The 115065-nt window shown below is 42.0% G+C and overlaps 2 protein-coding genes across 4 annotated transcripts; both read right to left on the bottom strand.

The window, feature by feature from the left end:
- Positions 1–3441: 3441 nt before the first annotated feature.
- Positions 3442–66718, bottom strand: LOC140730971 (tubulin beta chain-like). Of its 3 annotated transcripts, none has more exons than XM_073052094.1 (4): positions 61132–66718; positions 25983–26091; positions 25782–25892; positions 3442–4524 (listed from the first exon to the last, which is right to left on the bottom strand). In XM_073052094.1, the coding sequence occupies exons 2-4, from the start codon at positions 26044–26046 to the stop codon at positions 3482–3484; spliced, it is 1218 nt and encodes a 405-aa protein (XP_072908195.1). In that variant the 5' UTR covers positions 26047–26091; positions 61132–66718; the 3' UTR covers positions 3442–3481. The 3 variants fall into 3 exon arrangements, with proteins under 3 accessions (XP_072908195.1, XP_072908197.1, XP_072908196.1); XM_073052096.1 differs by lacking the exon at positions 61132–66718 and adding an exon at positions 35937–36133; XM_073052095.1 differs by lacking the exons at positions 25782–25892; positions 25983–26091; positions 61132–66718 and adding an exon at positions 22598–22694.
- An 8508-nt stretch (positions 66719–75226) lies between these two features.
- On the bottom strand, positions 75227–84555 carry LOC140730970 (tubulin beta chain-like). The gene is made up of 4 exons (XM_073052093.1): positions 84398–84555; positions 78579–78687; positions 78390–78500; positions 75227–77345 (listed from the first exon to the last, which is right to left on the bottom strand). The coding sequence occupies exons 1-4, from the start codon at positions 84452–84454 to the stop codon at positions 76291–76293; spliced, it is 1332 nt and encodes a 443-aa protein (XP_072908194.1). The 5' UTR covers positions 84455–84555; the 3' UTR covers positions 75227–76290.
- Between the last annotated feature and the right edge of the window lie 30510 nt (positions 84556–115065).

The following is a 115065-nucleotide window of genomic DNA, read 5'->3' as shown; positions in this document are numbered from 1 at the left end:
CGCAGCAGAGCATTTGAGTAGATCCTCCTTAAGGCATTTACCAGTACTGTATATATCAACCAGTAAAAAAAACCTTGCCCAGGTTTGCGCCCTGGAAACTTTCCAAGGCGCAAATCCATGGTCTATCGAGACTAACGGAGGCCTACATATCTACCAGTACTTTTTGACTTCATTCATGATTCAACAACTTCTGCCGCCTCCAACTAGATTCCAGCACCAGATGCACTTCCCCAGCCTTGCCTTTTCTAGAAATGACCAGCACTTCACCAACCACTTCCTCAGGCAACCTTATCCTTTACCATCTTTCAGGGACTTAACAGTTCTTCAAAGTGAAGCAACAATTCATTTGCACTTCTTGTAATATTATGTATGCATTCAGTGTTCATAAAGTGGTCTCCTATACTCAGGAGAATCTATAAACACATTGGATGACTACTTTGCAGACCACCTCCATTCAACCCTGAACTTCCAGCTGCCTCTCATTTCCACTCTAAGCTCTTCCAATGAAACATGATGTAAGCTCAAGGAACAGTACTTCTAGACGTGTTGCTGCAATGATGGGCTGATTGCAGAATTCAACAACTTTAAATAACTAGCTTTTCCTTTTTGCTTTAGCTCAGCATTCATTACCATCATCCTCTCAAAACTAATCAATAAGCTTCAAGACCTTGGCCTCAATCCCTTCTTGTGCAATTCGATCTTCGATTTCCTCACTTGCAGAGCCCAGTCAGTTCAGATTGGCAATAACATCTCCTTCACGATCTCCATCAGCACAGGTGCACCACAAGGCTGTGTGCTCAGCCCCCCGCTCTATTTATTTTATACAATGACTGTGAAACTAAACACAGCTCCAATACCATATTCAAGTTTGTTGATGACATCACTGTCAGAGGCTGAATCAAAGGTGGTGAAGAATCAGTATATATAAGGGAGACTGAAAATCTAGCTGAGTGGTGCCATAGCCATGACCTCTTACTCAATATTAGCAAGACCAAGGAGATGATTATTGACTTCAGGAGAAGGAAACCAGAGGACCATGAGCCATTAGGTATCAGAGGTGGAGAGGGTCAGCAACTTTAAGTTCCTTGGTTTCTGATTCTGGAGGATCTGTCCTGGGCCCAGCACATAAGTGCAATTACAATGAAAGCAGGGCAGTGTCTCTAATTCCTTTGGAATTTGTGAAGAATCAACATGACATTTAAAACTTTGACAAACTTCTACAGATGTGTAATGGAGAGTATATTGACTGGTTACATCACAACCTGGTATGGAACGACCAATGATCCTACAAAGAGCAGTTGATATGATCCAGTCCATCACGGGTAAAGCCCTCCCACCATTGAGCACATCTACACAAAACGCTGTTGCAGGAAAGCAGCTTCCATCATCGGAGACCCTACAACACAGGGCATGCTCTCTTTGCATCGTTGCCATCAGGAAGAAGGTACAGGAGCCCTAAAGACTCAAAGTACCAGGTTCAATAACAGTTGTTACCCTTCAGCCATCAGGCTCTTGAACCAAAGGGGATAACTTCACTTGTCCCAGTATTGAAATGTTCCCACAACCTATGGACTCACTTTCAAGGACTCTTCATCTCATGTTCTCAACGTTTATTGCTTATTTATTATTATTATTTATTTCCTTTTATATTTGCAGCTTGTTTTCTTTTACACACTGGTTGAACTCCAAGTTGGTGCAGCCTTTTCATTGATTCTCTTATGGTTATTATTCCATTACGGGTTTATTTAGTATGTCACAAGAAAATGAATCTCAGGGTTGTATATGGTGTATTTTGATAATAAATTTGCTTTGAAGTTTTGAACTTTGGACTGGACTATTCTAATGTAGGCCATCCCTATGTAACATTAACTCACTTTCTCTCTCACCACAGTTGAGGCATTCTTTTATAATTTATGTTTATAGCAATTGCTGTGTTCTGTATGTAGTTGTTTTATTTTTCTCCCTAATTACAGTCATTGATCTTCCACTATTTAGACGTCTCAACACTGATGAGCTACAATTAAACAGCAGTCACTCCCTTCTCTCAGATAGCAAGGAGGCAAACACGTCATCCTGAAAACGCAGGTATGCACTCCACCATTGATGTTTTCTTTGTTGTTTCCACCAGTCCCACTTTCTGCAACTTAAACATGCTCTTGTTTCTCCCTTTCCTGAGAAAAAAGTGACTGACCTAAAATGTTAAAGGTTGTTTCTCTCTCCACAGATGCTGCCACACCTACTAAGTGTCTCCAGCATTTGTTTCTTTTATTTTGTCAACTTAGCCTTTGCCTTACTCTCCAGAAACTTCAGCATAAAGTATAAGCTGGCCACTCCAGGTCTGCCCTATAGCAGCTACTACCCTTTGTGTAGAAACATAACTTCACCTGCTGTTGTTGGTGGGCCTAAATGATGGAATGATGCCATTGGAAGTACAGCCCCACCAGTGCTCTACCAAAAATTTAATCCTGAATTAACACTTAAGAAAATTATCTAATATTATGAATATTAGAATATGAATATTATCTTATTCATAAGTTTTTTTACAGGACCTTATGATGTACAATTAATTGTTCTGCTTCTCACATTATAAAAACGAGTGCACTTCAAAAAGTAGCTTGTAAACAGCAGAACACCTTGGTTATTCCATGGTCATGTCAGATGCTGCAAAATTACAAGTTCTTCTTTAGATCATGTGAAAATTTTCACAGTGTAAAAGTTTCATTTGGGAGGAAAATCTCTTATTACAGCAGGAAGTACTCACCCTCATCAACATAAGAATTAAATTTCAGAGGTTAAAAATGTACTTAATGAGTTGTGTGGGACATGAACCCAAAACAGACCATGGAGTTTCTCTTGCCTTTATAGTTAATGTTGGGTTATATGGGGTGTCCAGGGAGGGGTAGCATCTCTAGTGAAGGGGCTTGTCATGTCCATTCCAGTGCAGCTCTCTCACCTTTGGTCTCCACTGGACACTCAGCTCTCACCTGTGACTCCAAGTATGTGACAGTGGTCACAGCCCGGTATACCACTTTGACAGACAGGTGAGGGTAGCCAGCGTCTTCGTACCCTGGTGAGACAATGGTTAGGAAGGCGATACTGCAATGATCCACAGAGAGTAAAGGGCATGACAAGACGTCACGGCCATTCACTGCAATCAAGGAAGACCCCAGTTGGTGATGCTTGTTCGTACAACTGGACCTGGACTTCTGAGGTCAAAAGAGTGGAAGTGCCCCAGTGTAACAGCTTTTCCACGTTAACAACTCTGCCACACAATTTTCTGTCATCATTGGATATGACGGACAACCACCACTATTAATGTTAAAAAGCACACATTAATTCTATTCTTAACAAATCAAGTACTATCAGCCATCTTTAATTGCAGTTCACACGGCATTGAAATTAGATGATGTGCATAGTGCAGGAGAAAAAAAATCGGGCCTCCCTGTTATGAGTTAGAATCTCACAATGACATTCAGGGCTCCTAATTATCGTCATACTGAGGCTCTTCATGAATGCTAACCTCCTGGTAATATTGATATTCAGTTATCAGGTCAAGCACGTCAGCCTCAGCATCAGTGAATTCAAACTCGTCCATGCCCTCACCTGTGTACCAGTGAAGAAAGGCTTTCCTGCGAAACATGGCAGAAAACTGCTCACCGATGCGCTTGAACAGCTCCTGGATGGCTGTCGTGTTGCCAATGAAGGTGGCTGCCATCCTGAGTCCTCGGGGTGGGATGTCACACACAGCAGTCTTGACGTTGTTTGGGATCCACTCCACAAAATAGGGGCTGTTTTTATTCTGCACGTTCAGCATTTGTTCATCCACCTCTTTCATGGACATGCGGCCCCGGAAAATAGCGGCGACGGTCAGGTAGCGGCCGTGCTGAGGGTTACAGGCAGCCATCAAGTTTTTAGCGTCAAACATCTGCTTGGTCAGCTCGGGTACGGTGAGGGCACGGTACTGCTGGCTACCTCGGCTGGTTAGAGGAACAAAGCCAGGCACAAAAAAATGCAGACGGGGGAAGGGGACCATGTTCACTGCTAGTTTACGGAGGTCAGCATTAAGCTGACCAGGGAAACGCAGACAGGTTGTTACACCACTCATGGTGGCTGATATCAAATGGTTCATGTCACTGTAAGTGGGAGAAGTAAGCTTGAGAGTTCGGAAACAAATATCATGTAGAGCTTCGTTATCAATACAAAATGTTTCATCTGTATTCTCAATGAGCTGGTGAATTGACAGGAGAGCATTATAGGGTTCAACCACAACATCTGATACCTTGGGTGAAGGAATAACACTGAAAGACAGCATCATTCTGTCAGGGTATTCTTCACGAATCTTGTTAAGGATGAGAGTGCCCATGCCAGCGCCACTACCACCACCCAGTGAATGAGTGAGCTGAAATCCCTGGAGACAGTCACATCCCTCGGCCTCCTTCCGCACCACATCCATTATAGAGTCAGCTAATTCAGCTCCTTCAGTGTAGTGACCTTTGGCCCAGTTGTTAGAGGCACCACTACGTCCTGGAACAAAGGCCAAATAACATGTTTTACTAAAAGGTTGATGAAAGGCTATTTGACCATCCCTGTAGCTTCTGCATTTAACAGCCCTGAAGTCATTTTGTCCAACACCCAATATGGCAGAATGCTCCAAATATTTGTCATCTCTTATGGAAACAATGCTCCAATTACTGCTTAAATCAATGTTTCTCTAATTAGTAACCCCTGTTTATCCTAGTGTAAAGTAAATCTGCAGTCATTTTTTAAAAATCATTTAATATTTTAGGTTCCTGTACAACAGACTTGAGATCTAAGCTACTTTACTCCTTGTCTGTCTACCTCCTTTGCATCTGGAATCATTGATCTTGTTCTTTTCCACCTCAATATACGGAATTTACTTTGATCCACCCTTCTCTTTGACTGTGAATACTGTACCAGCAAAACAGATTTTTTTGCACTAGCAACACATTTGATTTTACTTTTATTCATTTGTGACACTGTCTGAACTATGAAAGTGACTTGACTGCAGTTTACCCTCAAGTCTACTGGTGTCAGTTCCATTCCATTTGTTGTTAGCTACTTGGGGAGGAGTTTAGATCTGTTACAGACCTCAGTAAACACAGAAAAGCAAATTAAAGTTAAAAAAACGTTTACAAAGGGCAATGTGGTATGTAGCTATGAAATACAAAAAATTACAATATTTTTCAACTGAGTAAAAATATATTTTCCGAAGTTGACCTTGATTGAGGGTATAAAGATTAGCAGCAGTGGAAATGGACTGCCAGTACATTGCAATAATAGCACTAAACTTGGAGGATTTCCCTTGTTAAGTACTTCTATTACAATCATAATTGCTAGGTCAGTTGGACTTGGGTTCTGCTTGGTAGCACTGTTATTTCTGGGTTAGAAGGCCACGAGTTCAAACACTTGAGCAAAATTCAAGGTTGAAGTTCCACTCCCACACGAAGGAAGTGCAGCTCTGTTGGGGATGTCCTTGCTGACAGTGCGGGAGAGCATTAAAGACACAGTCACACAATTCTAGGAAGTACTGGCAAACTCTCTTAGTGAATACAATTCATTGCTCAGCTAATGTTTCTAAAGCTCTCACTATCAGATCACTGCAATTGGTCATTACATTTCCTACATTACAGTAATAACCACACACTGAAAATACATAATTGACTGCAAAGTACTTTGTGACATCCTTAGGTCATAAAAGGTGCTGGATAATCATAGATATTTACGTCACAGTAGGATCTATTTGGCCTATGCTAGATACCTCTTAATCTGTGGATACAGTTTGAGCTACAGTTCTTCTTAAGTACCTTTTTGATATTGTCACTTATTATCTTTTCAAGCAGTGAGTTGCAGACTCCCACTATTCTAATGTGATATTTTTCAACTGCCCTCTAATCTTCCTTCTAGTTACTGCCCTCCCTGTCCTTCCTGTTAATCACATCAAGGCTTCTCAATGGTTCGCCATGTAGAACATTCATAGAAATGCTTTTTTTTTACTATGGAACGATGGATGAGCTGGTGGTGTAGACCTTAAGTAACACAAGATTAAGTTAATTTTGTTCCCATGCTTCCTCCTGTTTCAGAATATTCATTTTCCTAATGGAAACTACATGATGGACTCCTCAGAACAATGAAGAGTGAGATTTTAAAAAATAGGAGCAACGTCAGAAAAAAATAAAGCCAGGGGAAAATAAAACCAGCCAAGAACTCCTTCTGCAACAGCAGCTAGGCACTTGACACACTCTTCAACCTTTTTAAATTTTTTTTTCTTTGTGACTGTACGTGTTTCTGAAATTGGAACCATATGTGCTATTTATGCTTTGTGCTGTTGGTAATGTGTGCTGTACCTTGGCTGTTTTGTTTGGCAGTATTCATGTAGGACTGAATGATCATTGAACTTGAACGTTCATTTATAGCTGGCAATATCGATAGGCTATTTTTAAAAAATCAGGTAGGTTTCCCCAATATTGGTGGAGCAGTTAATACTGCTGTTTCACAGCTCCAGTAATAGTGACAGTGTTTATTTCCTCTCTGGCATTAAAGAACACTTATGGGATGTTCATTGTCCTCTACTGTAAAAACTAATGCAAATTATCTGGCATTTCCCTGCTCCCATGTTTCCTCAGAAAGATGTTATTCATTTTGGTCCTCTTTCTTTCTTTTTATAAACCTGAAAAGGCTTAATGTCTGTTTTTATTTCCCTTGAATAGTGGGACAGGTTCAAAGGAATTAAAAGCCTACTCCTATTTCCAGCGTTTCAGCGAATGTTCCCATTTTCTACTTACAATGAATGGAAGACCATTGATGATGCAGTGAAGACAGTTGGAGGTTAAGATGCTACTCTGGAGAACACACAAACACATAAATCTCTTTCAATGACAATAACTCTTTAAGCTAAGTATGGCAACAGCAAATGGACAGTTTTCTCCCTGATCCCCACTAATGTTGATTTTTCCAGGGAACCTTAATACCACAATTATTCAAATGCTGCTTCAATGGATAAGATGGTCACTCAGATCTCTCCTCTGCAATTCAATTCACGTGGATAAGGTCTTGACTCAAATCATTCTGGTAGAACCTACACTCATCACACGAGTTAGATGTTGGCAAATAAATGACTTTGAACTTCCATGTTACATTGCTTATATTGGGGAATACACTGATGGAGTCATAGTTGACCAGATTAACTTTCTCATTCTTGAATTCCCTTCCTCTAACTGTAGCAGCCGAGAAAAAAAAAACTAGAAGATAAAGGACTACTATATTACTACAACAGCAGATGGTAATGAAGGAGTGGTAGTACTGAGCCTATGAATGAGAAGGTTAAAAAGGATTGGAAGGATATGCCAATCCAGGGCTCTACCTCCAGTACAATTCTCCAATTCTCTTTTCTCCAGCCAAGAAGCTGACACTAGATTCTTCCAATAATGTCTATGTCAATATGAAGACAGGATATTCTACTGTTATCACATGTTTCCAACTGTTATCTCATAACTTCTTTTTGCCAGAGGAGGAGTAATAGTTGATCTGACCCCATGTTGAAAGACTCGTAAGTTCCACAAGACAACATAGCATTGTGAGAAGCAACAACAAAAGGGGGGGGGGGGGGAAATGGGAATGGGATGAAAACAAAAGCTGCTTTTTAACACATAGGCATACACAAGCAGAAAGAAGTGCATTAAAGAACCCAGTACAGGACAGAATAACACAGACAATGTAGGAAATGTAAAACCTTGGCACTATAGAAAAAATCTTCTCCACATCCACTCTAGGCCTTTCAACATTTGATAGGTTCAATAAGATCCTCCCTCATTCTTCTGAGTTCCAGTGAATAAAGGCAGAGAGTCATCAATCATTCCTCCTATTATAAGCCTTTCTTTCTGCAAATTATTATCTTGCACCTCCTCTGAACTCTATCTAATGCCAGCACATCCTTTCTTACATAAGAGGTCCAAAACTGCTCACAATACTCCAAGTGAGGCCTCACCAGTGCTTTATAAAGCCTCAGCATTACACCCTTGCTTTTATATTCTAGTCCTCTCAAAATGAATGCTAACATTGCATTTCCTTCCTCACCACCGACTCAACCTACAAGTTAACCTTTAGGGAATCCTGCATGAGGACTCCAAGTCCCTTTGCACCTCTGAATTTCTTTTCCCTGTTTAGAAAATAGTCTATGCTTTTATTGCTCCTACTAAAGTGCATGACCATACACTTCCTGACACTGTTTTCCACTTGCCCATTGCCCATTCTCCAAACCTGTCCAAGTCATTCTGCAGCCTCCCTGCTCCCTCAACAATATCTGCCCCTTTACCTAACTTTATATTGTTGCAGATTTGGCCACAAAGCCATCCAGATCATTGACATACATTGCAAAAAGAAGCAGTCCTAACGCCCAATCCCTGTGGAACACAAACAAGAGAAAATCTGCAAATGCTGGAAATCCAAGCGACACACACAAAATGCTGGGAGAACTTGGTATGACTGGCCTGATGAAGGGTCTCAGCCTGAAACGTCGACTGTTTACTCTCTTCCATAGATGCTGCCTGGCCTGCTGAGCTCCTCCAACACAACTAGTTCCCGGCAGCCAACCAGAAAAAGCTCCCTTTATTCCCACTCTTTGCCTTCTGCTAATCAGCCACTGCTCTATCCATGCAAGTATCTTTCCTGTAATACCATGGGCTCTTATCTTATTAAACAGCTGCATGTACAGCAAAAGGCCATCTGAAAATCTCATTTATCTAACCTGATTGTTATTTCCTCAAATAATTTTAACAGATTTGTCAATATTTTCCCTTAAGGAAACCATGCTGACTAGTCTATTTTATCATGTGCCTCAAGTACTCAAAAGCACATTTAAACAATTAACTCCAGCATCTTCTCAACCACTGAAGTCAGGCTAACTGGCTCATAATTTCCTTTCTTCTGCTTCCCTCTCTTCTTGAAGAGTACAGTGACATTTGTAATTTTCCAGTCCTCCAGAACCATTCCAGAATCTAGTGATTCTTGAAAGATCATTATTAATACCTCCACAATCTCCTCACCTACCTCTTTCAGAACCCTAGGGTGTAGTCCATCTGGCCTAGGTGACTTATCTACCTTCAGACCTTTCAGTTTCCCAAGCACCATCTCCCTAGTAATAGTAACTGCACTCACTTCTGTCCCCTGACACTCTTGAACTTCTGACATACTGCTAATATGTCCCAAGAAAGACTGATGCAAAATACTTATTCAATTTTCTGCCATTTCCTTGGTCCCCTTTACTAACTTGCCAGCGTCATTTCCAGCAGGCCAATATTTACTCTCGCCTCTCTTCTACTCTCTAAATATTCTGGAGTGGAATGGATGCTTCACTGTGGTTTTAATTGTTTGGCCTCATTAAAACTCAAAAGGTAGATTAAGGGGACCAAAGTTAGTCCTACCACAGCTCACCAGCCTGAATATCATAAATCAGGTTCCTGGAAAAATAATTTAATATTACCTTCAGACTTTGTTTCATTTCATCATCTGCGGATATGGTCATGGAATGTACCCTATCCACAGTCCAACCAACTCAGCAATGAAATGGAAACTAGAATCCATTTTATGATTATAGACTGTGACTTCCATTTTATGAGATATTGTTTTATACTGGTACAGACCCCCAAGAATAAGCCCCTGTTATACTGGCACATCAGAAGTGTTGGCAGGATTTAAAGCTATTGAAAGTATTACTGTCCCATCTGCCCTACCCTGCAGGTTATTCTGAGGTAAGTGGCAGTCAAAATCGAATTGTCAGGAGGTCATTGTCTCTGCAAATGAAATATGAGTAATTGCACACAAACTGCACCAACCCGATTGTTGGGAAACACATGAATTCCACAGTGATTAAAAAGAAAAGGGATTTAACTCTCAACACTCAGGAGCAGCACCTAGCAAAGAGGACCTGGAGGACAGCATTGGAAGGGGAGACAAGGCTCTATTGATTGATTGTTATCACTCAGCTGCCTCCATTGCCACTTACTCAAGTAGTCGTGGAGGTAGCTGAGTGGTAAAAATCAATCACATGCGTATTTTCGGAATCAGAATCAGAATTAGAATTAGTTTTATTATCACCGGCATGTGTCGTGAAATTTGTTAACTTGGCAGCAGGAGTTCAATGCAGTACATAACATAGAGGAAGAAGAAAAAAAAATAATAATAATAAATAAATAAGCAAATCAATTACTGTATATATTGAATAGATTAAAAATCGTGCAAAATCAGAAATAATATATATTTAAAAAGTGAGGTATTGTTCAAGGGTTTAATGTCCATTTAGGAATCGGATGGCAGAGGGGAAGAGGCTGTTACTGAATTGCCGAGGAACACCTTTCTCTACTATGCTTTAATTCTTTCAGGGACCTTATATTGCAGTAACTAGTAGAAAAAGCTCCCTGGATAACTGGTTCTCTAAATTAAAGGATATAACTAAGTGCTGAGTAGATGGGTATTACTATGGCTCTGAAGATGACTCAAATGGTATCACAAACAAGAGCAAGTCTGCAGATGCTAGAAGTCAAAGTGATACACACAAAATACTGGAGGAACTCAGCAGGCTGAAGAGCAACTATGGAAAGGAGTAAACATTTGACGTTTCACCTGATGTAGGGTCTTGGCCCAAAACATTGACTGCTTACTCTTTTCCTTAGATGCTGCCTGCTCTGCTGAGTCCCTCTAGCACTTTGTGTGTGCGTATTTCTTTCTCAAATGGTATGTTGCTTCCTCTAGTGCCAAGGTGTCATGGAGTGGCTAGAAGACATTCTGGATGGGGGAGAGGGGGTTTGGGGATGAACAACTAATTAGTAGTTATGATATACAGTATGTTGGAACCAAAAACATGGACAGAAAAAAGCACAAGATTCTGCAGTGTTATCTAGTATCACACTAAAGAGCAGGACCTCTAAGATTGTAACCTTTGGATTATTTTTCATGCTATGTATTATTGAGTATAGAAATCAAAAGAATGTATAACCAGAGGGATGACGTAGTAAAGAAAGTCTGAGATGTTGGGAACACTTGGATCGCTTCTGGCTTGGGTGGGACTTGTACAAGGAAGATGAACTGCACCTGAACTGGTACGCCTTGCTGGAAGGTTTAAATTATTTTGGCACAGGAACAGAACACTGATTAGATGTATGTTTGGAGTGAGGTTTAGACAAAGAAGGATAACAGGTTAGTGCAGTAGGCAGTGCAGGCATGTTAAGGACAAGTAGGCGCCAATTTTAATGCAAGGAGTCCAAATGGCTGGGAAAAAAGATGAACTTACAGCATCACACACAAAATGCTGGAGGAACTCAGCAGGCCAGGCAGCATCTATGGAGAAGAGTACAGTCGACGTTTCAGGCTGAGACTTCGGGCTGAACTTAGAGCATATTACAATATGTCCAGGAAAGCACACAAGTGCCTCCACTTCCTCAAGAGGCTATAACAGAGCTGAGGTGCAGATGGTTGAGACCTTCCAGTCCTTAGGAGTATTGTGTTCTGTTCTGGTTTCCTCATTATAGGAAGGATGTGGAAGCTTTAGAGAGGGTGCAGAGATCCACCAGGATACTGTCTGGATTAGAGAGCATGTCTTATGAGGAAGGGCTGAGTGAGCTTTTCTCTTTGGAGTGGAAGAGGATGAGGAGATTTGACAAGAGTGCATAAGATGATAAGAGGCACAGATAGAATGAACAGCTAGTATTTTTTCCCCCAGGGTGGAAATGGCTAATATGAAAGAAGATAATTTTAAGGTGCTTGGAGGAAAGTATAAGGACGATGTCTGAGGTAGGATTTTTTTTTCACACAGTGCATGAAATGTGCTGCCAGGGATGGTAGTCAAAGCAGATATATTAGAGAATTTAAGAGACTCTTAATTGGATAAGCGAAAAATGGAGGGCCATGCTGGAGGGAAGTGTTAGATTCATCTTGGAGTAGGTTAAAAGTTTGGCACAACAATATGGGCTGAAAGACCTGTACTGTGCTGTACTGTTCTGTGTTCTAAACATCACTAAAAGCCTGTCCAGGACTAACAGCATAGATGCCACATCCAAGAAAATGTACCCATGCCTCTACTTCCTTAGGAGGCTAAAAGTATTTGTCATGTACCTGCTGATCCGCAGCAATATTTACCAATGACCAAGGAATCATCCTATCCAGATACATCATGGCTTAGTATGACAACTGCTCTACAAAGAGCACAAGTAACTGTGGACATGCCTCAGCATATCACAAAACACAGCCTCTCCTCCATGGATTTCGTCAACACTTTTCACATGCAATAATGCTGCCAACACAATGAAAGATCCTTCCCACCCTGAATATTCTCTTCACTGCCCTCCCATCCAGCAGAAGATATGAAAGACCAACAGCATGTACCCACAGGCTCACTGGCAGCTTCTACCTTGCTGTTGTAAGACTATCGAACAGACCTCTTGTATATGAGATGGATCCTTGACATCACAAAACACCCTGCCATGGCCGTGTGCCTCATTGTCTGCCAGAAGTGCACTTACTCTGTAACGATCAGACTAATGCCTTTTCCCTTGTACTGCTCAATGCACTGTTGTGAGGAAATGATCTATATAAATGGGATGCAAAACAAAGTTTTTCACTGTACCTTGGTGCACGTGATAATAACAAACCAATCTATCACCTCTACATACAGTTTAAGTGGGACTCTTCCTATGTGGAGAACTCGTAAAAAAAAAAATCACCTCTATGTATGAATGTAATGACCAAATTGAGGAACTTATTGATTGTAAATATGTAAAACATCTCATGCTTTTGTAAGAATTATGTACAATTTGTCCTACGAAATAAAGCATTCCATTTGAGCTTTGTTAGAATAAATAGAAAAGCGAAGTATATTTTACATATTGAGATTCTGAAAAATGATCAGAGTACCTGTGTTTCCTAGTATACCAATCACTTAAAGTTATGTGCAGTCAGCAAGCAATTAGGAAGATGCATGTTGTGTTTTTTTTTGCATGAGGACGTGAATGAAAGATTAAAGGTTCCTTAATGGAATTATTGGCCTTGAGTGAGACTGCACTTGGAAACACTCAGTGGACCTGACAGCATATGTGGAAAGAGAAACAGTTAACCCTTCAGGCCAAAAGCCTTTTGTAAAATGGAAAGAGAGAAGCATTATCTGTTTAACAAGATAGAGAGTGACAGATTCACGCACTAGAGAGAGTATACAAACTAATGAAAACAAAATCAGTAAAATAAGGAGAATTGGAGTGGAAATACAAAGAAAAGAATGTAAAAGATGCAAAACAGTGCTATCAGACAGTGCTATCCATCCCTCCACCATCATCTGCAACCTGAAACTATCTTGTTTCCTCTCTTTTCCAGTTCAGAATAACGGCTTTTAAGGTGATTTATTTCCCTGTTTATCTTTCCACAAATGCTGCTGACTTGCTGTGTGTTTCCTGAATTTGATATTTTTATTCCATGTTTATAGCATCTGAACTCTTTTGATTTCTATGCTTGGAGTTTAGTGTATACAGGTCTGCTCTTGTCACCTTAAGAAAATTACAGTTGTGACACAGGAAGGGCAACAAAGGTTCAGCCCGGGATGGGGAAGTTGGGGCTGGTGCACTACCCTCTGAGAACATTAAGCAGATTGGACCTATGCACTCTCTTGGTTCACAGAATGAGACTAGACATGTAGAAATGATGTTTGCCCTGGCTGGTATATCTAGAACCAGGGATCACAATCCCGAGATAAATCATTCAGGATCAAGAATAAATTCCTTCTTCCAGAGGGTAGACTTACCAGATTTTCAGAGTTCAGAAACAGCATCAGGTTTATGATCACTGACATGTCATAACGTTTGTTGTTTTGCGGCAGCAGTACAGTACAAAACATAAAATGTGCTATTTATTAATTACAATATTAAATTTACAAAGTAGTGCAAATAGAGAGCAAAGATAGTGAGGTAGCGTTCATAGATTCACTGTCAGAAATCTTTTGTGAAGGGGAAGAAGCTGCTCCTAAAACATTGAGTGTGTGACTTCAGGCTCCAGTCCTTCCTCTCTGATGGTAGTAATGAGAAGAGGGCATGTCCTGGGTGACAGGGTCCTTAATGAATTAATGGCACCTTTTTGAGGCATTGTCTTTAGAAGATGTCCCTGACTGTGGGGTGGCTAGTGCCCATGATGGAGCTGGCTGAGTTGACAACCTGTGCAGCCTTTTCTGATCCTGTGCAGTGGTCCCTCCACACCAGAGAATGGTGCAACCAGTTAGAATGCTCTCTATGGTACATCTTTAGAGATTGCTGGAGTCTTTAGTGATGTACAGTGTGTACCATTGTATCATCTAATTGTGATGAAGATTTCTGCCTTTACCAAGATGAATTTCGGATCTCACCACTCCCTAAGTGATATACTTTATACGCTCCCCTTCCTAATCCTTCTATCAATCTTCTTTGCACCACCACCAGTTCCTTCATGTTTCCTGTTAAGCATTTGCTAGAACTGTAGGCAGTCTCGAGCTTAAATAGTGTGGTGCAAAGTTCCAGCATAACCTCCCAGTTCTTTTATCCAATGTCTCAGCTGAAAGAGGATAAGCTTTCATAAGCTTCTTCCACACCTTATTTATCCATCCTATTACATTAATAATCAATGGACATACACTCCATGGTGTTTCTGTTCCTCTGCATCATTCAGTACCCTCCTATTTACTATAGATTTGATTCCATTGCTGCATTTCCCTAATTGTATTACATCACTTGATTAAATTCCATTTGTCATTCCGCTGAACAAGTGACATCATCAATATCTTCCTGCAGTCTAAAGCTTTCTGTTACTGTCAGCAATGTAATCGACTTTTGTATTATCTTCAAACATTTTTATCCAATTCATTAACATATAATACAGAAAGAAAAGGATCAAGCATTGAATCATTTGGAACCCCTTGATCGTAGCCTTTCTGCTATTGTACTGAATTTAGCACTAATTCATTTCTTTCCCTTGGATCCCAAGGGTTTTAACCTCACTGACTAAGAGTCAATACCAGCACAAAATATTGTATCTTTCTTCATGATCATTAGCTTCCCCTCCTCTATGGATTAATCTTGCTTTAAGCAATGCTATATGATTTAGCAAGACATTGACTGAAACAGCAGCGCCTCCTATAGCTCCAATTTCACCAACTTCACAGTTTTCTAAATTTAACCTTGCCTCCATACTTTACATCTAAGTTCTACCATTAAATATTATCTAAATCTTATTTGAATGCTAATAGATGTTTGTAGTTGGTGTTATTTATATCTTATGAAAGGACTTGCCTACATTGAGGTAGTGTAGCAAAGACTTACCAGACCGATTCCTTGGAGAAGAAATTCAATAGGCTTCTACTCAGAGTTAGAAGATAAGCACTGACCTCATTGAAACGTATAAACTTCTTAGGGTGAGTTGACAGTGTGGATATAGGGAAAACATTCTACCTGGTTGAGGCTGTAATTCATGGTTCCATACTCCTCAGCGAGGGATATGCCTCAACATTGGTGGGTCATTAGGGATTGAAATGAGAAATTTATTCACTCAGAAGATAGGAAATCCTTGGAATTCTCTACCCCAATGGATGCTCAGTTACTGGTTACATTCAAATCCAAAATCAGGTTTTTCTGATATTAGAGAAATAAAGAATATGTGATGGTGCAGAAAGATGGTGTTGAGGCCAAATTTCAACTACAATCTTTTTGAATGGTGAAGCAGGCTTAAAGGATCAAATAGCTTCTATTCACTGCCCCTGCTGCTATTTATGTCAGCAGGTATGATATTATGGGCATCACTGAGTTGTGGCTGAAAAATAAAAGTTGGGAATTCAGCATGCAAGGATACAGATTGTATCAAAAAGACAGTCAGTTAAGCAGAGAGGGTGGGGTGGCTCCGATGGTAAAAAAATAAAAACAAATCCTTAGAAACAGGTGACATAGGATTAGATTATGTAGAATTGTTGTGGGCAGAGTGAAGAAACTGCAAGGATAAAAACACCCTAATGGAATTATATATAGGCTTCCGAACAGTAGCTAGGATGTGGGGTATAAATTACAGCAGATAGAAAAGACATGAAAAAAGGATAATGTTACAATACTTGTGGGGATTTCAATATGCAGGTAGATTGGGAGAATCAGGTTGGTTCTGGATCCCAAGAAAGGGAATTTGTTGAATGCCTACCAGATGGATTTTTAGAGAAGCTCATTGTTGAGCCCACTAGGGGAAAGGCAATTCTTAATTGGGTATCGTGTAATGAAATGTTTTGATTCGGGAGCTTAAGGTAAAGGGACCTTTAAGGAGCAATGTGATCATAATATGATAGAATTCACCCTGTAGTCTGAGAGGGAGAAGCTAAAATCAGAAGTATCAGTGTGAAAGGGAACTACAGAGGCATGAGAAAGGAGCTGGTCAAAGTTGACTGGAAGGAGACAGTAACAGGGATGATGGCAGAACAGCAATGGCCAGAGTTTCTGAGAACAATTCAGAAGGCTCAGGATAAAAACTTCACAAATTAGAATTCTAAAGGAAGAATTACACAACCATGGCTGATCAGGGAAGTCAGAGACAGCATTAAAGCAAAAAACGGGGCATCTAAATAGCAAAAACTTTGGAAAGCTGGTGATTGGGAAATGTTTAAAAACCACCCAAGGGCAACTAACAAAGCAATAAGGTGAGAAAAGATGAAATCTGAAATTACACTAGCTAATAATATAAAATAGAATAGCAAAAGCTTTTTCAGATGTATAAAGAGTAAAGAAGAGGCAAGAGTAGATACTGGACCACTGGAAAGGATGGACAAAGATATGGTGGATGAACTTAATAAGAATTTTGTGTTAATTTTCACTGCGGAAGACACCAGCAGTATACCAGAAACTTGAGAATGTCAGGGAACAGAAGTGAGTTAGTTGCTATTTCTAAGGAGGTACTTGGGAAGCTGAAAGGTCTGAGAGTTGATAAACTACCTACAGCTACATTCTTTGATTCTGAAAGAGGTAGCTGAAGAGATTATGGAGGTAATAGTAGTGATCTTTCAAGAATCACTACATTCTGGAATGGTTCTGGAGGACTGGAAAATTGCAAATGCCACTCCACTTTTTAAGAAGGGAGGGAGGGAAAAGATGGGATACTATAGGCCAGTTAGCCTAACTTCAGTACAAAGACAAGTACTGTTGAGGAAACAGGGAGTCTACAGAAGGACCTAGACAGATTAGGAGAATGGGCAAAGAAGTGTCAGGTGGAATATAGTACAGGGAAATGTATGGTCATGTACTTGGTTAGAGGAAATATGTAAAGATGTAGACTGTCTTCTAACCAGACAGAAAATTCAGAAATCAGAGGTGCAAAGGGACTTGAGAGACATTGTGCAGGATTCCCTAAAGTTTAACTTGCAGGTTGAGTCGGAAGTAAGGACGGCAAATGAAAAGTTAGCACTCATTTCAAGAGGATTAGAGTATAAAACCAAGGCTGCAACACAGGGGTTTTTAAGGCATTGGTCAGACTGTACCTGGAGTATCGTGAGCAATTTTGGGTTAATTTTCTAAGAAAAAAATGTGCATGCATTGGAGAGGGTCCAGAGGAGGTTCTGGGAAGAATGATTCTGGGAATAAAAGTGTTAACATTTGAGAAGCATTTGATGGCTCTGGACCTGTACTGGGGGGGCAGGTCTCATTGAAACCTATTGAACATTGAAAGGCCTAGATACAGAGATACACTGGATGTGCAGAAGTCTAGGACCAAAGCCTCAGAACAGAAAGTTATCCCTTTAGAACAGAGCTGATGAGGAAGTTACTTAGCCAAATGGTGGCATATTTGTGAAATCATTGCCACAGACTGCTGTGGAAGCCAAGTGATTGGGTATATTTATAGTAGAGGTTGATAGATTCTTGACTAGTAAAAGTGTCAAAAAGTTACAGGGAGGAAGTAGGAGAATGTCATTAAGCGAGATAATAATCAGCCATGATGGAATGACAGCATAGGCTTGATGGTCTAATTCTACTCCTATGTCTTATGGCCTTATGTTCTCATGTTTCCATCGCTTGTCTCATGCCCAATATTGATTCACTCATTCAACTGGCTATCTGATATATTTATTTGATAAATCAGAATTTTATTTTCAAATTGAATACTCTATTGCTTCTCTTACAGACTGAAGCAGGTTATTTAAATTCAAACTATTTTTATAAACACTACATTAGGATGCTGTTCATAGACTTCAGTTCAGCATTCAACACAATCATCCCTCAGAAACTGATTGGAAAGCTGAGCCTACTGGGTCTGAACACCTCCCTCTACAACTGGATCCTAGACTTCCTGACTGAGAGACCTCAGTCAGTCCGGATCGGGAGCAGCATCTCCAACAGCATCACAATGAGCAAGGGGGCTCCCCAGGGTTGTGTGCTCAGTCCACTGCAGTTCACTCTGCTGACCCACGTTTGTGCTGCAACACACAGCTTGAACCATATCATCAAGTTCACCGATGACACAACCGTGGTGGGTCTCATCAGCAAGAACAAAAAGTCAGCTTACAGAGAGGAGGTGCAGTGGCTAACGGACTGGTGCAAAGCCAACAACCTGTCTCTTAATGTGAACAAAACAAAAGAGATGGTTGTTGACTTCAGGAGGGCACGGAGTGACCACTCCCCACTGAACATCGACGGCTCCTCGGTAGAGATTGTAAAGAGCACCAAATTTCTTGGTATTCAACTGACGGAGAATCTCACCTGGTCCCTCAACACCAGCTCCATAGCAAAGAAAGCCCAGCAGCGTTTCTACTTTTTGCGAAGGCTGAGGAAAGTCCATCTCCCACCCCCCATCCTCATCACATTCTACAGGGGTTGTATTGCGAGCGTCCTGAGAAACTGCATCACTGCTTTGTTCGGAAATTGCACCATCTCAGATCGCAAGACCTTGCAGCAGATAGTAAGGTCAACTGAGAAGATCATCGGGGTCTCTCTTCCCGCCATCACGGACATTTACACTACACGCTGCATCCGCAAAGGAAACAGCATTATGAAGGACCCCATGCACCCCTCATACAATCTCTTCTCCCTCCTGCTGTCTGGGAAAAGGCTTTGAAGCATTCGGGCTCTCACAACCAGGCTAAGTAACAGTTTCTTCCCCCAAGCTATCAGACTCCTCAATACCCGAAGCCTGGACTGACACCTTGCCCTACTGTCCTGTTTATTATTTATTGTAATGCCTGCACTGTTTTTGTGCACTTTATGCAGTCCAGTGTAGGTCTGTAGTCTAGTGTAGCTTTCTCTGTGTTTTTTTTTATTACGTAGTTCAGTCTAGTTTTTGTACTGTGTCATGTAACACCATGGTCCTGAAAAACGTCTCATTTTTACTATGCACTGTACCAGCAGTTATGGATGAAATGACAATAAAAGTTGACTTGACTTGACTTGACATTCAAAATAAAAGGAAAGAAACTGAATCAGACTCAGATAGCTAATAAGTTTTAAAGTATTTTTACAGACAAAAACACATTTAAAATCTGAAAATGAGGTAAACGGATGCACATCACCCCCACATTTGTCTCCATGTAACACATCACAAGTTGATCCTTGTTGGCTCAGAATCTTGGAATTCTACACCTAGTATGATTTTCATACCAAGGATGGCATCAGTTCAGAAGGAAGGTTAACCATCAATTTCTCAAGGGCAATTTGGAAATGTTGTGACATTATCCACTTTGATAAAAAGTAACAGATGAATATGTTGTGGCAGGAAAGTTATTGAAAGGAATTCTGAGGGACACAATTTATCTGCATTTTGGAAAGTGAGGATTGATTGGGGATGGTCAGCATGACTTTGTGTGTGTGGGAAATCATGTCTTATGAATTTGAGTTCTTTTTAGAGGTGACCAAGAGGATTGATGAACGCAAAAACAGTAGGTGTTGCCTGTATGGACTTTAGCGAGGCCTTTGACAATGCCCAGCATGGTACACTGGTCTGGAAGGTTAGAAGACATAGGACCCAGCGTGTCCTAGTAAAATGGATACAAAATTTGTTTGGCGATATGAAACAGAGGGAGCTAGTGGAGGGCTGTCTTTGAATTTGAGAGCCTGTGACCAATGATGCTTCGCAGGATTAGTGCTGGGTCCTTTGTACATTTTCATATATATTTATCATTTCAATGAGAAAGTAGGTGGCATGATGAGTAAGTTTTCAGACGACAGCAAAATTGGTGATATAGTGGACAGTGAAGATTTTAAGATTACAACCAAACATAAACCAATTGGGAAAGTTGGCAAGGAAATGCAAGATGGATTTTAACTTGAACAAGTAAAGGTGATTCATCTTGGAAAGTTCAACCACAGCAGGAAATAAATAGAGAATTGCAGACCCTGGGAATGTTATTGAACAGAAAGACCTTGGGGTACAAGTACCTAGTTCTCAAAAATGGGAACACAGGGTGGTAAGGAAGGCATATGGCCCTTGGCCATGGGCCAACTCCAACTGTAATCTTGGTCCTGAACAACTCCAGGTTGAGAACTCTCTCAATAACAGTGGGTCCTACTGCTCCTCTTCTTCCACCACTAGCCCCCCCCCCCCCCCACCAACTCATCCCTGGTCTCTCAGGCTCCCCTCTATCCCTCATCCATTCCTCTGAGCCCCTGTCTTCCTCCCACCCTGCTTTCCCTGAACAACACCAACCCTCCTCTCTGGTCTGATCTCTCCAACCTGATGGCATGAACATCAATTTCTGAAACTAAATGATCTCTCAGTGTCTCATCAGTGAATTGACAATGCTCAGACAGCTTATTCAATCCAGTTACAAAAGATGAAATCGACTCCCCTTCCTTACGAATCCTAAAACATTCTGCAATCAACAATGGTTTCAGTTCTAAATGTTCCTGCATTATGTTCATGATATCAGTTTTTGCCCACAATAATAATTTCTTTGCAAGACTTTCTGGAGGGAAACCCTTCAGCAAAGTGGACTTAGCTGAGGTCTACCTACAGATGGAAGAAGACTGCAAAGTGGTTCTGACTATAAACACTCACAAAGGGCTTTATCGCTATCATAGGATTATTTTTAACAGTAGCATCTGCAGTCTGCACTCTGGCCAAAAACTATGGACCAGGTGACGCAAGACTGCCCAGGCACTCAGTGTTACTTGGATGTCATCATTGTTACCGGTGAGGATGACAAAGAATATCTCCAAAATGTCAAGACAGTGTTAAAAAGATTAAAAGATTGTGGGCTCAGAGCACGGCGCAACAAGTGTGAATCCTTTAAACCAAGCATCACTTAATGTGGTCACACCATTGACGCACATGATTTATGTGAGCATGCTGAGAAAATTCAAGCAGCGGCAGATGCCCCAAGGCCAAAGGATGAGTCACTGTTGTGGTCCTTCTTAGAATTTGTCAATTACAATAACAGGTTCCTGCGAAACCTGGCTACTGTGCACGAACTCATTAATTGGGAAGAAATGGCAATGGACAAAGCAGTGTGAAGTGGTGATGTCAGACGCTGTAGTCACACATTATGATCCACATCATCCAGTGAAGCTTGCCTGTGACGCCTCACTTTATGGAATAGGAGCAGTCATGTCACATGTTATGACTGATTGATAGTGAACACTCTCTTACCGCTGCAGAGAAACATTACCCACAGATTGAGAGTGGCCTTGGGTTTGGGCTAGAGTGTAAAACGTTTCTACCAGTGCCTGAATGTGAGAGAGTTTATCCTTAATACTGATCACCAACCACAGGTATCCATTTTAATTCCACAAGGGTGCTCCACAAATAGCAGCAGCACCAGGCAGGGATGGGCTCTGTTTCTTGGAGGACACAATTACAAGATAGAATAAAAGAACACAACTAATCATGGAAATGCTGATAGATTGTCCCATTTACCCTTGGAAATGGAAATATCTGGAAAAACTTACAATAGAGGACACCCCCTTAACATATTCTCCCTAATGCAAATCGAAAATCTCCTTATTATGACAGAGATGATCCAAAGGAAAAGCAGAAAAGACCCCACACTGTCTCAGGTCTACATTGTAACCCAAAATGGCTGGAATGTGTAGCAGAAATTCCTGTTCTCCGATTTTTGCCTGTGCCAGAATGAACTTGCTCTTTACATGGGTTGCCTATTGTGGGGATTGAGAGTTGTTAAACCACCCAAGCTGAGGGCGAAGGTGTTGTAGCAACTGCACACCAGACATCTAGGTGGCCTGGAAAAGACCAGCAGATCGAGCAGCTCATCATGTACTGTTTGTAATGCCAACATGTCCAGAAGATGCCAAGAGCTGCACCTTGTGTTCAGCAGCCTCTCCTAAAGGACTGGTGTTCCAGAACACTTAGTCAGTGACAATGGACCACAACTTGTTGTGGAATATTTCAGTCATTTCTGAAAATGAATGGAATAAGACAAATACATCTGCATTGAACCACCCAGCTACAAATGGCTTTGTGGAAAGTTTTGTCCAGAGACTATAGAATGTACTGCAAACAATGCCTCAGACCACACTACATCAACTAACACTGAGTCAGAAGCTCGCCAATTTCCTCCTTGCAGATCGCAATGCAGCACACCCTACAACCAAGAACTCACCAGCGATGTTGTTCCTGGATCACCCCTTGCGCTCACGCGCGGATCACCTCAAACCCAATCTCAGAAGGAGTACACAAGCCAAAGAGCTGAGATAAACTGGGAGGCTCCACAAGCGAGGAGGTTCGATGCTTCACTCCCGGACAAGCAGTCCTGGCGAGGGACTACAGAGATGATTGAAAGTGGGTACCTGGAAAGATTAAGGACAGAGCAGGACCATTGTCCTCCTACACAGTGGAGGTTCCGTCGAATGCAGTCTGGAGACAACACATTGATCAGATGAGGAGAGCAGAGTCAACTGTTAGGGAAGAAAAGTGTCCAGAGTATGTATGTATGTGCATGTGTGAGCATGGAGGAATATTGTGTATTTTAATATTTCAGTAATAATGTAAATATATTGTTTGATTAAGCTTTCTTGTTTACATGAATCAGTATGGGTTATATATAAGAAGTACGTGAATGAATATGTCATTGTGCCACCATGTTCTATGTGAGCGCCTCACTAAAGAAATGCTAAGCACGCATGTTATCCTGGCTCCTGTGATTTTCTTTCAATTAGTTTTTTACACTTACAAACATAACAGGCTGCTGCTGTAGTCTGGCAGACTGACCTCTACTTTGCTGAGGCCAAGCTACAGCTCTCAGACACCTTCTCTTGCTTATCCCTTGAAGAAGATCCAGCTAAAGAGAATCAAGCCACTGTCTCCCACACAGTGAGTAGAAGGAGTTAGAGAAGAGGCTGAAAAGCAGGACCTGCAAGGTAGTCATCTCTGGTTTACTCCCATTACCATATGCTAGTTAGGGCAGGAGTAGGATGATAGTACAGATAAATGAGTGGCTGAGGGAGTGGTGTGGAGGGCCAGGTTTTAGATTTCTGGATCATTGAGATCGCTTCTTAGGAGGGTATGACCTGTACAAAAGGGACTGGTTACACCTGAACATGAGAGGGACCAATATACTTGTGAGCAGGTTTGCTAGAGTTGTTGGGGAGGGTTTAAACTAAGTTGGCAGGGCATCAGAACTGAAATGATAGGCCTGAGGACGGGGCAGTTGGTACACAAGTCGATGCAGTATATACTAAGACTGTGAAGATGAAGAGGCAGATGATAGGGCAAAATTGCAGTCAGTGGGGTATGTTTAAGTGTAACACGGGGGCAAAATCACAAATGGTGGTGAACACAGGACCGATAGTGTTTTTATTTGAATGCATGCAGTATAAAGAGTAAGGCAGATGGTCTTGTAGCGCAGTCAGAGATCGGCAGGTATGACACTATGGGCATTAGTGAATCGTGACTGAAAGAAGATCATAGTTGCGAGCTTAACATCCAAGTATAGATCTTGTATCGAAAGAACAGGCAGGTATGCAGAGTGGATGGCATGGTTCTATTGATAAAAAATGAAAACAAAGCCTTATATTATTGGGTGATGTAGAATCCTTGTGAGTAGAGTTAAGAAACTTCAAGGCTAAAAAGACCCTGATGGGAATTATATACAGGCCTCCAAACAGTAGCCAAGATGTGGGATATAAATTTCAACAGGAAATAAAAAAAAGGTACAGAATAAGGACAATGTTATGATAGTCGTGGGGATTTCAATGTAGATAGATTGGGAAAACCTGGTTGTTGCTGGATCCCAAGAGAAGGAGTTTGTAGAATGCCTATGAGATGCCTTTTTAGAGCAGTTTGTGGTTGAGTTCACTAGGGGAAAATCAATTCTGGAATGGACATTTTGTAATGAACCAACATTGTGTTGATTAGGCAGCTTAAGGTACAGGAACTCTTAGGGGCTAGTGATCATAATATGATAGAATTCACCCTGCAGTCTGAGAGGGAAAAGATAAAGTCAGATGTATCAGTATTCCTGTGGAGTAAAGAGAATTAGAGGCATGAGAGAGCAGCTGGTCAAAGTTGATTGGAAGGGGACATTAGCAGTGACGATGACAAAACCTCAATGGCTGGAATTTCTGGGGACAATTCAGAAGGTGCAGGATAGATACATCCTAAAGATAAAGACGTATTCTAAAGGGAGGTTAAGGTAAGAGAAGTCAAAGACAACAGTGAAGCAAAAAAGAGGGCATATAATATAGCAAAAATTAGTAGAAAGTTAGAGGATTGAGAAGCTTTTAAAAACCAACAGAAGGCAACTTACAAAAACACGACAGAAAGATGAAAGCTAGCCAGTCAGTTTACAATTGACACTCGTGCGCTACGGAGTTGTGCTTTGTTCGTCCTTTGTGAACATTTGCAGTTTTGTACTTTTTCGAAAATTAAGCCTTGTTTTTACATTCAGTTACCCATCACAGTGCAAAAGAAAAGCAGAAATGATAGTAAGCGTGAATTCAATGAACAGTGGGAAAATGAGTTCTTATTTATAGCAGGTCTGTCAGGAAAACCGTTGTGTATTGTTTGTGAAAACACTTTCTCACATAATAGAATACATGATCTTAATAGACACTATAAAACACAACATCAGACCGAAATAGAAGGAAAACTGAAGCTAGTTCTTGGGTCTGAGTTATGGAAAGAATATGTGATTAAGAAAAAGGACAAAATCAAAAGAAGACAAAATATATTTGTTAAAAGTCTCATTAAGGTAAGTAATGTTCATGTTGTTTTTATATTAAATCAATATATCATGTAAAATGCTAAATATGTCTATATTAGCATATTTTCACAAGAATTGAATGGGGGGGGTGCAAGAGTTGTATGGCGCATCTGAACTCATGCGTGAAAAAATTGACGCATGGAATGTAGAAGGTTGGCCACCCCTGGTCTAAATGATGCTCTGCTACTTATTTTTGTAGAATAAAGGTAATATTCTAAATATTAAATTCAAGATTTGAACAACAATTACAATAGTCTGACTGCAGTAAGATTTGAGTAAATGAATGTTTTGATTACAATAGTTCTGCCCCATCTCTCTAACCAGTGCTTCTTAGCTGCAAGTGTAGAACTCTTCTTAAACTCCAGAGCTTTGTCATCCACCTTATCTTGCATATCTATACATTGATACATTATTGTGTTTAATTGGTTTAAACTGCTTTTTAAAAGGTTCACAATTATAAAAATATAATACTGTACAACCAATTTATTACCAGACAACTAAACTAGTTCTGAATACAACTAATAAATAACTTTAAATTGAAGGATTATACCAATCACGGTATTTTTATAAAACCTTTGCTTACCAAATACAAAGTTATCAGGTCTGAATATCTGCCCAAAAGGTCCAGAACGAACAGAGTCCATTGTACCAGGTTCCAGGTCCACAAGAATAGCACGTGGCACAAATCTACCACCTATTTAAATATAGTATTAAACACAGTGAAATGAACAAACAGTAGAAAGCAGCAGCACTCCTGAAATATGATAAGGTGCAAGACTGATACCTGTTGCCTCATTGTAATAGACATTTATCCTCTCAAGCTGCAGATCACTCTCTCCACGGTACATTCCTGTGGGGTCAATCCCATGCTCATCACTGATGACTTCCCAGAACTAAGCAGGGAATAAGAGCACATATATGAATAACCTTCAGCAATTATTACCTTAAACAATTTTTGAAGAAATTTGAATGCGGTTCTAAGTTCCAGATTCAGCCTAGACATAAAGTGCATCTTCAGTCAAATGTGTTCAATATTTATGGAAGCTTCCAAACATTTCTTCTATTGACTTCCAACTACTACTACACTGGTTACTATTTTAAGCAAAAGGCACATATATCTCAGGACAGTTTTTTACTCCATGAGCTCAGCTGACACCTATCAAATACTTTCACAATTTTAATGACATCAGTTTAATCATCCACAAGAGAAAATCTGCAGATGCTGGAAATCCAAGCAACACACACAAAATGCTGGAGGAACTCAGCAGGCCAGGCAGCATCTATGGAAAAGAGTACAGTTGACTTTTCAGGCTGAGACCCTTCAGCAGGACCATCGGGTTAATCACTCATCAGCTTTTATACATCTAAATGAAACAACTGTCCAGTCTTTTGTAATAGATGACAGTTCAGTGTCGTTGCTGTAACACACTTGTAACTTTTCCACTCTACAGAAGTGGTCCTATGAAATGCCTTACAAAGGTACCATGAACTTCACTCATGTTTAAATGATCCGGATTGAGCTTATGCCAACCTGTATGCATGAACAACTCTACTACAGCCCCAAGAGACCATGTGGATGCAGGAACTGAAAAGAAAGTTTACATTTTTAAAAATTCATTTTCTTTCTCCTGAAAAGAAAAACCTGAGAAAATAAAACTAACAAAGAGAAGAATTAAAAGTAGTTTTCTAATGAGCAATAATGAGCTGAAACCACCTTTGCTGAGGTTTTTGCCTTCGGACAGGAGATCCCTTGCATAATGGCATAAAAAAGGTTGGGAACCCCTGCCTCGGAAGGATGGAGCTTGTGCTTTCCTTTGTGGCAAGCATCCTGCCGAAGATCACTGTACTTATATAGACTGGATACAGAGACAACCTTACGGCCCACAACACCCAAGACTTTAAGAGACATACAGTATGGAAACAGCCCCCTCAGACCATCAATTCTGTGCTGACCATCAGCTACTCATTTACATTAATTCCACATTCATCCCATTTTTTAAAGTTCTCCCACCTTCTCATCACCTCCTCCCAGAAGGGCCTCTGGCAGTACAGTTCCAAATGACTTCTTCCAAAATCCTTTGACAGATAGAAAACTGTGATTTCCAGTTTTGTTGGGAAAATCCTTAGAGGGTTATTTTACAGTTTTTAAAGATTTTCTTAAATTTGAGGTAAAGACTTATATGATTTGAAAAAAAATGTGGTAACAAAAAGATAAGCTAAAGTAAAACAATTTTAAAGAAGTAGTTTACCTTACCTGCTTCCTAATGCAAAGCCTAATAATCACAAATGAATAGAGACTTATCTTTCTGTGGTGAACTACATATATACATATACCTGTCTGGACACGCCCCCCCCCCCCCCCCCCGCTGACTGCTCCTGTGGCTCCTCCCACGGACCCCGGTATAAAGGCAATTGGAGACACCGCCCCGGCCTCAGTCTCCAGGATGTAGTGTGGTGGTCAATTGCTGCTTGTTCTTTCTTCCAGCCAATAAAAGCCTATATCTCGCCTCACGTCTCCAAGAGTTATTGATGGTGCATCAATTTCCCACAGAGTCTAACCTGGAGCAGAAACTGGGTGTAGATTTCCTTTTGCAATGCTTTGGAAAGCCAGAATAGTCTGCTGCTGGACTATCTTTTTGGCATCACAGACAGTCAGCATGTGCTAAACTTGAGCTATACTGTCACTAAAATGGCTCAGCGAAACTTGAGATGTACTGTCATCAAAATGGTTAGTAGTCCTAACTAGTTAACAACATTCACTCCAATGTGCCATTCATTACGGTAACATGTTAAGGAATCCTGTAACTAATGATACATTTATTTCTAAAGAGAAATTACATGCGTTTTTCCCTTCAGCCAACACCAGAAACAGGACCTTTAGGTCAATACTAACCCCAAGAAATTTTCTATAGTAATCACATTTACCAGCACTTGGCCCACAGCTTCGGTGTCTTGGCAATTCAGGTGGTCATCCAGATACTTTATAAATGTTGTGAGAGTACTTGCCTCCATCATCTTCTCAGGCAGTGCATTTAAGACTACAACCACACTCTTGGAGAAAAACTGTTTCCTCAGATCCCTGCGAACCCTTTTATTTCTCACCTTAATCCTATCCTCTTCGGTTTTAGACATCTCTAATATGGAAAAGTTTCTTACTGTCCACACTATCTACACTCCTCATAATTTTATATATCTCTATCAGGTCCTTCCCCGCCACACCCTGCTGCAACCTTCTGAAGTCTGCGCACCAAGATCCCTCTGTTCAACACTAGTCCCCAGGTAATTGACTTCCACTCCACTCACTGCCCAGTTTTACTTTGGAGAAACCAGTATCAATCTTCTAGAGATTCAAAGTGATTTCTGCGATTGCTTAATTGTGCTTTGCTTGTACTGCATTTCTTCCAAGATAATATACATTTTCTTCAAATGAAAATTGCTTCTAAATAACAGTCATTTTCCGGATCCTTCTATTTGCAATTATGCAAATAATTTCTTTATTAAGTCAAAGAAAATGAGGAGTCCACATTGTGCACACTGAACGTAGTGCTGTCGGTAGGAAAAAGTGCAAATGCTTGCTTTACCTGGAGTAACTATTTGAGGCCCTGGATGGTGAGAAGGGAAGAGGTGAAAGGGAAAGGCGTCATTGCAAGGGAGTGTGCCACAAGGAAGGGTGTTGGGGGGTAGAAGAGGAAAGACTGCAATCCCTTTGAAATACTCAAAGGCGAAGGGAAATGAGTACAGCATGTGCCTGGTGGTGGTATCTTGCTGGAGGTGCTGGAAATTGTGAAGGATGATCGATTGAATGCAGAGGATGGTTGGTTAGATGGACCAGTGAGCACTTCTTGTTCTGTCCAGGAGAGGGCGTGTGCGCAGAATGCAGGAACTAGACTGAGGTGTGTTCAAGGGCTATGGAAGAGGAGAGGCTCAGGAAAAACATCTTCAACCCTACTTTTAAACCTCTCCAGAGTTTCACCTCTCCCAATATCTGCAATCTTCTTTAGCCTTCCTACCTCCAAGGTTGCTGTGCTGCTTAAATACTGCACTCATGATCATCTTTTTATTTAATCAGCCTATCATTGTCACTGTACTTTCATCTCAGTAATTCATTTCTTCAAATCTCTCTGCTTCTTTTACCTTTAACATACACATTTAAGACTGTAAACCTTTATGTTTTGGTGTCAAGTTTTTCTAGATAAATCTTTCAATGTATTTTACTTCAATGAAGCACCATCTAAATACAAGTTGTTCTTTTTTCTTGTGTCTAATTATGTAATACCATTACTAAACTGCATATGCCAAAATGAATTACATGCTATTTTTGAGACTAATTATTAAGTTCAAATTCAAGATCTTAAATTTAAAAAGCCAATCTATGGAGATGACAGGAAAAGTGAAATTACTGGAAAACTACATCAGAGGTGGTTAAGCAATGATATAAATACATATATAAAGAGTCATAACTCTCACAAATACACACCCCTTGGTGAAAGCAGACTCCAATGGTTAACTAGAAAAGGTAAAGACTATATTAGGTAATAGGCTTAATGTTGCCAGGGGAAGCATAAGCTTAAAAATAAGTTAAAAAACTAGAAAAGAATAGCACTTGAAATGGATACATTGAAAACAAAGAGCCAACTAGAAAGAAATATAATTTTTTAAGAAGAAATCGTGTGCAAAGTAATAAGGAGGAAAGTACAACAAATAATAACAGATGGTAAATAAATATTTACCATCTGTTTAACATCAAGTTTATTATCATTTTCAGAAGAATGGTGAAGTACAGGTACAGTGAAATATTTGCCTGCAGCAGCATCACAGGCACATAGATCCAGACAACACACAGACCATACAGTAAATTATGCACAAATTCCATTGATTATACAAAATAATGAAGAAAAACGCGTGCAAAACAAAACGCCATTGCAAATAAAAATCATAATCAGAAACAAGTCATGGTGGCCTAGTGGTTAGATGCTAATACAGCTCAGCACATCAGAGTTCAATTCTGGCATCAACTGTAAGAAGTTTGTATGTGTTTCTTGTGACTGTGTGGCTTTCCTCCGGGTGCTCCAGTTTCCTCACTGAGTCCAAAGACACACTGCTTAGCAGCTTAATTGATCATTGTGAATTGTCCTCTGATTAGGCTTGGGTTAAATAGGTGGGTTTCTGGGCAATCTGGCTGTTCAACCAAAGGGCCTGTTCAACCTACAATGAAAAGTGTCCATGGTAATGCTAGAGTGGTCTATAGTGTGCCTTTGCTGAGGTAAGATTAGGATTGTGCAGATCTGAACAAGAACCTATTGGTTGTTAGACTTCAGGCTTCTGTACCTCCTGTAGCATGGTAGCAGTGGAGGTGGTGGGGATCCTTGATGATAGATGAGACCTAGAGGCAGCATCTCAGGTAGTCTTTCTACAGTGGAGAAGACTGTATCCGTGATTGATTGGGCAGTGTCCATTCCCTGTGTTCCTGTGCATTGCTGTTGCAGTATGAGTCCGAGATGCAACCAGTCAGGATACTTTCAACAATGCATCTGTATAAGTTTGTTAGAGTATTTGCCGACATGTTGAATCTTGTTAAATTTCTAAACATGCAGAGGCACTGGTGCACTTTCTCCATGATTGCATCTACGTGCTGAACATACATACATTACAGCACAGGAGGTCATATAGCTGATCAAGTACATGCTGGGTCCCAGCAAAGAAATCTATTCATTGATTCGCGTATTTCCCTCTGACATCCTCCCTCACATGCTCAATCACTCTTCTTTGAATCATTGTCACTTATTATACTACAGTCTATTTACAGTAGCCAATTAACTTCCTGCTTAAATGGTGAGATTGGGAAATGTTGTTTAAAAAAGCCCTGGACGTTATTGGATACATGTCACAAAAAGCTAACGTGTAGGTGCATCTCACCTTGGGAAATCCTATTGCAATAGGATTTGAGCACAAGAACAAAGGTGCCTTCATGCAATTATACAGTGTTTGAGTGAGAGAGGCTTAATTATTATGTACAATTTTGATCTTATGTAAAACAAAGAATATACTAGTCATAAAAAAGCACAGCTGGGATTCACCAGACTGATTCCTGGCAAAGCAGATCTGTCAAATGTGGAGAGATAGAATCGGTTAAATCCCTATTCTCCAGAGCTTAGAAGGATGAGAGCTGATCAAAATGAAACATACAGTGAGCCAATCACAAACACGTTAAAATCTGCAGACGCTGGAAACCAAGCAACACACACAAAATGCTGGAAGAACTCAGCAGGCCAGGTCGCAGTCCTGCCGAAGGGTCTCGGACCAAAATGTCGACTGTACATTTTTTTCCATATATGTTGCCTGGCCTGCTGAGTTCCTCCAGCATTTTGTGTGTGTTGCATACAAAGTAAGGATGCTATCCCTGGCTGAGGAGTCTAGAACTAGGGGCTATAGTCTCTGAATAAGTATTGGGCCATATTTAGGACTGAAATAAGAAATGTCTTCACCTGAAGTGCTGTGGAGGCTCAGATATTGATTGCAGTGCATTTAAAAGCAAGTTCAGTAGATTTCCGGATATTAAAGGAATCACAGGATGTGATTTCATTAGAGGCAGTATATAAATTTAAGCTGTGGTTAAGTGCCTAGACTAGTTATCTGATGTTCACAGCTAATATGGTAGAGTTTTCAAGCGATGTGAGAAGTTCAAAATCAGAATCTAAAATCTAGACATTCACACTACTGAGACGTGACTAAAGAGTAGATTTACATATTGTAGAAGCATAATTTAAAACCAAGACAGAAAAGCCTCACATTTAAGAAATTTGGAGCAAATTGAAAACCATTGAAAAAGTCATTAAAAAAACACAAAATGCTGGCAGAACTCAGCAGGCCAGACAGCATCTATGGGAGGAGGTAGTGATGACGTTTCGGGCCGAAACCCTTCATCAGGAGTACTACCTCCTCCCATAGATGCTGTCTGGCCTGCTGAGTTCTGCCAGCATTTTGTGTTTTTATTTATTTCCAGCATCTGCAGATTCACTTGCGTTGCCTTTGAAAAAGTCATAAAACCACAGTTCACTAGAGAAGTTAAACATGTTAGATAAAAATATGCTTGCAGAAGTCAAAAAGTTCACAGTATAACAGATCCAATTATAGTTATTTAAATATATTTATGGAAGAAAATGTACAATGTTTTTCAGAGAATATAGGAAGAAAAATCAAACCATTTTAAATGTCAGGATCTCAGAGAACTAGAAGACATTTTGCAGATGCTGAAGAGATATCATCCTTTTCAACTTAGAATGATTCTTTGCTAAGCAAGATGTTGTTGAGCCACATTCATAAGAATTAATATTTAGCTTAATTTTGTTATTTGCAATTTAGCATTATAAATCAAATACCACTTTTCTTCAGAATCATAACACAAGAAATATTTTATAACTTAATAACAATTAACAGCAGCACCGTAAGGAATGAGAAATAAAAATTATGGAAGGTTGTCCCAGGCAGAAATCGCTATGTTCAACATTTCTACAGCATTTGGCGAATGGCTCCCTGAAGTGCTTTTTTTCCACTTTCAAGGCAAAGTCAGGAGCGTGATGAAATTCACTTTACTTGCCTGGATGAGCAGTTCCAACAACACAAAAATCTCAACACTTCCCACAACAAGGCAGCCCAGCTGAATGACTCCCTATCACCACACTAAATATTAATTCACTCCACCACCAGAGGATTGTGGCTTTGCTATGCACCATTTACAAAGTGTGTTGCCTGACCTGCTTACATTATAGCCTCAAGGCAGCAGATGCTTGAGATCAGTTTTCCTTCTCCGAGATGAGCTGCCAACCACGTCTGATGAGCCTCGTTTGCCCAAAGCGACTGGGTTTAAAGCGCCAGCAACCCACTTTGCTACTTCTCCTGTCAGTACAAATGGTTCCGGCAGGCTTCGAAGCTAAGCGACATTCGAAGACTACGAGCTGAACTTGGTTGTCAGACGCTATTTGAGGCACATGTCATTGGGAGCATTTAATAGATACTTCAGCCTGCCCCCACCCTCACTCTAACAATCTTAAGAACTTTATACACACATTCATGGGGAAGGCTTCAGGAGTAAACTCCAAGGGAAAAATCTGGAACTGGAGTCCTTAAGGCAGTCCTACTTTGAGTTCAATGCTGACTGACAACTCCTGTGACGCCACTGGTGCCAAACTGTATCGGCCTCGGTCATTCCTTAGCTGTGTGGAGAGGGGGAGGCCTGCTGCATGTGCAACAGCTTGCTCTCCGTATCATACTGCCCTGGCTTGTGTATTGACTGACGCTACTGCACCAATAAAGTAGACAGCTAGGATGCAACCTCCACAATCAACATCATGGATGTTGCCTTAGGTTCAGGCTTACTCTTACAGTACCTCCCAAGACACTACCTTTGCCATTAGGAAGGACGAGGGCAGATACTACATAGGCAAACCATCACTCGCAGGTTCCCCATCAAGTTACACACTATTGTAAATACGAGGGGCGATTGATATGTTTGTGGCCTAAGGTAGAAGGAGATGAGTTATTAACTTCAAACTTTCTGCATAACCACTCAAAGAGTTGCCCTGCATGTGCACGTAACGAAAGCTGTGTAATTCATCTCCTTCTACTGTAGGCCAAGAACTTATCAATCACCCCTGCTGTGGACACTTTCTGGAGGTCCAAGATCCGTATGCTCCACGACCGCCGGACTAAGTGTGTAAATGTAAGAGGGGACTATGCTGAAAAATAAATGTGCTAGGTTTTCTAAAATAGACTCCTTCTACCTTAGGTCACAAACTTATCAATCACCCCTTGTACGTCTACTTTCAAATCCCTAATCTATAGACAAAATGGCAGATGCAGAATCCTCATATCTGCAATCTTTCTCTGTGGAGGCACACAACTTCATCTCCAGCTCTGCTCCTGTTTTGACTAGAACCCACACACGGAACAGTGGATGTCCACTGCTTCCAAGCTAGTACAGTATTTCAGTTTCCTGAAACTTAGCCATCCCGTCATTCATTTGCCAGTCTTCATAAGTCAGCACTGCAATCTGACCTTCTTGCTATGGTCTTTGTGGCTGTCTGCCATCTTGCAACATCGTAATGTTATTTTAAAGACAGTCAACGTTAGAACAGATTTTTCCATTTCAATGCAACTCACTGGAAAGCAATGTATAACAATTTGGAACACAAGAGATTCTGCAAACGCGGGAAATCTTGAGCAACTTGCACAAATGCTGGAGGAAATCAGCAAGTCAGGCAGCACCTGTGATGGATAACAGAGAGTTGATGTTTCAGGCTGAGACCTTTCATCAGGACTGGAAAGGGTGAGGGCAGAAACCAGAATGAGAAGGTGGGGGTAGCGGAAGGAATATCAAATGGCTTGATATAAGAGCTGGGACATCATTTAACATCTTTATAAAACATTGGTGGGGCCCAGCTTTGTGCTTTGTATGCACTTTTTATCAATATACTATCGGAGGGATGATATTACACCGGAGAGGGCACAGAAGATATTCACCAGGATATTGCCTGGGGAAGGTTTTCCAGTTACCAGTAGTCTGAATAGGCTGGTTGATTTCCCTGGGGTGGCCTACCAGCACTGCTCACAATTATGAAAGGTAAATAGTAAGAATCATTTTCCCATGGTAGAAGATTTAGAGAACTATTTTAAGAGCAGTTGCAATCTGGAATGCAGCACCTTAAGAGAAAGAGGAAGCAGAGCAGATATTCCTGCATTTAAAAAGCATTTAGACCAGGAGTTCCCAACCTTTTTCTGCCATCAAAGCAGAGCAGGCCAATGACCTAATATGGATATTAAAGGATGTAATAATTGGCACAATGTGGTTGGCAAACCGGCTAGTCAAAGTGCTGTATGACTCTGATGTATTTATGGAGGTAGATTGATTTCTAGATACAAAAAAAACAAGAAGGAATATGGCCAGAGTGATTGAGAAAGAGGATTAGACTGTAAAATTGATTGATGACCTACTCAACTTCCTATTATACTCCTACTTCAACAGTTGAGTGCAATTCTAGTTACAGCGCTACAGACAGAAGGTGGAAGTTTTGAAGATGATGGAGTAGATGTTGCTTCGATTACAGCATTAGCAATAAGGAGAGGTTGTATATACTTGGATTGTTTTCTCTCGAGCATCGGCGGCTGAGCGGAGACCTGACAGAAGTTTCAATAGGGTAGAACACCAGAGCTTCTTTCCCAGGGAGGAAATATCGAACTACAGGAGGATGTGTGTTTGATGTGCGATGGAAAAAGTTGCTGCACAGTTCTATTCCGACTGAAGCATTACTGCCGCGGTAACTTTGGATGTTTGGCAGTGGAAAGTAGAGAATCTGCTAGGACTCCTAGTGTTTGGACTTGTACCCGGGTGAGCGGGGTCCCCAGCCCCAGGTCAGCTTCCTTTACCCCGCCCAAACAATAACTTCTCAAACACACACACACACATAAAAACAGGCGATCATGACTATGTATCTACAGGGAGTATCCCACCGTGCATCAATCACCACATGGATAACACACAACAGCTAGGCCAGACACCGGCCAACTGCGCCTGCGTAGCGGCCGATTTAACTGCGCATTTTGCGCATGCGTTAGTGCAGTCCTGGCCAAATGGCGGGAAGAGGGGAGGATTGAGATGGCCGACGCTTGCACGATTCTTTTATCGGCTCTCGGCAGCGGTCGCACGAGGTCATCTCAGGGCCTCTGCGGCCACGCTACACACCTTTGCCCCGATCTGGTTCCCGCATTGACCGGCCTGAATGTGCACAATCTCCCTCATGCTGACAGACAGATTTAAGCGAATCCTTAGTCATCTTCTCAGCCCTCCATTGGACATTTTACTGTCAATCAAAGTGTATGATGCCGCTGCTGGATTGGAGTTCAATGTCAATCAACGTATATGCCCGCCCCTCCACTGCCGGCTTCCTTTCAACCCAGCGGAGCTGCTTGTGATTGGCTATGAGTTGCTGTTGCCTAGTAACAGCGTTATCGCCTCCCCTTTTGCCCGGTCACAATATGCGGCGTCTCTGACGATATGGTGCAGTGCCCTGTCTGGTAGGGTTGGAAATAAAATTAGAAACACTCAATATTGGTGGGAGGGAATTTCTGTTTTTTAAAATACATTCTATTTTCTATTGGATTCCAGCAAGATAACATAGATTAGGGTTGAAAAATACCCCTGAATGCTGGGGCTGTGAGCCGATAAAGGAGACTTAGTACATATGCTCTTTGGTCCCGTCCCAGAATTCAAGAATTTTGGATTATGATACAGAGGTATATTGGTGAAGTTTCAGGCATTCAACTCCCTTTCTGCCCCACACTTTTTGTCTTGGGAGACACACTTGGGTTACTTGGGGATAAATACTCTCAAAATTGGATCCAGACAAGTATAATGGTAGGAAGACAAATTATACACAGAAATAGCCAAAGTGGCAGCTTTTGAACGCATGCCTTACACACAGTTTGATAGATTGGACACCTATACACAAAAATGGGGCAAATATTTAGGTTTCCTGGGGGGGGGGGAATAGTGGTGAATGTAGTGGTGAAGCATATTGCTGAATGGTAGTCTTTTATTAGAAGTCTAATAGACACACTTGGTTATTACATTGATATTTATTTTTGCCATGTTTATTTTTATTTTATGGATAATTTTATGTTTTGTAAGCTATGGTTTACATAGTTTTAACACTGACTCAAGGGTTCGGGGAAAAAAATTCTAAAAATAAAATTTGAAAAAAAATTTTTTGTTATGGTTGTAATAGATATTAGTCATTTTCCAAAGTGACCTTGGAATTTTATGCAGCACCTTTATTGCACGGTGAGTGGCCAAGATATGGAAGTATAAAAGGTAGAAGCAGATTAAAGTTGGGACTGGGTACTTAATTTAGAATTGTACCTCTGACAGTTGAAGAAATTTGGTATGGGCCCCCAAATCCTAAGAACTTTTTAACGGAGCACAAATGAGAGCATCCTGACTGGCTGCATTACTGCCTGGTATGGGAACTGTGCTTCCCCCAATCGCAGGATTCTACAGAGAGTGGTGCGGACAGCCCAGTGCATCTTTAGATGTGAATTTCCCACTGTTCAGGACATTTACAAAGGAAGGTGAGTAAAAAGGGCCCGGAGGATCATTGGGGACTCAAGTCACCCCAACCATAAACTGTTCCAGCTGCTACCATCCGGGAAACAGTACCGCAGCATAAAAGCCAGGGCCAACAGTTTTCGGGACAGCTTCTTCCACCAGGCCATCAGACTGATTAATTCATGCTGATACAATTGTATTTCTTTGTTACATTGACTGTCCTGTTGTACATACTATTTATTACAAATTACTATAAATTGCACATTGCACACTTAAGATGGAGATGTAACAAAGATTTTTACTCATGTATATGAAGGATGTAGGTAATTAAGTCAATTCAAATTAGTTCAATTCAAATTCAAATTATATGCTCAGAAAAGAAACAAATGTGCAGGGCAAAGCATTAAGAGTGAAATGCATTGTAAACCCCTTTCACCGCTAGAATAGACACATTGGGCCAAAGGGTCTCCGCCAAAATGTTGACTGATTTACTCTTTTTCATAGATGCTGCCTGGCTTGCTGAGTTCTTCCAGCTTTTGTGTGTTTTGCTTTGGATTTCCAGCATCTGCAGATTTTCTCGTGTTCGCCAATGTTCTGTATGGGTTTTGCCTTGGCCACTTGGCTTCATACTTAGTCACAGCATTCATCTAAGCAGCGAGCAAAGAGCTGAATTCCAGGAGTGGGGTGAGAGAGAATTCCCTTGACATCAAGGCAGCATTTAATAAAATATGGCATCAGGAAAAGCTGAAGTCAGGGGGAGTCGGACTGAAAACATTCCAGTGGTTGGAGTCGTGGTTCACACAGAAGAACCATCTGGGAAACAGTATGGTGTATAAAATGTGGGTGTTGGAGGTCAATCATCCCAGCACCAGAACATCGCTGCAGAAGCTCCTCAGAACTCTGCCCTAGGTCCAACCATCTCTAACAACTGCATCGATGACTTGTCATTCCATTATAGAGTCAGAAGTGGGGACATTCACAGATGATTGCACATTGTTCGATTTCTTCTACAGCTCTTCAGCAGGTGAAATCGCCTATTCCCACATGCAGCAGGACAAAGAAAACATTCATACATGCATGGGTTGATGAATGGCAGGTAACATTTCTGTAACAGAAGGAGGAGCAGGCAGTGAACAAGAGAAAAGCGAACCCTACCTGTCATTGAGAAGCGTTGTCTCTGAGTCCTCTACCATGAATATCCTGGGGGCTACCACTGACCAGAAACTCAGCTGAACTGGCTAAATAAGTATTGTGGCTATAAGGTTAGAGTTCATGGCAAATCACTCACCTCCTGATGCTCCAGGACCTTCCAGCCATCTGTGAGGTAGAGTTCAGAGTGTGACGGAATACTCAACAGTGCCCACAACTCTCAAAAAAACTGGAACATCATCCAGAATAAAACACGCCACTCAACCACCCTAAACACTAATTTCTGTCATTAAGAGCACATAGTGGCTGCAGTGTACTATCTACAAAACCACCAGGTACCCACCCAGGCTACTGACAACAGGCCCTTCCCAATCTGCAATCCCCACCATCGGGGTGGATGAGTGCAGGCTCTCCTGCAAGATGCACAGCATCCAGATTCAGCAATATATTGTTGGTCCTTCATCGTCACTGGGCTTAGATCCTGGTATTTCCTCCTTAACGCCTGTTTTAAAAATGCACCCTCACCAGCTGGAATGCAACAGTTCTTGAAGATAGTCCCCTTCATAAATTCTCAAGGGGAATTGGAGATGGATAAAAATTGCTGATCATGGCTGTAACACCCAAACCCCAAAAATAAAACTTGTCTGTCAAGTCTTGTTTAGCCAGAGTGTTGAGAGAAATTCGAGAACATTAAAAAATGAATCACATGAGACAAAAATGCTGATAAGTGTGAGGTTCTACATTTTGGTAGGAATAATCCAAATAGGACATACATGGTAAATGGTAGGGGATTTAAGAATGTAGTAGAACAGAGTGATCTAGGAATAATGGTGCATAGTTCCCTGAAGGTGGAATCTCATGTGGATAGGGTGGTGAAGAAAGCTTTTGGTATGTTGGCCTTTATAAATCAGAGCATTGAGTATAGGAGTTGGGATGTAATGTTAAAATTGTACAAGGCATTGGTAAGGCCGAATTTGGAGTATTGTGTACGGTTCTGGTCGCCGAAATATAGGAAAGATATCAACAAAATAGAGAGAGTACAGAGATTTACTAGAATGTTACCTGGGTTTCAGCATCTAAGTTCCAGGGAAAGATTAAACAAGTTAGGTCTTTATTCTTTGGAGCATAGAAGGTTGAGGGGGGACTTGATAGTGGTATTTAAAATTATGAGGGGGATAGATAGAGTTGAGGTGGATAGGCTTTTTCCATTGAGAGTAGGGGAGATTCAAACAAGAGGACATGAGATGAGAGTTAGGGGGCAAAAGTTTAAGGGTAACATGAGGGGGAATTTCTTTACTCAGAGAGTGGTAGCTGTGTGGAATGAGCTTCCAGTAGAAGTGGTAGAGGTAGGTTTGATATTGTCATTTAAAGTAAAATTGGATAGGTATATGGACAGGAAAGGAATGGAGGGTTATGGGCGGAGTGCGGGTCAGTGGGACTAGGTGAGAGTAAGCGTTCGGCACGGACTAGAAGGGCCGAGATGGCCTGTTTCCATGCTGTAATTGTTATATGGTTATAAAAATGCTGATATCTGTATGGGAGATCTTCAAAACATAAAGTAAATCTATTATCTAAGTACATATATGTCATTATGCACTACCCTGAGGTTAAATTTCATGCATTCACTGTGCATGCAAAGAAACACAATAGAATCAATGAAAATTTACATACAACAAAGATGACAATCAGTGTGCCAAACATAACACATTTTGCAAATGTAAAAAGAGAAAACCAAGATAATAAATAAATAATAAATATCAAAGGCATGAGTTGTACAGTCCTTGTAAGCGAGTCCATTGATTGTAGAATCAATCCAGTGTTGGGGTGAGTGAAGATAATCCCTCTGGTTAAGGAGCCCGATGGTTGAGGGCTAATAACTATTCCTGTACCTGGAGGTGTGAGACCTGAGGCTCCTGTACTTGCCTCCTGATGGCAGCAGTGGGAAGAGAGCAAGACCTGGATGGTAGGGGTCCTTGATGGTGGATGCTGCTTTCCTGCTACAGTGCTTCTTGTAGATGTGTTCAATGGTGCAGAGGGGCTTATCAACACCTCCACTTACTAACTCGACCACTATATTTTTTCCCATCAGTCACCTTATGGACAGCCTAGTGCTACTATATAGTGTTACGTAACCTCGTAACCAGGTAACTTACCAGCAAAGATAGCGGGATCAGCTGAGTCGGATGCTACTATTTTCAAACATTTTATTCAAAAAGGGGCACAAACGTATGGTTAATACAAAACATTCAGATCATATACATCGTCAAAACTCAATCTAAAACACTGGTGTAATAATAATCAATCAGAAATAAGCTCTATAGTTGTCTAGGGGATAATACTGAGTCCAATTGAAATATAAAGAGTCACTCAGAAGTTTGCAGGCTTTTCCCTTTTGGGAACCGCTGGGGTTTCACGTTGTGGAGAGAGAGAGATGGTTGAGAAAGGACAAACACTTGCCCGTTGTCTTTACAGAGCAAATCCTTGGAATCAGGGGAGCAGGCTTCCCCGTTGTTATTTAAAAGCGGTCTTCCAAGGTTCTAGCCACAGATTCAAAATTTGGAATCTAACGCACGTGGCTTCCTTCAAAATGCCTTCCCGCTCCCACGGGAATCGGTATCGTACTTCCTTGTTGCGTCTTTGGTGCGTCTGAGGGTTGTCCCCCCCCCCCCCCCCCCAGACCCTCCTTTATACTTCTTCACGGGATCGCAGGTGTCAATCAGGTTGCAGGTGATGCGATCTCTCTCTCAACCAGCCCACTTTGCCCGAGGGCTTTTCACGTGGTCTTCATGAGACAATAGTCAATATCGCCTTTATTCTGCTTCTCGGGAGAACGTGGTCTTCCGCACGTCTCCCTCTCTCTCTCCCATTTCCTGTGTCTATTCAGCACGTCTCTCCCCCTCTTGGGTCAGTTGACCCCCCCTTGACTAGGGCTCTTGCGATTCTCACAAAGGAGGGGGCCGAGGTCATAACAATAGACATAGAATTAATCTACTGTATGTATGTAAACCATCTCATGCATTTATATTTGTTGTGTTTTTAATTTTATTGTGTTCTTTATCTTTCATGATCTTTTTGTGCTGCATCAGATCTGGAGTAACAATTATTTCATTCTTCTTACACTTCTGTTCAGGAAATTACATTAAACAATCTTGAAATCTTTACTTGTGAATGACTGGGGTGTGTACACTACTTTTTGTAGCCTTTTCCATTTAAGGGCATTAAGGCCACTCGGTATACTCTTTGATTCGTTTGAACAGTGACCAATCAGAGTTCGGAGGCAAAAGGTAACCATGTCTTCACACAGTCTGAGGAAAGGGCTTTAAAAATCCGTGCTTCATAGCCACCTTTTCAGAGCTTGAACAGCAACCAGAGTTCAGGATTCATTAGCAAGGTCAAATTAAAAAAGGCAGGGGCAAGTGGAGTGGCCTCTGTTGGAGTGAGGCAGTGTTAGAAGAGGAAGACTTGGATTTGGCTCAATAGGCTTAGTCAATAGATAGGTGTGGGCAGCGTTAGTATCTGGTAAGCTGCTTCTTGCTCATTCTTCATCTGTAAGTGTATAGTTAGGGCAGTAAGAATGGCTCCAGGGGCTGTCTTTTGTTCTGTGTGTGAGTTGTAGGTAAATTTAGGAGACCTCCAGCTTCCTGGATAATCACATCGGCACAAGGTGCACTGAACTGCAGCTGCTCGGAATGTTTTGAAGAACTTGAGCTGCAACTTGATGACCTTCATCTTGTAAGGGAAACTGAGGAGTTACAGAGAGGTAATCACCGCAGGTTGCAGCAGGCAGCTGAATGGGTAACTGTCAGGAGAGGGAAGGGAAACAGGCAGTGGGTACAGAGTACCCCTGTGGCTGTTCCCCTCAATAACGTATACCATTATGGACACTGTTTGGGGGGAACCACAATGACCAGGTCTCTGGAGCTGTGGCTCGGAAAGGAAGGGCAGAGGAGCAATGCAGTGATGTTAGGAGATTCCATAGTTAGAAGAGTACATAGGAGAGACTGTGGATGCAACAGAGAGACGAAGATGGTATGTTGCCTCCCAGGTGCCAGGAATGTCTTGGATCGTGTCCATGACATCCTAAAGGGGGAGGGTGAACAGCCAGACATCTTGGTACATATTGGTACCAATGGCATAGGAAAGAAAAAGAAGAGGCCCTAAAGAGAGAATTTAGGGGGCTAGGTAGAAAGCTGAAAAGCAGGACCTGCAGGGTAACCATCTCTGGTTTGCTCCCTGTGCCATGTGCCAATGAGGGCAAGAATAGGATGATTTGGCGGATGAATTCCGAGGAACTGTTGTAGGGGGCAGGTTTCAGATTTATGGATCATTGCGCTCTCTTCTGGGGAAGGACGGGCTGCACCTGAACCCAAGGAGTACCAACAGCCTTGAAGGTAAGTATGCTAGAGCTGTTGGGGAGGGTTTAAGCTAATTTGGCAGGGGTATGAGAACCAGAGTGATAGGGCTGAGGACAGGGATGTTGGTTTACAAGCAGAGGTGGTGTTCTTTCAAGAATGATCATTCAAGAATCAATATATGGTTCTGGAGGACTGGAAAATTGCAAATGTCACTCCATTCTTCAAGAAGGGAGGGAGACAAAAGAAAGGAAATTATAGGCCAATTAGCCTGACGGTGGTTAGGAAGATATTGGAGTCAATTATTAAAAATGTGGTTTCGGGGTACTTGGAGGCACATGATAAAATAGGTATTAGTCAGCATGGTTTCCTTGAGAGAAAATCTTGCCTGACAAATCTGTTGGAATTCTTTGAAGAATTAACAAGCAGGATAGACAAAGGAGAATCAGTGGATGGTGTGTACTTGGATTTTCAGAAGATCACGCACATGAGGTTGCTAAATAAGATAAAAGCCTAGGGTATTACAGGAAAGATTCTGGCATGGATAGAGCAATTGCTGATTGGCAGGAGGAAAAGAATGGGAATAACGGGAGCCTTTCCTGGTTGGCTTCTGGTGACTAGTGGTGTTCCACTGGTGTCTGTGTTGGGACCAGTTCTTTTTACGTTGGATGTCAACAATCTGGATGACAGAATTGATGCTAAGTTTGCAGACGATATGCATCTGTAGAAGTTTGTCAAAGTTTTAAGACCTCTTTTGGGGCAGGTGTGACCTGTACAAGAAGGACGGGTTGCACTTGAATCCCAGGGCGGGGAGGTTTGCTAAGGCTATTGTGGACAGTTTAAACTAGAATTGCTGGGGGTTGGGAACCAAACTTAAGAGACGGAGGAAGAGGTGGTTGGCTCACAAATAGAGAAAACTTAGAGACAGTGTGAGAGGGAGAATAGACAGGTGATAGGGAAGGGACACGCTCATACCGATGGTTTGAGATGTGTCTATTTTAATGCAAGGAGTATTATAAACAAAGCGAATGAGATTAGAACGTGGATCAGTACTTGCAGCCTTGATGTTGTGGCCATTACAGAGACTTGGATGGTGTAGGGGCAGGAATGGCTACTTCAAGTGCCAGGCTTTAGATGTTTCAGAAAGGACAGGGAGGGAGGCAAAAGAAGTGGGGGCATGGCACTGTTGATCAGAGATAGTGTCACAGCTGCAGAAAAGGAGGAGGTCATGGAGGGATTGTCTACTGAGTCTCTGTGGGTAGAAGTTAGGAACGGGAAGGGGTCAATAACTCTACTGGGTGTTATTTATAGACCATCCAATAGTAACAGGGACAACGAGGAGCAGATAGGGAGACAGATTCTGGAAAGGAGTAATATTAACAGGGTTGTCATGGTCAGAGATGTTAGATCTCCCAAATATTGGAATGTCCCTAGAGTGAGGGGTTTAGTTGGGGTGAAGTTTGTTAGGTGTGTTCAGGAAGGTTTCTTGACACAATATGGAGATAAGACTACAAGAGAAGAGGCTGTACTTGATCTGGTATTGGGAAATGAACCTGGTCAGATGTCAGATCTCTCAGTGGGAAAGCATTTTGGAGATAGTGATCACAATTTTATCTCCTTTGCCATACCATTGGAGAGGGATAGGAACAGACAAGTTAGGAAAGCGTTTAATTGGAGTAAGGGGAAATATGAGGCTATCAGGCAGGAAATCGAAAGCATAAATTGGGAACAGATGTTCTCAGGGAAATGTATGGAAGAAATGTGGCAAATGTTCAGGGGAGATTTGTGTGGAGTTCTGCATAGGTACATTCCAATGAGACAGGGAAAGGATGGTAGGGTACAGGAAACATGGTGTACAAAGGCAGTAGTAAATCTAGTCAATAAGAAAAGAAAAGCTTACAAAAGTTTCAAAAAACTAGATCATGATAGAGATCTAGAAGATTATAAGGCTAGCAGGAAGGAGCTTAAGAATTAAATTAGGCGAGCCAGAAGGGGCCATGAGAAGGCCTTGGCAGACAGGATTAAGGAAAACCCCAAGGCATTCTACAGGTATGTGAAGAGCAAGAGGATAAGACGTGAGAGAATAGGACCAATCAAGTGTGACAGTGGAAAAGTGTGTATGGAACCAGAGGAGATAGCAGAGGTACTTAATTAATACTTGCTTCAGTATTCACTACAGAAAACGATCTTGGCAATTGTAGGGATGACTTGCAGTGGATTGAAAAGCTTGAGCATGTAGATATTAAGAAAGAGGATGTGCTAGAGCTTTTCGAAAGCATCAAGTTGGTTAAATCACCAGGACCAGACAAGATGTTTCCCAGGCTACTGTGGGAAGCGAGGGAGGAGATTACTGAGCCTCTGGTGAAGATCTTTGCATCATCAATGGGGACGGGAGAGGTTCCAGAGGATTGGAGGGTTGCAGATGTTGTTCCTTTATTCAAGAAAGGGAGTAGAGATAGCCCAGGAAATTATAGACCAGTAAGTCTTACTTCAGTGGTTGGTAATTTGATGGAGAAGATCCTGAGAGGCAGGATTTATGAACATTTGGAGAGGCAAATGATTAGGAATAGTCAGCATGGCTTTGTCAAAGGCAGATTATGCCTTACGAGCCTGATTGATTTTTTGAGGATGTGACTAAACACATTGATGAAGGAAGAGCAGTAGATGTAGTGTATATGGATTTCAGCAAGGCATTTGATAAGTTACCCAATGCAAGGCTTATTGAGAAAGTAAGGAGGCATGGGATCCAAGGGGACATTGCTTTGTGGATCCAGAACTGGCTTGCCCACAGAAGGCAAAGAGTGGTTGGAGACGGGTCATATTCTGCTTGGAGGTTGGTGAACAGTGGTGTGCCTCAGGGATCTGTTCTGGGATCCCTACTCTTCGTGATTTTTATAAATGACTTGGATGAGGAAGTGGAGGGATGAGTTATTAAATTTGCTGATGACACAAAGGTTGAGGGTGTTGTGGATAGTGTGGAGGGCTGTCAGAGGTTACAGCAGGACATTGATAGGATACAAAACTGGGTTGAGAAGTGGTAGATGGAGTTCAACCCAGATAAATGTGAAGTGGTTCATTTTGGTAGGTCAAATGTGATGGCAGAATATAGTATTAATGGCAAGACTCTTGGCAGCGTGGAGGATCAGAGGGATCTTGGGGTCTGAGTCCATAGGACACTCAAAGCTGTTGCGCAGGTTGACTATGTAGTTAAGAAGGCATACAGTGCATTGGCCTCCATCAATCGTGGGACTGAGCTTATTGTAATGAGGTCATGTTGCAGCTATATAGGAGCCTGGTCAGACCCCACTTGGAGTAATGGTCGCCTCACTACAAGAAGGATGTGGAAATCATGGAAAGGGTGCAGAGGAGATTTACAAGATTGTTGCCTGGATTGGGGAGCCTTATGAGAATAGGTTGAGTGAACTTGGCTTTTTCTCCTTGGAGAGACAGAGGATAAGAGGTGACCTGATGAAAGTATATAAGATGATGGGAGGCATTGATTGTGTGGCTAGTCAGAGGCTTTTCCCAAGGCTGAAATGGCTAGCATGAGAGGGCACAGTTTCAGGGTGCTTGGAAGTATGTACAGAGGAGATGTCAGGGGTAAGTTTTTTTATGCAGAGAGTGGTGAGCATGTGGAATGGGCTGTCGGCAACGGTGGTGGAGGTGGATATGAGAGGGCCTTTTAAGAGACTCCTGGATAGGTACATGGAGCTTAGAAAAATAGAGGGCTATGGGTAACCCTAGGTAATTTCTAAGGTAAGGACATGTTCAGCACAGCTTTGTGGGCCGAAGGGCCTGTTTTCTATGTTCTATGTAGGTTCAAAGTAAGTTTATTATCAAAATATGAATTTCACCATATACAACCCTGAGATTCATTTTCTTGTGGGCATTCACAGTAAATACAAAGAAGCACAGTAGAATCAATGAAACACCTTACACAACATGCCAAATCTTCGCAGACTTCTAAGAAAGTAGAGGTGCTACCATGCCATGCCTTCTTTGTAATGGCACTGACATGCTGGACCCAGGATAGATCCTTTGAAATGATAATACTGAGGAATTTAAAGTTGCTGGCTCTCTCCACCTCTGATCCCTGATGAGGACTGGCTCATAGACCTGCAGTTTCCTCTTCCTGAAGTCAATAATCAGCTCTTTGGTTTTTGCTGACATTGAGTGAGAGGTTGTTGTTGTGGAACCACTCAGCCAGATTTTCAATCTCCCTCCGATATGCTGATTCATCACAAGCTTTGATTCAGCCAGCAACAGTGGTGTCATCAGCAAACTTAACATTGGAGCTGTGCTTAACCTCAGAGTCATTGGTATAAAATGAGTAGAGCAGATGGCTAAGCACACATCAAGAGAGGAAATTGAGGATCCAGTTGCACAAGGAGATATTGAAGCCTAGGTCCTGGAGCTTATTGATTAGTTCTAAGGGGATGATAGTGTGGAATGCAGTGCTGTAGTCAATGAAGAGTATCCTGATATATACATCTTCGCTGTCCTTGTGTTCCACGGTTGAGTGAGGAGCCAATGAAATGGCATCCGCTGTTCACCTGTTTGTGACGGTTGGCAGATTAGAGTGGATCTAAGTTGGTCCATAGACAGGAATTGATATGTTTCATCACCATCCTCTTAAAGCACTTCATCACAGTGGATGTGAGTGCTACTGGCTGATAGTCTTGCCTCTTACTATATACAGTACATACATGTACATTTAAAATAATTTACAGCTATAGTTATTGGAAGGTAATTGTACCATCTAGAGTTAAAAGATCTGTGTTGCACTCTGTTGAAATAAGTGATCTGAATAGGATGTTGCTGTTAGTCTTAACATAGGAAGGCAGAAAACTGATCACTGTCCAACAAGCCTATTCTGGAATGTGAAGTACAGTATGTGGTGTTAGGCAAGAAGCACGCAGAACCTGGTGCTGACAGCAACACAGTGTGGGCTGCCGGGATTGGATAAGCAAAGTCAGCCTACTGGAGAATGCAAAGCAGTTAAGGAGGGGAGAATACCAGATGGAAGAATAAAAGGGATGCATACTGCTGTGTTTTCCTCAAATTCAGATCTTCCCCTTTTCCATGTGATTTTACAGTCATGTCTGCTAATAAACATTTCCATGTCTAAGAATAAAGACGTTTGCTCAATTTAGTGTTTTCAGCAGACAAGGTAATTCACCTGTGAAAACCATTAGTTTCAACAGACAAGACACAGACAGATGCATTGCAGATAATGCAGTTTTAGGTCTTAAATTAAGATGTCATTTGAATCTCATTTTTAGGAAATCCTGTTTCACTATAAATGTTTCTTAGTCTAATGGAATAACGTATAATAAGTGATTTCAATATTTTCAATATACTGTATGTTCCCTTCTTTTAAAGCATCCTCTACTAATTGGTGGAATTTGTTGTATATATAATGTGGCAACTCTCCTCGTTAGCCACCAGGTGGCGCAAATGAGCAACACACGAGCTCTAAAGCAACACACACAAAATGCTAGAGGAACTCAACAGTCTAGCCAGCATCTATAGGAAAGAATAAAGAGTTGACAATTCAGGTTGAGACCCTTCATCAGGACTGGGGGGAAAAGAGAGTAGAGTAAGAAGGTGGGGGGAGGGGAGAAGAAATACAAGGTGGTAGGTGATAGGTGAAACCGGGAGAGGGGTAAGTGTGAAATAAAGAGCTGGGAAGTTGATTGGTGAAAGAGATAAGGGCTGGAGAAGGGGAAACTGATAGGAGAGGGTACAGGACCATTGAAGAAAGGGACAGAAGGAAGTGATGGCAGGTAAAAGGGAAGGTGAGAGGAGGTAACAAGAATGGGGAATGGTGAAAAGTGGGGGGGGGCATTATTGTAAGTTCGAGAAATTGACATTCATGCCATCGGTTTTGAGGCTACCCAGAAAGAATATAAGGTGTTGCTCCTCCAACCTCAGTGTGGCCTCATCACCACAGTAGAGGAGCCATGGACTGACATGTTGGAATGGGAGTGGGAAGTGAAATGGGTGACTACCAGGAGATCATGTTTTTTCTGCTAGGTGAAGCAGATCCTGATCTATACCAGAGGCTACACCAGGAGCACTAGATACAGTATATGACCCCAACAGACTCGCAGGTGAAGTTTTCTCTCACCTGGACGGACTGTTTGGGGCCCTGAATGGTAGTGGGGGAGGAGATATAGGGGTAGGTGTAGCAGTTGCTTCGCTTGCAAGTTTAAGTATGAGGAGGGAGATCAGTGGGGAGGGATGAATGGACAAGGAAGTCACATTGGGAGTGATCCATGTGGAAAGCAGAAAGTGGGGGCGGGTGAGGGAAAGATGGTGGGACCCTACTGGAGATGACGGAAGTTACAGAGAATTATGTGCTAGGCACAGAGGCTAGTGGGGTGTTAGGTGAGGACGAGGAATCCTATCCCTGGTGTGGCAGTGGGAGTATGGGGTGAGGACAGACGTGCGCTTAATGGAAGAGATGTGGGTGAGGGCAGCCCCTTTCTTTGAGGACATCTCAGCAGTTCTGAAATGAAAAGACTCAGCCTGAGAGAAGATAAATCTGAGACAGAGGAACTGACTCATGTTCAAACTCAAGAGTTCTGCTTCTCCAAAGAAATGATTTACCCCTTCCCAACAGTTTATTAATGATTTAATTATGGGGGAGGTGATGGAATTGTGGGGAGAATAAAAATGGGACTTATTGTAAATGGATGCTTGAACGTCATTGATGATGGATTTTCTAACCCAATGATATCTTCAGGTTTGAAGTGAGGTTGGGAGTGTGATCAGTAAGGAAGATGCCCAAAGGCTTCAGTGGGTTACAGAGACATACAGAAAAAGGCCTTTCGGCAAATCTTACTCATGCTATCGTTGTACATAGAACATTGAACAATACAGCACAGTACAGGCCCTTAGGCCCACAATGTTGTGCCAACCCTTAAACCCTGCCTCCCATATAACCCCCCACCTTAAATTCCTCCATATACCCAACTATATTAATCCTATTTTTCAGCACTTGCTAGCGAGCATAGATTTAAGCTGAGAGAAGGAAAGTTTAAAAAGAGATTTGTGAAGCAAGTTTTTTTTTACACAGAGGTTGGTAAGTGACTGGAATCTGCAGCCAGTGGAGGTGGTAGAAGCAGATATGATAGCGACATTTAAGAGGCATTTAGAGAACAGATGACCAGCTAGGGAACAGAGGGATATGGACCATGTTCAGGCTAATGGAATTAATTTAATTTGGTATTATTCCACATTTTATAAATGTGTATGCCCTGGCTGATGAAGGTCAGCATCTCATAGGGCTACACGAGGAAATCTGCAGATGCTGGAAGTTCAAGCAACACACAGAAAATGCTGGTGGAACACAGCAGGCCAGGCAGCATCTACAGGGAGAAGCACTGTTGACGTTTCGGGCCAAGACCCTTCGTCAAGACATCTCATAGGGCTACATCAGCATCCTCTCTCTCTGTCTCCAGCTTCCAGGATCTTTGAACTTGTATTCCAAGATCCCACTTTTCAATATTCCACAACATCCTACTATACATTGTGTATCTTCTAGCCTTATTGTTCCTTCACTTTACACTTACCAGGATTGAATTACATTTTCCATTGTTTTGCTCAGTTTACCAGCCTATCACTTTCATCCTTCAGCCTAAGAATATCTCCTCACTGTCAACAACACTTACTAATAAAACCCCTAGCATTCATATCTAATTATTAATGCAGGAGGGTCTGAGTGCTGACTTCCGTGGTACACCGCATTTTACAGGCTTCCAAACATGAAAACAAGCGCCACCATCAAGTCCCGTTGCCCATTACCAAGATGTTTTGGATCCAGTTTGCCAATTTGATCCCATGGGCTCTAATGTACGGGCCAGTTTACCACATATAATACTGTCATAGGTCTTTCAAAGTGTTGTAGACCATATCATCAGCACTACCTAACTTCGTTATCGCTTTGAAAAATTCAACTAAGGAAAACAGGATCTCCCCCTAACAAATCCATGCTACTACCTTTGATCAATCCACACCTTTCCAAGTTTAGATTAATCCTGTCCCTCAGAACGCTGTCAAATAATATCCCTTGGAATAATGACAGACTCTCTGACCTTTAAGTAGCTTGCTTGTTCCTGCTCTGCGCAAATAAAGGGATTACATTCGCTCTCTTCCAATTACCTGGCACCTCACTGATGGCCAGTGAAGATTAAATAATCCCTGTCAAACCATTAGACTGTAAGACAAAGGAGCAGAAATAGGCCACTCAGCCCATCAAGTCTGTTTCGCCACTCCACCATGGCTCATTTATTATTCCTCTCAATCCCATCCTCCTGCCTTCTACCTGTAACCTTTGACTCCCTTACTAATCAAGAACCTATCAATGTCTGCTTTAAATATATTTAATGACAGCCTTCACAGCCTCATGTGGCAATGAATTCCGAGATCCACATGCTCTGGATAAAGAAATTCCTCATCTCTGTTCTAAAGGGATGTCCTTCTATTCTGAGGCTGTGCCTTCTGATCTTAGACTTCCCCCACTACAGGAAACATCCTTTCCACATCCGCTATCTAGGCCTTTCAATATTCGTTAGGTTTTAATGAAACCCCCCCACCCCCACCCCTGCACCATTCAATTTTTCTAAACTGCTGCAAGAACAGGCCCATACATTAACCCTTTCATTTCTGGGATCATTCTCGTGAACCTCCACTGAACCTTCTGTAATGTCAACACATCCTTTCTGAGATAAGGAGCCCAAAACTGCTCACAGTCTGACCATTAATGCCTTGACTTTACACCCTTGCTTTTATATTCTAGTCCTCCTGAAATGAATGCTAACATTGCATTTCCCTTCCTTACTACCAACTCAACCTGCACATTAACCTTTGGGAAATCCTGCACTAGGACTCGCAAGTCCCTTTGCACCTTTGATTTCTGAATACACTCTCCAGTTAGAAAATTGTCGATGTCATTATACCACTTACAACAGTTTCAAGTTCCTCAGTGTCAACATCTATGAAGACCTACCCTAGGCCCAACATATTGACTTGTGAATTGACAATAGACCGGACTGGTCAAACAACACTGAGGCTGTCTACAAGAAGGGTCAGAGCCGTCTCTACTTCCTGAGGAGACTGAGGTCCTTTAACATCTGCCAGATGATGCTGAGGATGTTCTACGAGTCTGTGGTGGCCAGTGCTATCATGTTTGCTGTTGTGTGCTGGGGCAGCAGGCTGAGGGTAGCAGACACAAACAGAATCAACAAACTCATTCGTAAGGCCAGTGATGTTAATAGACAATAGACAATAGGTGCAGAAGTAGACCATTCGGCCCTTCGAGCCTGCACCGCCATTCTGAGATCATGGCTGATCGTCTACTATCAATACCCGATTCCTGCCTTGTCCCCATATCCCTTGAATCCCCTATCCATAAGATACCTATCTAGCTCCTTCTTGAAAGCATCCAGAGAATTGGCCTCCACTGCCTTCCGAAGCAGTGCATTCCAGACCCCCACAACTCTCCGGGAGAAGAAGTTTTTCCTTAACTCTGTCCTAAATGACCTACCCCTTATTCTCAAACCATGCCCTCTGGTACTGGACTCTCCCAGCATCTGGAACATATTTCCTGCCTCTATCTTGTCCAATCCCTCAATAATCTTATAAATTGTAATCAGATCCCCTCTCAATCTCCTTAATTCCAGCGTGTACAAGCCCAGTCTCTCTAACCTCTCTGCGTAAGACAGTCCAGACATCCCAGGAATTAACCTCGTGAATCTACGCTGCACTTCCTCTATAGCCAGGATGTCCTTCCTTAACCCTGGAGACCAAAACTGTACACAATACTCCAGGTGTGGTCTCACCAGGGCCCTGTACAAATGCAAAAGGATTTCCTTGCTCTTGTACTCAATTCCCTTTGTAATAAAGGCCGACATTCTATTAGCCTTCTTCACTGCCTGCTGCACTTGCTCATTCACCTTCAGTGACTGATGAACAAGGACTCCTAGATCTCTTTGTATTTCTCCCTTACCTAACTCTACACCGTTCAAATAATAATCTGCCTTCCTGTTCTTACTCCCAAAGTGGGTAACCTCACACTTATTCACATTAAACGTCATCTGCCAAGTATCTGCCCACTCACTCAGCCTATCCAAGTCACCCTGAATTCTCCTAACATCCTCATCACATGTCACACTGCCACCCAGCTTAGTATCATCAGCAAACTTGCTGATGTTATTCTCAATGCCTTCATCTAAATTATTGATGTAAATCGTAAACAGCTGTGGTCCCAATACCGAGCCCTGTGGCACCCCACTAGTCACCACCTGCCATTCTGAGAAACACCCAGTCACCGTTACCCTTTGCTTTCTATCTGCCAACCGGTTTTCTATCCATGTCAATATCTTCCCCCCAATGCCATGAGCTCTGATTTTACCCACCAATCTCCTATGTGGGATCTTATCAAATGCCTTCTGAAAATCGAGGTACACTACATCCATTGGATCTCCCTTGTCTAACTTCCTGGTTACATCCTCAAAAAACTCCAATAGATTAGTCAAGCATGATTTGCCCTTCGTAAATCCATGCTGGCTCGGCCCAATCCTATCACTGCTATCTAGATATGCCACTATTTCATCTTTAATAATGGACTCTAGCATCTTCCCCACTACTGATGTTAGGCTGACAGGATGATAGTTCTCTGTTTTCTCCCTCCCTCCTTTCTTAAAAAGTGGGATAACATTAGCCATTCTCCAATCCTCAGGAACTGATCCTGAATCTAAGGAACATTGGAAAATGATTACCAATGCATCCGCAATTTCCGAGGCCACCTCCTTTAGTACCCTAGGATGCAGACCATCTGGACCTGGGGATTTGCCAGCCTTCAGTCCCATCAGTCTACTCATCACCATTTCCTTCGTAATGTCAATCTGTTTCAATTCCTCTGTTACCCTATGTCCTTGGCCCATCCATACATCTGGGAGATTGCTTGTGTCTTTCCTAGTGAAGACAGATCTAAAGTACTTATTAAATTCCTCTGCCATTTCTGTTTCCCATAACAATTTCACCCAATTCATTCTTCAAGGGCCCAACATTATTCTTAACTATCTTCTTTCTCTTCACATACCTAAAAAAGCTTTTGCTACCCTCCTTTATATTCCTGGCTAGCTTGCATTCGTACCTCATTTTTTCTCCCAGTATTGCCTTTTTGGTTAAGTTCTGACTTCCTTAAAAATTTCCCAATCATCTGTCCTCCCACTCACCTTAGCTCTGTCATATTTCCTTTTTTTTTTAATGCTATGCAATCTCTGACTTCCTTTGTCAACCACTGTGGCCCCTTTCCCCCCTTTGAATCCTTCCTTCTCCGGGGGATGAACTGATTTTGCACCTTGTGCATTATTCCCAAGAATACCTGCTATTGCTGTTCCACTGTCTTTTCTGCTAGGATATCCGTCCAGTTAACTTTGGCCAGCTCCTCCCTCATGGCTCCATAGTTTCCCCTGTTCAACTGCAATACTGACACCTCCGATCTGCCCTTATCCTTCTCAAATTGCAGATAAAAACTTATCATATTATGGTCAATACCTTGTGGGGGTAGAACTGGACTCTCTGACGGTGGTGTCTGGAAAGAGGATACCGTCCAAGTTGCATGCCATCTTGGACAATGTCTCCCATCCACTCCATAATGTACTGGTTAGGCACAGGAGTACATTCAGCCAGAGACTCATTCCACCGAGATGCAACAGAGCATCATAGGAAGTCATTCCTGCCTGTGGCCATCAAACTTTACAACTCCTCCCTCAGAGTGTCAGACACCCTGAGCCAATAGGCTGGTCCTGGACTTATTTCCACTTGGAATAATTCACTTATTATTATTTAATTATTTATGGTTTTATATTGCTATATTTCTACACTATTCTTGGTTGGCACGACTGTAACCAAACCCAATTTCCCTTGGGATCAATAAAGTATGTCTGCCTGTCTGTCTGTGTTGATGTAATTATGAATAGGACGTGTCAGCAGATATATTTCATTCGGAGTTTGAGGAGATCTGGTATGTCTAGCAAATTTCTACAGATGCACTGGGCAGATCATTCTGACTAGTTGCTTCACTGTCTGGTATGGAGGAGCCACTGTTCAGAATTGGGAAAAGCTGCAGAGGGTTGTGAACTTAGTCAACTCTATCATGGGCACTAGCCTCCTCACCATCAAAGACAACTTCAAGAGACGATGCCTCAAAAAGGCAGCATCCATCATGAAAGACCCTCACCACCTAGGCGTGCTCTCTTCTCATTAGAGTCCTCAGAAAGGAGGTACAAGAGCCTGAACAAACACTCTCAGCATTTAGGAACAGCTTCTTCCCCTCTGTCATCAGATTACTGAATGGACTGTTGGCCAGAAAGAACTAAAATTTGCAGAACAGTGGATGGCAATGAGGCAAGTGCAACGGAAGCAGAGAAAGCAAATGTCTTTGTTCTTACCATGTGGTTACAGGAATGGAGGACGCCATTTTGTGAATTATTTGGTGAACTGGTTCTTGCTCGGGTATAGCTAAATCAGAGCGATTAAACGTGGACACAATGAACTTATGATTTGCTAAAACTGAGGCCATTTCCAGATAAGAAGCAGTTTATTATGTAAAATGGCAGGCTTGCAGGAAAAAACAGTTTGTGATCTGAAGTAGCTTGAGCCCAGAGTTTGGCTGACCTGCAAAGAACAAAGGAACTTACCAGAGGCACAAGTTTGGGGGTAAGAGCCCTAAAATAACGCTGCTTGTAGCGTTGGGGCAAAACAAATGAGAACCTGACACAGATCAGTCTGATGAGCTTGAGCCAATGAAATTGAAAGATAAATTGATCTGAAAAGGAAAAGGATTTTGGGAGTACAGACAGCGACAACTATCACAGAAGGGATGACCCCACATTGGAAACATGGAAATTTCATCGGGATCAACAGGAATGCCTGGTCAGTGTAGGCTCCTTTTCCCAGGTAGTACCTTTTCCATTCTTTGACTGCTCATGGAGGGTCAGGGAACCTTAGTGAGAGTGCACACTAATATTTAGTTTTGTTAATTCATGTGCTTGTTAATAGAGTCAATAAAAGTATTTATCAGTAAATGCAGCTTCTCTCTGTGCCTAACAATATTGTTGAGGGTTACTATCTGTAACAGGGCAATTAACCCATGAACAGTACCTCACTATTGCATTATATAATACGCTAAGTGGCCACTTTATTTGGTACCTAATAAAGTGGCCACTGGGTATATGTTCATGGTCTTCAAGCCCATCCACTTCAAGTTTTGATGTGTTGTGTGTTCAGAGATATTCTTCTGCACGCCACTGTTAGTGATGTGTAGTTAGCTGAGTTACTGTCACAAGCTTGAATTAATCTGGCCATTCACCTCTGACCTCTCAAACTAACAAGGCATTTCACCCACAGAACTGCTGACAACTGGATGTTTATTTTTGTTTTTTTGCACCATCCTCTGTAAACTCTAGAGACCGCTGTGTGTGAAAACCTCAGGAGATCAGCAGTTTCTGAGATACCCAAACCAACAATCAGTCCACGGTCAAAGTCACTTAGGTCATAATTCTTCCCCATTCTGATGTTTGGTTTGAACAATAACTGAATCTCTTGACCATGTCTGAATGTTTTAATGAACTGTGTTGCTGCCATGATTGGCTGATTAGATATTTGCATTAACGAGGTGTACAGGCACACCTGATAAAGTGGCCACTGAGTATTTTTTATTATAATTTATAGTTCATTTCATGTATTTCAATATACTGCTGCCGCAGAACAACAAATTTCATGATATACGTTAGTGATAATAAACCTGATTCTGGATTCATCCCCCCGCTGTATTCCATCTCCCACTTATTGCCCATTCTCCTAATCTGTCTCCAGTCCTTCTCCACATCCTGTGCTTCCTTAACACTACCTGCCCCTTCACCTATCTTTGTATCAACTGCAAACTTGGCCACAAAGCCATCAGTTTCATCATCCAGATAGTTAACATTTAACAGGAAAAGTAGCGGACCCAACAGCAACCCCTGCAAAACACCACTAGTCACCGGCAGCCAACCAGAAAGGACCCATTTTATTCCCACTCTTTGCCTTATGTTAGACAGCCAATCCTCTGTCCATACTAATATCTTTCCTTTAATACCATGGGATCTTGTTTTGCATCCTCATGTGCAGCACCTGATCAAAGGCCTTCTGAAAATCCAGGTTAACAATATCCTGTCATTTCCTCAAAGAATTCTAACAAATTTATCAAGCAAGATATGCCCTTAAGGAAACCATGCTGATTTTGGCCTATTTTATCACATCCTTCCAAGTACCCCAAAACCTAATCCTTAATAATGGACTCTAACGTCCCAACCACTGGTCAAGCTACCTAGCCTATAATTTCCTGCCTCTGCCTTAGAGTGGAGTGACATTTGCTCAATAATGTGGCTGAATAGAGAGAACTGTTTAAATCTTTGAAGAGGACTCGTTAGACTCTGGTTGTTATTTTCCATGTCCTGGCTAACAAAGGTAAATAGTTCATATCCTTTTACTTCTACTTGTTCCGTAATTCCCAGGGGCCTGTCACTCATTATGTTTTCTCGTGGCACTATTAGTCCTTCCAAAATGCATCACCTCACATTTATCACAATTAAATTCCATCTGCCAATTCTCTGCCCATTTCACCAACACATCAATATCATTCTGTAGCCGAAGTCTTTTTAATACCACCCATCTTCATGACATCTCCAACCTTACTAATCCTATCACCTACATTTGCACTGAGGTCATTAATATCTATTACAAACAGTAAATACTGTTGGCCTGAGGCTTCTAATCACAGAAACAGTCCTTCAGCCTGACTCTCTGCCTCCTTTTACCAAGCCAGTTGGAAGGACATGAAGAATAGCAAGATCGATGTCCTGCTGAAGCGTCTCAGCCTGAAACGTCAACTGTACTCTTTTCCATTGATGCCGCCTGGCCTGCTGAGCTCCCCCAGTATTTTGTGTGTTGCTTCGATGTGAAGCCTAATATGCTAAAGCAGTTTGAGATAAAGGAGGAGGTAGTGTGGATCTCTGAAAGAGCATTAAGGTGGATAATTCCCCTGGGTCTGATGGGGTATACCTCAGGTTATTGAGAGAAGCAAGAGATGGATTTTCTGCAGTTTGGGATCCAGGTTGGGGGAGTGCCTGGCAGGGGAGTAAAGAGAGACAGACTGATGGAAGTTGGGAGGTGACAGGTAGGAGTGATGAAGGATTGATGAAGATGGAATCAGTTTCTAAGGTTGGGATCCAGGTTGGAGGAAGAGGGTGGCAGGGGTAATAGACAGGTGGTAAAGGGAGAGTCAGAATAATGGAATTTGGGAGGTGAAAGGAGGAAATAACAAAGTATTGATGAAGATGGAATCAGTTTCTGAGGTCTGGGTCCAGATGGGGGTTGAATAGGCAGGGGAGTAAACAGAGAGTCAGATTCATGGAAGTGGGAGGTGATAGATAGAAGCAACAAAGGACTGACGAAGATGGAATCAGTTAGGACAGTGGGCTATGGGTAGATCGACAGGATGGGGAGAGGAAAGATGGGGTTGATGGGATAAGGGAAAAAAGGGGGGATAAAAGGGAGTCAGTTTAGTGACTACCAGGGCCAGTTATGAGGTCCTGTTCCTTTAATCTACATTTAGGTTGTGGACAGACTTTTGTCAGTGTGGGAAGTAGAAGTAATTAGCTGGCCACCAGAAGATCCTGGCTGTTACAGTGGATGAAATTAATTGATGAAACGACCCCCCGATATACCTCGGGTCTCACCAATGTAGAGGAAGCTGGAGCGGGAGCACCAGATGCAATAAATGACACTGATGGATTCACATGTGAAGGACTTGGCGGTGAGTGAGAAGGAATAGGGATAGGTGTGACATCAGAGAGAGCGCCATCCCCCCAGAAAGCGGAGAAGGGAGGGAAGGGTGTGCCTGCTGTGTGATCGCATTGGATATGGTGGAAGTTGCAGAGTATGATATATTGGGTGTGCACACTCTCCTTGGTCAGGAAGGTGTCAGGCTCTCCACTTCTTTCTGGATAAGAGTTCTCCTCCGCCACCCACCCTCTGTCTGGAAGAACTGTTACTCACCCTTAAGAATTTATTTCTGTTCCTCCCACTTTCTCCAGACCAAATATGTCGCAGCAGGCACTCACATGGGCCCCAGCTTTGCATGACTCAGGCTTTCAATCACAAGAGCAACCTTCCATAATCACTTGATGTCTTCTTTTCAAACTATCCTTATCCTTTTCCCATATATATATATATATTTAAATTGTGGTAATAGAGAGCCAAAATAGTGAGATAGTGTTCATGGGTTGGTTCATTGTCTGTTCAGAAATTTAATGGTAGAGGGAAAGAACTGTTCCTAAAACATGAGGTGTCTTCAGACTCCTCTGCTTCCTCTGAGAGTAGTAATATGAAGAGAGCATGTCCTTAATAATGAATGCTGCCTTTTTAAGATGTTCACAATGCTGGTGAGACCAATGGCCATGATGGAGCTGGCTGAATTTGCAACTCTCTGCAGCTTTTTCCAATCCTGTGTAAAAAAAAACCTAAAACAAGAAAGCTGAAATCTCTACTACAGAAACTCTATACACTATGAGTTGTCTACATATCTATTCCTCTATTTCTTGCTATTGGGAGGTGTGTTGTATAAGCTCAAAGTGATAGACTTTTAAAAAAAAACATTTATAAGCTCTCTGCATATAGCTTCATATGAAGACCTTCTTCCTCATTGCTGCCTTAATGGTCTCCTTGATCAATAATGCAGTATCCCTCCTCTTTTACATCCCTGTCCAACATGTCTGAAATTCTTTGAATGGGTGCTGCCAGTCCTGCCCTTCTTGCGACCATGTCTCAGTGATTGTGGCAATATGGTACTCCCATTTGAAGAGCCTTTTAAGACCTCCCTCATTACTGTCTTGATGATTTTATTTTGCAAGGAAGAGATCTAATATTGAGAATGAATCCATTCAAAATGAGATGCAATGAAAGGATATTTACTCATTCATTGGTTTGTACTCGTCGGAATTTAGAAGGATGGGGATTTGGGGGGGGGGGGGGGGTGGTGGTCTCATTGAAACCTTTCGAATGTTGAAAGGCCTAGACAGAGTAGATGTGGAAAGGGTATTTCCCATGATCAGGGACTCTAGGACAAGAGTGCACAGCCTCAGGATAGAGGGGCTTCCATTTATAACAGAGATATGGAGAAATATCTTTAGCCAGTGGGTGGTGAATTTGCATAATTTATTGCCACAGGCAGCTGTGGAGGCCAGGTCGTTGGGTGTATTTAAAGCAGAGCTTGACAGGTTCTTGATTGGACATGTCATCAAAGATTACTGGGAGAAGGCTAGGGTGTGGGGCAGAGGAGGATAAAAAGGATTGGCCAGGATTAAATGAGAGATAAACTTGATGGGCCAAATGGCCTAATTCTACTCCCATGTCTTATACTCTAATATGAATACGTGCAGTAAACATACGACAGCTTCAAGTAAACAGACACATTGAACAGCGACTTCCCAGATTTCCAGTGACACCGGAATTGTTCAACAATTGTATTGCTTTCATATCAATTTACTGATGCCATTGTACTGTTGTGTTCAGCCCTACTGAAACCTTAAATGAGTCTGTGAAACCTTAATCATCATATATATATATATATAACAATTACCCTGCAATTAGTAATCCAGCTCCTAGGACTAATTAACATATTTATAGAATGAAGGGCTGAGATTTAACACAGACCCATCAATTTATTAATTTAATCATTGTAACCACTATTATACTCTTATACAAGCTGCAGCAGATAGAGATTTAGTTGTTCAAGTACTTGAGGTGCTGGTGTGCCAGGAGGAAGGCTGCTTGGAATAGCAGAAATTGTACTCAGAGAATGCAAGCATTGAGTAAGAGTAACATTTTTATTTCAACATTGAGCAGGGCTGAAGGGTTCCCTGGGCGACTCTTTTAATCTTTAGGAGCTCAGCAGTAATCCAGTGTGAGGACATTTTTTTTTACCATTGACACACTAATCTTGAGATAAAATTAATACTGTGTAACATTTAAATGAGCAGGATTTTTTTGCACTATTGTTCCCATTTTAAATTTCTGAGGAAGTAGTAAGATTGCACTGAAGAGAACTGGAAAAGCACCAGCGGGCAGGAATTGTGTTTAAAATTGTTGGTCACAACAGCGCATTAAATTGTCAGAGATTTGACAAAATATGAAATGAGCAAGGCAGTTAATGGGATTTGAAGCATTATGACTGAATTCTCTGCCCACTTGCTCAGAAGGAAAGCAAATGTGTTCCTTACCTCACAACATTGCAGGAATTGTGTAGCCTGCAGTGGTCCAAATCTTCTTAGCTGCTCTTGCTTCCAGGATCTGCAGCCTCCATTTCAGCTGTCCCTGTGGTCAGTGACCTTCCTTGTCAGTTGCATCCCAATCTTACCATCTGGCCACCTAATCCCAGAGCTCAAACCGAGCTCTTTCTGCAGCAGAATGAACCAATCATGTATCTAGACTGTCAAAATTAACTGCAGTGAAGCAGGGATGTTTTGAAATAAACAATAGTGACTGAAGTAAAGCACAGAATTTAATGGCAGGATTCAAATGCTTTAGAAGAGATATAATATGTGCTTACATAAGTTTAAACTTGTTTCTCTTCCAAAACAAATATACTCATTAATGCTACAAATAACAGTGACCTAGACATAGAACAGGCCAGCACAGGAACAGGCCCTTTAGCCCACAATGTCTGGGTCGGCCATGACGCCAAACTAAATCCTTCCATTCCTTACCTATTCATACACCTGTCTAATTGCCTCTTAAATGTACTAGCATATCTGCTTCCATCCCTGCCTGATAGCATGTTCCACGCACTGCCTTGTGTCCTGATGCATCTCAACCTGAATGCCGGCTATTCTTCTACCACCACAGATGCTGCCTGACCCACCGGCAGTTTGCTTTTGTCCAACCTGTCCATAGTTAACATTGTCCATACAGTCCAGATCCTGGTGAACCTGTTCTGCACCTCTCCAAAGCCTTCACGTCCTTCCTGTAATGCATTAACCAGAGCTGCACACAATACTTCATTTGTGAAATAACAAAGCTTTATACAGCTTCATGACTTGCCACCTTTATAGACGGTGCCCTGACCAATGAAGGCTAGAATGCCATACAGCTTCTTTACTACCCTATCACTTCCAGGACACATGTGTGAAGTAAGCCAAAGTTTTTGAAATTCATCCTGCAATTTTGCTAGGGTGTCGAGCATGAGTCTTTTAGTTATTTTTGGTAACAGGTCAAAATGGGTTGAGAAGCCAGTCAGTGTGTCATCATGCAGGGAGCCAAAAAGATTCAAAATTGTTTAATGTCATTTCCAGTACACTAGTGTAAAGGAGAACAAAATAATTGTTACTCTGAATCTGGCGAAGCACAAAAAAAATAAAAAGCACAAACATAAATATGCAAGATAGAATTAATCTATGTCCATAAAGAATGTACATAAGATGACTAATAGGATATAGTAATGGTAGTTGGGGGTGTGTGGTGGGGTGGAGGTGTTGATCAGCCTTACTGCTTGGGGAAAGTAACTGTTTTTGAGTCTGGTGGTCTTAGCATAGATGCTATGTAGTGTCCTCCCTACTGGGAGTGGGACAAACAGTCCATGAGCAGGGTGGGTAGGATCCTTCATGATATTACTGGTCCTTTCCCCCCCGAACCTTGTGTTTCGATACTAGTGTGCATTAATCATGTCACATAGATTTTACCTTTTTGCCTTAGTGCAGTGGATTCCAGTTAATTGGGGCCTGTACATTTTCATCCAACTAAACGGCCGACCCAATTAGGTAAACTTCCATAGAAATAGTTTATGAAAGATTAACTACCATTTAACTGAGTAACAGATTAGAACACTACCAATATTACAACAGTACTATAGAACTATTAGTTCCTGATAGTTATTAACAAAAGCATTCATCCAGTGCACATTGCTGCTGAACAATATCAGTGCAGACACCTAGTGCAGATATTGGACTGCCACATGACGTAGTGTCAAAAATTGCTGCTTCTTAATTGTGTTGGTTGGCCCAAATGAACATCAAAACATATGTTTATGCAACTGACGCAATTTAAAAACACTTTAAGCATGGTTTAGTGGGCACATAGTACACACAACTGATGCTAATTAGAAATTGTTGTATCTTCCAAATCTTCATTTTCCTTGCAACATTCAAAATGGTCGGCAGGTTGAGACTTTAAATTGGAGAAAGGCTAGTTTTAATGGTATCAGAAATGATCTGGTAAGTGTGATTGGGACAGGTTGTTTTCTGGTAAAGTGAGAGGCCTTCTAAAACAAAATTCTTTTGAGTACAAAGCTTGTATGTGACTAGCGGAATTAAAGGTAAAGATATTAAGTGTAGGGAATCTTGGTTTTCAAGAGATATTGAAGCCTTGGTTAAGAGTAAATAAAAGGTGCATAGCAGATATAGGCAAGTAGGAACAAATGAGGTGCTTATGGAGTATACGAAATGCAAGAGAGCACAAAGAGATCAGGAAGGCTAAAAGAAGATATGAAACTGCTCTAGCAGACAAAGTGAACTCTACAGATATGTTAAGAGCAAAAGAATTGCAAAGGACAAAATTGGTCCTTAAAATCTTAGAATGATAATTCATGTGTGTGGCCAAAACAGAGGGATTATTTGCATCTGTATTTACTCAGGAGTCAGAGTCTATAGAAGAGAGGCAAAACGACATCAATCTCATGGACCCTGTACAAATTATAGAGGAGGTGGTGTTTGCAAATCAAGGTGGATAAATCACCAGGGCCTTGCAAGATGTTCCCTCAGATCCTACTGCAGGGACTCTAGTAGAGATATTTAAATTATCCTTTACAACAGGGGAGGTACCAAAGGATTGGAGGATAGCCAATGTTGTTCTGTTGTTTCAAAATGGCTGTAAACATAAACCAGGAAATTATAGGCCAGTGAATGGCAGGTCATGTCTAACCAATCTCAGAGTTCTGAGGAAGTTACCAGGAAGGTTGATGAAGGCAAGGCAATGGATGATGTCTACATGGACTTTAGCAAGGCATTTGACAAGGTCCCACCTGGGAGGTTGGTCAAGAAGGTTCAGTCACTCAGCATTCAGAATGAGTTTGTAAATTGGATTAGATGTCGGTTTTGTGGGAGAAAACAGTTGAAGTCGAGGGTTGCCTCTCTGACTGGTGGTGTGCCACAGGGATCAGTGCTGGGTCATTTGTTGTTTGACACCAAAGATTTGGGTGTAGTGGACAGTAAGGAAGGCTATCGTGGCTTGCAGAGGGATGTGCATCAGCTGGAAAAGTGGGCTAAAAGATAGCAGATGGAATTAAATGCAGATAGGTGCGAGGTTTTGCACTTTGGTAGGCAACCTATGTAGGTCTTACATAGCGAACTTTAGGGCACTGAGTGTGGTAGAACAAAGGGATCTGGGAATATAGGTCCATAATTCGTTGGGATAATGTTGTAAAGAAAGCTTTTGGCACATTGACCTTCATAAATCAATATCCTGAGTATAGGAGATGGGATGTTACGTTGAAGTTGTACAAGATGTTGGTGAAGCCAAATTTAGAGTATTGTGCGCAGTTTTGGTTAACTACCTACAGGAAAGTTGTAAACAAGGTTGAAAGAGTAGAGAGAAAATTGATGAGTTTCCCAAGTCTGGAGGACCTGGGTTACAAGGAAAGATTGAATAGGTTAGAACTGGAGGCGGAATCATGATGGTGCTGAAATGAGACTCACTCACGTTCATCTACGTTAACAGATTAATTTCTACCTTTGATGTCTCTCCTTTTCCCTTTCAGGTGGATGGGGTTCTGTTGAAGACCCTGACCCGGAGTTACACTCAGCCTCGAAGATAAGCATGCCGTCAGGGTTCTGAGATTTCGTGGCCCTGTGGACAGACTGATTCTAAGTCAGTGCCAACTGATGTCGTGGGAGAGAACGGAACATCAGGAACGGCGGATCAGTTGTCAGAGGCTGTGTACTCGGCAAGTCGCAGTGTCTCTCTCTCTTCAGTGAGTGAAGAGATTATTACCAATTCTCAAGTCACAGAACTCAAAAAAGTGGCACAACAGGCTTGTAACACCGTAAATCAAAGGGTTGCTGTTATGTATCCCCTCTCGCTGTGGAAGTGGACACCTCTTTAATAGGGAGAGCGAGCGAGCCTGTGGCATGCCAAATTGCTGGGTGAACAGTTGGTTTATGTTGTACTGCAGGTCATGGTCCTTATTGAGGGCCTTGCTATTGTACACTTGGTGGGTGGAGGGTGCCAATGCTTTTAGTGGAAGTGGGTTGGGAGGGTTGTATTTTGTGCATGGGACAGGAGAGTGGGGGTGCTTTGTGGCTCTAATGTTTTAACTCATTCATTCTTTGGGGCACTCTTCTGGTTTCTTGGACGTCTGCGAAGAAAAAGAATTTCATGATGTATGTTGCATACATTTCTCTGATATTAAATGGAACTATTGATCTGTATTCTTTAGAACATTGAGGATTTGAGAGATTTGACAAGAGGTATACAAAATGAGTACAGATAAGGTAAATGCAAGCAGGCTTTTCCACTGAGATTGGGTGGGACTACAACTAGAGGTCATGGGTTAAGGGTGAAAGGTGAGTAGTTTGAGGGGAGATTTCTTCACTCAGAGGGTTGTGAGAAGCTTGGATAGGTACTGGATAGTGGGGGAATGGAGGGCTATGGTCTCTGTGCAGGTTGATGGGACTAGACAATTTAAATGATTTTGGCATGGACTGGATGGGCCAAAGGGCCCGTTTCTGTGCTGTACTTCTCTATGATTGTCGGTACCTTCAATTTCTTTGTAGTTCCTAACTTGAAGTAATTAAATTTCATTTTCATTACCGGCCATTTCTGGCAACTCCAAGCCTGAATGTTTGAAACCACAGTGAGCAAAACTGTTCTAAATTGTCCAGGTTCAACCAACAGAAGGCTATCTTAAGGGCAAAAAAAATCAATTCCAATTGAGGTTAAGAGTCTGAATCAGATGCACATCAGTTCTGGTAGGGTTCTATAAAGCAAAACCTAACAGCATGAATGGGAGTGCTGTCTCAGATTTCTGAATGGACAATGAACCCACGAATACTTCCTCAGCATTTTTCCTCTCTTTTTGACTCATTTGTTTTATATAAACTTATTGTAATTTGTAGAATTTATTACTATGCATTGCTGCAAAAAAAACCCAACTAATTTCATACATATGCTGGTGATATTAAACTCAATTCAGGTAACCTAAGGAAGGCTATTTTAAGAGCAAAAAGCAATTCCAATTGAAGTTACAAATGGAATCTGATACACAGCAGCTCTGACAAGGTTTGCAAGCCATTACTTCCTAACAAGCAAAGCCCATCATAAATGGGTGCGATGCTTCCGTCCCAGATGAGCTCAATGTTTTTTAATGCACACTTTGAAAGGGAGAACTACGGCTAGTTCCAAACTTCCCTGCTCTGGGAACTACTGCATCTTTCCTGCAGTATCGTGATGAGAACTGTACACAATACTCTAGATGCTGTCTAATCAACATTTTGTACATTTGCAACATGATCCAATCTTAATACCTCAGCCTTCATGGTCAAGCATGTTAAATGCTTTCAACACTGTCCACTGCCACTTTCAGGGAGCTATGGATTTGCACACCAAGGTGCTCCTAATGATGCCTTGCCTCACTTCGCTGGATTAAATTCCATCTGTCACCACCCTGCCTTCCTAACTGAATTTTTTTTTCTCTATAGTTTCATCAATTCTCATGTCATTTGCAAATCCATTAATCAGATTATCATATACAAAAGGAACACAAGTTCCAGTACCAATATCTGTGGTACACATACAAAATGCTGGAGAAACTCAACAGTCCAGGCAGCACCTAGGAAAAGAGCAGAGTCGACATTTTGGGCCGAAACCCTTCGGCAGGACTCCTGTACTCTTTTCCCAGATGCTGCCTGGCCTGCTGAGTTCCTCCAGCATTTTGTGAGTTGCTCAGATTTAAAGCACCTGTAGATTTTCTGTTGTCTGTGGAACACACCTTGTTTCCAGTCAGATAAACACCCATCCAACTACTACTCCAAGGCCCTATTTTGGATCCAGTTTACAAATATCTCAAACCCACAACCTTCCCCCAAATCACAGCCTTAATTCCCAAACCATATTCTTAATAGTCACAAGTAGAATCCAGTTTATTATTACTGATTTGTATGATGTGTTCCACTCAAAAAGCTCCCCTGTATGCAGTTTCAACATTCCAACTCCTCTAAACCTTTCACACTAAGGGATCCAAATTAGTATTTGGAAAGTTGAAATCCATTGGTAATGTAACCCTTTTCCTCATACATCTTTCATGAATATCTGATCTTTAAAATCTCCGTGTTAGACCTGTCCTATATCCTGAAGACTTGCTAATATTCCACCCACCCATTTTTGTTCCCAAGCTCGACCCATATGATCTTGTATGAAGAGCCTTCTTTGCTGTCCTCCAGCAATACTTTAGGCATGGATCCCAAGGTGTGGCCTAGTTATATCATAGGTGACTTCCCCAGTGTCCCCTTTTCCCAGATCTATAGACCTGTAACCCAGTGGATGTACAGGGTGCACCTGCAAATCTGTGCCTCGGTACGAAGGGGTTCAGAGAATGTTTGCAGATTTACTGACCTTTAGTCACCTTTGTGCCAGCCACATTAATTGCATACCTAACACTAGATCCCTGGATCACACATTCTTCTCCAAATTTTGTCAAGGGAAAAGATAATCAGCTATACAGGAAAGGTTAGAAACATCCTCAATGTATCTTTGAAGTGCAAATCCCTCACTAGCCTCTTGGAAGTCTAGCACATGAACAACAGCATTTGGGTAGACACTGCACAGCACAAACTCAGTGTAAATATCACAGGGTTTGAACCACCCCCGCAAGATAATCATTGACTCATCCTACCCCAACTGTGCCATACTTTGTGTGCCCCATCCAAGCATCAGTTAACTCACCAAGCCCACAGAACTAAGATTGGAAGCAAGTCAACCTCATTTACAAGGAACTATCATAGGTGGCTCCAGTCTGGAGGGGCTCTTGGCACAAACACTTATGCTGAACTCCCTTGAATGAAGTCTGAGTAGCCTTACTGGTACTTAATAAAATGGCACCAAGCTGAGATCTCAAGTCACAACTCAGATTTACCGGTAGTTGAGTGCAAGCAGTCCCCGGGTTACAAACGAGTTCCGTTCCTGAGTCCGTCTTTAAGTTGGATTTGTACGCAAGTTAGAACAAGTACAACCGGTATTATTTAGCGTCAGTCAAATGTTTGTCTTAGTATATAGTATATATTTTACCTTTCTATGCATATAAAACTTAAGAAACGTATGTATTCCAATAATTAAACCACTGCATTGCTTAATAATTGTAGCTTTCATTGGGGCAGGGCCTTTCACATGCTCCATTATTCTCACTTCATCCTTTAAAATTGTTCCGATCATTGACCGACTAGCCTAACGTTTTTCCAATGACTGATGATGTTTCACCTCTTTCCAGACGCTTTATTATTTCCACTTTATTTTCAATCGTGATCGCTTCCCATCAATGGAACAGAAACACTGCGGGCAGCGGGTCCAGAGATCCGCTGGGTCGTAAGGACCACTGCACTGAGACAGGTTAAATGGGACAAGTGGGGGCTGTGCTGGGTTTGGGTATTTGGTCCTCCACAATATTCTGCGTGGGAATTTAAACTGGAAGTCTAGTGGGTTTTTTTTTTTTACGAGGTTGAGTTGCGAGCTTGACATCAACCCGGCACGCTGGGGAGCGGTCTGTCACTGTATTGAACTCGGGAACCTCCGTTCTCGAGCCCTGCGCTGATCTCACTGCGCCACCAGCCAACCAGAAAGGGGGTGGGGTGGGGTCAGGGTGAATTTTGCTAAGAAAAATTTAAGCCAAATACAAAGTTACACACTCAACACAGAGTCAACTGCAACAACTTACAATGGTAGACGGCACCGCGATCCGACTTAAAATGGCGGACGGTGTTCTCCTTCCTAGGTTCGTAAGTTGGACTTTCGTGACTCGGGGACTACCTGTACTTTTTAAAAATTGTTTTTCATTGTTTTCTTTGGGGATAGAGGAGAGGTAGGAGGTAGGTTAGGGTTGTAGGAAGAGGGATGTGTGGGACTTACATATTAGATTGGAATCTAAGTCTCCAGTCTGTGTTTGAAGACTGGTGATGTGTTGTAGGACATCCATGGCCAGATGTTGGGACTGACAAGAGTGGAGAAAGCTCCCCCCAGCGCAGCCAATGAGTTGTCAGTGGGTTTTAGAATCAGAGTTCTATGCACGCAAGAATAACAAGTTTCAATGACCCTCTTGGTTTTCAAATCGATGAAACCCGAGTTTGAGGCCTAACGTTTTGCGTGTCTTGGGATTGATGCCCAAGCACAAATCAGCAGTGCAGAAGTTGAGGCCCATTGGCCAGAGCCAAGCCACTGGGAAAGTTGAAGCACAATATCTGTAGGCCCAAGTCCATGTCTGCTGGAGGCCTATACTAGGATTAGGAGACACTGTATGTCAGTGGAGGGAGGAATGGGCTAGTAGTTGTTACTATTGCTTGTTGCTTGAAGTGTTCTGCACAAGTACTGTGGGTATGTTATGTTGACACTGGAATGTGTATGACATGTGGCTGCCCCAACACACACTCGAATGTGTTGGTTGTTAACACAAACAGCACATTTCACTATGTGTCAATGTACGTTACAAATAAACCAGAATCTTGAAGAGGAACTGAACAAATATAGAAACAAGAAAATGTCTTAAAAATGTCACATTGTAATGAAACTTATGCACAGATGTGTCATGAAAGAAGGCTCAACCATGGCATAATGGAAATAAAACATTAGATTCAAAGAGAAAGCAATCAGAATAGAAATGGATCTTTTAAACCCACCCATATTTTTGCCCAGTCTGTTTGTTCACAATTCAGCCTTGACCAAATGGCTCTGAAATAGTGATTGAATCTGATTCCACTACCACTTCTGATAGCATATGACAGATATAAAAAAAATAGGAGCAGGAGTAGACAATCTGGCCCTTCAAGCCTGCTCAACCATTTAATAAGATCATGACTGATCTGGGCATGGACTCAGCTCCACCCATCTTCCTTTGCTCATGACCCTCAATTCCCCTACTATGCAATAAAAAAAATATTAAATGAGGTATTAAACGGACAGAATTCCAGATTCACTACACTCTGTCAAAAGCAATTCCACCTCATCTCCATCCTAAATCTATTCCTTTTAATCTTGAGGCTAAGTCACCTGTTTCTAGCCTCAGCCAGAAGTTGAAACAACTTTTTGCCTCTTCTTGTCTATCTATGCATTCTCCGAATTCCAATGAATGTAGTCCCAGATGATTTACTCTCCACATAGGCTCTTCCTCATCTCTGGAATTAACCTGGTGAACCTGCTCCATACTGCTTCCATAACCGTTACAGGTTTTCCCCTCATATAAGGAGACCAGACTGCATGCAGTACTCAAGCAGTGGCCTAACATTTGTACAGTTGCAATATAACCTCCCTAATCTTAAATTCAATCCTTCTAATGTTGCCCAACATGCCATTTGCCTTCTTGATAACTTGCTCCTGCACCTTTTGCAATTCACGCACAAGAACTCCCAAGTCACTCTGCACAACAGCATGCTGCAATCTTTCACCATTTAATAATGTGCGTTTCTATTTTTCCGTCTAAAGTGAATGACCTTCCATTTACCAATATTGTTCTCCAGCTGCCAGCCCCTTGCCTACTCACTATCTGCAGCCTCTCCACATCCTCTGCATAATTTTCCATTCAATTGAGTGTTATCAGCAAACTTAGATACATAACAATCAGTCTCAAGTTCATCATGAACAGTTGTCGGCCCAGCATGGACAAACAACTGATTGCACTCTGCTCACTACTGACTGCCAATCAGAGAAATGTCCGTTAACTAATCTTCCATCATTCTAATTATATTACCCCAACTCCATGTATTCTTATCTTATGGACAAGTCTTTTAAACAGCACATCAAAATCTGCAAACCCAAATATACATTCAGTGGCCATGTTATTATGCAACTCCTGTATCTAATAAATTGGCCACTATGTGTGTTCTGCACAGGATGCTCTTCTGCACCATGCACTTCCTGTCAGCTTGAATCAGTCTGGCCATTCCCCTGACTGCTCTCATTAACAAGACATTATCACCCACAGAACTGCCACTCACTGGATGTTTTTTGTTTTTGTATCATTCTCTGTAAACTAGAGACTTGCGTGTGGAAAATCCCAGGAGATCAGCAGCTTGAGTTACTTAAACCACTTCATCTGCCACCAATCATTTCATGTAAGTAACAAATTCCCCATTCTAAAGTTTGGTCTGAACAACGGAAGTTTGACCACATTTATACGCTTCTATGTATAGTTGCTGCCCCGCGATTGGCTGATTAGATATTCAAATCAATGAGCACATGTACAGGTGCACCTAATAAAGCAGCCACTTAATGAACAACTTCCAGCTGTTCTCATCCATTGTGCTCATTATAAGACATAAGATCAATTTGTTAAACTGGACCTGTCCTTCCTGAATCCATGTTGATCCATCCTGACAGAACCACTTCTGACCAGGTGTCTTGCTATTTTTTTTTTAATGATAGTTTCAAGCATTTCCCCAACTGGATATTAAGTCAACTGGTCTATAATTATCTGCCTTTTGCCTACATCTTTTTTAATGCCACAACAATCACCGTCTTCTAATCTACCAGAACTCACCCATAGTCCAGAAAATTTTGGTTAAATATCTTCTACTGCAACTTATGCCATTTCCATCAGTAGTCAGGGACACACATAGTCCTACCAGTTTGCTCAACACTACCTCATTAGTGAAAGCGACTGTATCAAGGTCCCCACCTCTCATTGCATCCATAATGTCTCACTGGCATGTTAGATGTGTCCTCCACATTAAGATCGACACAAAACAGTTGTTCCAAGTTATGCAGCATCTATAGGGAGAAGCGATGTTGACGTTTAGGGCCGAGACCCTTCGTCAGGACTAACCGAAAGGAAAGATAGTAAGATTTGAAAGTAAATAGTAAATCACATCTAATGTGTAGATTGAAGAATTTGGAAGAGGGAAAGTGATGGGAAGAATGTGGGAGAAAAAAATTGGATTAGTTTGAGTCTTGGTCGCCTGACTTGATAAATCATTTGTGCCTTCGTTTTGGAGACAAAACTTAAGTAGTTCGTCTTAAGTAGGTGTGATTTACTTTCAAATCTCTTACTATCTTTCCTTTCGGTTAGTCCTGACGAAGGGTCTCGGCCTGAAACGTTGACATCGCTTCTCCCTATAGATGCTGCCTAGCCTGCTGTGTTCTACCAGCATTTTGTGTGTGTTGTTGTTTGAATTTCCAGCATCTGCAGATTTCCTCGTGTTTGCTGTTCCAAGTTATGGCTATTTTTACATTGTCCGGTATTAATTCCCCCTTTTTTCATTTTCCAAGGGACCAATGCTCACTTTAGTCACCCTCTATTGCATGAATTATAAAAGCTTTTACTATATTTTCATTTCAACCATGAAACTTTCCCCTCACATCCCTTTTAAAACTTCTCACCTTAAATCTATAGATTGGTAGCCATTCAGAATTCATAGAGCTAAATGTTAATTGTTGGAAGTACAAGCAAGCTTGAAGATGAAAACCAACAGCAACAGCTATGAACCTGAAGGTAAATTGTTGGTCCATCAGGACAGGAGGAAATAATAATTGGGAACAAAGTAACTGCAGACAAACTACTTAAGTTTTGTCTCCAAAACTTTATCAAGTCAGGCGACCAAGACTCAAACAAATCCAATTTCACCAGGGCCCAAAACATTCCTTCCAGATGAAGTGATACTTAACTGTGAGTGTCAGGGTCTTCTACTGTATCCGATGCTCCTAGTGTATCAGTGAAGCCTGACAGTTTGAGACACCAGTTTGTCAAACTCCTTTGCTCCATCTGCCACAAAAGGCAGGAATTGCCAGTAGTCACCCATTTCAATTTGTCTTTCCATTCCCATATGTCAGTCCATGGCCTCCTCTACAGGCACAATGAGGCCACACAGGATGGAGGAACACTTCATATTCCATCTGGGTACACATCGAACTAATTTCTCCAAATTCTAGTAATTTCTCCTCCTAATTTTCCATCCTCTGTTCTGACTCCCCTCTTATCCTCACCTCCCTGCTATGGTCCACTGCAGTCTTACCCGATTCCCTCAGTCCTTTACCCCTTCCACTCATAACCTCCAAGCTTCATCATTCCTCCCCCAGCAAACTTCTTCCTCACTGGTTTCACTTATCACCTACCAGCTTTTACTTCACTCCTCCCCCACCTATTTTGGCTTCTTCCCCTTTCCTTTCCAGACTTGACCTGAAACTCTGGTGTTTGTTCCCCTCCATTAATGCTACCTGCTCTGCTGAGTTCCTCCAGCATTGTGTGTTAATTTGAATTTCAAGCATCAGCAAAATCTCAATTAGAATTTACAGAGAATATGACAACCATGTATTCCTATTTGGTTAAAATCAAAAGGATTTAGTTATGCCTATAGTTGCAAGTGTATAATGTCTGGTGGTCGGCACATAGTTCCCTGGCTCTTGTAGGATGGCAACTGAATGTGACTGAAGTCATATAACCAAATACTACTGTACTAGATTTTTAAGAAGTCTCATTATAACCCAATTTTGTCAGAGAGTAGATGTTGGGGGAAGGGTGTAGTCAGTCTCAGTACAAATTTAGGAAGTTATTCAAAGAGTGGCGAATCTGTGGAATTCTTACAACAGAGGCGGCACTTGTGAAATTTGTGACACGAGATTAAATCTGAAGGCAAGGAACCTAGAGAATGGTAGAAATGTAGGACATTGTTTAGAATAGCCATGGAAGGACTCAGAAACAAAGATGAGAGTTGACTGGGTCTGATGGCCCAAACAGGAACTGCCTGAAGATGGACTAGAGAGAGCAGGCTTAGGTTGCCAAATTACTGGCAAAATGAAGTCAAAAGCCAGTGTACAAGTTTCAATAGATGAAGCAAGGCAGTCAGAAGCAACTATTACTCAAGTGGAAATTGATGATCTGAGCAATGGAAAATTTATAGCAATAGAAATAGTGCTTACCAGGACTGAAGTATTAATAGTAACACAAGCTCAGGTTTGGTTTCGCTGTGATCTGGAACCTTTAAATTTACCTTAACCAGATCACTAATTGGAAGCTCAGCTCACATCAAATAGGATAGTTAGTGATTTGAAGTATATTTATTGTTATTTGGGAAAATGTAACAGCTATTTAACAAGGCCATATTTCACAAACAGTGGGCTGGATGACTAGAATTAGTGCACTTGCTGTATATCAAGACAGCAACAACTTTTCCTCTACTTTTGGGAAATACTTTCCAGTTGATCTACTGAAACATTTATCTCTATTATAACATCATATTGCAGAAGTTCAATACCAAACTTCTTAGATTACATTTGGGCAAGGCACTGGAGAGAAGCCCACCCATCCATCTGCACTGCTAAAGTGTGCTGCACTAAAGACCTTGTCCAAATTTGATATTCAAACTTTCATATGAAAATGAGATTACATAAGTGGTAGATATCAGACAGCATAATCATAAACTTCATTCTAATGAACCTGTTACAACCCTAGAGCCTAACCCTACACGTGGCTGCCTGTAATCCTTGGCACAGCCTCACCTGACCATAAACATCCCAATGTGAAAGTAAAACAAGTTCATGTTAGATGTGCACACAGTTTCTAACTGCCAGCAAGACTGAATAGTGTAGTTCAGCTTGGTTTGATAACCAGCAGCTAAAGCTTGACGAGGGCTCTCCGTGAAACTCAGCAAATGATAGGCAGGTCCAGGCATGGACATTTTCATAATGCCTGGGATTCTAAGTATGCAGTGTCCTGCCCAAGTATCCTGTGTGCATGTGGTGCAGATTTTCAATAAGGGAAATTGACAGGCCTGTGGCCAGGAGAAAGGGTCAGAACACAGCCACAAAAATAAACTCTAACCTACCAGGTTGCTTTACTGACAAGCTCAGAGGTATTGGTATCCTGCTAGCATAATCAGTTTGCAGTTTTCTTCAGGTCTTAATCAAGAATGATGGGAACTTATCTTTGTAAGTGATAAGAATTGAATCATGCCTTGTAATCAAGCTGAAATGTAACAGCTTTTCCAATGTTGAAATATTTCCTTCAACCCGAGTAAATCAAACTTAGTCAACAAAGCAGCAATCAATTGGTACAACAAATTGGTACCAGTGAGCCATAAATATTAAACCTCAAAGCTTGCAATCTCAAAACAGACCACATGAATTAAGTCATTTCAAGTTGGTGCGCTACTTTAATGATCAAACATGATTCAAGACATGAACACTCTCCATACAAAGCTCTTAGAACATTAGTGTTCAGCCAAAACTTGGATTGTGACACTTAAATGAAATGGTCAACAAAATGAAGCTTTTTTTGCATTCTGTCTGGAGCACTGGTGGACTCGTCTGAAAACTACCACCTTTGCAGAAAAAGTCTGCTTTGCAATAGTAAAGCTGCCACTTTTTGTCAACTTCAAAATTCTAATTAGCCATAGAGTACAGTTACAATCAGGCCAAATACAGATTTATAACTGTATGTAGAGAACTAGATAAATCATAGATGATTTCCCATTTAATTTACTGGATTGACTTCTGTGGAACATCCACTCTGCCAAAAAGTAGCAACTCCACTAAGTAGACAGCAGCAAAGAATTTAGTTTTATGGAAACCTTCCAAATCAGTGGAACTGATTCAAAAATATCAACATACATCTTACAACTTTTCACTTCAACATGATCAATCTCTGCCCCAAATATTCAGGCCTTAGCAAATACTACCTTCAAAAAAAATTGAAAAACTTAGGATTGTAAAAATGTTTTACAAGATGAAAGTCCGTAATCCATCTGAAGACAAGCCAGTGTCTCCATACTTAAAGATACTCACTTGTGCACAACCAAGTTTTGTTGGCTGGCAATCAACCTTTATCCTAGAGGCAGAAGCAGATAGTACAACAAAAATACTCCTTAGTTCTGCATCAAACTCCCATTCTAATAAAATGTCATCTGCTCAGTGTTGAGCCAACATTGATTGAAAGCAGTGCTTTAACTTGGGGAACATTCTCCAGAATTCCTTACAAGAGAAAAACATTTAATAATTTCTGTTGCAAATGCGAATTCATTACACGTATACATGATTCCATCATACAAGTCAATGCCCCAAATAATCAAGAGGTTAAACTGAAATTTAAACAGCATTCAAGATAGAAATGCAGAACAGAGGAATGGTGTAAAAGTATAGAGAAAATGACATACAGATCAGTGACATGGACAAATTCTTAGCTCTGAGCACAATACAGTTTAGGCAACTTCTTCGTCCTCCTCAAATTCACCCTCTTCCTCAGCTGTGGCATCCTGATATTGCTGGTACTCAGATACCAGGTCATTCATGTTGCTCTCAGCTTCAGTGAACTCCATCTCATCCATGCCCTCACCAGTGTACCAATGCAAGAACGCTTTCCTCCGGAACATGGCAGTAAACTGCTCAGAGATGCGTTTAAACAACTCCTGAATGGCTGTACTGTTGCCAATGAAGGTGGCAGACATCTTGAGGCCTCGAGGTGGGATGTCACAGACAGCAGTTTTGACATTATTGGGGATCCACTCAACAAAATAGCTGCTGTTTTTATTCTGTACATTTAACATTTGCTCATCCACCTCTTTCATGGACATACGGCCCCGGAAAATGGCAGCAACGGTCAGGTAGCGGCCGTGCCGAGGGTCACAGGCAGCCATCATGTTCTTGGCATCAAACATTTGTTGGGTAAGCTCAGGTACTGTGAGGGCACGGTAATGCTGGCTACCACGGCTGGTCAGAGGAGCAAAGCCAGGGATGAAGAAGTGCAGACGAGGGAATGGGACCATGTTTACTGCTAATTTACGGAGGTCAGCATTGAGCTGACCAGGGAAACGCAGACAGGTCGTTACACCACTCATGGTGGCTGACACAAGGTGGTTCAGGTCACCATAAGTGGGAGTGGTGAGTTTGAGGGTTCGGAAACAGATGTCATACAAAGCCTCATTATCAATACAAAAGGTCTCATCAGTGTTCTCGACAAGCTGATGGACAGATAGAGTTGCATTGTAAGGCTCTACAACAGTGTCTGATACTTTTGGTGAAGGCACAACACTAAAGGTGTTCATGATTCTGTCTGGGTATTCCTCACGGATTTTGCTAATAAGGAGCGTGCCCATGCCAGATCCTGTACCGCCACCTAATGAGTGAGTGAGCTGGAATCCCTGGAGACAATCACATCCCTCCGCTTCTTTCCTCACCACATCCAGAACGGAGTCGACCAGTTCAGCTCCTTCAGTGTAGTGTCCTTTGGCCCAGTTGTTGCCAGCACCACTCTGCCCTAGAATAAATTTTTTTAAAGAGATACTTAGGGCATGCAGCTTTAACATTAATGAACTGAATAGGCAAGTAAATGGATTTGTTTAAATTTATAAGTAGATATCTTCATTATACACAAAATTCAGCCTTGGTGTGGAACTGATCCTACAATGATCCAAACAGACTTGAAAAAAAACCAGCTAAAGTCAGTCACTTACAGAAGATGTTAATTTCCAGGTATGAACACTGCCAGTTTTTCTACACAACTTACTCTAGAACAGTTGACAAATTTGGTAGACTGACCTAGTCCTATAATACACATTACAGAACACCGGTGCTGCAGCTCACTCAGCTAAACGTATTGCATAAATTCCCTTTAATACAGGTATATTGGAAAATATTAGAGCAGCAGCAGAAAAGCCTTTGCATATTGTACAAGCAGCAGAAAGGATGGGATGGTAGAAAAGGTGATTAGTGATGCCGGAGAGCAGGCAAATGTCTACATGCTAAATGAAATCAATTAAAGGTTGGGGAGAAAGAGTGCACTGTGAAGAAACTACAGCTAAATCAAGATTTCTGTGGTCATTATTGCCCAGATAATGAAGTTTACACAAGTGTAGACAAGGTGGAATGAATATTCATAGGCCCAAAGAGAAATTTAAGGATGATGCCCTCAAATGTTCTTCTACAGCCAAGCCCATCTTCTATGTATTAATGTATACTGGCTTATGCAAACAAATATATTGTGATCTATCAAAGGGCCAATTTACAATTTCCTTTCCGGAGTATTCAAATTAGCAGAACATACCAAATAAAGTTTGAACACCAGGGGCTGACTATGCCCAATATACAATCTGATTTTCCCAACAGTGTCAAGACAGCAAGGATGGGATGGTACACCAAGCCTTTTGCCAATGCAATTAATCTGTAGATGAAGCAATTTGCACATCCATCAGGTGTGCACACACTTCAATAAAATGCCCTCCGCCCCCATTTTTCAGGCTGGAGTCAATGGCTCAGCACAAGTTACTGACCAGCGCCAGCTATTAACACAAGCTTCACTTACCAAACACAAAGTTATCTGGCCTGAAGATCTGACCAAAAGGTCCAGAACGAACAGAGTCCATAGTGCCAGGCTCCAGATCCACAAGGATAGCACGGGGCACATACTTTCCACCTGTCAGTACAGCAAAAAAATATTAGACTTATGAAAAAGCAACAACATAAGCAGCATGTACAAGACCTGGATTTGTACCTGATGCCTCATTGTAATAGACGTTTATTCTCTCCAGCTGCAGGTCAGTATCTCCATGGTAGGTACCAGTAGGATCAATGCCATGTTCATCGCTGATAACTTCCCAAAACTAAAGGAAAATATTCATATTAGAAAACAAGATTCATACCAATTCACAAACTCAAAAATGACTCAAAGAATCTAACTCCAGGTACAAGTTATTCCCATTTTACTGCAGAATCTCCAATAGCTGATGGTTCCACAATGTTTGCTTTGGGATATAGCAGCTCAGAGCAATGCCATTCCTCCCTGTAACCCATTCTTCCCACACTCTAACCACCCCCCCCCCCCACCCTTCTACCTCTCATCTACATTCCAAGGGCAATTTACAGTAACTAATTAACCTACCAATACACGTGGTTGGGACATGGGGGAAAAAAGAACATTTTTCTCAGCATTAACAAAAACAAATAAATGCTCAACTGAAGCTTACTCTGACTGTAGGTTAAGTCAGCGCCAAATTATTAACATTGTTTCGTGTGCTTCCTGGCCAAACCCAGGCAGCTCAATTTTACATAAGGACAGGTTGAATGAGATCAGAAATCTTCAGAAACTCTAGGTTTACAACAAATGCCATTTCTCAATCTCCACAAAGAGGCCACATATGCAAGACAAGACCACAGATGAATTTGCTAGAAACCCTTATCACATGCTATCACAGACCAAACAATAAAAAGCTGACATGGAGAAAACCAAACAAACACTGAAAGGAAGAAACATTATCCCAAGGGTTGATAGATTAATTGGCCCTTATAAATTGTTCCTACTGTGTAGGCAAGTGTCAGAATTTGGTTGAGTTGATAGTAATATTAGCAGTTGAGGCTTCTGACCTTTGAAGGACATGAGTGAGGGAATATATTCCAGCAGATACACAGTGAAAGTAATTAAACCACTCAATTATTCATGACTAATAAGTGATTCACTTATTCATCCTTCAAACTTGCTTCTTTATACAAGATGAACATCAACTCCTGGTTCACTGCATCCACCGGCACCTACACCAAACCTTGAACTGAAAATTTATCAGTCACCCACTCTCCATTCAATTCAATTGATCTGCAGCACAAACGTTTCATGCTAAAAGCTGGAATAAAAACAAAATACTGTTAACATTCAGTCAACATCCAAGGAAAGGAAAATGGTAGCAATGCTTCAGAGCAAAATTCTTCATTAGAACTGAGAATAATTGATTGAATTACAGATAAGATCAGGGGCAAGTCAGAACAGACCGAGGGAAAATCCTCTTACTGGGCAAGGTCAAGGCTGTTAAGATTGTAGAGGTAACCTAGACATTTGGTTATGAACAGCTGTTATGAGATAAAAAACAAAAGCCATAGTGAGGGAAGCTAGGAATATAGAAATGTGAAAAGTTGTTTTAATTTAGGGAAGTGGGCTCTACAACATTTAGTTGTCCATCCCCAAATGCCCTTGAGATTGGTGTTGGTGAGCTGCCTTCTTGCACACCTGAGGTCTTTGTTCTGGTTCTACCCACAATGCTATAGGGAGTTCTATATTTTGAGCAGGTGACAATGAAGGAATGGCAATACATTTCCAAATCAGGATGATATGTGGCTTGAAGAGCAACTTCTAGGTGGTGGAAGTTTTCCATGACCATACTTCCATGCTTTTCCTTGTTGTTCTAGCTTAAAGGTCATGGGCTTGGAAGAGATTGTCCAGTGAGTCTTGGTGCTTCACTGCAGCATATGCTTCTAATCCATTAGATCTTTATCAGAAACAAAGCTAACATGCATATCCAGCAAGCAAAAAGTACATTACAAAGTGGTGGTGTGGGGGGGGGGGGGGGGGGGGGAGGAGAGAGAGAAGTGGGCAGCACAACTACCAGAATAAGGGGCAGCCGTCTATGACAAAAAAGAAAAAAATTTGAGGTAGTCCAACAATGGAATTTTTCCCCAGAGGAGTCAAATAATTTTTGGGCATTAAAGGAAACAAGGAATATAGGGAGGACAAGCTGAAATGAGAAGCAAATTAAGAGCTGCAGCCCAACTGTGCAGCAAAGAAAACCTGCCTGACCTTGCAGACTATTAAAGAAAATCATGGTGTTAGGAGGAAACTCGTAGAAGCCACAAGTACTGGACCATGAGAGCAACTGTTTTAATTGACATGCGGGGGATTGAGAAAATTGATTTCTCACTACAGTTTCAACAGCTGCAATATCAAGTCGGGCAAGGTCGGGTGGGTAGTGGAGGGTAACGTTTGCTGGGATGCCTTGATGTCCTGAGACCAAATATAGTCATTTGAAGTGCGCAAATGCAACTTCTCAATTGCAAGGTGACAGAGCAAATATATGCTTTGTTGAGATACATTTACATTGTAAAAGTTATTCAAATGTATTAGAAAAAAGTTCACATTTTCTAACTAAACTACCACAATATCAATGTCCATATACTAAATTCTAGTTGCTATTCAGGCACAACTAAACATCACACATGAATGTCTAGAAAGCCTGAACATTACCTGCTGGAACCGAAAGCTGCAGATTCTACATATGGCCCCTGTACTGAAATGTTCTCATTGAAGATTGAAGCTTCGTGCATGCTTTGCACGGTATGAAATTTCATAAATATTTGAATGTAATTAATGGATATAAATTATAAAATTTTGACCTTCATAATGCTAAAGTGCACCCCCAGGGAAACTGCATAGTATTCAGTTCTGCCAAAACTAATGGCCCTTTTAAGACCTACCCAAATTTCTCTAGGTTTACCTTCACTTCAATCAGCCAAGACTAGCAAAAGCCATTGCAAATTGCTTTGTCAGTGTTACACCGACAAACTACAAACTCACTTCACCAGCTATCATCATTATGCTTTTTGCCCATGCTTTATCAGTTATCTAAGAGTTATCCTCATATTCAGTGATTGCTGATGAAACTAGATGAAACTGGTCCCCCCTTTGACATGATGCAGATCATGTCAAAAGGGGAATCAAATGATCTGCATCAAAGTGGGAATTTTCTTTTAATCTTGTCAATATATGTGATCAGGACAGGTTTTTGCATCACCAGTTAAAGCTCACAAAATGAAAGCGTTAACATGGGGATAGCCTTCCTTTCTCCCCTACTCAATTAGTATATACATGATAGTAACTCGATCATAAAACTAGATATCAGTTAAGAACTTATTCTCTCTGCATATAGTCACCAAGGACATCTGCATTCCACACGCATGGATTTCTGACAAAGGAAGCAGATGACTGCAATTACTACAGTTCCTCAATTAATGGTGACTTGAAGCATATGAAAGGATTTTTCAAGACAAATAGTTGTACAAGTCCCCCATTTAAATGGGCTAATGGAGCAGTGGTATTACCAGCCATGTGTGTTACAAATCTGAGCTTTAGAGCATGCCCATGAGATTAGGGTATGCTAATAGAGAGAAGATGGAGCCCCAAATTCTGCCTAACATGCATTTTTCTGTCCCCATCCACCGATCAGCATATTATCCACACTCCTCCCATTGGGCCCCTCCCCCTACTGTTCTACCCAACCCCACATTCCTTATTTGAATACAATGCTCCAGCCTCCATTCCTTCCATCATTGGCAGCCCTCAGTGTTACCTCTATCCATCACCTCCCAGCCTCACTATTCCCACTCCTCCCTCCATTGGCCCTCCTTATTGAATCCACCATGTTTCATCCTAGCTCTTGCTTCACCACTTACCCTCACCTCTTTTGGCCACTTCCCCTTTCAGTCATGGGGGTAATTATTCTGGTTACCAAACTACAGATTTTGAATGAATCTGAAAGGGACTTCTTTTAGCCAAGGAGATTAAGTGTCTTGACCCAAAAAACCAACTCATTTCCCTCCACCAATGCTACTTGACCTGCTGTGTTCCTCAGTAATATGCCATTGACTTGCTTTTAATTATTTGTTTTACCTGCATACCAACTGCTTCACATACTAGGATCACTAGACCCTCTTGTACCACATTCTCACTCCATTAAGATGCTCTTGTACGCCTCTTTCCAAAGTGGATAATCTTACGTTTACCCACTTTATATGCCATCTGTCACTTTCGCCCTCTCCCTTTTGAACCCTACATCCTATTCAACTTGGTAGCTCACCAATCTGCATTAGCAAATGTGGGTGCAGTACAGTCCCTTCATACAAATCGTCAATATAAACTGAGTCTAAGCCCCAGTGCATTTCAGTTAAACATTCCCTTATCCATGCCAATATAACCTTGAATCCCAGTCTTTCCTCTTGCACAATAACCCTTATGCAGCACATCAAATGCCATCCAAAAGCAACATCTAGTGCTTTTGCATTATCTTTTTACGCTCCTTTAACTGTCATATTTATCTAAATCTTGAAAGGGGATCTGATTGCAACATATAAGATTATTAAGGGATTGGACAAGATAGAGGCAGGAAATATGTTCCAGATGCTGGGAGAGTCCAGTACCAGAGGGCATGGTTTGAGAATAAGGGGTAGGTCATTTAGGACAGTTAAGGAAAAACAACTTCTCCCAGAGAGTTGTGGGGGTCTGGAATGCACTGCCTCGGAAGGCAGTGGAGGCCAATTCTCTGGATGCTTTCAAGAAGGAGCTAGATAGGTATCTTATGGATAGGGGAATCAAGGGATATGGGGACAAGGTTGGAACCAGGTATTGATAGAAGATCAGCCATGATCTCAAAATGGCGGTGCAGGCTCAATGGGCCGAATGGTCTACTTCTGCACCTATTGTCTATTGACCCTACACTGCTTTTTGATTTTCTACACGCCCTGATATTACCATCCATTGCAAGGTACAGGCTAACTGTAGTTCTGTTTTCACTTGTTTGTTTCAGTGGCATTACATTTATGATTTCCCCACCCAATCATTTCCCAGAATCTAGTTTATGGATTATAAGCTTTCCCATAGCCACTCGACGACTTCAAGATGCAAGGTGTTGGGAGTTGCAAGACAGCTATATAGTTTCACCATCTCTTCATTCCCCGGTCCTTAAGATACATTTTAGCCCACACTTCCTGTTTTATATTACATGCAAATTTACTCCTGTAGCTTTTGTTCTCAAGCTGGGTTCTAAAAAGATTACCCATTCTGACTTTACCAGTTTTTCATAACATCTTACGCATTTTCTTTCCTTGACTTGCCGATTTCCTGAGATTTGAAACATCGTCCTCCATTGTTTGTTACTGTCGATCTACCATCTTACCTTTTTTTACTCCAGCCGATTGTCCGCATAATAATGAATACTTATTTAGAAGTATGCACACGACTTTCATCCAATGGAAAATCCAAAAAAAATCCCTGACGTGGTGAGTTTAATAGAAAAGCCTCAAGGGGAAATACCTTACCCACACAGAAATACCCGTCTTTATTCAGAAATAGGAACCAACCCCGTAACATTAATTCTCAGTGATCCCTTCCAGTAATTACCTAATATCCCGGATTACTCTAGATTACAACTGCTAAAAAGCCCTAGCTCCAACACAGGCCGCTGATGAACAGCCAGGCCGTGCTGGGTTGGGCCGGGCCCCTGCAGAGGGTCGGCCCGCCCATTCCCGTCGATACGCAGTGTGTTAAGGGAGTGGCGCTGCGCAAGTCATGTTGGAGGCGCGGTAGGCTCCCACGCCCAACTAGGCCCGGTACCGACTAGAACCCCTCCACGCCAGAACTCCCCGGGGTAGAGCGAAGGGAGCGGCCTACACCCTCCCCAGACCCGACCAGGAACGAATTCTAAGTCATTCTTAGCCATTGCACATTCTACCCCCGGCAGACCCGAGGGACAGGCCGCCCGCGGGCACACCACACACCTTGGCCCCGATCTGGTTACCACACTGGCCGGCTTGAATATGCACGATTTCCCTCATACTGCTGACTCCAATTCCTGCTGCTCCACCACGACAAAAGAAACCGTGCTGAACTGTGCTACCGCGAAATGCGTCGCGCTTAATATACAGGATCCGCCTCTACCGGCGGGCTGCGCTGCTCACGATTGCCTGAACGGGCTGTCCGTCAAAGCCGCTGCCGCCCCAACCCCGCGCAATTTGCACACGGCACGCGCAGCCAGACGGCAGTTCTCACTCGTCCGCTTCCCATTGGCCGCACGCCGTCGCGTGCACAGCCAATCACCTCGGCGAAATGCCCGCATTCCGCTTTTGGAGTGAATGGCCGTTGCAGCAGCCGCCGCGCGGGCGCGATCTGGGCTAGCGGGCGGTGGCTGGCGGTGTGCGCGTGCTCGCTCGCTCGCTCGCGCGCGCTGGCGGGCGGTGGCCGGGGTTGGGCGCGTACTGCCTCCATGTTTTGTCAGGAGAGGGTATATCATTGCTTTGTACCTCTTATTATTCTGAAAAAGAGAGTTTTTTTTCTCTCTCTGGCATGTCACACGCCGCAGAATGACTCAGCCCTTCCCGCCCACTTTTCCTGTTGCAAGTGCCTCGGTAATGGGCGGAGGTGGCCAGTGTGAGGGAGAAGCAACGGCTCAAGTGCTTGCACACGACTGAAAATGAAGTTTCTGGAAACAGTCTGCGTCGTTAACAAGTACGAGCTAGAGGGGGTGGCTGTGCGGCCCAGCGCCGCAGCCTTGCCTCCCTCATCGAAAGCTTAAGGACTGATGGTAAATTACTCATTACATGTCAGCCTCGGAGACAGGAAACAGCCACGGTTTCACCCAGACTAAACTTGCGTCCAGACCTATTTACAAATGAGCCGTAGAAACTGAAATATAGGCAAAGTACTACACCCCAATGGGCGATTTGTAATTGAGATGGTTGTTTAAAATACTTGCTCTTTCAGCTCTTACTGTTAAATTTCTTTTTTTAAAAAACCTTATCAGTAAATACTGTACCAACGTTTTACTCTGCGCATACGTGATACCAGAGTATCAGGTGGTGTTGGAGAGATTCAAAGGTACAAAGTATACGCATTTCATAGTATTGCCACTAATGGTGCAAAATGGAGAACTGCATGAAGACCCAGAAACGTAGAAATGTTGGTGATTGGTAGCACTGGATAAGGGCGGTAGTGCAGGTAACATGATTTTAAAAAAACATCGGATGTTGTCCTTCATAAGTCGGGGCAGGGACGCTGTATTTAAATTTTATAAAACGTTGGCCAAATCTCTGTTGGAGTGCTGTGTGTATTTCTGGTACCAGAGTCCATTTGAAGGAGACTTTTTAAAAACCAGGGAGTTGTGTGCCTTGAATAAATTACCGGGGAAGATTTGAATCACATTAGGGCATGAATGCAGATCGGAGTACAATGGTTGACATGTACGTGATGGGTTGCATGGCCTGTTTTCATTCTCTAGGGAAAATAGGAAGTTTTTTTTTACACAGCTAGTTAGTATAATCTGCAATATGTATGCTTAGTGAGATGAGGTGTAACAAATTTCAGAACAAAATGTACATGAAAAATGCCTAGGTGTGAAGGGAGACAGTGAAAGCATAGTAATTATTGGATCACATTGTCCAGTGTAATCAACAATTCTGTACACTTTGCACTGTTAACATTAGCTTTAGGCAGGTTTCAGAATTTTTAATGTATGTTTCTTTGAAACCGAAAGGGAATAAGTTATTATTCAAGATTTGTTTATTTCAAACTAGGAAAACGACACAACTTTAAAGGAAACAGGTGGTAGCCACTGTCTGGAAGGGATGAGAAAGAAGGGTGATATATTCATGAGCAAGCTGTAGTGAACTTTGCCAAAACATCCATTCAAAAACATAATTATTCTTAACTGTCACTCCTTGCCCCCAGAAGGCAGGTTCAGAGTGAGGTTACAATAATAGGATTGACCAATATTTTTAAATCCGTTCAAATCCAGTTCAGGCCATTGAGGAATTCTTTACTGAGTTGAATAAGCATTCATCAGCATCCAAATATAAGCAGTTGTTAGTCCTGCTGTCCTGACTGTTCATGGTTGTTACCTGATCTGAGTGCTTGCAGGATTTAAAAAATTTTAATTTCAGATTTTCTGCATCTGCAACTTCTTTTGATTTTCGACATTGTCTCCTGGCCTGGCCACAGATCCAAGGCAAAATACTGAGGATCCCTGCAGGTCAGGAGGAGCAGAAGTACTCCTCTTGTTCTCACATTTAGGCCACCAGATTTTCCAATCCCAATCACAGAATATTGACAGCATAAAATTTGGTATTTGGCTCATTAAATCTCTTCCCACTCCACATGAATACTTCACGCTGGTATTCACTGAAGAGAAGTATACGGAGGATACTGAGATTAGGGGTGGTGGTGGAGGGCTACTGATATTCTAGGGTATACTATACTAAAAAGATGTTGGGACTCTTGAAGAGTCCCCAGGCCCCAATGTGATCTCTCTCAAATTCTCAAGAGAGGAGCTTATTGGAGTTTGACAAAGATCTTTGTGTCCTCTTTAGCCACAGGTCAGATCCCAGAAGGCTGGAGGATAGCCAATCTTGCCCCTTTGTTTAGGAGGGAAAATGGGGGAAATCCAGTAAATTGTAGGCTTGTGAGCTTTGCATCAGTAATAGAAAGCTGTTGGAGAAGATTCATGGCGCTGGAATTTACTCACATCTGCAAAATACATGGGCTTACTAGGGACTGTTTTGTGTGGAGGCAGTCATGCATTAGAAACTTAATTGATTTTTTTTAGGAGATGATGTAGATGATTGATCAGAGTAGTGCAGTGGATGTTGTATGCATGGACATTAGTAAAGCATTTGACATCTTCCCTTATAGTAGCCTGATCCAGAAGATCAAGGTACATAGGATCTGTGGAAACTTGATTCAAAGTTAGTTTGTTCATAAACAGGATAGTGTCTGAATGGAGTTTGTAACCAATGGTGTTCTGCAAGAATCAGCACTACTTATGATTTGGACAAAAATGTAGGTGGGTTGATTATTAAGTTTGCAGGCAACAAGAAAATTGGAGTTGTGGGAAGGCTGTCAAAGGATGCGACAGGATGTAGATCAGTTGGAAATGAGTGAAGAAATGACAGGTAGAGTTTGGTATGGACAAGTGTGAGGACATGCACTTTGGGAGGTCAAATGTAAGAGGACAGTATAAGGTAAATGCTAAGGCTTTTGGGAGCATTGATATACCAAAGGATCTTGTGGTGGATCCATAGTTCTCTTAAATGTGGTAAAGTAAGAATACAGTATCCTTTCCTTCATTTTTTTAGAGCATTGAGTACAAAAGTTGGACAGTTATGTTATAGCTGTTTAACATTTTGGTTAAGCTATATTTGGTTGCAGTTCTGGCTACCAAGATTTATGGAAAGGCTGTGCAGGCTTTGGAGAGGGTGCAAAAGTGATTCACTAGGATGTTGCCTGGATTAGAGAGTATTAGATATAATGAAAGGCTGAACAAACTTGGATTTTTTTTTAGGAGCTTCAGAAGGGATGACTGGATAGAAATATGTAATTATAAGAGGCATTCATAGGGCCACTAGTCTTTTTACCCTCTTGTCTAAGAGGGCATAGATTTAAGGTGAAAGGAAGAACGTTTAAAGAAGATTTGGAAGGCAAAAATTTTTACACAGTAGTAGGTGCCTTCTCATTCTCCCATATGAGCTGTATGTCATCTACCTTATAGTATATGTCCCAGGTGATGGAGGTCCTTAATGATGGATGCTGCTTCTTAGAGGTATTGCCTCTTGAAATTATCCTCGATGCTGGTGAGGCTAGTGGAACAACACCTTGTATTCCAGCTGGATGGAATGATACCTTATATTCTGTCTGGGTAGCCTCCAATTTGCTGGCATGAACATCGATTTCTTGAACTTCTGGTAATGCCCCCACCCACCTTCACCATTCCCCATCCCCTTTTCTCTCTCTCACCTTAACTCCTTGCCTGCCCATCTCTGGTGCTACTCCCCCCCTTTTTCTTCCAGGGCTTTTTGTCCTTTCTTATTAGATTCCCCATTCTCCAATCAACTTCCCAGGTCTTTACTTCCCCCTCCTCCTCCCAGTTTCACCTATCGCCTTGTTTCTTCCTCCCCCTTCAACCTTTTAACTCTCCTCATCTTTTTTTCTCCAGTCCTGCTGAAGGGTCTCAGCCCAAAACGTTGACTGTACTCTTTTCTGTAGATGCTGCCTGGCCTGCTGATTTCCTCCAGCATTTTGTGTGTGTTACTTGGATTTTCAGCATCTGCATATTTTCTCTGTAATGTAGATGGGCTGACTAAAGGAAAGGTCACACTGGATCTGGTGCTAGGCTATGGACCAGATCAGGTTGGTGGTGAGCATTTCGGGCATTGTGAACCAAACTCCCTGAACTTTACCATTGCCTTGGGGAAGAATAGGAGCAGATGGTATGGGAAAGTATTTAGTTGGGGGGCATCAATTATGATATCGGGCAAGAAATTGGGAACAAATATATTCAGGGAAATGTGCAGCAGAAATGTTGGGGTTGTTTAAGGAGTATTTGCATGTGGTTCCAGATAGGTTTGTTCCATTGAGGCAGAGAAAGAATGGTAGGGTGAAGGAACCATAGTTGACAATATATGTGGAACATTTAGTCAAAAGGAAGAAAGAAACCTACCTCAGGTTTAGGGCGCAAGAATCAGACAGGTTTCAAGAGAGTTACGAGGTAGCCAGGAAGGAGCTGAAGATTGGACTTGGGAGAGCTAAAAGGGGGGTTGAGAAGGCTTTGGCAAGTAGGATTCAGACCCCCCCCCTCCCCCAAGGTGTTCCACATGTATGTGAAGTACAGGAGAACGACTAGAGTGAGGGCCATACCAATCAGGGACAGAAGAGAAAACATGCCTGGAATCAGAGGAGGTAGGGAAGGTCCTTAATGAATATTTTGCTTCAGTTTTCACCAGTGAGAAGGTCCTTGATGTTTGTGAGGACAGTGTCAAACAGACTAACATGCTACAACATGCCAACATTAAAAAAGAATGTGGTGGAACTTTTGAAAAATATTAGGATAGATATGTAAATCCCCAGGGCCGGAGGGGATATTACCTGGGTTACCATGAGAAGTGAGGGAAAGGATTGCTGTGTCATTGGTATTGATCTTTACATCCTCATTGGCCATAAGAGTGGTACCAGATGACTGAAGGATGGCAAATGTTATTCCTTTGTTTCAGAAAGGGAGTAGGGATACCCTGGGAATTATATACTAGTGTCTTACTTCAATGTGTGTTATTCAAATTATTAGAGCATATTTTTAGAGATAGGAATTATGAGCACAAGAAATTCTGCAGATGCTGGAAATGTTTTGGGCCAAGACTTTTCTATAGGACTCCTCATTTAGAGAAGCATAGTCTATTAGGGATAGTCAGCATGGCTTTGTGAGGGGCAGGTCATGCCTCATGAGCCAAGTTGACAAAATACGTTGATGAAGGTAGAGCAGTGAATGTGGTATATGTGGATTTCTGTAAGGTTTTTGATAAGGTTCCTCATGGTAGATGGAGCATATTCTGCCTGGAGGTCAGTGACAAGCTGCTCTTTGTAATTTTTATAAATGACTTGGATGAGGAAGTAGAAGGATGGGTTAGTAAATTTGTAGACGGCATGAAGGTTGATGGAGTTGTGGATAGTGTAGAAGGTTATCAAAGGTTAAAACAGTACTTCAATGGAATGCAGAGTTCGGATGAGGCAGCAGATGGAGTTCAAAGTGGAGAAGTGTGATTGGAGAAAAGTATTCAATTTTGAGAGTATAGATTTTGTGTGTTTCTTCCAGTATAAAAGACAAGGCTATAAGGTTAAGGAAACCTTGGTTTTCTAGGGATTTTGAGGCCCTAGTTAAGAAGCAGCAGCACAGCTGGTATAGTAGCAAAGGGGAAAGGAAGTACCTGAGTACAAGAAATGCCAGAGGACACTTAAATAAATCAGGAGGACTAAAAGAAGGCATGAGGTTGTTCCAGCAGGCAAGATGAAAGAGAATCCCAAGGGCTTCAACAGATATATTAAGACACAAGGACAGCAAGGGACAAATTTGACCGCCTTGTTGGTCAGCGTGGTCATCAATTCATAGAGCCAAAAAAGTTGGATGAGATCTTAAATAGATTTTTGTACCTCTATTTATTCAGGAGATGGACATAGCATCTTTTGAACTGAGGCAAAATAGCAGTAAGGTCATGGACTGTATATGAATTTCCTAGAAGGAGGTGCTTGCTGTCTTCAGGCAAATTAGGGTGGATAAGTCCCCAGAGCCTGACAGTCTCTCCCCTTGGGCCTCGTGGATGGTTAGTTCAGAAATTGCAGGGGGTTTGACAAAGGTATTTAAAACGTTCTTGGCCACAGATGAGTTGCCAAAGGATTGGAGGATAGCTAATGTTGTTCTGTTCTTTAAGAAAGACTATAAGAATAAGACAGGAAATTATAGGCTGGTGAATCTGATGTTGGTTGTGGGTAAGCTATTGGAAGGTATTCAAAGGAACATGATATATAAGTATTTGGATGGACAAGGACTGACGGTGGATAGTCAGCATGGCTTTGTGAGTGGTAGATTGTGTCTAACCAATCTTACAGAGCTTTTCAAGGAGATTTCCAGGAAAGTTGATGAAGGAAAAGCAGCAAGGTGTTTGATGAGGTTGGTGAACGATGTTCTGTTGCTTGGCATTCAGGATGAGGTAGTAAATTGGATTCAAAATTGTCATCTATGTCAACAATCTGCTTGACACTGTGGGAAACTGAATCAGCAAATTTGTGGATGATTCCAAAATTGGGAGTAAAATGGACAGAGAAGGTGGCCATCAAAGTTTGCAACAGGATCTGGACCAGTTGGAAAAATAATAGATGAGATCTAATGCAGACAACAATAAGTTGTTGAACTTTGAGAGAACAAACTAGACTAGGACTAACACAGTGAATGGTAGGGCACTGAGAAGTGCTGTAAAACAGAGATCTGGGAATGCAGATTCGTAATTCCTTGAAAGTGGCATCTCTGGTAGACAAGGTCGTAAAGAAATCTTATGACACGAGCTTTCACAAATCAAAATATTGACTACAGAAGTTGAGATGTTATGTTGATATTAATAAGACATTGGTGAGGTCTAATTTAGAGTATTCTGTGCATTTCTGCTCACCTAGCTACAGGAAAGATATCAATAAGATTGAAAGAGTTCTGAGAAAATTTACAAGGATGTTGCCATATCTTGAGGACCTGAGTTAAAGGAAAATGTTAAATATGTTAGGACCTTATTCTCCAGCATAGGAGAATGAGGGATTTGATAGAGGTATACCAATTATGAGGAATATAGATAGGGTTAGTGCTTCAGGTTGGGTGAGACTTGAACTAAAACTCATAGGTTAAGGATGAAAGGTAGAATAATTAAGATGAACCTGAGGGGGAGCTTCTTCACTCAAAGGGTGGAGAAAGTGTGGAATGAGTGGGCAGCGTAAGTGGTGGATGATGTCCAAGTTCAAAATTTAATAGAGTTACTATCTATGATTCAGAAACAGTGTCTTCCCCTCTCATTTGTTTTCTGAATGGACATTGAATCCATGAACGCTACACTCACTACTTTATTTTTGCACTAATTTAATTTAACTATTTAATATATACAGTGTACTTACTGTAATTCACAGGTTTCTTTTCAACAAATTTCATGACATATGCTGATGATAGTAATCCTGATTCTGTGGCCTAACCAATATTTTACAAAATTATACTGAAAAACTGCCTTCTTTTATAGTTCCCATTACCTTTGCTGTCATTTTGAGGGATATTTGCATTGTACACTTTTATAGCAGGAACCATTTTATAACCATATCCATAGAATTTTGGAAGTAACACCCAATTTATTCATTATTTCCACAGCTATTTGTACACTGGGATGCAAATTATCAGACACATAATATTTATTAGTTTTCAGTGCCATTAATTTCTCCATTTTCTTTTAACTAATACTAATTTTCTTAGTTTCTCTTCTTCATTGGACTACTCCCCCGATCTACTGGAAAGTTATTCTGTAAAGATAGCATTAGGTATTTGTTGGCTTCACTGACCTTTTCCTTTGTACAAACATGTAGCTGCTTTTCTAGTCTTGCTTTCGTGCAAGTTTCTCTGTTACTTCATTTTTTCACACAGGAAGTTGGTTAACAAGGTTAGACATGCATGGTTGAAGGCAAGATACTGAGATGAGTTAGTGATTGGACACAAAATGAAGATGGAATAACGCCATCTTTTTCAGGTTGGGGGTCTGTAGCTGGTGATGTAAAGAGTGTTTTGGTTGAGAACACTAGAAATCACTTTCCAAAGTACCTGGTGATAGAAAGGTAAGATTGTGAGTGTGGAGGAGAGTATAAAGAAGCTTCAAGAGAATAAATATTTAGGCAGTTTTGGTCCTCTCAAAGTTGAGTTTGTTGTCATGTGCGCAAGAACATGTATGCACAGATACAATGAAAATCTTATTTGCAGCAGTGTCTTAGGCACAGAACATCATATAAATAGCATTCACAAGCTAAGTATAAATTACACACAGTTTTTACAAAAAAGAACAGAAATAGAACAAAAAAAGCATGAAGTCCATTTTCGTGCAAAGTGGTCAAGGTGATCACTGAGGTAGTGATTAGGGTTGTGCTGTTTCATCCAAAAACTGAAGGAGCTGTTCTTGAACTTGCCTGATGTTAACTGTGAGAGAAGAGCATGGCCTTGAGGGTGGGGATCATTAATAGATGTTACCTACATGAGCTAGTGCCTCCGTAGATACCTCCAATGGTGGGTAGGGATGTGCCTGTGATCTATTGGGCTGGATCCTTGGTTCTCTGGAGCTTTTTATATTACTGTGCAAACCAATTGCATATCAGAAAAAATGAAATATCACTTTAAAAGGATATATTTATTAAATAGACAATAGGTGCAGGAGTAGGCCATTCGGGCCTTCGAGCCAGCACCACCATTCACTGTGATCATGGTTGATCATCCACAATCAGTACCCTGTTCCTGCCTTCTCCCCATATCCTTTGTCTCTGCTATCTTTAAGAGCTCTATCTAACTCTCTTGAAAGCATCCAGAGAATTGGCCTCCACTGCCTTCTGAGGCAGAGAATTCCACAGATCCACAACTCTCTGGTTGAAAAAGTTTTTCCTCAACTCCATTCTAAATGGCCTATCCCTTATTCTTAAACTATGGCCTCTGGTTCTGGACTCCCCCAACATCGGGAATGCTTATCAAAGGAGGAATGCAGTGAAGGTTCACCAGACTTTTCCAGGGATGGTGGATTTGCCATATGAGAACAGATTGAGTAGAATTGACTCTTTTATCTAAAGTTGAGAGGAAAGAGAGGGCTCACTGGCTGGGACAGAAAGGATATTTATCCAGACTGTGGAGTCTAGAACCAGGAGGCACAGTCTCAGGATAATGGGTAGTTGGAACCCTATCACTGAGTTGATTATTTCAGATGTCAATACATTCCTGGATATTAAGGGGTCAAGGGAAATGTAAATGATGCTGTAGCAGAAGATACTGCTCTCAACTTCATCAAGTTTGTGGCTGACAGAGAGTCAGCTAGAAAACTAGTAGAGCCAAATAACCTACTCCTATTTCTCAAGTTAAAATTTCCTCACCTATTCCCTGTCCCTTAAATATACATACTATTTATGTCAATCACTCCAATTTGTAGTCAGTTCCATACTCTAAGCATTCTCTGAATAAAAGTTCATTTTCAATCTCTTATTGGATTCATTAGTAACTATTATTGACTTCAGGAGGAGGGATCTGGAGACCCGTGAGCTAGTCTTCATTGGGGTAATCAGAGGTGGAGACGTCAGCAACTTTAAATTCCTTGGTGTTTATCATCTCAGAGGATCTGTCCTGAGTCCAGCACATAAATGTGACTACGAAGAAAGCACAGCAATGCCTCTACTTTTTTTTAGAAGTTTGTAAAGATTTGGCATGTCATCTAAAACTTTGACAAAGTTCTATAGGTGTGGTGGAGAGTATATTGATTGGTTGCATCACGGCCTGGTATGGAAGCATTAATACTCTTGTATGGAAAAACCTATAGAAAGTAGTGGATAGAGCTCAGTCCATCATGAATAAAACCCTTTCCACCATTGAACACGTCTACATGAAACACTGTCACAGGAAAGTAGCATCTGTCATCAAGGACCCCCACCACCCAGGCCATGCTCTTTTCTCATTGCTGTCATTAGGAAGAAGGTACAGAAGCCTCAGGAGCCACAGCACCAGAGGTACAGGAACACTTATTGCCCCTCAACCATCAGGCTTTGAACCAGTGGAGATAACTTCACTTGCCCCATCACTGTACTGTTCCCATAACCTATGGACTCACTTTCAAGGACTTGTCACCTCATGTTCTTGATATTCATTATTATTATTACTTTTTCTTTTTGTACAGTTTGTTTGTCGTACATTGGCTGTTTGTCCTGTTGGGTGCAGTCTTTCATTGATTCTATTGTGTTTCTTGTATTTACTGTGATTGACCATAAGAAAATGAATCTCAGAGTTGCATATGGTGGCATATATGTACCTTAATAAAAATTACTTTGAACTTTGATTATATATTCCCTCACATGCAAGTGCCTACATCCAATTTTAAAACTCTTTCAAAATCTTAAACCTCAATATGAGTCCTCAGCCTTCAAAATCCTGCCTGTCTTGATGGCAAAAACCTCTCAGTTCTGGTATCATACCTGTAAATCCTTGTCTGTTGAGAATCGGGCCTGGACAATGCAGGCTATAATTTTGGCATTGAACCTAATATATAGGTCTGTGTTTGCAGTTAGAAGTCATTTAGAAAGAACAGAAATGCCCAAATAAAGCAAGTCCGCCACACAAGCCAGTACAAGGTCACTTTTTTTTTTTGCTTTTTTTGAAGCCGCAAGCAAAAATTGAAATTCATTGAAATAAATCATGTTAATTTACAACTCCTGTATTTGCCTGTAACATAAAGCAGCTTTAATGTTTTGAATGTAGGCTCGTCCCACCCACATCTCTAAATCATCTTACTTGATAGAGTGAGGGGAAATGCAATGCATGTAACCAGCCAAAATCAGAAAAAAATTCTAACATTAAATTCATGCATTCCATTACACTGTGGTACTATTATATAATGGATAATATATGCCTACTACATACTTAACACAACTTGCAGGTGTGTTTGGAACTTCAGTGTTTCAGAAATAACCGAAAAGCTAAAATCAAGGACACAGACAATGAAAAGGGTAGAAAGAATGGCATTTAGATATTTTGGTACCTCATTTTCTAAAATTTCATGTCCAATGTTATGACATTATTGCCAACTAAGTTTCTGGATTGAAAAATAAATCACTTTTTTATAAAAGATAATAAATATTGGAAAAACTGAAATCAAAACAAAAATTATCAAGAGCCAATTAACAGGTCAGGCAACATTTATAGAAAGAAAAACATAATATTTCTAGTCAAAGACCCTTATCAGAATTGGGAAGATTTTCTTCCTTTTCCACCTTTCTCTTTGTGATCTGGGAAGAAACTAGAGCATATGGGGAAAGTCCAAATGGTCATAGGAAGAATGAGCAAACTCCACACAGACAGCACCCAAATCCACTAATTGCTGCACCAATATGCTGTGCAACTTTCCTCTGGAAGAGAGATTTAAGTATAAAAGTGAAGTTTATAGAAGTATGAAAGCCCTACAGAAATCAGACAGGAAGGATCATTTTCCCACAACAGAAGGACAAAAATCAGATGCATAGATGTAAAAAGGAAACTGTGGACAAACGGTGGTAAAAGTGGAACTGACAGAATTACAGGGTAGTACATAAGAAATAGGAGCAGGGGTAGATTATCTGGCCCGTCAAGCCTGCTCTCCATTCAATAAGGTCATGGCTGATCTGGCCATGGACTCATTTCCACCTACCTGCCTTTCCCTCATAACTCTTAATTCCCCTACTATGCAAAAATCTATTCAACCTTATCCTAAATGTATTTATTTTGAGGTAGCCTCCACTGCTTCATTGGACAGAGAATTCCACAGATTCATCACTCTCTGGGAACAGCAGTTCCTCCTCATCTCTGTCCTAAATCTACTCCCCTGAACCTTGAGGCTATGTCCCTAGTTCTAGTCTCACCTGCCAGTGGAAACAACTTTCCTGCTTCTATCATATCTATCCCTTTCATGATCTATAAGATCTCCTCTCAACCTTCTGAATTCTGTCCTAGGTGATTCAATCGAGGCAGAAAACTTAATAACATATCAGAAATACTTGGAAGTATAGTTGAGGAGTTATGATGTTCATGGTTTCATATTCCCCGGAGCCCTGCCATTCATTGTGTATTTCCTCCCAAAATGCATCACCTCGCACTTAACAGTACCAAAATTCCACTTACCATTGCTCTACTAATCTTACTGATCGATTGACGTTTTCTGAAGTCCAGTATAAGACTATCCAATTTTTGTGTCATCTGCAAACTTTGTAACATGTTTCACACATTCACATTTAAATTCTTAATGTTTACAACAAATAGTAACAGTTCTGGTACTGATGCTAATGATCACAAGCTTCTGATCACAGTAACAAACCTCTACCTTCAACCTCTGCTTCTTATTACTAAGCCAATCTTGGAATCAATTGGCTATCTTGCCCTGGACTCCCATGGGCTTTAAACATTTGAGACCTCAATTTCACATGAGGGACTTTTATGAAGGAGTTACTGAAGTCCATGTAGACTTCTTCAAACACAATGCCTTCATTTATACACACAAAATGCTGTAGGCGCTCAACAGGTTAGGCAGCATCAATGGAAAGGAATAAACAGATGTTTCGGTCCAAGACCCTTCATTAGGACATCAAAATGTCTTCTTATTCCTTTCCATACATGATGCCTAACTTGCTGAGTTGATCCAGCGTTTTTTGTGTGTTGCTCTGAACTTCCAGCATCTGCGGTATCTCTTGTGCCTTCATTTTGTTACCTCTTTGAAAAAATTCAGTTAAGTGAATTAAACAGAATCTTGTCCTAACAAAATCATACTAACTATCTTTGATTAAGATTATGATAGAGATGTGGTTGTAGGGTGACCAGGACTGCTTGCTTAATATATCAGGTTATACCATGTTCAAAAATAACACACAAAATGGGAAAGCAGGGAAGCATTGTTCATTAATCAAGAAATCAATGTGATATGGAACTGAAATATAGATGCAGTAGATAATAATGGAGACAGAAAAGACTACAAATGTGAAATCTGGAGTAAGTAGCAAGCTGCTGGGAAGAGGGAAAATGTATAGTCAATGTTTCGGGTTGAGATCTTTCAAAAGTCCAGCTGAAGGGCCTCGACACAAAATATCAAATACTTTTTAGCCTCTACAGATGCTGCCTGACCAGCTGAATTCCTCCAGCAGTTTAATTTTTGCTTTATGAGGGAGTAATATACAAATTTAACAGCTCATTCTCTGCAGAATCCCCTCAATTCTGTCTGGCTTGGTCTCCAGGAGGGGAGGGGGTGGAGTTGCTTGTGGCTTGAACTAACAATCAGCTGAATCAGAGGTGAAAGTGCCCCGACTAGTGCTGAGTCACTGCTAACACATCTCAGTATCCTGTCGGTATTGAATGGACAGTTCCACTGCATTGCAGATTAGCAGTCACTGCAAGTAATGCATTCCAGATTCCAACCACACTGCTTAAAATAGTTCTTCCTCACATCATTCTAAACTCTCTTCGCAAGATCAAATTCAAACTTGATTGTCATTACTCATGAATACAACCAAACAAAACAGTATTACTCCGGGGCAAAGATGCAAAACAGAGTACGAACATAGTACTGGATCTATACTATATAGCTCCTATGTATAGTTCCACCCACTGTCCGCTTCCCTGTAGTTCATAGCTGTAATCTCTGATAAGTGTTCCCTCCACCTCTGTGAGAAAGACCTACTGAAACCCTGGGTAATTTATGCTTTACCTTCCGAAATTGTAGTTGATGGTCTGATTTAGAAAAGGTGGCAACCACTTTGCCCATTGCATTTTCCCACAAAGAGTTAAGTGTAAACAACCAGATTATCTACATCTTAGTGAACATCATAGAATGGTTAAAGCATAGATGGAGGCTTTGCAGCTGTATGTAACAAATTTACCTGCCCTCTCCCCACAACTCTGGTTTTCTAGATTTTTCCCCCTTTCAGAAACAGACAATTGAATCTGTCTCCCCGACTCCCCTTGGCTCTGCACTCTGGAACTGAGTCCCACACTGAGCAAAGACAAAGGTTTCCTCATATTGCTTGGGGAATAAACTGTGGCAGACAGTTTGCACCTGACTGGATTCAGTTTTGAATCTAATTTAACCTATGTTTAGGAAAGATGCCTCAGAAGGCTCTTCAAATAGGTACAGTATAGCAATATCTTGTGTACTCCAGGCCTTCTAACAGGCACCAGCAGAAAGAGGAGTAGATACATAGACGTAACACAGAGAACTATAAGAATTATTGGGTCTAGGTAGTAGGGGATTTGAACTGCACCAATACTAACAGTGATCATCTTGATGTGAAAGGATGAGAAGGAGTGAAGTATTTAAACTGCATCCAGGAGAGACTTTTGAGCCTATATATAGATAGTTCATCTAAGGAGGCAGCATTGGTCCTAATCTTAGGAACTGTAGCTAAGCAAGTGGTTAAAATATCAGTGGGAGTCCATTTTGAGAACAGTGCATAATTTTGTAGATTTCAGGTAGTTATGGAAAGGTATAAGATGTCCAGAAATTAAGTTTCTGACCTGGAGGAAGGCCAATTTCAGTATCATAAGACAAAACCTAGCAGAAGTAGGTTAGCAGAACCTAGTAGAAGCAGCTGCAGTCTATATTGAAAAGGGGAAGTCATATTGAAAAGGGGAAGTCATTCAAATATGAAATAAACAGAATTCAGGAGCAGTGTGTTACCATACCAGTGAAAGGTAAGAACAACATGCCTGAAGGAGCTGGATGACAAAAGATATCAGAGGCTGGATAAAGGGGGAAAAAAGGAGCAAATCACAGATATGAAGAACTGTAAAAAGGGATAGGCATCAGAAGTATAGAAAGTTAGAGAATACTTTAAAAGGAAACTAAGAGGACAAAGAGGAGGAACAAAATATCACTTAGTCTGCTGGTGGAACTCAGATGCTCGAGCAGCATCTGAGGGGAAGTTAAAAGTTCCAGAGCATCTTAAAGGTATATTATGAGTAAGAGGGTAAATAAGGAAAATGTCTTAAGGCAATCTATTTACGGAAGCAGAGTCCATAAGGGTAATATTAAGTGAATCCTTCTCATCTAATTTACAAAAGAAAGGACATTGTAATTGGAGAATTCAGAGAGGGGGGCAATTAAATTTTAGAACTTACTATCACTAAAGTGAAGGCATTATATGTCTTAGAGAGCTTAAAAGTAAAAGTGCCACCAGGACCTGATGAGATGTATTCCAGCTACCATGAAAGGCAAAGCAAGAGATTTCTGCACCCTTGTCAGAGATTTTTAAACCATTGCTGGTGAGCTGCCAGATGACTGGAGGGCAGCGAATGTGGTACCTCTCAAGAAAGGCAGCAGGGATTAGGGTATGCCAGGTATTTACAAGGCTGTTGTGATTTCCTTTCTACCTTTATTCCTTTCCCTAACCACCTTGAAAGTGGGCCAACTGGAGATCTGCAGTACAATCTCGACAAAATGATCTCCTCTCTTTTTATTCCTAGACTTTCCCTAAATGGAAGAGCAATTTCAAAAGCAATCTAGGGTATCTTCTCTCATGCCTGCAGTAATGTGGTCTTTCATTGTGACACCACCTCCTCCCTGTCACACCTGAAGCACTATTCTGCGATGTTGAATATGACTCTGCTCTTCTTTTAATCATGTCTCCATAATAGCAACAATATTATATTCCCAAATGCTGAGCAACACTTAGTTTTGATTGATTGATTTATTTAGAGATACGGCATGGAACAGGCCCTTCCAGCCCAATGAACCGCACCACCCAACAGCCCAGCACTGCATATCTTAGTCACAGGACAATTTACAATGACTAATTACCCTATTAACCAGTATATCTTTGGAATGTGGGAGGAAACCCATGTGCTCATGGGAGAAATGTACAAACTTCTTTCAGATGGCATCAGAATTGAACTCCAAACTCCAATGCCCCAAGCTGTAATTACATTGTGCTAACTGCTGCCTGTCTTACCAGTCAGAGTCCTTGCTACTTAGACTTGCATCCTTCCCATAAGCCTTTTCATTTCCATGTCTTGTTTGCTGCCTTGACTGTTATTCTTTCCATATTGGTTTGTAACTTGCCCCCACCCCTCTGTATGTCAACAATGTCCCAGTCTTCTGACATGTTAGTTTAATTTGCTTTCTCCTGCATCTTTCCCATAGCCTTTGACACCCTAACCGTGAACCTATCAACCACTGCATTAAATATACATAATGACTTGGCCTCCACAGCCATCCATGGCAATGAATTCCAGATTCACCACCTTCTGGCTAAAACAGTTCTTTCTCATCTCTGTTCTAAATGAACATTCCTTTATTCTGAGGCTGTGCCCTTTGGTTCTAAACTCATACACTATAGGAAACATCCTCTCCACATCCACTCTATCTAGGTCTTTCAACATTCGATACATTTCAATAAGATCCCCCTCATTTTTTTAAAATTCCAACCATTTAGAACTATCAAATGCTCCTCAGAACCATTGAGTGTTCCTCATATGATAACTCTTTCATTCCCAGAACCATAAACTTCCCTACACTATATTCCATCTGCCACTTATATGCCCATTCTTCCAATCTGTCCAAGGCCTTCTACAGATTCTGTTTCCTCAACACAACCTGCCCCCCCCAACCTATCTTTGTATTGCCTGCAAACTTGGCCACAGAGCTATCAATTCAGACATCCAAATCGTTGACATATGACGTGAAAAGAAGCCATCCCAATACCAAACCCTGGACAACTCCACTTATCACCAGCAGCAGCTAGAATAGACCTCCTTTATTCCCAAAATTTGCCTCATCCAACCAGCCAAACTTCTACCCATGTTAATATCTTTTCTGTAATACCATGGGCTCTTACCTCATTAAGCAGCCTTGTGTGTGGCACCTTGTCAAAGGTCTTCCAAAAATCCAAATTGACAATGTCCATTGACTCTCTATTGTCTATACTGTCTGTTATTTTCTCAAAAAATTGTCAGGCAAGATTTTCTCTTAAGAAAACTGTTAGGAAATATTCTGGAGTTAGGTTATATAGCAAAACATTTACTTCAGCAACTAGCTTCAGGAATCAAAATTTAGATTGGAATATAGATTGTAGATTAAATTTAAAATGCAGCCCTGGACAATAGCTTCCTGGAGCTGTGGACACCAGCTCATTGGAAAAACAGATCATGCTGATTAATTTAAAAAGCAAACACAAGGAAATCTGCAGATGCTGGAAATTCAAGCAACACACACAAAATGCTGCCTGGCCTGCTGCGTTCCACCAGCATTTTGTGTGTCATGCTGATTAATGTTCATTTTGGCTGTCTGGAGTATGTGTGCAAAGAAGGAAGTATGAAAATGATATGTAATTCAAAGGAAGCATTGTAGATAAATTGTAAATAGAGAACTGTCCATAAGCATATAAAATGTCATGTGATATTGTGTTCAACAAGCCTCTTCCTCCAAAAGGGACCTCAATATGATGCCTGCTGCACGTTTTTGTTGGATAAAACACTTAAATATCCACTTGCTTCAATCTCTCTCCAGTGACTTTATTGACAATTACAACATTTGGGGCCTCGTCTGGGAATTCTTTGTGTGACTTATCATGTATCCAGCGTTCTCAGCAGTCTGAGTGAGTGAGTATTTTTAAAATTAGCACTCATACTTGGATCTGTTCGGGTTGCTCACAGCAGAGAGTTAAAGTAGAAGATATAAAAGTAGTGTGGTGTGTGTGCGTGCATGTATGTTTATGCAAGAGACTAAACTTTATGTGTTAACTTGGATGGGTCATGCTATGGGCTTATGTTACAGCCAGTGGCACGGGAAACATTTCACTGATAGAGGAAAGAATGAATTCAATTAAATACCAGCAAATTCTGGAAGCAAACATCACATTGTCTGTAAAAAAGCTGAAGATGAAAAGAGGATGGTTTCTACAACAGGATAATGATCCTAAACACACCTCAAAATCCACAATGGACTACCTCAAGAGGCGCAAGCTGATGGATTTGCCATGGCCCTTACAGTCCCCCGACCTAAACATCATCGAAAATCTGTGGATAGACCTCAAAAGAGCAGTGCATGCAAGACGGCCTAAGAATCTCACAGAACTAGCAAGGAAGAATGGGCAAAAATCCCCCAAACAAGAATTGAAAGACTTTTAGCTGGCTACAGAAAGTGTTTACAAGCTGTAATACTTGCCAAAGGTGGTGTTACTAAGTACTGACCATGCAGAGTGCCTAAATTTTTGCTTCGGGCCCTTTTCCTTTTTTGTTATTTTGAAACTGTAAAAAATGTAATCTTGCTTAAAATGTTAAAGAAAAGTGTCATCTTCAACTTGCAAACATGAGGAAATCTGCAGATGCTGGAAATTCAAACAACAATACACACAAAATGCTGGTGGAACACAGCAGGCCAGGCAGCATCTATAGGGAGAAGCACTGTCGACGTTTCGGGCCGAGACCCCTATCTTTCCTTTCGGTTAGTCCTGACGAAGGGTCTCGGCCCGAAACGTCGACAGTGCTTCTCCCTATTTTGTCGACAGTGCTTCTCCCTATAGATGCTGCCTGGCCTGCTGTGTTCCACCAGCATTTTGTGTGTGTTGTTGTTTTCATCTTTAACTTTATGCCTTTTGGAAATCAGGTCATCTTTTACTCGCTTAGCTATTCACAGTAACAGAAATTTTTACCAGGGGTGCCCAAACTTTTGCATGCCACTGTATTTGTCACCCTTTTCAATTTTTCTCCCAAGTTACACTTCTCCTCGTGCCATTGGCTGCAACTTTGGCCAATCATCCATCCTCAATCTCACTACACACTGCATCGATTTGTATACTGAGTCCTCAGCTCTATCACTCTGGTTCCTGTCTGCCTGCCAATTTACCTTTAAACCCTCCCTAACCTGCCCACAAGGATAATGGTTGCCTCGGGCTCAGGTGTAACCTATCCTTTTTGTACAGGCCATACTTTCCTCAGAAGTGATCATAATGATCCACAAATCTGAAACGCCCCTCTCTGCATTATTTCCTCCACTCATTCTGCATCATAATTCTATTCCTGCCCTGACTAGCTCATGGCACTGAGTGTAATCCAGAGATTACTACCTTGGAGCTCCTGTTCTTCAGCTTTTTCCTTAAATCCTGCTCACTCTCCCATTGAGAGTCTTCTGTAGTCACTCTAAGTAAGATATCCTAGACCCTAGCTCCTGGGAGGTAACACACCATCCTGGCTTCTCTTTCAAGGACACAGGATCCCCTGTCCATCCTCCTAACTATTGAGTCTCCTAGCACTATCGCTCTGCCTGACTTTACCCTGCCTTTCTGAGCCCCAAGGTTGACCATAATGCTTATAGCCTGACTGCAGCTGCTGTACCCTGATAGGTCATTCCTCTCCCCCTCCCCAGCAGTATCCAAAGGGATATACTTATTTTTGAGGGGAATGTCCACAAGGGAACCCTGAACTAACTGCTTGCTCCCCTTATTTCTCTTGGCAATGACCCATCTACTATCTTAAGCCTACACTCTGGCTGTGACCACCTCAGTAAAAGCCTCTTTTAAGAGTTTTCCAGTCTCCTGGATGGTCCTGAATGCATCCATCTCCAGCTCCAGTTCCTTGACCTTGTTAATCAGGAGCTGCAGTGTATGCACATCCTGCAGATGTGGCCATCAGGGAGATTGCCTGGTACCCTGAAATCTCACAGGAGGATCATTCCACTGCCAAAACTACCATCCTGCCTACACTTGTTATGCCTCTAGCCTGTGCCTGTTCTTGGCCAAGCTTGATGAGCCAAAGCTGGACCACTTTTACAATGGCCGACTCTGCTCAAACCCCACTTCTTTTTTGTGGTCTTGCTAATGAATCCTAGTTACTATTAATCCAAGCAATCTCCTGCTCAGCAGATGTCCTGACAGGCCCTATTTGCTTTTTAAAACTGGCATGTAAATTCCACAAGAAACTGTCTCCAACTCACTCTGCAATCTCTCGCTCTGTAGACAACTCCCAACAACCCTCTCTCACTTTTTAAAGATCAGAATCAGAATCAGAATCAGACTTTAATCGCCAAGTACCTATGCACATACAAGGAATTTACTTCCGGCAGATGTTGTCTCTCTGCTCATAACAATAATAATGATAAATATAAATGAAAATATAGATTATACATACAGGTAGTGCAATCCAAGTAATAGTTAGCCGACGGTTAACCGGCAGTTAACTGTTCAGCAAAGTGACCGCAGTAGGGAAAAAACTTCTCTAATGCCTATTAGTCTTAGTCTGGAGGGATCTGAAGCGCCTACCAGACGGAAGCAGATCAAACAGTCCGTGCGCAGGATGGGAGGAGTCCTTTATGATGTTCCCCGCCCTCTTCTTCAACCTGGAAGAGTACAGGTCCACAATAGAGGGCAAGGAGGCTCCAATAATGCGCTCGGCAGTCCTCACTGTTGCTCTGTAGTCTGGTTCTATCCTGCTTGGTGGCGGCTCCAAACCACACAATGATGGAGGTGCACAGGACAGACTCAATGACTGCAGTGTAGAACTGCAGCAGCAATTCCTGAGACAGACCGTATTTCCTCAAGAGCCGCAGGAAATACATCCGCTGCTGGGCCTTCTTCAGGATGGAGCTGATGTTCTGCTCCCACTTCAGATCCTGAGAGATGGTGGTTCTCAGGAACCTAAAGTTCTCCACGGTGGACACAGAGCTGCTGAGGACTGTGAGGGGAGACATAGCGGGGGGATGCCTCCTGAAATCCACTATCATCTCCTTTGTCTTGAGCGTGTTCAGCTCCAGATTGTTCCGACTGCACCAGAGCGCCAGTTGGTCCACCTGCTGTCGATATGCAGACTCATCACTATTCTGGATGAGTCCGATGATGGTAGTGTTGTCTGCAAACTTCAAAAGCTTCACATAGGGGTTGGAGGAGGTGCAGTCATTGGTGTAGAGGGAGAACAGCAGTGGAGAGAGGACACACCCCTGGGGGGCGCCAGTGTTGGTGATTCGAATATCCGAGGTGACCTGTCCCATCCTTACCTGCTGACTTCTGTTGGTCAGGAAGCTGTAAATCCAATCGCAGAGGTCAGGTGGCACAGTAAGGTGAGACAATTTGGAGCAGAGGGTATGTGGAACGATGGTGTTAAACGCCGAACTGAAATCCACAAACAGCATCCGAGCATAGGTCCCGGGATGATCCAGATGTTGCAGGATATAGTGCAGTCCCAGGTTGACTGCATCGTCTACTGACCTATTTGCCCGGTAGGCAAACTGCAGGGGATCCAGCAGGCTGCTGATGAGGGTCTTCAGGTGGATCAACACAAAGCGTTCAAAGGATTTCATGACTACAGATGTCAGTGCGACAGGTCTGTAGTCGTTCAGTCCTGTGATGGTGGGTTTCTTGGGGACCGGGATGATGGTAGAGCGCTTGAAGCAAGTCGGAACCTCACTCAGCTCCAGAGATCTGTTAAAGAGCTGAGTGAAGATGGGAGCCAGCTGATCAGCACAGGCTCGTAGACAGGAGGGGGAGACCCCATCTGGGCCTGGAGACTTTCGGGTCTTAAGTCGCTGGAACAGTCGACATACTTCTCCTTCGCTGATTCTAAGCTGTGATCCAGGGGGGCTGGGTAGAGATGGTGGGGAGGTGATTGCAGTGATTGGGGGATGAGTGCCAGTGAGTGATGGTCGAGGGAAGGCAGGAAGAGAGATCGAAGAGGGGGGAGGGACAGGTGTAAGATGGACCCTCTCAAATCTACAGTAAAAGGTATTAAGGTCGTCAGCCAAAGCTTTGTTAACCTCAGCAGGGGGGGCAGGGCGTCTCCTGTAGCCAGTGACCTCCTGCAGGCCTCTCCACACCGACAATGAGTCGTTAGCTGAGAAATTATTCCTCAACTTTTAGGAGTAGAACCGCTTGGCCACTCTGATTTCTCTGGTCAGTGCATTTCTGGCCAGCCTGTACAGGGCCCTATTCCCACTCCTGTGGGCGTCCTCCTTAGCTTGGCGAAGATGTCTGAGTTTGGGGGTAAACCATGGCTTATTGTTGGCGAAGGTCCGGAAAGTTTTTGTGGGTACACATGCATCCTCACAAAAACTGATGTAGGATGTCACAGTATCTGTCAGTTCATGTATATTGGTGGCTGCAGCTTCAAAGACACCCCAGTCAGTGGTGTCAAAACAGTCCTGAAGTTTCTGTTTCGCCTCACTGGTCCATTTCTTCACTGTCCTCACCACAGGCTTAGCAGATTTAAGTCTCTGCCTATAGGTTGGGATGAGGTAGACAGTGGTCAGAGAGTCCTAAGGCTGCATGGGGAATAGAACGGTAAGCATTATTTAGGATAGTATAACAATGGTCCAGAGTGTTACTGTCCCTGGTGGGGCAGTTAACATGTTGTCTGTATTTCGGGAGTTCGTAATTCAGTTTAGCTCTGTTGAAATCTCCTAGGATGATCAACAGCGAATCTGTGTGTTCCCGTTCTAAACGCATAATATGATCAGCCAGCCGCCGAACGGCCTCGCTCACATTGGCCTGAGGTGGAACATAAACACTGACAAGGATAAATGAGGAAAACTCTCGCGGAGAATAGAAAGGCTTACAGTTCAGAACGAGAAACTCCAGGTTCGGGTCGCAGTGTCTGTGAAGAACCTTAACGTCAGTGCACCAGCCTTCATGGATGTAAAAGCAGATTCCACCACCCCTTGATTTCCCCGATAACTCCGTGACGCGGTCCGCTCGCAGCAGCTGGTAGCCGGGGACGTGCAGACCTCCGTCCGGAACGGAATCACCGAGCCACGTTTCAGTGAAACAAAGAGCCGCAGAATTCGCAAAGTCTCTGCTGGTTCTGGTCAGAAGAAGCAGCTCGTCCATCTTATTAGGAAGAGAGCGAACGATGATGTGTAAGGTCTACAAGGAACTGTCTCAAACACACTCTGTGATCTTCTGCTCTGCAGACAAGATGGAGGAACTCAGCAGGTCAGGCAGCATCTATGGAGAGGAATGTACAATTGATGTTTTGGGCTGAGACCCTTCATCAAGACTGGAAAGAAGTCAGAATAAGAATGTAGATTGAGGGGAAGGAGTACAAGCTGATAGGTGATAGGTGAAACTGAGTGATGGGGAAGGTAAGTGGGTAGGAGAGGCTGGATGAAGTGAGAAGCTGGGAGGTGATAGGTAGAAGAGGTAAAGGGCTGAAGAAGAAGGAATTTGATAGGAGAGGAGAGAGGATCATGGGAAATAGAAAAGGAGGAGAGACACCAGAGGGAGGTGATATGCAGGTGAAGAGAAGGGAAGGGGCAGGGGAGGCAGAATGGGAATGGAAAATGAAAGAATGTGGGGGGGGTGGGGAGGTAGAAATTACTAGATGTTAGAGAATTCAGTGCTCATGCCCAAATGGAATATGAGATGTTGCTCCTCCAACCACCTCATACACCACCTCCCTGTTGTTTGATGTACTGCATTCACAAAGTATTGAGTGACTCGTGTAGCAGAAGGTACAAAAGTAAATGCTATTGTGATTTTCAGATCAAGTTCAGGAACACCAAAGATAAATTCTACCCTGCTGAGTGTGCTCCAGTGCTATCCTGAGTGTAGGCTTAGTCAATGAGGAATTGAACAGACTCACAGAGCAGGAATTCAGCACTGAATCCATTTATTTCAAGGGCCTGTCCAGACGATCAATACAACCCAGAGAGCTTGAGGCAATAGACTTAAAGACAGCCTCTTTTTTACAACTAATATTAAGCAAATGAATACTCTCCCCTTTAAAACGAAAACATAGAAGAAATGTGTTTTCCTACATATAAGTTACAGATTTAACTCTTTAAGGTATCTCTCTGTACTTCTTGGAACTCCGTAATAGTCTGGTGTGATCAAGTTTTCATTTCTACATCAGCTTTAGAATTAACCAGGATTTCTCTTGGGCTCGCTTACTCTAGTGACTCTTCACTTTCCGCATTGACGTCCTCTTCAAACACACTATTGGGCGCATTATTCTAAATGTCTGCCCCTCTCCAAGCTTAGCTTGAATTTCATGATTGCCATCAAATGCAAAACTAGTATCCAATGTCTAACCACAAATGACAATCAAAGACATCCTCACCTACACCATAATGATTCCTGGAATGATGATACGAGCACAGCATTGTGTCATTTTCCAATGCTCCTGTCCTTCCACACTGATTCTTCAGCACTGTCACACCTCATGGTGTCTTCCTCCTGAGTCAAGTAGAGTTCAGTGTAGATTCTCTTTCCACTGCTATGATTAAACTTAGATTTATGGTCAACTATCTTCAAAGTGGCTCCCAATGACACTTTATGCATTCTCTAGGATTAGGCCTAGCAATGTCCAATCTCCAGCAGAGCTATATACATATAACACAAAATTCTCTGGGATACATTTTAAGAATTCCTCCCTATCTATTCCTTTCACACTGAAGTGATCACAATTAATATGGGAAAGTCGAAATGTAGTCAGTGGATCTCCCTTCTGTCGGAGTACTGTACATGTTCCTGGAGTTGCAGACATTCTCTGCTACCTCCTACTAAACACCAGTTTTTGGGTATAGTCATAAATAAATACTGAATATAAACAAGTTGCTGGGCTTGAGGAGAACATCACATGCATCCAGTTTGCTCCTTTGCTAATATCCACTTACCAGGAAGTATATCTTGCTGGAATTGCCAGATAGGCAAAAAAGATCTCCTTGCACTGAATTCCAGTTCATGCTTTGCCTGTGCGACAACAGGCTAGTAGGAATTATGCCTAGCTTCATTGCTGCTGAGTCAGGAAAGTAAGAACTGATTTCTCCAGCAGTCCTGTCCTGATCATCATACAAATACTATCTCATACAAAATATCACGGCAGGCTGGACTTGTCGGTCAAGACATTGAATGTAGAGGTTGGGATATTATACTGCAGTTGTTAAAGACATGGTGAGGCTGTGTTTGGAATATTGTGTTCAGTTTTGGTCACACAGTTATAGGAAAGATGACATTAAGCTGGAAAGGGTGCAGAGAAGATTAATGAATATGTTGTAGAGATTTGAGGGAAGTTGATCAGGTTGGCACTTGCTTTTATTGGAGCACAGGAGAAAGAGGGGTGATCTTATAAAGGTGCATAAAATTACGGGGACACAGATAGAGTGAATGTGTAGTCTTTCCCCCAGGTTTCAGGAATCAAGAACTGGAGAGTATAGATTTACAAGGAAAGGGGAGAGATTTAATAATACCCTGATATTGTGGCCATTACAGAGATTTGGTTGAGAGAAGGGGATGATTAATATAGCAGATTTTTGAAGTTTTAGAAAAGGTAGAGAAGGAGGTAAAAGGGGAAATGAAGGGAGTTGCACTACTAATCAGGGACCATATCACAGCAGCACTCAGTGGAGAGATAACGGAGGGGTTAGACACTGAGTCCATTTGGGTGGAACTCAGGAATAGGAAGGGTGCAATCACACTGATGGGATTGTACTTTGCCCCCCCCCCCACCAATAGCTACAGATATGTAATCAGATTAAGGAAATATGTAAAAATAATAGGCTTATTGTCATGGGGAATTTCAACTTCCCTGTTATAAACTTGGACTTTCTTAGTTGAAGGGGTTTAGATGGAGTAGAATTTGCTAAGTATATCCAGGAGGGTTTCTTAGATCAATATGTCAATGGTCCAACAAAACGAGGGGCTCTACCGGACCTGGTGTTGGGTAATGAGCCTGGCCAGATGACTGACCTTTCAGTAGGTGAGCAGTTAGGGAACAGTGACCACAGCTCCTTAACTTTCAGGATAAGGATGGGTATGGTCCTTGCAGGAGAGCCTTAAATTGGAGTAGGTCACTTATTAGGCAAAAAATAACGAGAGTTAAATTGGGAACACCTTTCTTCTGGCAAGTCTACATCAGGCATGTGGAGGCTGTTTAAAGATCAATTGCACTGAGTACAGGAATTGTATGTTCCTATTAGAAGGAAGGACAGGGATGAAAAGATAAGAGAACCTTGGATATTCAGGGAAATTATGAATTTAGTCAAGAAAGAAAAGGAAAAGTATGTAAAGCTTTAGGATCAAACGGAGCATGTGAGGATTATATAGAAGCCAGAAAAGAAGTCAAGACAGGAATTAGGAAAGCCAGGAGGGGCCATGAAAAGTCCTTGGCAAGTAGGGTTAAGGTGAATGGCAAGGCATTCTATACATACATCAAGAGCAAGAGGATAACTAGGGAAAGGGTGGGACCACTCAAGGATAAAGAGGGGTACGTTTGCTTGGATGTGGAGAATGTGAGTGAGGTCCTTAATGAGTATTTTACTTCAGTATTTACCAGGAAAAAGGACATGGAGGACCAGGAGATGAGAGCTGAGTGTATAAATATGTTAAGGTACTTAGAGGTCATGGAGGTGGAAGTGTTGGGCATCTTAATGAGCACTAAGGTGGATGTCCCCAGGGCCTGATGGGATTTACCCCAGGTTATGGAGGGAAGCAAGAGATAAGATTGTTGGGGCCTTGACCAGTATCTTTGTGACCTCTCTAGGAACAGGCGAGGTCCCGGAGGAGTGGCTAATGTTGTACCTTTATATAAGAAGGGAACAAGAGAAAATCCTGAAAACTATAGACTGGTGAGTCTCACTTCAATTGTAGGGAAATTGCAGGAGAAAACTCTTAGGGATGGGATATATGAGAATTTGAAAACCCATGGCCTAATTATGGAGAGCCCAGCATAGTTTTGTGCAGGGAAAATCATGTCTTATCAACTTGATTGTGCTTTTTTGACAATGTGATGACAGAGATTGATGAAGGTAGGGCAGTGGATGCTGCATACATGGATTTTAATAAGGCATTTGAGTAAGTCCCTCATGGGAGGTTAATCCAGAAGATTAGAATGCATGGGGTCCATGGAGAATTGGTTGTTTGAATTCAGAACTGGCTTGTGCAGAGAAGACAGTGGGTAGTGGTCAAGGGGACTTACTCAAGCTGGGGCATTGTAATTAGTGGTGTTCTGCAGGGATCTGTCCTAGTACCTCTGGATGAAAATGTAAATGGGTGGGTTAGTAAGTTTGCGGATGATACCAAGATTGGTGGAGTTATGGATAGTGAGGAAGACTGGCAAAGAATACAGCATGATATAGATCAGTTGCAGGTATGGGAAGAGAAATGGCAGATGGAGATTAACCCAGAAAAATCTGAGGTGTTGCACTGTGGTAGGGCAAATGCAAGGAGACCCTTAACAGTCTTGCTGAGCAGAGAGATCTCGGGGTCCAAGTTCATAGCTCCTTGAAAGTCAATCGGATGGTTAAGAAAGCTTATGGAATGCTTGCTTTTATCAGTCAAGACATTGAGATCAAAAGTCAAGAGGTTATGTTGCAATTTCATAGAACTCTGGTTAGGCATACAGTTCTGTTTGCCTCACTATAGGAATGATGATGAGGCTTTGGAGAAGGTGCAGAAGAGGTTTACCCAGGATGCTGCCTATCTTAGAGGGCATGTGTATTATGACAGGCTGGACAATCTTGGGGAGAACTGATGGATGTTTATAAGATTATCAGAGGCATAGATAGAGTAGACAGGGTGTATCTTTTTCTCAGCTGCACTTACATCCACAGTGATAAAGTGTTTTGAGAGGCTGATGACGGAACATATCAGCTCCTGCCTGAGAGGCACCTTGGATCCGCTCCAATTTGCCTACCAGAGCAACAGGTCCATAGCAGATGCCATCTCATTTTCTCTTCACTCAATCCTGGAACATCTGGGCAGCAAAGATGCATACATCAGGATGCTCTTTATTGATTACAGCTCAGCATTTAACACCATCATTCCCTCAAAACTAATCAATAAGCTCCAAGATCTTGGCCTCAATCCCTTCTTGTGCAATTGGATCCTGGATTTTCTCACTTGTAGACCCCAGTCAGTTCCGATTAGCAACATCTGCTCCACGATTCCTATCAGCACAGGTGCACCGCAGGGCTGTGTGCTTAGCCCCCCTGTTCTACTCGCTTTACACCTACGACTGTGTGGCTAAGTACAACTCCAATATCATATTCAAATTTGCTGATGACACCACTGTTGTGGACTTGAATCAAAGGTTGTGATGAATCTGCATACAGGAGGGAGATTGAAAATTTGACTGAGTGGTGTTATAACAACAACCTCTCATTCAAAATGCTGGTGGAATGCAGCAGGCCAGGCAGCATCTATAGGAAGAAGCGCTGTTGACGTTTCAGGCTGAGACCCTTCGTCAGGACTTCTTCCCATAGATGCTGCCTGGCCTGCTGTATTCCACCAGCATTTTGTGTGTGTTGCTTGAATTTCCAGCATCTGCAGATTTCTTTGTGCTCTCATTCAATGTCAGCAAGACCAAAGAACTGATTGTAGACTTCAGGAAAAGGAAACCAGAGGTCCATGAGCCAGTCGTCATTGGAGTTTCAGAAGTGGAGAGGATTAGCAACTTTAAATTCCAGAGGATCTGTCCTGGATGTAGCATGCAAATGCAATTGCAAGGGAAGCGTGGCAGAGTCTCTACTTCAGTGTCTGCGGAGGCATGACATCTAAAACTTTGACAAACTTCTCTGGATGTGTAGTGGAGATGGTAATGACTGGCTGCATCACAGCCTGGTCTGGAAACACCAATGCCTTTGAATGGATGCCTTCCCTGCACTTGAACAGGGTTAGAGTTCCTCTTGTCCTCTTTCCTTTCTACCAGTCCTAAGAAAGGTCTCAGCCCGAAACGTCAACTGTTTATTCCTTTCCATAGATGCTTTGCCTGATCTGCTAGTTCCTCCAGCATTTTGTGCATGTTGCTCTGAATTTACAGGACTGTATAAAATCCCACTTTGCAGCTACATTGGACCCTTTTCAGTTTGCCTGCCTCTCAAACTGGTCCACTGATGATACTATAGTCTTAGCCTTCCACTCCATCCTGACTAACCAAGAAAATGATGCCTCATATGCCAGGATGTTGTTCTTCGACTTCAGCTTGGTGCTTAACACAGTCATCCTTCTGAGGCTGATGGGTAAACTGTCCTCAGTGGAACTCTGTAACTGGATCTTGGACCTCTTGTTGGAAAGACCCCTGTCAGTCTGAGTTGGCAGCAACATCTCAAGCTCCCATCTCACTGAGCACTACTGCCTTCCAGGGTTGCATGCTTAGTCTCCTGCTCTCCACGCTGCTGACTCACGATTGTACTGCCAGATTCAGCTTAAACGGCATCAGCCAGTTTGCTGATGATATGATAGTCGTTGGCCTCTTCAGAACAATGACAAGTCAGCATACAGAGAGGAGGTAGAGGGGCTTGTTAAATGGTGCGAGAGCAACAGCCTGAGTCTCAACACAGACAAGACAGAAGAGACGATTATGGACTTCAGGGAGGCACAGGTTGACCACTCTCCATTGCACATCAATGGCTCTGCAGTGGAGAGTGAAGAGCACTAAGTTCCTTGGTGTGCACATAACAGATGATCAAACCTGGACCCACAACACCTCCTCATTAGTCAAGAAGGCTCAGTAGTGTCTGCACATTCTGAGGAGACTGAGGCGTGCAAGGCTCCCCCTCCCCCCACTCTAACAACTTTCTACAGGAGCACCGTCGAGAATGTCCTGTCTGGCTGCAGTAATGTGTGGTAAGGAAGCTACAAGACCCTACAGAGGACATAAAAGCTGCCAAGGGGATCATTGCAGTCTTCTTCCCCCACCCCTATTTGTGACACTTACCCGGGAACATTGCAGACGAAGGGCCAAAAACATTATCGAGGATCACTAAAAGCCATCCCACAGTCACTTTGACCTACTACCATCAGGAAGGAGGTACAGAAGCATCAGGACTAGGGCTGGCAGGCTGTGAGTCTAATGAATATTCTGCTACCACCGATGTCTCGTCACCAGGACAGCGAGCTGCTTACTGTTTGTCTATGCTGCACTTTACTCTGTGCATTTTGAATTATATAGTATTAACTTGGTTTATGTGCTGTGTATTAGGGTTAATGTTGTGTGGGTACACCGTAGTCCAATTTAGTTGCATATATGTACAGTCAGGTGATAAGAAACTTGACCTTGACTTGAACTTGAATCTGCAGAATCTCTTGTGAATATGTTGTCTGCTCATTTACTGTTGACAGATGCATGTACTAATGAGGTTATCTGTCAGTCAATGGGAATGTCGCTAAACACTGTGAGATCCCCCTGAGCCACGTCTGTGGTGTCTCTGTGTTAAGGAGCTACCAAAACCAAGCCTGCCCATAATTAGGAAGGAACAGCAACTTATGTGTTGGGTCCAGGGAATCTGAGAAGTCTCTACTTTACAGATTATTAGGATAAAGATTACACAGAACACAGAACAGTACAGCACTACACAGGCCCTTTGGCCCATGATGTTGCACCGACCTTTTGACGTACTCCAAGATCAATCTAATGCTTCCTTTCCACATAGCC

The sequence above is a fragment of the Hemitrygon akajei genome, chromosome 7 (assembly GCF_048418815.1).
Source record: "Hemitrygon akajei chromosome 7, sHemAka1.3, whole genome shotgun sequence".
Classification (NCBI taxonomy): domain Eukaryota; kingdom Metazoa; phylum Chordata; class Chondrichthyes; order Myliobatiformes; family Dasyatidae; genus Hemitrygon; species Hemitrygon akajei.
The sequence above is the reverse complement of the archived record's forward strand: the minus strand, read 5'-3'. Positions and strand labels throughout refer to the sequence as shown.

Bases quoted from the DNA above. Each gene is read 5' to 3' on its own strand.
- LOC140730971 (XM_073052096.1), bottom strand. From the start codon at position 35,993: ATGAGGGAGATTGTGCACATTCAGGCCGGTCAATGCGGGAACCAGATC. The intron at 26,092-35,936 runs GTGTGTAGCGTG...TTCCCTGCTTAG, and splicing joins GGAACCAGATCGGGGCAAAG to TTCTGGGAAGTCATCAGTGA. The intron at 4,525-25,781 runs GTAAGCAAAGGT...CCTTTGTTCCAG, and splicing joins ACCTGATAACTTTGTATTTG to GACGTAGTGGTGCCTCTAAC.
- LOC140730970 (XM_073052093.1), bottom strand. From the start codon at position 84,454: ATGAGGGAAATCGTGCATATTCAAGCCGGCCAGTGTGGTAACCAGATC. The intron at 78,688-84,397 runs GTGTGTGGTGTG...ATTTTCCTTTAG, and splicing joins GTAACCAGATCGGGGCCAAG to TTTTGGGAAGTTATCAGCGA. The intron at 78,501-78,578 runs GTACAAATCCAG...CTGTACTGACAG, and splicing joins CTATTACAATGAGGCATCAG to GTGGAAAGTATGTGCCCCGT.